Source organism: Acinonyx jubatus, chromosome B4 (genome assembly GCF_027475565.1).
Source record: "Acinonyx jubatus isolate Ajub_Pintada_27869175 chromosome B4, VMU_Ajub_asm_v1.0, whole genome shotgun sequence".
In the NCBI taxonomy this organism is placed as follows: domain Eukaryota; kingdom Metazoa; phylum Chordata; class Mammalia; order Carnivora; family Felidae; genus Acinonyx; species Acinonyx jubatus.
The window spans coordinates 78,837,477-78,961,873 of NC_069387.1; the positions used below are offsets into that span (position 1 = coordinate 78,837,477).

Consider the following 124,397-nt stretch of genomic DNA (forward strand, 5'->3'; position numbering starts at 1 on the left):
CCATCTCCCCTCCCTCCAACCCCATAGGGGCAGTAGGCAGAGTCCCAGGAAATAGCCAAGGGGAAAGATTCAGAAGCTGGGGCCCACTCCAAACCGCAGGAGAGAGGCGGTCCTGAGCAGGTAGGTTGTGCAGGGAAGAGGGCACACAAGAAATCATCAGATGCCCCAGCAAGAGAAAAGTAAGAAATACTGGAGCTGGCAGGGGTCCAAGTCCAGAGGTAAAGAACCATTACCATCCTGCCCTCCTCCTTCCTCTCCTCTGACTGTGTCTTACCTTGGCCTTTCTCCCTCCTCTACTTCTCTTTGGTGGCATCTACGCCATCCCAAAGCATCAGGTTCAAAGGCAAAACTTTGAGTCAGTCGCAGCATTGCCCTTACATATCAACTGACCGGTCAGACTGACATTGTGGGACATCTGGCACATTCAGGACGTGCCTCTGTCTCGGTCTCCCCATCACATCTGCCCTAGTCTCGCCATGTCCACACACACACACACACACACACACACACACACACACCTGCAAGTAAAAGTTCTCTTCGTTTCCCTTTCACCTCTGTGCGCATGTCCCTGCCTTTGTGTCCTGCAGCAGTCTGAACCCCGGAAGTGAGGAGAAGGGTGAAGTTGATGCCTGCCCTTGCAAAGGGATCCAGGTAAACCCTGTTCAGTTCCTAGTCTCCAAGTATGGGTGTGAGGGTAGGGGGAAAGTTCGGGCCTCTAAATCTTCCCAAACCTTCCCAAACCTTCCCAGGGCCAGGAGAAGGTCCAGATGCTGCCAGGCCCTAGAGCCGTAACCTGCTCCACCGCTGCTCCCCCCCCCCCACCAATGCAATTACTATTCATAGTGCACAGCTGGGTGATTAATGACCTGATTAATAATTACTCAGGCTAATAAAATAATTAATTAATTTGGCAAGCCATTATTTATCTGTTCATCCTCAGCCTGAAACTCTGCAACTAGGAGTTTGGGAATCTCCCCTCCAGGCTCTTTCAGAAATGTGATCATTAATATGGGCAGGGAAGGGTGGGGGATGGGTCTTCTCCATCCTGAGACCCTCCCAAGGTGGGAGAGGAGAGCGCCTGAGGGCTTTCTGAGAATGCGGAGGGGCAGAAGGGCTAAACAGACTGACCTGGCAACCTCAGCCCTGGAAGGAGCTGACCAGGGAGGTCTGGGGGGTGGGGGTGGGGTTACCCTTTTTGCGGGGAGAGGGGGCACAACAGGGAGCTTGGTGGGGGGAGCTGAGCACCCAGGTTTGGGGAATTCGTGGATGTGTTCTCTCCAGCAAATGATTGATGACACCATTTTCAACAAATGATCTTTATCTCGCCTCTTGTCTCCCAAATTTATGATTTTGCCCCCAAGCCCCAGGCTAGACAAGCAAGGACTGAGTGAGCTCTGCGGTGGGGGTGGACTGACTTGGGGTGGGGTCCAAGAAGAAGCGGGGTATCTCTGGGTCTCTGCAGGAGGGAGAAGCCTCCCCCTACCGTCTGTTTCCGGGCTCTTGAGAAACAGCCCTGCACAGAACTTAGATTTGGGTCTCCAGAGGGTCTGGAGCACCCCCCTCCCAGTAGGGAGGGGAGCAAAGAACAGGGTGAAAGAGGGACAGCTGATCTCCTGGGGTTGGGAAGGGAAGCCGAAGCCCACCCTGGTGGTGAGGGAGCCCAATCAGTCTTTAAACAGGCAGAGGTATCCCTGCCATGTTCCAGGCCCAGAGGCAGACACAAGACGTGGATTCTCCATGACTGGAGAAGCTGAAACACCAGTTGGTCATTCACCAAACAGACCTATATTGGACTGCCAGCACGTGCAAGGACAAATAAAAACCAGACCTTGCCCTAGAGGAGCTCAAATACTTGTGGGGGAAAACAGACTTGTAAATGTCCCAGGATAAGTGCCCTAAAAAAAGAGGTGCGTATGAAATCCATGGGAGCACAAGAACATCCTGGGGGTGTCAGAGAAAAAGTCCCAGAAAGAAGGGGACATTCGAACTGGGCTTTGAGGAATGAGTAGGAATTTGCCAAGAGAAAATGGAAAGTATGTACAGAGACTCAGAAGAGCAGCAAGAGTTTGGAGAACTGTGAGCTGGGCGGCAAGGAGGTAACCTGATGAGATGTGAAGCCAGATGGCAAAGGATGCAGGTGCCCAGAGCAGGGGAGCTACTAGAGGTTTAAGTAGAAGAGTGATCTGCACTGATTTGGGTTTTAGAAAAAGAATGTGGAAGGTGCAGAGGAGAGAAGGTAGGCAGAGGGGCCGGTTAGAAGGATGAAGCATGTCCAGGCTGGGAGATCCTGAAGGACTGACAGTGGGGATGAGGCGGTGGCCAGGGGGCTGGGAGCAGGAGGGTTGGGTTTCAAGCCTCTGTAAGTCATAAAGAGGCTGTAAGCAGAGGCTGCTGAGATTTTCCTCACTGTCTATTGCCTCCTGTCCAGCGTGTGTGCGGCGATGGCAGGAAACCTGGGACATTAATGAACCCACACTTCCAAGGGGTGGATTGGAACTGGACCCTCCTCCTGAGAGCTGAGGAATAGAGGTAGCTAGAGCCAGGCCTGGCTAGAGGGTAGGACGTCTGGCTTCCGTCCGGTTTCAGCAGGGGGGCGTGGCCAGGAGAACGGAGGTATGCAGAAACCTGCCCAAGTGGTGACCACAGGGGAGGGGGGCGCGCGGCGGTGCCCCCGGTGGCCAGCAGAGGGCGCGCGGGAGGCGGGCCGGACCTAGCGAGGGCGGCAGCGAGTTGGGTGTACGGGCCTGGGCGCCCTCTGCTGGGAGCCGTGCCTGGAAGCCGCGACTCGGTTTTTTACTGTGGGGTCTCCCATTCCAGGTTTCTGGGGCTGCACCCAGAATCCCGCAGAAAACTAGCGTCCTGCCCTGGAGAATCGGATCCTAGGTCTGGGACGGTCAGTTCTGGGGACCACCCGTCTCATTCTTGGGTTCCCTGTCTAGCATCGCCAACAGTTGGCTCTCCAGCTTTTGCCTTGATCCCTTGATCGCCTCCAAGGACCGGGACGGGACCTGGCACCTCCCAAAGCCTCAACTTGTGTGTGTGACCTATGCCAATGCACGGCGGGTCTGCGCGGCTTGAGCTCCCACAGCTCACAATTTGCATAAAACAAAATGCTTTGGGGCGCCTGGGTGGCTCAATCGGCTAAGCGTCCGACTTCAGCTCAGGTCACAATCTCGCAGTTCGTGGGTTCGAGCCCCGCGTTGGGCTCTGTGCTGACGGCTCAGAGCCTGGAGCCTGTTTCAGATTCTGTGTCTCCCTCTCTCTCTGACCCTCCCCCGTTCATGCTGTATCTCTCTCTGTCTCAAAAATAAATAAACGTTAAAAAAAAATGCCATCACTTTCATTGCTTCACAAAGTCCTCCTTTCAACCGCCTGGGAAGTGAACAGGACAGGATTACATCCTCATGTCACAGATGAGGAAATGGAGGCTTCAAACCGAGGTCACACGGTCAGTAAGTGCAAGACTTAAAACCAGGCCTCCCCCCCACCCCGGCTATATTTGTGTCCCTACTGTGTGCTGATCGAGGTGTGGTCCCAGTTCACAGATGAAGGGTCACCCAGGGAAACAAACTGGAGGAGTTAGAGGACTCCTGGTCTGCCTGGCACGAGTAGGGCGAGCTTCCTGAAAGACCCCTTCCCTAGGGGTCCAGAGTGGACATTTCAGGCAGTGCCCCGCGCGTGTCAAAGTGGTGGGAGGGCGGGTGAGGTGCCACCGGAGCCCACGTGCAAATACCTCTGAGGAGGTCTGAGCCACCGGCGGGCGGTCGGAGACTCGGGCTCATCCAGACACTGCTTGTCCCATCCGGTTGAGGTTGGGCCCCAGGCAAGCCTCCGGCAAGGGGCGAGGTAGGGGGGCTGGTCTCTGGGCCACCCGGGGCGGCTGTCCCGGTGGGCGGTCAGAGTGAGAGCACCTGGTGGGACACCGCCTACCACTCGAGCCCCGCAGCCTCTTCCGTGGGGGGAAGGGCAGCCGCCTCCATCTAGGTTTCTTCTGCCTGCGTCTAACCTTTAACTTTCTATATTCTCTCTCCTGTCCCCACCTGCCCCACCACCGCTGTCTGGGGTTTCAGGTAACTCGCCTCCAGCCCCGAGAACAACGTCGTCCTTCCCTCACACGACCACCACTCCCTGTCTGATTCCAACGGGGGAAGTCCTGCTTAGTGTCTGACCACCATTCCTCCTGCTGCAGCTATAGCTCAACCTGACAAATTCTGTCCCCACGGAAGAAAGTGAGTGCTTTAACTTTCTTCCTCTTGGCTAATTAATGCAAACCTCCAGCCCTCAACCACGCTGACATCCCATTTCCCCTTCCTGACAAGGCCTTCTTTAGGGGCCGATTTTTTTTTTTCTCCTGCCTTTCATTGTCAAGGTAATCCAAGGCTGTTTTCTGATTGGCTGCCCCCTCCCTTCCAATTTCTCCATCTCAGTACAGTACCTCCCCAACGGTACGAATATCCAAGTCCCACGCGCCAGGGCTCATAGATGGCCTCAGTTTCTCCGGGGAGGGAATGGCCCCGCCTCTGTGGAGCCCTCCCGTTTTGTGAGAGTCCTGCTCAACCGCATCTAGGTCATCTCGTCCTCCCCCAGCTACTGAACAGGACACCGCCACCACATTCATTCATTTCAAAACCATTTATTGAGCGCCTACTATGTGTCCAACCCGAGTTCCTCGCCTCGACTCCCAGCCCTCTGGCTGCTCCCTGGGCTTAAAGGAAGAAGCAGGAGATCCAGGAGTGCCGGTCTCCAGTCCGGAGCGCGGGGTAAGAGAGCTGAAGGTCGTCCGCGACTGGGTGAAGCCACCGGGGTAGGGCGGGGGTGGTCGGAAGCCTGCGGGTCTGATGCCCGGGATCGCAGTCTAGAGGACACTGCACCGGGGAGCCCCCGCCAGCGCTCGACCCAGGCTCAGGATTCCCATTCTTAGCGCAAGGAAGACCCCTTGTGGCTGCTGTGGGAAGAGCCAGCAAGGAAAGGGGGCCAGAGCGGAGATGGCAGTCCCCAACCCAGAGTCCCTTCTAGGTCTAGCCTGGGATAAAGACTTGTTCCCCCGAGGGGGGGGGGGGGGGAAGCCTAGGTGGCTAGCTGTGCCTAGTAATCCTTCGCCCCATTCCCACACCCTCAAAGCCCAACAAGTGGGATTTACGGAATAGTCTTCTCGCCAAATCATGAGAAATAATACAGAAACCGTAGCAAGTGTGACTGTGGTTAGACTTCCGGAAGGAGTTCTCTAGAAGTGGATGGGAAGCAGAAGGACAGATCGCAAAGAAGGAATGAAAGAAGACAGGCTTTCGGACCCTCCCCTTCCCTGAGAGAGACCTCTCTGAGGCTGGGGAGGGTGTGGGATTATCATCCCCTGCCCAGCGGCTCCTTCCGGTTCACAGACGGGGAAGGAAACTCTCGCCAGCAGGCGGGCTCAGGTAGTGCCGGTGCTGCCTGGGGCCGTCCCTCTAACCGCACCTGAGGCTGGGGGGTGGGGTGGTTGCACAAGGTCACCATGGGCACAGGGAGGGGACCCAATGTTCGTTACAAGAGACTGTCAGGGTCCGGAGACGGGACCGTCTGGGCAGGGAAGATGCCTCCCACCCCATGTCTGAACTCCTTTGGGGAGCGGAAGAGCCCTAACGACGCCGCGCCCCTTCCCCCAGCCTTTGAAGCCGCCAGCAACCGGGCTCGGGCAGTGTTCATTTGCATATATTTGCATACCCAGTTGCGCACAGCTGCATCCTGCTTTGGGCCATAAATTCGTGGCGGGCGGCTCCGGGCAAGCGGGCCCCACGCGGGGCGGGCGCTCTCTCCACACCAGGCAGCCGCCCCTGTCGGACGCCCCGGGTGCCGGCGGGTTCTCACGGCTCCCGGCGCTGCGGCCGGCGCAGCCCTGCCCTTCCCGCCTTCCCCCACCCCCGCTCGCGCCACCTCCTGGGCTTCTGTCTGCGTCGCACTGACGCAGGCCAAGCCTGAAACCCCTGTTCCCGGTTCCTTCGTCTCTCTGGGACTCGATCGGCTCCTTGTGTCCTGAATGTATTCACCTGCCTCTGCGGCCTTCGGACCAGGGGCTTCTGGCCAGATTTTCCCGCCGGCGCCAGTGTGTCGTCTCCTAGGTGGTAGTCCTGCCTCCGGGGGTCCCTTGCTGAAAAACAGGTCTGATCGCGGTCGAGAGCTTAAAACTCCGTGGACTCCCGAGGCCAGCAGAGTAGAGCTTATATTTTTCATTCGTGCCAAGGGAAAGCCCCTCACATTCTGCCAGCGTCTCTTTTTAGCTTGGCCTCATCACCTGCATTGTAGCCAGACCCAGGCACACAAAACTGCAGGGGATCCATAAAACTCATGAGCGCTCCCTCAGCCTGGCCTTTCCCAGTGCCTTGTTTCCACCTGGACTGCCCCTCCCTGTTGTTTGTTTGACAAACACGCTTAAATGGGTGCTAAAGCGTTCCCTCCTCTGCGGAGAGCTCCTTAAGTTCTCTCATCTCTGGAAACTTTTAATGAGATCTCCCACATACACGTTTGGGTAGCTGCACCCACCAGATTGCGGGGTCCTCTCAGTTAAGACAGAAACCATGTCTGTTCATTGCTGTGTCCCAGTTCCGAAGCACACAACCTGACACCCAGGAGATGCTCAGAAATACTGAATGAGGAAGGAAGGAAGGAAGGAAGGAAGGAAGGAAGGAAGGAAGGAAGGAAGGAAGGAAGGAAGCTTGTGATTCTCCCAGGCACTCTGTATGTGTGGAATATGACACACATAGACACTCAGGATTCTGCTGAGTGCCATCCCTTACATGATATCTGTGACCCACAGGAGAGTCCCTCCTCCCTCTCCAGTTCCTTTTTGGTCCAAACACCCCTAAGATTGTGAGAGGTGAGAAACCAGGAGGATGAGTGGAGAGTTGGTGCAGTGAGAGAGCACTGGACTCAGAGTCCAGAGATTTAGGGTCAAACTCTATTGCTGCTTGACCTTGGAAAAGCAACTTCCTTCCTCTGAAGCTATCTCCCCAACTGGGAATCATGAAAATAATATTGACCACTTAATAGGGACTTCATAATGATTGAACGCAATATTTCAGGAAATGCTCGCTACGTGTCATTGCAGGCAGATGATACGAGGATCCATCTTGCCCCTTCCCTTGGGGAGGAGAGCACCTCCAGTAATGATCCCACTTAAAAAAGTGTAAAGGACCGAGGTTTCCAGGGCCTCGGATTTCACCAGTAAGCATTCTGCCAGAACCTGTGGGACAGCAAGACATTTACCCTGAAGGGTGGAAGGCCTACCTACTTATGGGCTTGATGGTCCTCACTGCTGTTCCCTCGATGGCTACCAGGGGGCAGCAAAAAACCCCAAATCACCTCAGACTGCCTGACACCTTAAGAGAGGTAGGAGACCCTTCTGGGCCATCTTCTGAAAACTGCCTGAATCAGCGTCCCCAGCCCCCTCTGCTGTTGTTACCGTCCCTTCCCTGGCTTGTCTTGGTGTGCTTCCCCTCCCCTCACCCGATCCTCCCCCCCCCCCCCCCCCCCCCCCGTGCCTCCTGTTTTTTCCTGTGGCTTTGCCGCTCCCTTGGCCCATCTATAGCAGGCTCCTCCACACCCAATTGCCCATCCTGCCCTTGATTTTGAACAATCTTGCTTTCAGTAGGCATCCCAGCGTTGGGAAGGACACAGGCAAAAAACTTCTGGGAACAGAACACAATGGGGAATTCTGGGGAAGGCAGAGTTGGGTTCCGGACCCGGCTCTTACCACTAATCGACTGACGCCTGGGACAGATCGCAAAGGGTGTAACTCTGAGTTGTGAAGTGTAAATGCATTCAGTGCATGGAAAGCTCTTTCTGCTGGATGCTTGTCTTATTAAATGTTGGTCCCTCTGACTCTGCCCAGGGTTCACCCTACCTCAGGCCGGAGCCTCCCTCATACCAGCCCTATTTCCCATCTGGTCTCAACTTTCTTGATGACGAGACCCTTCTTTGTTGTTCTTCTTCTTAACATTTTTTATTTATTTTATTATCTATTTTATTTTAGAGAGAGAGAAAACGTGTGTGCAAGCGGAGGAGAGAGGCAGAGGGAGAGAGAATCTTAAGCAGGCTCCGTGCTCCGGCATGGGGCTCGATCCCATGACCTTGCAATCAGGACCTGAGCAGAAATCAAGAGTCAGACGCTCAACGGACTGAGCCGCCCAGGAGCCCCAAGACCCTTCATTCTTAACACTGACTTTCCATTGGATACATACACCAGGTCCTATCCCATCAGGAGATGCAGCCTGGATTCAGCTTCACACCAGAGAGGGGTGTGCCCAACATGGAGGGAATTCACATAGGGCTCCAACCCACTCCCACCCACAGAGCCCCAAACAGGCATTTTCTGGGCGAGACAACCAGCAACTCTGTTACCTTACAGGAGTCTGTATGTGTGCCCGCATGTGTGTCAAGGATTGTGACATCCATGAGCCTGGGCATCACTGGAATGCCCTGCCCTCTCCTCCCACTCCCCCAGACAGGAGGACTTGCTGAAATTGACCCTGCTAAGACTCTCATCACCTTCCTTTGGTTGTCGTGGTGCCCAGGAGGTGCCTGGACACCACCCAGGTGCCCTTCCCTCATGCAGTGCCTTTTCCCCCTCTCCCTACATACCTCACCTTTCTTACTTTTCTGTTTCCTCTTTTCTTTCCCTCTCCCTTTATGCACCCACTCTTTCTCCTCCCATTTCCTCTCTCCTCTTCCTTCCGAGGTTGGTCTCTTCCCATCCTTCTCACCCTCCAGAAATCCTATCCTTTCTCCATCTCAAATGCTTTCACCGGTTCCCCTCAGGGAGCTCTTCATCATCTTCCTCCAATTCCCTGGCTCTGTCCTCTGTGCTTCCCCACCAGGGCCCTAATGATTTATGAGCCATTTTTTGGAGATCCCAAACTCAGAAACCGCCTTCTGATGCTTCAAGGAACATAATGCGCAAACTCCACCGCGGGGACAGCCTCGGTGATAAGGGTATTGAGAGCAGGGCAGTCCTGTGCAGAAAGTAGGACTGTGGAGCTGGGGCCAGAGCTGGACAGTCTGGGCAGTGAAGGTCTTGCCAAACAGTGTTGGGTATTCTCGGTGAGTTTCACCCCTGTTGGTGATGACGAAGACAAATCCAATCTCTCTTGATGTCACATTATGTCATTCTTTAAATTATGTTCACATCCTTATTCACTGTTCATCCTTCAGAAAGTCTGTAATGACTACTCCCCAAGCACCAACTATGTCTTAGACCGTGAGCTCCAGAAAGCAGGGATGACACGGAACTCCCATCGATAAAACTCTTGGCTTTGAGAGCTCTCCAGGATGCTCAGGAGGAGGCAACAGAGGGCATGTGGGTACAGGGGAGACAGAAATAACTGAGGTGCAGAGATATAGATCTGGGGGTCATGAGCAGTCGTGCTTATCATAAGCAGTGTCTGAAATGGTGAGAGTGGATGAACTATCTCAGGAGGAGGAAACAGTGCGATGAGAACAAGAGCTAAGAGGTGAACCCTTGGAACCACCAGTATTTCAGAGGTACGAGGCTGAGATAAAACGGCCAGAGGGGTAGGAGGGGGGCCTTGCAGACCCTGGATCCTGCTAGAATCCATACCTAGTACCTTCACGATCATTTTAAACAGTAATTGTTACCAATACCTAGTGCTCTGGAACTATTTTATGATGTTAAGTGAAAAAACAAAAAACAGAATGGTCCACACACTACATAAAAACAAGAATTTGTCTCATATAGGGGCACCTGGGTGGCTCAGTCGGTAAGTGTCTGACTCTTGATTTCAGCTCAGGTCATGATCTCGTGGTTGGGAGATAGGACCCCGTGTAGGGCTCTGAGTTGGAGCACGGAGCCTGCGGGGGATTCTCTCCCTCTGCCCCTCCCCAGCTCGTGCATATGTGCCCCGCCCCCCAATAAATACGTTTTTTAGAAAAGAGAGAATTTGTCTCATATGGACAAAATCTGGTCAAGCACACACACAAACATCAACATGTATTCATTATATTAACATGACAGAATTACACTTTTCCCAATGTTTCCTTATATCAATCTTTTATTATAATAAAAGACAAACTATTTTGTGAAAAATGAAATCATTATTCAACATTTGAGGCGAGTACCCACCCCCCACCCCCATGCCAGGAAACTGATACCCAGAAGGGGAAATTAATTTGCCCAATATCACACAGCCTATGAATGACGAAGCCTGACTTGAACTTTCACTTTATGATCCCCCCCACCTCGTAGTGGGGCTGTTCTGGGCTGGTGCTTCGGCTAATTCTGGAATGAGGTCAGTTGTGAGCTTCTATTGCTTCCTGACCTCTCTCAGCGCACACTTTAGCCGGCCACTCTTCGTGTGTTTGGCCTTCCAATAGCACGCTCTCCCTGAGGCCCTCTCTGCCTCCCTGCCTTTCCACCTGAATGGACACAGTGCCTGCAATTTTCTGCTTCTGATCTGTATGGCTGTCCTGGTGCAGAGCTAAGAGCAGCTTTCGTTTGCCTCCTCCACTAGAGGATTTCTTCCTCCTGGCCCAGAGAAGCCCGCACAGCACCTTCCAAGGCCTGTCCCGGGTGTGCAATCCAAAGCACCTTTCCATCATATTCATCAACCAAGTTGAGGATTATCTGCTACCTTGAATTACCTAGGCCATTGCTTCCCCTCCATTAGATGCAACTTGGACCCAGTGGGGTTTCATAGATTCACATGAGCACAGTGTATTTTTTGAATTCTCATAGACACACAGAACTACCATTTCTTTGGGAGGAAGGGGGAGCTGTGTTCCCCAGCTCCTCTTCGGAGACAGCAATAGCTACTCAGTTCTGAGGAGTTTCTAAGGCACATTAGGGTTCCCCCCTCTGCGGCCCATGAGACACCTGTACTGCCAACCCCCAGTCTCCCCTCCCCCATACACGGTCCCCCTCATACACTTCCTGAGACCACTTGAAGCGGGATTGGGGATTGAGGGAAGGAAATATCAAGATTCCAGGCCCTCCACCCCCCACAGCACGGTAGAAATGAAAGCCCTTCAGCATTGCTGCCAAAGGGCCTCCTGAAGTGATCAAAATATATTTTAGGTTTTCAGGGCACTCGTCCAGTTCAGAGCAAAGACTATTCTAACTCAGAACACATGAGGGTAAATGCTAAGTTGATTCATTGCCCAGAGCTCTTCAGAAGTGAAGTGCCAGCCGTCTGTGTCTGGGTGAAGAAGACATTTTGCCTGGAGCAGAGAACGCGGCCTTGCAGGCCCCTCGGTAAGCTTGCACACCCCTCGCATCTGGGTTCTGGCACACACACGCCCCCCGTGCCCCCCCACCCCAGCGTCTGTTCCTCCAAGCCCCTCATCCCCCACCCTTTCTCATTTCATTCCACTCTCCCAGTTTCTCACGGGGACAACCTTGTACCTCCTTCTCTCCCTCTTCCGTGTCCTCTAACCGAGCAATGTTGTCCCTAGCCACACCTGACCCAGCTCCTTAATCCAAACTGGAAAGCCTCTTCTCTGCCTTGAGTGAAAAAAGCAAGGTGAGTGTGAATACACTCGATCATTCACTCACCCTCACTTCCCTCTATCAGCAGGCTGGGCCTGCCTTTTCGGGGTGGTGGAGAGAATCAGGGAAATGGTTTCTACCTGCCCCCATGATCCCTTAGGTTGATGAGTGGGGCAACAATGGAAGGAAGTTTTTATTCCTATGTTGAAAGGCAGGAAAAATTCAGACAGAAACAAGGATGGATCCAGTTGGTTTAGCCGGACTGCAACCTGGTCTCCAATCACCTCGAGGAGGGTTATGAAATTACCAAGTGATTATCTTAACATTTTTAACAGAAAATTACCACACAGAGAACAGACTCGTTTTTGTGGGAATGACAAGGGTCTCTCTCACATACAAAATCATGAACAACCCAATTAAAAATAGGAACTGCTTGTCAAGGTTAAGAGTCCCTGTTTTAGACATCATTGCTGAGAGAAATCAGGAGGGTTGAGGATGGAGAGAGGCTTCAGTCCCCAAGAAGAGAAGGACTCCCCTTCCCCCCACCTGCAAAGTGGAAGAGGGGGAAAAAATCTGTATTTTACTTTCTCTCTCAATTTCTTCCTGTGAGCTTTCTTATTAGCTGTGTATTCCTAGAGACAGGGAAATAAAAATGGGGAGAGGAGAAAAGGGAAAAACAGTAACTGAGAAAGGACAATGAGCGGGAGAAGAAGGAAGAAGGAAGAAGGGCAGAGAAAAGATGGAAAGAAGGGGCATCCTCTGTATTCTGGTCTCAAAGCAAGAGAGGTTTTTCCCACCCTCCACAGCACCTTTGAGAAGCAAGTAGGCCAGACTTGCTCTCTCCTGGGAGCATCGTGGCGGCTCTGTCCCCTCTACCTCCCAGGTCCCTGTGCAGATAAGACCAGAAAGGTGAGAAGGGAACTAGGGGAAGGGGGGCACATGACAGAGGACAAAGGCGCTGTCAGGCCCAGGTCTCTGGAAGTTGAAACGTAAGGCAGCAGAAGGTTCCAATGTTGGGCAGAGGGATCAGGGGGAACAGGCGGCAGAGAGGTGCTGCATAGTTGTTGGAAACAGAAGGAAGGGACGGTCCATCCTGGGCGCACACAGCATAGGCAAGGGCTTCAGTTCATCTGTCCTCCTCTCCAGAGCTGCAGATCTCACCTGCCCCCGCCCCCGCCCCCACCCTCGCTGCAGACCTAGAAGCTGAATTTTCTCGCTGTAGCCAGCAGCTAACGGCCGGCTGGCTTCCTTCCCCAGAAAACAGCAGCAGCAGGAAGGGGGAAGAAAGGAAGGAGTGCAGTGATAATCCCAAACCTTTGCATCTCAGCAGCCCCCAAATTTATATGCCAGCCCAATTCTCAGCCTCTCTTCCTCTCTCCCTGGCTCATAACCAAATGATCACACAAGGCTTTTCTGAGAAAAGGCATGAGGTATCGCCTCTCCCCATCTGGGAGGGAGCATCACATTATACACAGAAAGAGATGCACCTGTTTCCAGAGGTGGCATGGGGTAGAAAGAGCTCATAAAGAGTCCCAGATTGTTGCAAGAAAGATAATAATTTGATGGGGTTGAAATTAAATGTCCAAATTGAGGCTGCTTATGAAATTTAAACGGGGTGGGGAGAACATGGGGTGGGAGGACCAGAAATGAGAAGGAAAAAGACAAAGAAAGAGAAAAACACACACGATACAGTAGACAAAGGGGAGAAACCATAAAAAACACAGACACACAAATAAAGACAGAAGCTGAGAGAGGAGGGAGCCGGCACCTGGAAAGCAAGATGTTACAGCTGCAGAGGGGGTGGGGGAAGTAGGAGAGCAGAGGCAGGGAAAGAGGAAACAAAGGCGAGGAGCCAAGGACCAGACCTTTCCCCTCCCACGCCTTCAGCCGGTCCCCAACTGTAAGCAGGAGGGTTCAAGAGGTTTCTCACTTGGTCTTTACCTGCCCCCCATCTCTGCCAGAGTAAGAATCCCCAGTGCCTGTATGGCACGCTCACCACACCAGCTGGCCCCAGCTTTTACCTTGTGCCCCCACCCTCCTCCACGGGTCACTTGGGTAGCAGCTTGGCATGTCCTCAGGATGTAATGGGTTCCCCTCTTGCACATGCTCACGTGCAGCAGCCCTCGACAACCGGGGCTCCCGCTCCCCTCCAAAGGTAGAGGCTGCCAGGGGGCCCCGCTTCCTCTAACAGACCACGTGCACTCAGCAACCCACCTAAGCACAGACCCCCACACTCGGCCCTCCACGTTCCCCTGGCTGTCAGTGCCGCATCGATCTCACTAGCTCCGCAGCTCTTTAGGGGAGACAAAGGGGGAGGCAAAACAGCCCGGCTCCGGGCTTGCCCAGCACACGGAGAGGCAACATTCCTGGGAGAAGAGTTATGAGCAATGATGAGCTCATCTGAATGAGGGCCATGCGGGCGTACCCCCTGACACACTGGAGGGAAACAAAAAGCAAGACGCAGTTGTTTAGGAGCGGGGGCGCGGGCGTCCAAACCCTGGAGCCGCGCCTTCTGCGGGCCCTGGGCAGAGACAAAGTGGCGCGAGGGTGCGGGAGCTGCTAGGAAAGGGAAGGAAGGGGGCAAGCAGTCCCAGGCTTCGGAGGTGGGAAATAAATAATGTCCAGAAGGGGCTGGCTCTGAAGTGGACCAAATGGCTCTCCTGTCCCATGTTTATGGGGTCATGGACCATTAAACCAGCCAACCTACAGATGTCTTCATAAGACTTTACGAGATTAGGCTGGGGAGACCCTATAACTCAGCAGCAAGAAGGGAGAACGAGAGGGAAGAATTGCAGATAAGAGATGTGGAAACGAGGCCTCAGCCTTCGGGGGGCCGGGGGGCGGTTGCAGTTCAGTGGGAGGAGGTCTGGCTTCTGGAACCCCTCTGGCTTCCTTACCCTACTTCGGTGAGAGTTTCTGCCTGTCTCCATTAGATTGAAAAGCGCATCAGGCTTTTACTAATTAATAATTATAAACTATTATTTAACATACTTTCCTCCTAATCCAACTTCCAGTTGCTACCTACCCCCACCCCACCACGTTCCTGACCCACAATCAGGTCCTCAGAGAATCAGTTTCTTTGGCACTTGTGAAGCATATCAGAAAAGATAATAAAATAGCTATATTTACAAGCTCACGCACATTGGGATTTTCAAGCCTGATTTAGATGGTCAGTATGGTTTTCCACAAATTTTCATAACCAGGAGCAGACTCTTCTGGGGGTCCCTGGGAGGCTGAAGGCTAATATTTACTCTCTGGGCCACTAGCATAGCGCTGAGTGCATCCAGAGACCAGGAAGGCAGTCTCAACAGGTTATTAGGGAATAGAATAGGGAACAGGATACATGGTCTCTTATTCCCTCAGGCTTGCGCCACCCTGTGGCGATTTGCAGAAAGTCAGAGACCAACAATCCTCAGGAAAAAAGCCCTTGTTCTGGAAGTCTCGCAGCTCTTTCGGAAAGACATTTGTGACAACTAGTTGACATTCCAGGGCCCAAGTTAAGCAAGGGTGTCAGACCCGCATCTTCAAAACCACCACTCAGGATCCATATTTGAAAAGCAACCATTTATTAGAACCAATACAAGAGTATGAAAAGAGGGAAAAGAGGGTGGAAGAGGGGGAAAGAATGAGGTCTGCATCAATGTCAGTTGTGGAAACACATAAATTGCCTACTTTTAAACATTTACATTTAAAAGGCGAACATATATATATATCACTTATCCTAAAAAAATAAAAAAAAATGAAAAGCAGACATGTTTGGCTGAACTAAAACCAAGAAACACAACCAAAACTCCCCCACAAACCAAAAAGATCCATAGAGAATTCAACTTCCCATTTTTCCACTTAGAAATCTGGCTACCAAGTGTGATGTGTTTTGTGACTCAGGATGGGACAGAGTGCGGAAAGAAGCCCAGCCTCTTGAGTCTCTCGGATCCCATCCTGTGAGAAAGGGCAAGGGCTGCTGGGCCACGGGTGAGTCAACTCCTGGCTACTTGGCAGGAGGCAGGAGGTCAGACTGTGCGCTCTCCACCCTCCAGAACTCCACAGAACCACCTGGTGCCGCCAGCGCTGAGTGAACAAAGTCCACAGAGCGCGGAGAACCGGAATGTGACTGCAGCAAGGGGCCAGGACCTTGTGCTTTTCCATGGGTTACACATCTAGGGCCAAGGAGAGGGGAAAGGAGAAAGAGCCCTGTGGGGAAGAGCTGGCTGAGCCCACATCTGGGCAAGTAGAAATAGTGTCCAAAGTTTTCCCAAACCGGAGGAAAAAGAGGTCAAGGTCAGATTCAGACTGTGGACACTGAGAAAAAGAGGACAAATGAGTACAGTAAGTTGGATGAAGCTTTAAGGAGTATCACTGCCTCATTCTGAGTGTTAAATGTATCTCTAGACAAAAACTTTCCCACAGTGGCTCTTTTGGTAGGGGATGGACAAAGTGGTTATGTTTATTGAACCAGCTGGTTCCTATGGAGAGGCGAGGGTGCAGTGATTCCATTCAGGGGGCAATAAAATCAATGCTATAAATTCAGCCCACTGTGTTCATTTTGCTCCTGAGACAGCTGGAGTCTGCTCCAATCCCATGGGGAACAGGACCTTAACACCCAACCTGCAGAAACAAGCAATAGCATCCCTGCCTCATGGTTCCCTAATCCAATACTCTTGGGTATGGAACAGCCTCTCTTCGTGGATGCAAGACATAGAAAATACTAAGTGCCTTCCCCCATGACATCCTAAGTCTGGACTATTAAGACTCCAACATTCACAAAAACACTGTCAACATCTGAACTAGCAGCTTTGATGAGGGGTGGGGGTGGGGGGCAGAGAACTTGCCGAGGTCACTGGCAGTTCCAACCTTGGGACAGCTCAGTGAGGACTAAAGCCCGTGTCAGGCCTAGACTTTAGACTTCGGCTCAAGGCATCCTCCAGCGAGGACCCTACGGTACTCTACCAACTTTGATTTACAATGCCTCACAACACCCCTGTGAGGTAGGTCAGTATCATTAACCCCATTTGACAGATGGGGAACTGAGGCATTGGAAGGAGTGACTTGCCCAAGGTCAGCCATTATGAATCAGTTGAGGAGGTTGGCACACGTAGTCAGCATCCACTCAATTCTTGTTCCACTCCCCAGGGCATTTTACTTCTTAGGGCGCACTTGCAAGCAAAGGAAGTCAGCAGGTATACCTTACACTGCAAACTAGATGATCTCCATCAACCCACAAGTATTAACAGAGGGCCTATTCTTTATCTGGCATAACACAAGGAAGCTTAGAGACACAAACTGCTTCTGAAAATCACGTGTTAATGGATATTCTGCAAATAAAATTCCATTTCAAGCATTAAGGGCATGAATTCATAAAGAAATATTCACTTTATCGTTAAGAGGTGAAGGACTAAGTCACGCTGACTTCCCAGAGTTCTGTGTGAGAACCCCTACTCCTAAATCCTGAAATTCAAGAACAAAACCTCATTTAAACGAGAACCTTGTCCCCAGCGGTGATCTTGATCGTGCGTGGAATTGCAAGGTTGGGAGGGGAGGGGGTGGGGGGCAAGATTAGCAACAATAGTGCCGGTGGCAGCAGCAGTCCCTATGGGATGAGGCAGGGGGCAGGGATCCTTCTGCTGCCACTGTCCTTCCCCTCAATGGCCACAAGGCATCTTTCCAACTTTCTGTCCCAGCCCAACCTCAGGAGTTGCAGTATCTTCATGAATGGCTCTCAAAATTAAGGATATGAATGGTGACCCCTAGTTTTCCATTCAGGGAGAAGGGATGAAGTGTTCTCTAGAACTACTTGTAAGACTCTCGTAATATTCTTTAAAATCCTGACAGGGGCCTAACTTTTTGACAAAAGAAAGCTAAAAGGAAAAGCACTTTCCCCCCTCCTTTGGACTACGGCTGGACTCTGGTAGTAATGATTATGACCCTTGTCCTAAAACTAGGGGGAAAAAAACTAAATACACAGTCAGTCCTAGCTTTGAATCAAATCCTAAAGCTACTGGAAACTGCAAAACACGGACTTGAGCCTTAAAAGTGCTGTGACACAATTAAACTCTATCTTCTCGGGTCTCCTTAAAGAATCTCCAGGCAGGAAGCCCCTCTTTTCCTCTGTGCCCCCACTCACAGTAGCCAGAGTAGCTGGACTCTTAACATACCTCAGAAGCTCAAAGAATGATTTGCCAACACACATGGTATAATGTCCACCAGGGTTACTCTAATGCCAGGAAGGACTGACCATCCCAAGATCTAAATATACACCTTTTTTTACTCCTGACCAACACTGGACAAGCCCAGGTGATGGTAATATTCAAGACTGATGAAAATGACAATGACAGTTCAGGTTCAGTCTGTTTGGAATTCCTCAAAAAGTGTGATGAACTGGCCACTGGCGCCTAGATCAACTGTGAGGTCATACTTGTCAATGCCAGGGGACACAGACAGCTCTAGCGCGCACGCACGCTCGCTCTCTCTCACTCACACACAAACAGACTGGTAAGATAAAAAGTTCATTGCATTCAATTTAGCCTAATTTCTTGATAATAGTTTCCTATTAGATTTTCCGATTAATACTGATGGCTCTTACCTAGGCTGTGATAATTAGGTTTTGATCTATTGTGACATTAATGATCACAATCAGTTGACTTTGAAATTGTCTTAATTAATGGCTCTTCCCTCCTCAGCTGCCTCCAGTGCAGGTTCTATCCCCTCCCCCCACCGCCGTGTTTTAACTCTTTCTTACTGATCCCAGAGACAAATAGCAGTGGAGGATCACTTCCCATAAACCAAGATTTTAAGCTATTTTAAAACATTTCTCTGACAGAAGAACAATACGAGATGATGAAATGAGGATCCGGATGAAAAGGCAAGAGAATGTGCTGTCAAGGCATAGAAAAAACTCCATGTTAGAAAACCACCAAAGTCAAGCATGATGTTATAGAGTGGCAATGACAAGTTGAAGTCACTCTAAAAAGACAAGATGAGGTAGTTTACAATTCAAGAAATCCAGCACAAGCACAAAGAAATTAGAATTGTCTTTATGAAGCTATCCAAAGAACCTGCACACTGTAATTTTCCAGAACAGTTACTCTTCATTCCTGGGAATTCTACCAAAGTTAGTCAATTCTCAGTTACCCAGGCAGCGAAAAGTATCTTTTTCTTGTGGTTATACGGTTCAGAACGGAGAATTTTCTTATGGTTAAACTGGTTCTTAACAGGGCTAGGCCTCACCCTCGACTTCCCTAGATTAATTATATCCGAAACTTCAGGGTATGTGCATTTCCAGGACAGAAATCACCACCCTGTAGTGTTAAATAAAACTACACTGCACAGAATACATGGCTCACATGTTAGATGTGCCCCAAGCCTTCTCTGTGGCTAATCTCTTGTCACTGAAAAGTATGTCCTTGTTTCAGAGTTAAAGCCAACCTCACGTTAATTCTTCCAAAAGGGATGAGAAAATGAAAAAGGTGTCAGCAACTCTGATGGCAATAAGTGTTACAGAACCCACAATAATGTCACCAACACTGAACTGGATATGCAACACAGATAATACGCTTTCCACAAACAAGGATTCACTAGATCTTAAGAAATACTTTGGCAAAGAGCCTAAAACAGGGATCAAAATGAGGGGTTCTCAATCCCCACTCACCTGTTTTCTCTCTCAGCGACAGCATTTCTAACCAACCTTCAGTTATCCTTATCTTCTGAAATAAAGCAAGTCCTTGTTGTAGTCCATCTATGGCCAGTTAGCTCAGTTCATCCAAGGTCACAGGTCTTTTCCACATATGAATCAACTGTCACCCTCCTACTGCCCCCAAGTCAGAAATGTGTCCCCATTTATGGTATTTATTACACTGAACTATTCACAATCAGTTCATCCCACATCAGCATCAAGGTTAAGGCCAGAGACTGCGTCTTCTTGAACTCTGTACCCCCCCAAGGCCAAAAAATGCTTGTTGAATAAAAAGAATGTTGACGTACACTCAGGTGGCTGGAATATGGACAGTTCAATACAAATCCACTATTATTAATTGGGTGGGGACACTGATTTCTGAGCATATACTCCTGGATGCAACGCTGGTAATCTGTTTTTGAAAACGTAACTGTTACGATTAGCGGTAAAGCCAGCATCAAACTGGAATACACTGGATCCAGACCATTCCTCTCTCCACCCTGCCACAGGTATGCTTACCTGGCGGTTCGATTACAAAGGTACAGATCGCAACAGTGTGATTTTTACTCTAAGAATCTAAACCAAAAGGATGGAATCATGGTGCAAAATGAGCTTTTCCTTTGACCTCATTTGTGAGAAACAAATTCCACATTTCAAATCTGATGACATAACCCTTCCTGGGGTTCTCATGGCATTGCGAAGTAGTATTTTAGGCCCTCATATTCAAACCGTAAGGGCAAAAACTGCTCCCCAGCCCAGACACAAGATAGATCCCTCTGACCCCTGACCGTTTAGGTGAGCTGGACTAAATGCCAACCCAACAGAATCACAAGATGAAAATCCCAAGCACCTTCCCAAAGGCCCTAGGATCTGACCTGAACAGATGGAAAATGGCCTCCAGGAGGCCAGCTACAGAACAGAAATGAAGAGAGTTAAGAATAACCTAACTGCCCAAGCTATGGAAACAGGACTAATCTTTCATCACCAATCAAAAGCAGTTCACACATATGGCTGTAAGACAGCCAAGGACCACCTAGACTTGTGAGCATCAAGGAACACCACCGGCTCAAATGCTCCCTTGAGCAGATGAAAACTGGACTGCAGAGGGAAAATGATACGGCCCTCTCCAGGTTAAAAATGGGTGCTTCCATCAGGACCGATGTTCCTAACAGCTAATCCTAACATGAGGGCATTGGCCCAGAGCTCAGAAAAGCAGCTACCCTGACCTTGGTAAACTCTGCTGGGCAAGACTCTGCTACTTTCTGTGGAAAGGAAGGTCCTTGAATGTTGATTACAAGAAGAAATTCAGCATCAGAAAGAGGTTTTGAAAGAAGACTAAACACAGGAAAAACATATTTCGAGTACCTGAGACCTAGATGTTTAGGAGTGCTTAGCCCATGGCTACTAACTCTTCTGAGGAGAAAGCCCCATGAAAACAGGTTTCCTTTGAGACTGCAATTCTGCAAGGGCCAGCACAGCTACTCAGCACTAACAAATGCCGGGGGCACAGGCGGGCATCTGGTTTCCTTTCTGTTGAGGGCTGAAATCAATACTGGCCCCTGGCTCCCTACATTCCTACCGAAGCAGCTGTGGGTAGTCAGGGAAAACAACAAAAATCGTGCTGGCAGCACTCAGTACAAGACCATGATTCAATAAACTGTGAACAGAAAACATGGAGTGAAGAGTAAGGTTTTAAAGGGCTGATGAGTTGTAGATGATACTTCCGTTGTTAAAAGAAAACCAGGTTTTGATGAGTACCTTAAATATTACCTATAACCACAGCAACCACATGCCCCAGGTTTCTCAGGACCAATCTCAGCACAAAATAATTCCATGGTGTTCTTTGTCCAATGCTAGGTCTTGGTCTTAAAAATACCGTCACTGTAGTTTACAGGCCCACTGCTCCTGGGAGGCACACTGGCTACGTGGATAAGAGGTGATTTTCTCCACCTGCAAATCAACAGACCCAGATCACCTCCTGAGGGGCTCTGGCCTACTTTTGTCTTATTCTTGTCTACCCTAATTGATATTCTTGGCTCTTTGTAGGACAAATTTGTTTCCTGACCATCCTTTCTTTCTTTTAGATGCCCATCAGATTAAGTACTAAGCAATTATCTAGCACTTGATCTAGACCTTGAATTCTTTCAGAGTAAAGAAAGATGGAGATAAAAACTCCTACCCACTTGAGCTATGGGTTAGGAGTTCTCACCCAATCACATTACCATTCAGAAGGATTTTCCTGGATGACTTAAACCAAAAGCTTCATTGTTCCAGTCTGTCATGTCACTGCAGCAACAGCTGTCTTCTCAACTGTGCAGTATAATTTTTGACATAATTTATACAAGCACACAGAATTCAATCAGCAGCTGAGCAGGAAAGCAATGGTAACAAATGCTATGAATGGGTATATGATTTGCATATTATTCAGCTCATCTGTGGACTGGAGCAATCTATCCATTCCCCCGATTACTCTGAATCATCTAGAAATGGCTGAATGCTCCTGGCCAGACAGCTACATGTTTTAAAAATCAAAAGCAACAACAAAAACAACCTCAATGGCTGGTGAACTCTAGAGTTAAGGCTATTTCAAGCATTTATTCTTAATTCCTCAGCTTTGGACTGGGACACAGATGCTCATAACCCTGCTATTTCCTTACTTTTAGTCTTGTTTCTCTAGCCACCCTCCCCCCCCCCCCGCCCCTCAACTGAAAGAAAATGGTTAAAGAGAATTAGGGCATTTCTTGGGGCACAAAGGCAGAAGGATATGGTAATAATCTCTCAATATAATGGCAAAGCAGGAGGAAGCCAAAAGTGAAATCTTTTGCTGAGTAGGGACAGAAGGTTGTGCCAGCATGCTAATGCCAGGGCCTGTCACTCTAAGGTGATAGTCTTCCACAGAAATGCATTTTTAAAAATAAGATACAACAAAGAGTTTGAGGGTGGAAAAAGGGAAGAGTATTATAATACTTTGGGGACTCTTGGTGGCAAATCCAGGAGTCAACAAAGCAGGAAATTTAGGACTATAAACACTATGAATATTTAAAATTTGATGTTGTGGCCGATGGCTCCCCTCCAAGAATTCCCCACTGAAAATAATGGCATGGAGGGGACACTTGGGTCCACGGAGAAGTGAGAGTCAGGTCTGAAGCCTCTTTGGTAACAGGAATGCTTTGGGAGGCCACAAAAGTTGGCAGGGCTGGAGGGTGCCTAGCACCTTGGCACAAGCAAGCACCAGGCAGTCACTCACACCTACATAAATATATAGTCCAAATGTGAGGGATGGAAGGAAATAATACATATATACCATATGTGATAATAAAGACAATTATATCCTACCCCATCATCCTCATGTACTAATAGCTAAAAATCTCCACAGTTAATATTCTTGTCATTGTATGACCGACTACACCACCTTGCAGAAGTAGAATCAAGGATTGATAAGAAACAAGGCCAAAAGTCCTGGAGCTAAGAGTGCCTTGACAAATTTGAGTGTAAAATTTCAAGTCCTCCAAAGGATGGAGCTATTCTGGGAGGATGAGTGGGGATGAACAACAGAGGGTGGCCCAGAAGACCACACCAGGAACCCTGTATTCTACTGGGTAGAGCTGAATGAGGTTGGGAAAGCCCCAACAGGTAGGCAGTTGCTATTGGCTTTTTAAAAAGATGGGAACATCTTTTCCATCCCAACATCTCAAAACAAAAGCTAGCTGGTCATCAACATGTTCTAAGAACCAAAGCAAGAAACCAAAATTCATCATCATTATAACAAAATCCCCCAATCTAAAAAGCAACTAACCCTGAAAAGATCAAGACTCTAAGATGTTTAAAAAGTTAAAACTCATCTTGAGGTCACAGGGGAGCAGAAGGAAGAGATCAGGGCAAAGGAAAAAATTGTGGGAATTACACACAGTATGTAAATGCCTGGTCTTCACAGAGAGACACTTATCATGAATCAGACCATCAGTTATGTTACAAGAGAACCAATACCAACATTTCTCCTGTGGAGCACAGTGATAAGCACATTTTTTATGGATGTGTTTAGGATAGAACAGGGTGGGCAGAAGGGAGAGGAGGCAGGGAGGTGAATGTATTATATACAAAGAGAAATGACAGAGACCACCCCCTCCTTTAGCTCTTTGCTGTTTCTTTCTCTTTGTTTTCCGCGTCCTCAGGATAGGCATGCCACGTCAGTCTCTCTTCATAAAATGCTATCACAATCTGTGGACATTTTACATTAGCTTCTTTTGCAAGAACCAGGTCTGCTTCATCTGTGTCTTTCCTGGAGAGAGAGAATATGAGACTTAGAAGGAGAGGAAGTAAGAATGAGAGATAATCTATCTAAACCAAGGTTTATGTTGTTATATGGATTTAACGGACTTGATTTCCTCTCCATCTTGATTTCAAGGTGAGAAGGACCCTAACAGCTCAATATTTTCAAGGAGAAATTCAAGTAAATAAAAATTACCAGGGAGTATCATTTAACTACCACATCAGACAGAAACAGAAGTCTTCAGCTAGAACTCAGATGAAAAACAGAAGGCTTAATCAAAAGGCTGAAAATGAAATTATATAAATTTCGCTCCTGTAATTCTGATTTGTGTGTATGAGCATGTGAGTGAACACACGATCAAACCTACATTCAGTCCTATTGATTATGCACAGATTGATCAACCCAGTTTCTGATCATCTGAGTGAAAAGGTCTTAACCTTCCTCATCTTGTGGCCTTTTAAACACTCATTGTCCTTTTGGAGAGAACTATGGATTGGAATAATAAGAAAACAGAAATTTAAGTCAGCAACAGTACTTATACAAGGGAGAATAAAGGAGAATGTAAAATTTAGTCACTAAAATGAAATGTAGGAATTAACTGCAAATTTCAATTATCCAAGTTTACAAAGGCTCTACTACCATGTAGGACAGAAAAACACAGCAAGTCTTAACCAGGATTCCAAATCAAGAAAAAAAATATTTTAAGTTAAAATTCCACCGACACTTGAGCAAAGACAACTACCTCCTTTTCTAGAAAACGGGAGATATTTAATTCATAGAGGTAAGTATTACAGATGAAAAGAGGAGGGGAAAACACACAGCTCAGAGCAGATACTCAAATTTGGACTGCGGTGGGGAAAAAAAGCTAGTTAATATGTGAATGTAAATCGTGTAACGCATATGGCTGAGTGGGAAAAGCAGTCAATACAGCTCCTTACTTCTGACAGAGTATAATGATTCTTCAAATCTAGGCTTCTGGGTAATTTACCAGCAAAATTTCGATCAGATAAAATATTAAACCTTTTGATTCTACAACTTTTAAGGTAAATTAGCTTCCTCAGCAGCAATGCAGCATGAAGCCTCTATTTAGAGACCAAGCTTAAATCACAAGCCCAGAATACTTGGAAACAGAGAGGTGGTGAGGGCCACACCATAAATCACCCTGTCTTTAAGAAACCAAATTGAGGGGAAGGAACTACACTTTCCTCTAAGAGACATTCCCTCCACCGGATGAAATAACTTATGCTTTGGCTAGTATTAGTCTTAAAGCTTTTTGTTGAGATTATTTTTCTCTTTTAGACATCATTCAGTTGTTTTGATCCTCAGTGATGGCAGAAAGCCTCACTCAACTCCCATCTCATGGCCATAGGCTCATGGTCTGATGGTAAATGATTCAGAACTGTGTAAATAAATGGTTAGGTCATGTCTATAGGGTTCCTACCTAAAGCTACCTTAGGTATTGGGGCTAATGTAATTTGGCTTAATACCAAAGCTTGGGAATATCTTAAATTCATTCTCGATCATAATTCCCGTTAATACTAATAGGTGATATGAGCCAAAGATCTTTGACAATCAAAATTCTTCGTTGGGAAATACTCGGTCTTCCCTATCTTCTATACAAACTCAAGTCACTGGCAAAGAAACACAATTGTACACTGAGGCCCAATCTCTCTCACCATTTCATTAGGAACATTAAATCGCCACAGGAATCTGTCGCCCCAATGATCTTTTCTGGTTCCAGTCCTCTCTCAAAGCCCCGAGCGATATCATTGCTCTGCTATAAATAGAAGATAAAGAAAGTTTACAGCTTGGAGAAGAGTAAAAAAAAAACCCTGTTTCTCAGCTCAACAAAGCACAACCTAAGTTCATTTTGTCACCAATTCAAAGAATTCTTAGAACTTAAGAAATACAATAGCGGGCCAGCCAGTGACAGTGATGCTAAGAGGTATTTTTGTTAAGAAGATGCAGTTGTCTTTCTAATACTCCTTCACAGGATTAGGAAATGGCCCCCAAAACTCTTTCATATCCCGTAAGACATCCTGAAATCATCATCTAGGAACTCATCTAACCCTGTAATCAAACCTCCTTGATATTATGAATTGACTACCCCTACAATGCTGCTTCCAAGATGATAAACAAGTCCATGCTTACCTGAACTAAACCCTTTTTCGCTTTATAAACTTCAGATATACCACCTCTTAATTTTTTAGACATTTAGTTTAACAGTGACCGATATTTCTAATACTTTTTTTCTTTAACATAGTCCTCTATATGTATGAAAGAACAGCAGTAAGAATGATTCAAGGCAGTACCATAAAACAGCAAATTTCTTTCAGAGCTCACATACTGCAATACCCACATGCTTGGAGAAGAGGGCCTGGTCTATGCCCATCCCCTCCTGAAGGAGAGAACAGAACTGTTCATTAGAGAACAGAACTGGACAGTGATTTAAAACAAACTGATCATTTTCTAGATTACTCAAACTTGGCCAAAATGTAATCATGCAATCAAGACAAGAGTACACCCGACTCAAGGGTGATGGCACTGGTTGCGAGCAAAATGGTGAAAATTTAGACAAACCAGGTAATTTTAAAAACCTTATTATAGAAAATAATGCAAACTTATCTAGTGGCAACATAAAAAAGATTTAGAAAGACTGCCCAAATGAACTAAATCTCTGATGTCTGATTTTCATAATAAAATCTCTTTGATCTGACATTCACCCTGCTTTTTTCTGAGATACAAAGTATTCAGGATCCAGGTGGTCCCCAAAGATACCAGAACCCACACTGGGAAGGAAATTCCATGCACGGATCAGGGGAGATACTGACTCAAAAACACAGCCTCTTTTGGGGGCGCTTAAGGGGAGGAGGTTCCCAGATGTGCACACAGCTGCTCACAGCTGGAATGCTGGCGCACGAACTGAGTCGTAAATCATAGCTGGCGGCTGAAAACAGTTTGCCACATAGGGAGGGAAGGGAAGAAAAATGTTCAAGCTGCTGAAAAGGAGCCGAGGCGAGGAAAATGCTAAAATCATCACACAGGCAGTAATCTTAAATCAGGCATAATGCCGACTAACAAATTTCTTCTGCAGTGGTCTAAAGAAAGAAACGTAATCCCCTCCTGTATCTTTAAAACATACAACCACCTATCTTTCTGGCTGCCTACCTGACAGCCGGGAGCACTGCTGAGAATGCTGTCAGGGGCCCCAGATGAACATCACAATGTAAGGGACGTGTGGGGGTTGTTTTCAAGGTCAGTGGCATCAGAACCTGGCCTTGGAAGACAACTCTCTATGCTGGCCAGTAGGTCTAAGCCAGATTGTTCCTTTTCAAAAGGACAGAAACCTTATGTTGAGGAAAAACAAACTATATGGCACAAATGGCTAGTCACAAGTCTTACACTGTGCCATTTGGTCTCTTTACTTACCTAGAAAATGAATCAAATGACAAAAAAACAATACAAAGGACTAATAAAAAAGGAAAAAAAAAAAAAAAAAAAAAGAACCAAGTCTTAGCTCCTTAGAGAAGGGAAGGCATTCTCAAATCCTCATCAGTACACTATACCATAATGATATACACCCCTCACCAGAATAGTTTTAAAAAATAAGGTTGTAAAAAATAAAATTAATCAGGGAAACAAATAAGGAGACAAACACAAACCCAGAGTCCACTTTCACTTGTAGCTTCCAATCTTTTACTCTTATTTTCAATTCTTTTGGAATGCTGATCTCCCATTTTCTCTATCACTTATATATAGGTCCTTGATGCCTAGGGGTCTGACCCACAGAAATCTAAATGTAATTGGTCTGGGGTGCATCTTGGGTACTGGATCTTTTCTTTTTTTAAGCCCCCCCCCCCCCCCGCAGTGATTCTAATATGCAGCCAGGGCTGAGAACTAATGTTCTAGAAAAATGGGTACCAAGTAGAATGAAGATAAATAGAGACGCTTATGGCAGTGATGCTGAAGATTGAGAAGTGGACTTATGCTTTTATTTTATTAAACGTTAAGGGTATGATACATCCTTCAACACAAAAGGCTTCATAACCTTGAAATAAACGAGTGGAAGCTGGTGGGGTGTGTGTGTATGTATGTGTGTGTACACAGATAGATGAAAAAAGAGAGGTAAGAACAGTGCTTATGCTAGTTATTTGAGAGCTGAAGATCAGAAGGATTAAAGCAACTGAATCAACCAATATTTCATAAACACACTTTCCAAACTGAACAATAAAAAGATTCAAGAGATGAAAATTAATTTATTTGGAATATGTAGAATAAGATCAAAAGAGAAAATACCCATGCCACTGAACTGTACACTTTAAAATAGTTAACTGTATGTTATACGAATTACACCTCAATTTTAAAAAGCAAGAGAATATAAAAGTTTGAAAGTAAGTGCTACCTTTGGAACAAAAGGAAAAAAGTAAAGTAGTAAACATTTTAAAGCCCTTTTTGTAGACTTAAAAATGTCAAGTCCCTCCCCATCTAAGATAACCTAGCTGCCTTACTCATGGAAAAGACAGAGAGTGGCTGCCTGTTTTAGAGGGATTTAATTTTGCCACCTTAATACAATTCAGTGAAACGCATACAGTATTACATTTCTCACTCAGCCAGGAGGGGGCGCTGTAGTCAATAAACATATCTCCCTGGAAGCTCTTTTGTTCAACAAATTACCTTGCAGACCATCCTTAGAAAAGAAACAACCATAATAAGGCTGGGGGGGGGGAGGGGGCGGGGGCGGGGCGGCAGGGGGAGGGTGGGCGAGTGGCAAAACAATTGTTTGTGGGGAAAAGGGAAAAGGAAGCTTACCTCTCTCTTTTTTTTGGATTTGATATCATCAGCATTGTTCGAGAAATTGGATTTCCTCTTGTTACTTTCTGACTTCTCCCTGGGTTTGTTATTTTCACCCTCCTTCATCTTCTTATACTTTTTCATAAACTCAGAAATTAGCTCAGGGCAATCCAAATTTTTCTCAGGTTCCCAAGTATTGTGCTCCCTGGGCACAAAGAATGGAAAGAAAAAGAAAAAAAAAAAGGAAAGAATGAGGGGGAAAAAAATAGAATGCTTTCTTAAAGACAAGTAGGCAAAACGAAAAAAAAACCTATACTTAAAAGAGATAATAAATTTGATCCCAGGATCTATCCAAGAGAAATGAAAAAATATATCCACAAAGAAACTTGCACACAATTACTTATAGCAGCATTTTAATAGCCAAAGACAGAAAACAATTCAAATGTCCATCAACTTGTGAACGGATGAATAAATGCGGTATATCTACACATAATACTATTCAGCAACAAAAGAAACGCAATACTAATTAATACATGCCACAATATGAAAGAACCTCAAAAATAATAAGCTGAAAGAAACCAGATGCAAAAGGCTATATATTATTGGATTCCATTTATATGAAATGTCTACTAAAGACACATTTAGAGACAAAAAGCAGACCAGTAGTTCCTCGGGGCTGAGGTTTGGGATTAACTACAAATGAGTTCAAGGGCATCTGGGGAGATTATGGAAATTCTAAAAGTTGAGTGTGGTAATTAATAGTGGCTACACAACTCTATGAATTTACTAAAATTTGTTGAATTGTACATTTTCAATGAATGAATTTTATGGTATGTAAATTATACCTCAATAAAGCTTTTAAAAACTCAAACATGAATTCTGCTTTTAAGTGGCAAAATGTGATTTCATACCTATGAGAATCCTAAGGAATAACATAGTAAGACCTGCACCCCCAGTTTACACTATCTAACTTTACTAACACTAACTTTACTTATTTTGAAGAAATATCAACAATTATTGAAGGACTGAAAATAATTATTAAGAAAAAAGGTAGTGACGGCTTCAATCATTAGAATATAGGCAAATGGTAGGAAGACAACTCAGAAGTGGGATTTGGAATGTATTATTCAATGCTATGGATTCAAGACTACTGTTACTAGTCAAAATACATTTTTATATTAATAAAAAAACCCAAACTGAATAAATGAGTTTAATTAAACTTGGATCATGGGAGTCCCATTAAGAGAAAAACAAACAGTTACTATTCACAAAGTTGTTCTATGTATTCCTGGCATGGGTTTTGGAAAACCAAACTACCAACTGCATCAGAAGCTTATGGAATCAAAGCATGAAATGTACCTACATGGGAAAAACCAGACCAGGCATCCTTTTCACTCCTAGCCAGTGGCAGAAGTTCTTTTGGTTAACAGAGTATTACTAGTTTATATTAAAGTACACCTAAAAATGTATTATAGTTGTAGGATGATTAATGATTATATGTGAATGAAAATGATTTAAAATGTAGAAAATGATTTCTACAATCCTTTCACTGACTTGGGAAAAAATTATTTAATGTATGCACTATCATTTTAAATATTGTTTTTTAAATAAGGTGTCTTTAGATGGGCATGGTTTGAACACATGCCAGAATAACTTGACTTAAATAAGCAGAATAATGGAAAAATCTGGTATTTACTCTAGATTTAAATAACCTTCTGCAAAAAGAGCTTGAGAATAAGACAAAATGTATTTCAAAATCATCTGAGCTAAAACTAGAAAAGACTCCCCTTCATAGCTCTTCTTTCAGCAAAAAACAAAAAACCACCTCATACAGTAACTTTCCCCCAAATCCACAAACCATATAGCTTACTATCCCAGAAGAAATTAAGACACCAAAAGCAAGAGGCATGCCAACACTGTGACACAAGCAGGCAGACATGGGGATAGGACAGAGTCTCTACTGACAGCAAGGCAAGCCGGTCCTATAATGCTATAATAGGTTTACCTCTTCTCCTACCATATTAGTATTGCTGCTTCTACATCAACCAATTTTCCCCCACAAGACAGCATGATATAATTTAAAAAGAGCCTGGGCCATCAGGGCCAAGAAATCGGATACTGGATCCTTGTGCCAGCACTTAACCAGTGCCAGATGCTTACACTATCTTCGGCAAATAACTTCGCTAACTTCCTCATCTGTAAACTGAAAATACTTCCAAAGGCTGTTATGAGAATTAAAGAGAACACATGAAGTAAAATCTGACCATTGCCTAACAAGCAGTAGGTACTTAATTATAGACAATGCTGAAGTGGGCAAAATTTGTTCATCTTTAATGAAATCCTGGGCATTTCTGAGAAAGTAAGGACAATTGCTTTAATCCATCTACCTCAAACTGTCTTCCCCCCTTTAATCTATGTAAGCTACCAGTAGCTCAAATACACATATAGTTTCAAGTACCTTTAAAACGACCAAGAGTTTCCAATGGTGATTCACTGGGCCCAATAAACACCCTTAAAATCTTTCAGTGTTATTTTCTTTAAAGTTTATTCACTTATTTAAGTAATCTCTATACCCAATGTGTGGCTCAAACTCAGGACCCCAAGAATAAGAGTCGCACACTCCACTAAATGAGCCAGCCAGGCACCCCTCCGTATTATTTTAATTCCTATTCCTTGGTCTGTCCAACTTGTATTTCTCATCTCTAAAGGATGCTGTGATACCATTCCTCTTCAGAAATATGAAGGGCATACTCTGATTGCTGTGCTACCTGTGGTGCTGTGTGCTAGAGATGCTAAGCATCCTGTAGTGCACGAGCTGTCCCACCTAAAATGCCAAAAGTGCTCCAAATGAGAAATGTTGACTTACGTACGAAATAACCTTAAGTATGTTCTATAGGCTCCTGATTCAGACCTTTGTCCAAAGACACTGTCAAAACTTCAACCTTTTTAGTATCTTGAAGCCCTACACTTTAATGTTAAGATGTTTGGTATGATAACAATTAGCCACAAGCGGCTTCTGAACGCTTGAAATGTGACTAGTCTGAACTGAGATGTGCTATAAAATATACATCAGGTTTTTAAGACAGCATAAAAAACAATGTATGATATTTTAATCTTTAGACTGATTAATGTTGAAATAGCATTTTGATACACTGTGTTAGATAAATTATTAAAATTAATTTCACTTTTTCTTTCTTCCAAGATTTCATTTAAATTCAAGTTAGTTAACATGTAATATAGTATTGGTTTTAGGAGTAGAATTTAGTGAATTTCACTCTTCTTTAATGTGGCCACCAAAAAATTTAAAATTACACATGTGGCTTGCATTAGATTTCTATTGGACAGCCACTCCAAGAAGCCTACATCACTTTCTATCAGTTCACTGGGGTTCTGAGAAATCCATTCTTTGTTATCAGGCATCCTGGGAAGGGAATTAATCAGAAATTGAGGCAAAATGTCTAACGATTACACAGCCTCACATACTTCACCTTTCAAGCTACCTCTTCTGTGCTTCAATATATGTCTAGTTCTATTTCTTGCAAAGAATAATCTCCTTTAGCACTTCAGCATAAAGCCAGATACTTCCTAACAGACATTCCAATCAATACCTCAGTATCACTTGTTTTGTTTGTAATGTTTATTTATTTTGAGAGAGAGAGAGAGAGAGAGAGAGAGAGTAAGTGTGAGCAGGGGAAGGGCAGAGAGAGAGGGAGAGAGAAAATTCCAAGCAGGCTCCACAGTCAGAGTGAAGCCTGACACAGAGCTCAATCTCATGACCATGAGATCATGACCTGAGCCAAAATCAAGAGTCAGATGCTTAACTGAGCCACCCAGGTGCCCCACTTCGGTATCATTCTTAAAGCTCATGGATTAAAGGGGAGCCTGGGTGGCTCAGTCGGTTGAGCATCTGACTTCGGCTGAGGTCATGGGCTCAGGTCACGATCTCACAGCTCGTGAGTTCCAGCCCTGCGTCGGGCTCTGTGCTGACAGCTCAGAGCCTGGAGCCTGCTTCGGATTCTGTGTCTCCCTCTCTCTGCCCCTAACCCACTCGCATTCTGTCTTTGTCTCTCTCAAAAATAAACAAACATTAAAAAAAAAAAAGGGCGGGGATGGGGGGTGATAGGTTCAGGTCTTAAAAAAAAAACAACACAAAAACATAAAACAAAACAAACCCCCAAAAACCAAGACTGATAAAGTATATTATTAATTGCAGAAACTAGGGCAATGTGTATCTGAGTGTTCACTCCATTTCTTTTGCTTCAGCTGTACATTTTAAATTAAAACAAAAAAGGGCGCCCGAGTGGCTCAGTTGGTTGAGCATCCGACTTCAGCTCAGGTCATGATTTCGTGGTCTGTGAGTCTGAGCCCTACATCGGGCTCTGTGCTGACAGCTCAGAACCTGGAACCTGCTTCAGATTCTGTGCCTCCCTCTTCTCTGCCCCTCCCCCGCTCATGCTCGGTCTCTCTCTGTCAAAAATAAATAAACATTAAAAAAAAATGTTTTTTTTAAATGAAATTAAAACAAAAATAAATATTGGCCCACGTGGGGGGAAATGTGGCCTCAGACTTAAGTTTCCCATTAAAATAAATCCTTCATCCTAGGTCACTTCTGAGATTCAAGGATCATTTTGAAAAACTAGGCTATGGGGTGGACATCTTCTGCTTAAACATATATATTTTAGATTAGTTATATTCAAAAGAATAGTAACAGTAACAATTTTTAGTTATTTATTTTTTAATGTTTATTTTTGAAAGAGGGCATGAGTGCGGGGGGGGGGGGGGGGGGGGGCGGAGAAAGTGAGTGTGAGTGTGTCCCAAGCAGGCCCCACACTATCAGTGCAGAGTCCAACTCCAGGCTTGAACCCACAAACTGTGAGATCATGACCTGAGCCAAAATCAACAGCCGGATGCTTAACTGACTTGAGCCACCAAGGCAGCCCAGTTTATACTTTAAAAAGAAAGAAAGATTTTATTTTTAAATAATCTGTGCACCCAACATGAGGTTCAAATTCACAATTCTCAGATCAAGAGTCACGTGCTGTACCAACTGATCCAGCCTGGCACCCCAGTTAACAGTTTATAGTTACACTGAACTTACCTGTCAGGCTCTACATCTACCCAACATCTCTATGACAAGTACTATTTCCTATTCTATTGAAGAGGAAAAAGAATAAGGAACTAAAACCAAGGTCACCCAGCTCTTAAGTTGGGGAGCAAGAATCTGGACCCAGGCGATCTGGCTCCACATCTACGCACCTAATTCACCATACTGTCTCTCAAAAGCATTATCACTAGAACCCCAGCTCCAAGGGAGAGACTTCTGTTTCGTTTACTGCTGTGTCTTCTCACTCTTAGGAGTGCAGGTGGAGAGAAGAAAAGACAAAGATGGTGGTGGCTCATGGGGAAAGAAACCAAAGGTATCCACCCGATAGAGTCCGAAGGCCTAAAAGAAGGCACTTACTCAGAAAAGCCTTTCCACTTCAGTAGATATTCCACTTGCCCCTTAACTACACGCCTGTCTAGCACCTTCTCCACGACATACTCCTCCTCATCCTCTGAAGAAGAACTGTCAGCTGTCCGCTTGGTTTTCTTGCCCATGTCGCAAGCTGTTCCACCTGAAGGACTAAGGCCACCGGGTTCCTGCAAATAGGAAGGACAAAATGGTCAGAATCCATACAAGGAGTTATAACTCTGTCACTGCTTGGGGCACCTAGGTGGCTCAGTCAGTTAAGCATCCGACTCTTGATTTGGCTCAGGTCATAATCTCACAGTTTGGGAAACTGAGCCCCACATCAGTTTGGGTTTCTGTCTCCCTCTCCTCTCTCTGCCCCTCCCCCGCTCACTCACTTTCTCTCTAAATAAATAAATACACTAAAAAATTTAAAAAAACAAAAACAAAAAAAACCTTTGTCTCTTCTTGATGGAATGCAGGGAGTACTGTACCCCTCTCTTGGGTCTTGAAGCATTCTACAGATGATTCCTAAGAATATAAGTAAAAACTGGGTGAATCCCCACTTTCCCAACCATAACTTTCTCTTCAGCTTACAAGACCAAAATCATTATTAGACACAACTGTCTAACTCCTCTATTTTCAGATTCCAAAAGACAAGTGGTATGGTATGTTACTCCTGTAACTGTTTACAACCCAGGATCTCAAAGAAATGCGGAAAACCGTCAGCTTAAAAGAGGGATAGAATTAAAACCTTTCCCTACAAGGTGAGTAAGTTTCTTTATAAAAATGAAAAAAGAAAAGCCACAAATTGTAAGCCTTCCTCTGCTCTAAGGATCCTGACTAGCCTCTTAGCAGCACACAAAAAAGGCTTGGTCAGGCATCTTTCACCACTGTCTTCGGTGACCTGGTACATCTCTCCCTTAAACAAATTGAGCTTGTCCCTACATACTATCCATCAGCTTACAAAAGCAAGGCTGGCATCTCAGACACAGCAAGCCTCCTTCTTCATTTGGGGATGGGAGAAAGGTAGGGAGAAAAAGAAAATTTTATTCCATAAAATAGAAATTAGTTACTGGATTGTTCAGTAATTCTCAAGGCTCAACTAATCCAAATAGTTAAGGAGGTACCTCTCTTAACTGGAGTTGACCATGGGCCAAAGGAAGAAGAGGAGGAAAAAGAACTCTGGCCCCAGAATCACATCAACACGAAGCCTCAAAACACAGAGGAACCATTCATAGGCCCAAGGAAAGCTGAAGCAAGGCAACACAAATGGAAATTGAGTTAAGCTCAGAAAAATGCACAACTAGGGGGTACTCAACACAGAATCTAGTTTTTTAAGTTCCCATGTTGTTGTTTCCATAATCATTTTTAAGAATTCTTCTTTAACCATGTTAAATGATGCCTACAGCCTGGATTATAGAGTAGCAGGAATTGTTTTCTTAGCTGAACTCCATTTTTCTTTTCCTGCAATCTTAAAAGATTTTTCTTCACCACTTTCTAAAAATATTTCCATCCTGACTAGAAGAGGACTCCCAGGAACAAGGAAGGCCACTACTAATCCCAGAATTTTGTTCAAGTCAAGTAGCATAAAAAGTTGCATTTATCAATTTGCCTCAAGTTAGCAACATTTAAGGAATTATTCCAAGAACATCTAATTGGAAACCACGTCTCCAGAACCTATTAGCAATAGGGCTGCCCACCCAAAAAATTGTACCCATTACTGCCCTGTAATAAAACTAAGTTTTTATTAAAGTCCTTTATTTGGAAGAGGGGGTGGCAGGGGGAGAAATGTAGACAGGAGTTTCAAAATAATTTTTCCATGAATTTAGAAGAGAGTCCTAAGCTTTAAGAAAAAAAAAATCTTATTTAAAATAAAAACAGCCTCCGACCTCACCAGAGACAGGAAATGTCATATTCCAGGGAGAGTACCCCACCCCCACCCCCACTCACCTTGGAATTTCCGGGAGCTGAGCAGTTTAGGTCAGAGCGCTGGGGTTAAAACCAGCCCCGGGTTAGATGCATGCAGTTAAGCATTGTGGCTATGGCCTCCCATGCCTCACGAGGAAAAACAAGGATTTACATATGTGTTCTTCAGTTTGAGGGAGGAAAGAGGAAAATCTCCCTTTATACCTTCATGCAGAAGAGGAGCCCCAAAGGTAGAAGATGAATGGGGGTTCCCTCCTTTACCTACCGGATCGCCCCAGTTCTTTCTTTCCCTCTGGGCTAACAGGAGGGGCCTCCCCTCCCAGGTCTGGGGCTTGGCGGGCTGGCAGCTCCCCCGCCCCCACCCAGCTGCCTGGGAGCCACTGCGCAGCTGTCCCAGCCCGTTGCCATGGCAACTGGCAGCAGTACTAGACTAAGGGGGGGGAGCAAACGGAAAAGTTAAAAGGCTTAACTTTCCTTTTCTGTGAAGACTGGGTGGAGAAGTTGGAAGGTACTCCCTTGGCCTCAAAGCTAAGGCATTCAGAGCTCAAGGGAATCGGTTCTTGGGTTTTAAACCCAAAACTTGTACTTATTCCTCTAAGAGCACTGGGAATTAATCAATAGCATTTTAAGATCATCTAACAGGATTATAGCTCAAATGGAAGGGGGAGGGGAAAGGCTAGGTCCTTGTACAACGGGAATCAGTTCAAACCACCCACCCCAACCCAGCCCAGAAGCACTTTAAACAAGGCCTTTTCTACCATCTGTCACTGAACAGTTAATTAAAATTGCTTGGGGGATGCGGGGGGGGGGGGGGGGGGGATAGCAGGAAAGGGGGAGAAAGGAAGTATTTCAAGACACTATACAACTTTCCTTCTTTGGGAGAATACTAGATACAGAAAAAGAATCCAGACACTTGAAGCATTACCAAAGAACCTATCAACTGACATTATAGGTAGAAAAAGATTTAATCCTTCAGTAGTTTTTAAAAAGGGAGTAGTTTAAAAGTCCATCCTCACCATTGTTAAAACCATTTTCATTAGTTGTTCTTATAACGTTATGAAACAAATTTTTGAATAATTACGACCCACCCAAAGCATTAATATATAATAATTTAAAACCCTATATACCAATAATACCTAACACTTGAGAAAAGGAAGGCTGAGATAAAGAAAAGAAATACTTGGTGACTTGCAGTCCCATAAAGTGTCCTTTCTCCTGGCCCTAAAGAACACTTAGGAGAGCTCCAAAGCCCTGCTCTGCTTTACAATATAGGTCTTTAGAGCCAGAGATTGCTGCCATAGGAGAGTAAGAAAAAGGGACAGTCCAAAGCAAAGAACCCAAGTGAGGAAAAAGCAGAGAATTGTGATTATTTTGGTTATCAAACAGAAGAGATTACAGGGTATGAGAGTAAAGTAGACAGTTTTTAACTACAGATTTCCTCAACTTTCAATGGACCTGTCAGGAAATCTGAGTAAAAACTGCCTTTTTGGACTCTTCCTAACTTTTTAAAACTTTTTGTAGTTAAGGGATATGAAAACAATGCCAAAGGAATTAGATCAGGGTTCTGACTCTGTGATTAACTTGCCATGTGTGATACAGAGTAAATAACTGAGATCTAACCCCAGTCACTAAAATGGGCCAAATAAATCCCCACTGCCTACCTCCTAGGGAAACAGTGAGTTTATATAGAAACCAAAGAGATGGTAAGTCCCCCTAAGAGAAGCTTTTGTAAAAATATAGGGCCAAATACAACAGCAGCAGGAAATATGTGACCTTCCAAATTCCTAAACTGTTAAACCCTATCACATGTAGTTAACTCCTGCAACTCAAAATGTTAGTAGACATCAAGAAGAGTGTCTTTGTTAACTAGGCACCAGTAAACTAATAAAGCTTCAGAGAATACACAGGTACATTCTTCTTTTTTTTTTTTTATGTTTATTCTGAGAGAGAGAGAGAGAAAGAGAGACAGTGAGCAAGGGAGGTGTAGAGAGAGGGAGACAGAATCCCAAGCAGGCTCCGCAGCTGTCAGTGCAGTGCCCAACTCTGGGCTCAAACCCATGAACTGTGAGATCATGCATGACCTGAGCCAAATCAAGGGTCGCTTAACCACTGAGCCACCCAGGCGCCCCAGGTACATTCTCTCTTAAGGGTAAAATACTTATTTTTACTTCTTAAAGCTCAGAAAAGCACTGGAGTGGTAGTATGAAAAGACTAACAGTAATTCTGTGAAGAGATAAACAACAGGAAAGAATGACAGCAACATTAATATTTTAGCGAAATCTTTTAGGAAAAAAAGTGAAATCAACAAGGAAAAGGACAAAAATATTCTGGTGTGTATCCCCTCCCTGAAACACCCGGAAATAATGTCAGATCAATTTCCTCCTTCCCCCTCTTTAAGAACTGCCTAAAGGGCACATGGCTAAGGTCCTTTTCTCTTTGGGAAATGGGTTTTGTAACAGCTGACAAATCAAATTGGGCGTGATGCCAGGAGTCAGAGTCCAACCATAATATTCTGTAAAGAATGGCATGCAAGTGTCTTGTAAATCTCCTGGACAGTCACAGATCAGAAGCTGGCAAGGATGACGACATAGTTCTGATGGAATGTGTCTTATCTTAACCTTGAAGTTACAGATCTGCTCAGGAGCAGCAGTAAGAAATGAGAAATGCACTCAGACGTTGGAGGGAACATAATTCTCCTTTAGACAGTGCGACCCAGTATATTAGGGTCAAATGAAACACAAAGCCAGACGGACAATTTAAGGGCTAGAGCCCGGACCAGATAAAGCATCAAGACTGGTGGTTCACGCTGAGCTTGAGAGGAGGGAGCGTTCAAGTATGAGAAATGAGACATGGCTGGCAGGATGATGGAGTGATTAAGGTAGAATCCCGATACCATGACGAAGGAAGAGAGGATGAGCCTGAGCGCAACCTTATCCTTATAGAAATCTCCATAGGAAGGGGTAAGCAGCTTCTCAAGTTTCTAGAGTCTTTCAAGCATAACAGCTCTCAGCCCTTTCTTACACACACAGTAACTCTGCTAAAGGCATCAACAGCTACAGATAGATTCCAGCAATTTAACTGCCCATCAGGATGTGAGAAAAGAGTAGGCTCCACCAACCCTTCATATCAACAACACAAGGCAAATTCACCTTACAGGCCTAAGCGCTAGGCAAAAAAAAAATACCTAAACCAGGGATCTGGTAAGAAGTCAGCCTTGGAAAAACATCAAAGAGCTTTGTGGCCAGGCACAGTCAGAACCCACATTCCAAGTCGATGACAGGAGACTTCTTTAACAGATAAATCTTCGGGGGGGGGGGGCGGGGGGGGGAGTGAAGAGGTAAAACAGAAAGAGAAGAGGGACAAAAAAATCCCACTCATTATATCATTACAAGGGTTAAAAAAATGTATTAAGAACTGCCAGTCTGCAGAAGGTACAGAGAGACCATTACAGAAAACTGGGACAATCCAGAACAACAGAGGTAATGGCCAGCTATTTGCATTTATCAATCCTAGAACCACAGAATCACCCACATAGGGTCTCTGGGATCTGTTTGTCCAGTTCAGGCTCTGCTCCAGTCCCTTCAGTCACTACTTTGCAATGCCAGCTGTCTTGGTGGCTTTTCTTAGATCTTGGTGTAGCACATTTTATTTTCATCACTACTTACGAGCAAAAGTATATATACAACATAATTCTAAATCTTTCTCTGAGCTTGCTTTGTATTTTTTTTAAAGTAACGAAAACCAACTGGTAAAGTGCCTCACTGAACCACCCACTGAACTATTTGGAGGCGGTAGTCAGACCAAATGTCAAAACACATAATCGGTGAGCTCTCTCTTCATTTTAGAGTTTCTTTTTCTTTCTTCTTCTTCTTCTTTTTTTTTTTTTAAAGATTTTATATTTAAATGATCTCTATACCAAACATGGGGCTTGAACTTACAACCCGGAGATCAAGAGTTGCATGCTTTACCAAGTGAGCCAGCCAGGCACCTCCATTTTAGAGTTTCAAAATAAAATCTATAAGCCCACTAGCAAGGCAAAAATCCTCCAGAAAGAAAGCCTACATAAAGAGGAGAAAAGGGTGAGGGCATATGCAAAGCTCCCTATCACATGTATTAATTAAATATGCTGCCAATGGGTGAATTCAGTTAGCCCAGGCTTGAGAAATTCCCATTTCTCCCCCAAAAGTACTTGGGGAAAGTTAGTAGCTTAGGTGAAGATTAAATTGCCAGCTACAGCACTGTCTTCCAGGAGTCGTCTGTATCGCCTTATTGTGATAAATAAAACAGATGAAAAGAAACCAAATTTACAGAACCGTTTTAATCTGGTCTACTATGTTCTTTGTTCTTTATGTATCTAGAAGTACCAATGATTTTGAGTTTGTAACACATACAGCATAAAACTAAAATACCCTCTATAAAGATGTTTTCTTCTACTAGATTTATGATTTCCAAAGTATTAGCCATGTGGCATTTTAACAAAAACACGGCATAGAGATGCACATTACAGCTGTCCTGGCTGTCTCAGGTTTTGTTAAATGGGCTGATAACTATCACTCCACCTCCACCAAAAGCCCATGAGCACCCAATTCAAGAGGAGTTAAAAGCTTTTTAAATGTCTATTTAAGAGACTGGATTAGGAAAGAGTTGAGGAGGAAGATTAACTGTGGTCGTTAACACCCCTATCATTAACAAGCCACATATAGACAACACAAACTTTATTAATAGAGAGGAGCGTGGAGAGAGGAAATGCTCTCCCTTTGGCTAGTGCAGCTCCAGTTTGTGATCCTTTAAAAATCAGGCCTAGGCACTGCCTCAACCAGTCACAGAATTATTCTGGGGCAAAGTATCCTGTTTGTTGATTATCCAAGACTCTTGCTCCAGTGAGCAAGGGAGTAAAGGGCCTTTTGTACTTTTAGATTAAAACATATACATTATAAATAGATAAAGGGTGCCTTATAAATTTTATTTGGCTGTACTCTCCTCCAAGCAATGAACCACACCATTAAAAAATATAAATGAATGTGTACCATAGTGATTCTCAGAACCGCTTGAAGTTAATCAGTCTGGTTCACTGACGTGTTTAGCAGTAACACACAAATTCTTGAGATCTCATTACGAGATCACAATCTCACAAAATAATTTTATATGGGATTTTATTTCCTTTATTAAAATCTACTGAGTTTCTGGGGTGACTGGGTGGCTCAGTCGGTTAAGCGTCCGACTTCGGCTCAGGTCATGATCTCACGGTTTGTGAGTTTGAGCCCCACGTCAGGCTCTGTGCTGACAGTTCAGAGCCTGGAACCTGCTTCGGATTCTGTGTCTCCCTCTCTCTCTGACCCTCCCCTGCTCACACACACACACACTCTCTCAAAAATAAATAAACACTTAAAAAATTTTTTAATCTACTGAATTTCTTCTCTCAAGTGTCAGTCCTCTTTAAATTTAGTTAGGCTACACCCAAACCCATCACTGGGCAAGAGGTTAGACATCCAATTGTTCCAAGATTTATGAGAAAGTAGAATTTGGCACCGCTATGGGCAAATGTCTTCCAGATAATGCTTTCCAACAATTCTGTCCTTGCAATGTACTGAACTCCTTTAAGGGACCACAGTCTCAGGTGGGTGTTAATGTAATGCCCGATTTTGAATTCGAGAGACCACTAAGGAGCCAATACCAATGCAAACGCATGAGGGTTTATTTGCAAGCTCGAGCTTGGGCCCAAGTATACCTGGCATAGCAGAGCAGGGACTTGGACCCCTAGGTTAAGAGGCGTAGCAGTTTTATGGGGGCCAGTGGCCAATGAGATTGTAACACACACAGAAAGTTGCACATTCATGTCAGTCCACATGCAGGTGGCCAACTGAATTACAATTTACCCTATGGTAACTGTTTGAACTAGCCTATCACTCTGGTCAGAATTGGCAAGCAAGTTTGGCGAGCAAAAGGTGGGGTTTACATTCTCTGGTGGTTAGGGGTTCTGCATTCCTAAGTGAGCCAGTTTCCAGTAAGAGTGTGCTCAGTGGCTTGACTAGGGTGGGGGAGTGTCTTAAGCAATAAGTAGGTCATGTGGGGGTTATACATGAGATAGTGGGTGTAGCACAAGATGGAGTTAGTCTTGCTCTGCTTGTCCAGGGGTAGGGGATTTTTGTTAAATTCCTTGGGTCCCACATTCCCCCCTTTTCCAGAGGATCCTATGCAGGACCCAATCATGGGTTCTGGGTTTCTGTCGAGAGTCAGTGGTTGGTATTGTTGCCTGAGTACCGTGAGTTGAACTGTGTTGACTCAGTCCCTGACAAAAGCCACTAGTCTATTGATGAAGCAGGGCCCGAAGGTCAGAAGGAGAAGGATGATTAGGGGGCTGGCTAGGGAGGACAATAAGCTGGTCAGCCAGGGAGAATGATTGAACCGTGATTCAAACCATCCCTGTTGCTGCTCTCATTCTCGTTTTCGCTTGGCTAATCCTTCCCTTACCTTAGCCATTGATTCTCGTACTATCCCTGAGTAGTCAGTGTAGAAACAGCACTCTTCGTTTAGGGCAGCGCAGACTCCCCCTTGTTGTAGAAAGACTAGGTCTAATCCCCTTCTGTTTTGGAGAACCACTTCAGACAAGGATGTTAGGGACTCTTGGAGGTGAGAAATGGAGGTCTCTATGCGCTCTAGGTCTATATCAATGGCAGCCCTGAGGCTACTGTAATGGGAGGCCTGGGTGGCTAGTGTGAGGCAATTCCTGTTCCTGCACCTGCCAATCCAATTCCTAATAGGGAGGCAATGGTGATGGCTGAGATGGGTTCCCGTTTACTTTGTTGGTGGGTATCCGCATCTTTCCATTGAAGCACCTGTTCATCTGAATGGTAGATGATTCTAGGGAGTAGTTGAACCAGCACACAGAAGCCCTCAGTTCTGTTTATAACTTGACCAGGAGCGCAGGGAGTTAGACTCTCGGAACAAGCCCACCAACTGTCTTGGGGTGGTAGATAATACCCTGTATTATTTATAGGCGCTGCACAGAGCCTGGTGGGTGCATGGAGGAGTGCCTATACAGAGTCCTTGGCCTGACACGGACTGCAAGGTGAGGCCTTCACTACCAGGCTCTCAGTGCCACCTGCAAGCATTAGGGTCCGTGGTCATGTTATATTGCCCCATTATTGCGATACCCTCATAGAAGCGGGGGCGGATATCATAGCACAGCCAGCAGGATCAGGTAAGATTGGGCTTAGTTGCGTTAAGGAATTTGTAAGCTTTGGACATCAGGGCCCAAAGAAGGTGTTGAGAAGGGTCGAGGGGGAGGAGAGGGGAGAGGAGAGTTGGGACTGGGGTGCCCCCATCAGAAGTGTTGTGGGCAAGCCTCTGAGGTTGAGGAGATGTTAGCACGGGCGGCACTAGCACAGTGTTGGGACCTATTCCAAGAGTTAGACCTTTTGGGTTCTCTAGTTGTCTGATCATGAATAGGACTCCGTTATCATACCCGCTTTGGTAAAGCCGGAGTCCCCACAGAAGTCCTGCTCCCCAATTTGTTGCTTGTTTCCCAGTCTCCATGAAGGAAATGGTGACTGGATTACAGTAGGGGCGTTCTGAGCATGACGGGTGCGTAGTATTCAGTTGGACTTTTATGAGGCCGGACGGGTTTTGTGATAGCCAATTGCATGTCCCAGTGTGTTCGCAACCCCATGCCTGGCAGAAGTAGTCTGCCCAACCACCTCATGAGATACTATTACTGGATTGGGAGGGGGCTGGACATACGTAAAAACAGGTATTTTGGAGGGCTGTTTTGCCTACTTTGGTGCCACACCCTGGTATCCCTAGTCATCCGTTATGGAAGTTGGGGTTTTTCCCAAACAGGTCACATAGGTCGATTGTCAGATTAGGCCACCAGGTTCCCCTGGGGTGTAGTTCTGACAGCTGGGTTACTACCTGATTAGAGCTTGGGGTGATGATGTGCCAGGTTAGATTAAGTGGTTGGTGGGGGTTGGATTTAGCCGCGAGGGGATACAGTGCAAGTAATATTAGCGAGGCAAGTGGGAGGGACGCAGCCTTCGGGTTTCAAGGCAGGAATGATAGGTGGGGATGTACCAAACATGATTTCACAGGGAGTCAGTCCCATCTTATATGGTGAGTTTCTCATCCTATATAGGACAAAGGAGAGGAGAGTGACCCAGTCCCCGCCAGTCTCCAAGGCTAATTTAGTTAAGGTCTCTTTTAATGTCTTATTCATTCTCTCTACCTGACCTGAGCTCTGGGGTCTGTAAGCACAATGTAATTTCCAATCTGCCCCCAGTATTTGTGCTACTCCCTGTGTTACCTTAGAAATAAACCCCGGTCCATTGTCGGATCCGATCCTGGCAGGAAATCCATACCTTGGCAGAATGTCCTCCAGCGGCTTTTTGGTCACGATTTGCACTGTTTCGTGCTTAGTGGGGAATGCCTCTGTCCATGTAGTATCTACATCTTTGTAGTATCTATGAAAACTAGCAAGTACTTGTACCCATATTTTCCAGGCCTTACCTCGGTGAAATCTATTTCCCAGTATGCTCCTGGGCGGTCTTCCCTGAGCCGGGTTCCGGCATTAGACCCATGGGTGGTGGCGTTGGTTAGCTGGCATGCATGACAGCTTGCCACAATCTGCTCGATCTTTGCTCGAGAGTCCTTAATAATGATCTTAGCATGTCGTATGAGGTCTTCCATCTTTCTTGTTCCCATATGAGTACTCCGATGCATTTTGGATAGGACTCGTTGTCCTAGTTCCTCTGGCAGGATGATGCTGGAGTCTGCGGCCCTCCACCAGCCATGCAAGCATTGGGTCATAGGCAAGTGTTTAATCCATTGTAAGTCAGTGCCGGTATAGTTGGGGGTGTCCAGCAGGGTTGATGCTCCCAGATCGGGTAGCGTGGTTAAAACCTGGGTCACCGAAAGGGCCGCCTCCTTTGCTTTTGAGTCGGCTAGCTGGTTTCCCCTGGCTACTGGTGTGTCTGCTTTTTGGTGTCCTGGACAATAGATGATAGCTAGTGCCTTGGGCAGCCAGAGGGCCCTTAGGAGTTCAAGAATCTCTGTTTTGTTCTTAATAGTCTTTCCCTCTGCTGTCAGAAGCCCTCTCTCTCTGGAAAGGGCTCCATGGATATGAGCAGTGGCAAAGGCATACCTGCTGTCGGTGTAAATGTTTATTCGTTTACCTTCTCTCATGGTTAGTGCCTTGGTCAGGGCGATCAGTTCTGCCCGTTGAGCCGATGTTCCGGCTGCCAATGGCTCTGCCCAGATGATCTCTGTTTCTGTGGTTACGGCTGCCCCCGCGTATCTGATTCCTTCTCGGACAAAATTGCTGCTGTCCATATACCAGGTGGCGTCCGCGTTCGGCAGTGGCTGGTCCCGGAGATCAGCCCTAATTCCGTGCGCCTGTGCCAAAATCTCTTGACAATTATGCAGAGGGGTGTCCCAGTCTGGGTTGGGGAGTAGCGTTGCTGGATTCAGGGTTGTAGGTGGCTTGAATAAAATTCTGGTGGGGTTCAGCAGTAGGCTCTGATAGGTTCAGCTGTAGGGTCAGACGAGCATTGCTGATCCAGCGGTCTGGGGCTATTTGAGTACCCCTTCAATAGCATGTGGGGTGGTAACATATAGCTCTTGCCCCATGGCTAGCCTGTCTGCATCCTTGACCATAGTGGCCACCGTGGCAATAATTTTTAAGCATGGGGGCCATCCAGCGGCCACCGTGTCCAGCTTTTTAGAGAGATAAGCTATGGGTCTTTTCCAGGGACCTATGTACTGGACAAGGACCCCTTCTGCCACCCCATCTTTCTCGTCTACATACAGGTAGAAGGGCTTGGTTAGGTCAGGCAACCTGAGAGCCGAGGCAGACAGCAAGGCCTGTTTAAGGTCATTAAAGGCCTTGTTCATGGCCTCTGTCCATTCAAAATTTTGTTGGTGCCTGGTGGCCTCATAGAGGAGTATGGCCATCTCGGCAAAACCCGGAATCCATAATCGACAGAACCCTGCCAACCCCAGGAATTCGTACCTGATGGACGGTTTGCGGCTGTGGGATCCTCAGGACGGTTTCCTTCTGCGCATCCGTCAACCATCTTTGTCCATCCTTTAATTTGTACCCCAGGTAGCTCACCTCTGCTTTGCAGATTTGGGCCTTTTTGGCTGAGGCCCGGTATCCTAGAACCGCTACAGTCTGGAGTAAGTCCTTGGTGCCTCGCAGGCAAGTGTCCTGGTCCTCTGCCGCCAGCAGGATATCATGTACATATTGCAATAAGGTCAAATGAGGGTGCTCAGAACGGAACTCACCCAAGTCTTCGTGTAAGGCCTCATCGAAGATGGTTGGTGAGTTTTTGAATCCTTGTGGTAGGCGAGTCCAGGTGAGTTGGCCATTGATGCCTTTCTCGGGGTCCGTCCATTCAAAGGCAAAAAGGTCTTGGCTCTTGGGTGCTAAAGGCAGGCTGAAAAAGGCATCTTTTAAATCTAATACTGTATACCAATTTTTGTCTGGAGGCAAGGTGGAGAGGAGGGTGTATGGGTTTGGGACCGTGGGGTGCACATCCATTACTCGCCGCTTGACTTCCCTTAAGTCCTGGGTGGCCTGTAATCGTTAGAGTGTGGTTTTCGCACCGGCAGCAAGGGAGTGTTCCATGCCGATTGGCAGAGCCTTAATATGCCTGAGTCTAGTAGTCGCAGTATGTGGGGCGTGATTCCTGTTCGCACTGCGAGAGGCATGGGGTATTGGCGGACCCTGACAGGGTCTGCCCCCGGTTTTAGTTCTATCTATATAGCCGGTCGGTGTCGGGCCAGCCCGATTACCTGTTTCTGCCCATGCCTGAGGAAATTCCTGTAGCCAATGGTCAATGTCAGTCATTGGGGCTGGGGGGGTCTGGTGGAGATGATATTCATCTTCCAAACTCAGGACAAGCACCTGAATCGGTTTCCCTTCTTTGTCTAGGATTTTTGCCCCTTTGAGGTGGAAGCCAATTTGTGCCCCCATCTTGGTGAGCAAGTCCCAACCTAATAACGGGTAGGGACATTCAGGGATGACCATGAAGGAGTGGGATACCCGACCCATGCCAAGGTCCACAGTTCTTCGGGTAGTCCATGAGTACTGTTTGGTCCCCGTGGCCCCTTGCACCCATGAGGTCTTGCTCGCCAATTTTCCCTGGGGTTGTAATAAGACCGAATGTTATGCCCCAGTGTCCGCTGGAAATTCAACTGGTTGCCCCTCCACTCTGAGAGTTACCCTGGGCTCGGGGAGGGGTACCGAACCCCGACTCCCCTAGTCGTCCAGGTCCTCCATCTCTAATATCTTGGCAGGGGACTTAGATCTTTTGTTAGGGCAGTCTTTCACCCAGTGGCCCTCTTCCATGCAATAAGCACATTGGTTTTTTGTTTAGTTTAGGGTGCTCCCGTCAGGAACCAGGGCCATCTTCCTTACCTGTCCCTGAAGTCAGCTTCTTGAGGTGCCTCCGTTTTTCCTGTGGGTCATCCATGGTTGTAGCCAGCAGAATCTTAGCCAGATTTCGGGTCTGCCGGTTGCATAGTTTAGTCTGTTGCTCCTCCGGGCTTTCTCTATTATTGTAAACTCTCTCTGCTACTATTATTAAGTTCTGCAGGCTCTTTTCTCCTAGCCTCTCCACTCTTTGTAATTTTCTTTTGATGTCTCGAGTGGCCTGATTAACAAAAGCCATGATAATTGCGGCTTTTGTTTCTGGGGCCTCTGGGTTCATAGGGGTGTACTGCCTAAAAGCCTCTGTGATTCTTTCTAAGAAGGCTGCTGGACTCTCATCCTTACCTTGTCTTACATCATATACCTTAGTCAGATTAGTAGGCTTGCGCGCGACAGCCTTGAGATCTGCCATTAGAGTCTGGCGGTAGACCCGGAGTCTCTCCTTACCTTCAGCTGAATTGTAGTCCCAGGTAGGGCGGGATAAGGGGAAGGCAGCGTTTATGAGGTCTGGGTTTTGAGTCGGCTGTTTGTCCTCTCCCAGGACAGACTTCCGAGCTTCCACCTGTATTCGTTCTCTCTTCGGTGGTGAAGAGAACCTGCAAGAGCTGCTGACAGTCATCCCAAGTAGGCTGGTGGGTAAAGAGAACAGTATCTAAAAGCCCAATTAAATCTTTAGGGTTATCGGAGAACTTTGCATTTTGAGTTCTCCAATTATATAAATCACTGGTGGAGAACGGCCAATATAACATTGGTTGTTTTCCAGACTCGTCAGGAGGCCCCATGGCGCGGAGGGGAAGGGCGGTGGAGTCGGCCGGCCCCATATTTGAGGGTGGGGCCGCCCGGTGGGTCCATCCATGTGTCCCTGCTGCTGGCCCACGCACAGGAATTCCTTCGTCAGGGAGGGGTGGTGCCCCTCCTGCAGCCCCTGGTGCTTCCAATGGAGGGGCAGAAGGGAGAGGGAGAGCCTGGTAGGGCAGTGGATGAATCAGGTCCTCCGGAGAGGAATCCTGCAAGACCAGATAAAGGGGCGTTTTGGCCTTTGTGTCAGTCTCCTTCTCGGCTTTCCGCAGGGCTAGAATCTTGGTAGGTCCTGTTTTGGAGGGTAAGAATGGTTTTAGCCAAGAAGGGGGGTTTTCAATCATATCCTGCCAGACCAGGATGTAGAGCACCTGGTCAGGGTAGCCATCTGGTTTGTCCTCGAAGATTACAGCCTTGACCTGCAAAATAATAGGTAGGTGGAAAGTTCCTTCTTGGGGCCATCCCACGTCAAAAGTTGGCCATTCTGACATGCAGTAAGTCTGAAATTTCCCTTTTCTTATGTCTGTGCTCAAATTATGAGCCCTTTCCTTAACGTCCAAGAAGTGGGAGAGCATAAGAGACAGGGTGGTTTGGGTCCGCCCCATTTCAATCCACACCAAGACACAAACAGTTATGACGATTAACAAGGACACAATAACACAGACAAACGTTCCAGTGCGGCCGCAGAGACAAAACAGAAAGTAAAACGAAGGGCTGGCTGTCCATAATGGCAGCCGGCCCTCCTCACAGATGAGGACTTTGTCCTCCTGGCAGGGGCAAGGGACGTCTCCCAAGACCCCCGGTCGACGGCTCGCCAGCGCGTCCGCTTAAGTCAATGCCGACCCAAAGACAGTTTGGAATTCCTACAGGTAGAAATACAGTATAGAGCTCTCAGAAAATATGTGTGCGAAAGGTAGAAGTTGAGTGCACTCACCAGACGTGGGACCCTCCGGGTGGGGTCCTGGGGGTCTCTCGAATCCCGGACGAGCCCCCAAATGTAATGCCCCCGATTTCGAATCCGAGAGACCACCAAGGAGCCGATACCACTGCAAACACACGAGGGTTTATTTGCAAGCTCAAGCTTGGGCCCAAGTATACCTGGCATAGCAGAGCAGGGACTTGGACCCCTAGGTTAAGAGGCGTAGCAGTTTTAAGGGGGCCAGTGGCCAATGAGATTGTAACACACACAGAAAGTTGCACATTCATGTCAGTCCACATGCAGGTGGCCAACTGAATTACGATTTACCCTATAGTAACTGTTTGAACTAGCCTATCACTCTGGTCAGAATTGGTGTGCAAGTTTGGCGAGCAGAAGGTGGAGTTTATATTCTCTGGTGGTTAGGGGTTCCGCATTCCTAAGTGAGCCGGTTTCCAGTAAGGGTGTACTCAGCGGCTTGACTAGGGTGGGGGAGTGTCTTAAGCAATAAGTAGGTCATGTGGGAGTTATACATGAGATAGTGGGTGTAGCACAAGATGGAGTTAGTCTTGCTCTGCTTGTCCAGGGTTAGGGGATTTTTGTTAAATTCCTTGGGTCCCACAGTTAATCTCACACCCACTCCTCCCTTAATTAAATGTGATGAAGCATGAACTAGTAGATTCAGTCACCTTTCATGAAGAACCTGGCAATTTCATCATAAGTAAATCTTAAGAAAAATGGATTCCAGCAATGTTTGAGTAGATACTATGAATCTTAGATTTTACATACCACTTTGGCAGAGCATGTTCACAAAACATGAAAGGGTTAAAATAGAACTAAAAGATCTACCCGCAAGTAAAATTGAGGTCATATTTTTCAAATAGCCATAAAATTAAGATGCAGTGCTAATCCCACATCGTCCAGCTTGTACAGATTTTATTTTTTTCTTAAGTTTATTTATTTATTTTGAGAGAGAAAGAGTTGGGGAGGAGGAGAGAGGGAGAGAGAGAATCCCAAGTAGGCTCCACATTGTCAGCACAGAGCCCAATGTGGGGCTAGATCCCACGAACCGTGAGATCATGACCTGAGCCGAAATCAAGAGTCCAAATGCTTAACCAACTGAGCCACCCAGGTGCCCCCAGCTTGTACAGATTTTAGATATTAGCAGCTTAAGGGTCTACAAAGACCCCTTCCGGTTTCTCCCACAAATCCTCTATTTTAAGGAAAAGCCTCTTCTATGCCAATTTACACTATCCCACAGCCTTAGTTTAGAGAAGACATTCAAGTGACATAAAAATTAATTTGCATAACCATAAACTAAAATCTCTAATTTAACTATTGAAATGCTATTATAATTTAAGTCAATGCGCTAAAATTTGATTAATACAATGCTGACAAAAAAAGAGCTTTATAGAATTGGAGTTAGACTGTTAAACTTCATGGAGTAAAAGAGAGCACTCCTTCAACTTATGGCATAATTTTATACTTTACTATTACCTTGGTGTATTAGCAACATGAATTATATTGAAGTCATAGCCTACAATTTAGATAAATAAAATCAAGGCAGTATTGAACTTTTTCCCATCCCATACAACAGTATCCTTGGCAGCTCCTTGGCCATCCATTATGTTCCTGACCAATTTCTCTCTGTGGCAATTTAAAAGCTGTAAAAAAATACATAATGGGTGATGACAGGAGAAACAAACCCACACCAGAAATTATTGAACCTTGTAGGTCTTTGCAAGTGTCTCTATTGACATTTAAGTGTGAGTTACTATGCCACAATATCATAAAAGTGTGCTCTACACCTCAGATATATTGATAGTTAAATGCAAAGAAAGGCCACCACCAGATTAACGGCTAAAAGGGATAGCCAATCTCAGACTACCCAGCTCTTCCACTGAATGCTTTGATGTGTTACTTAAACCAAGTAAGATGTTTCTGACTCTCTTTTTGTCCAGTTTCCAACTACAATCCTAATTTAAATCCTATGCCAAAGGGATGCTTAATATAGCAATTCTGATCCTTGCTCTGGGATATTTATTGAGGGCCTAGTAAGTGTCAAGCATTGCATGGGGACTGTCTCTAACCCAGTCTTCAATTTAAGAGCTAAGGATTTTAACAGTTTCTCCTTGATTAAGTCAGCACTGGTTAGTCCTGTCCCCAAAGGCTGTTAACAAAAAAGCTACTAAAAGGGCAACTTGTTAACAGTGGCAAAATCAGGACTAGGAATTAGAAGATGTGGTCCTCTTCCAGTCAGATCATTGAAAGATCAAGCTAGACAGTTCAGTTAACCTTAGGGTGTTAAGTTATTTGCCATACTTATCTCACAGATCTGCTGTGAAGGTAAGACAAATGAGCTAGAAAACACTTTTAAAAATATAAAGGAAATATGGGACACCTGGGTGGCTCAGTCAGTTGAGTGTCTGACATAGGTTCAGGTCATAATCCTGCAGTTCCAGAGTTTGAGCCCCACATCAGGCTTGCTGCTGTCCTCTCACAGCTTGCCCTGGATCCTCTGTCCCCCTCTCTCTGCCCCATCCTGCTTGTGCACTGGCTCACGCTCACTCTCTCTCTCACTCAAAAATAAACATTATATATATGAAACAGGAGTGCCTGACAAATGAAATTAAAAATAATGAATGCTAGGTAAGTGTTCCCTCCTCTCTTATTTTCTGAAAGTATTGGTGTAGAATTAGTATTATCTCTTCCTTAAAGGTTTGGTAAAACTTACCAGTGAGGCCATCTGGTCCTGGAGTTTTCACTGGGGGAAGGTTTTCAACTACAAATTTCATTTCTTTTTTTTTTCCTTTTAATGTTTACTTTGAGAGAGAGAGAGAGAGAGATGAAAAGGGTGAATGGGGAAGGGGCAGAGAGAGAATCCCAAGCAAGCTCTGCACTATCAGCGCAGGGCCCAACTCAGGGCTTAAACCCACAAACTGGGAGATCATGACCTGAGCCAAAATCAAGAGTCAGAAGATTGAGCCCCCAGGCAACCCCCAAATTTCATTTCTTTAACTACAGGGCTAGTGAGGTTCTGTATTTCTTCTGAAGTGAACTTTGGTAGTTTGTCTTTCAAGGAGGTGATTCAATTCATCTAAGACACTGAATGTATGGACATAGTTCATAATATTCCCTTATTGTTTTTAAAGTGTCTCTACAATCAGCAGTGACATCCCCTCTCTTAGTCATTTGTTTGTTTCCCGGATCAGACCTGCTTGGTTTATTAATTTTACTGATCTTCTCAAAGTATCAACTTTCACCTTCATTGATTTTCTCTACTATTTTTATTTTATACTTCATGCTTTTATCTTTACTATTTCCTTTTTTCTGTCTACTTTGGGTTTAATTTGCTCTTCTTTTCCTAGGTTCTTAAGACAGAAATGTAGGTCACTGACTCTAGACCTTTCTGCTTTCTTAACCGAAGCATTTAATACTATAAATTTCTCTCTAAGCGAACTATCTTAGTTACATCCCACAAATTTTAAGATCATGCTATCATTTTTATTCAGTTCAAGATATTCTCTAATATTCTTTGTGAGGTCTTCTTTGATCCATGGGTGGCTTAGAAGTGTATTAATACAGATGTATATATTTCAGTTCCATTGTTTTTTCTTTCAGGTACTTTGAGGCTTTATTATTAGTTGTGTAAAACTCAGGGTTGTTGTGTCCTCTTGATGAATTGATCCCTTTATCATCTAATCTGGTGTTAGCTATTTGCCCTACCTACCTCATGTCTGTTATGGAAAAAGAACAAAAGAACAGTTTGGAAAGTATACAGCAAACAGAAGGTAATATGTCTGATGATAGAGGAAGTTAAAATAACTTGAATGAATTTTCTGAACTATCTGTAAGTTATATCTATGCCTGTCTCCAACTACTCATATAAATGAGGTTTGCCTATGTTTTACCAGATCCTTAGATATAATTTATTGTTGGGAAATACAGAACAAATTAGCAGTATTATTACCCTCCACAACTCCCTGTGAGGTAAGTAAGTCTTACTGATTTAGGGATGAGAAAGAAGGCACGTGGAGGATCTGCCTCAGAAACCAAACTTAAGATAGATATCCCAGCCTGTTGGTTGACCTCTTTAACAGGGCATTTTATTCTGACATAATTATGCCTGTTGACTCAGATATGAACTTGCTTTATTCTAAGAAATGGAGATTACAATCAGAAGAATACTTGAATTCAATTTGGTTCCTTCTCCTTTTCTCCATGTAAGAAATGAGAGTGTATTATAAAGCTTGATCTTTGAATAGTCCTTTCAACAACACCATCTCAAGCCCATACTTTCTAGTGTCCTTTCTAGCAATGAAGCATGATGGAACAGGCACTCAGTTAAGTCTGAAAAATAAGACTGCATGTGAAGAATTTTGAAACTATAGCCCCACGACCTACTTGCAGGTAAAAAAAATCTGTCACTGTTTAATTTTGACAAACTACACTTACCAGAAAGGAAATCCAGACTACACAGTCCATAGCCTCATTAGGATGAGAGTGAAAAATGGCCCAAGTAGTCCATTATGCCCTTCTTAGAAAATCACACACAATTAACAAATGTGTTATCCTGTGTCAATACCCCAAGGGTATGACAACCAGACAACCAGCCAACAACTTAGCCTTCTATCCTTCAAGTCCTAGGCAACACCACCAATGGACTACATTGGCCCAAAATATTAGAAAGAGTTCTTCATGTATATTTAAAACTAGTGGCTTCAAAAACAAACTCCAAGACAATTCAGGAGTCATTTAATGAAAGACTTTGGTCTAGAAGGCTATCAGCAATCACCTATCCAATTCTTTTCATGTAAGATGGAGAAACTAAGAACCAAAGAGAGCAAATGGCTCACCCAAGGTTCTATCACTACTTAATGACAGATATGGGAATAGAATCTAAGTTTCCTGAGCCTTTTTTTGTCCCCATTTGCCTCTCATTTTTAAAATAACTTTTTCTTAGGGTGCCTGGGTGGCTCAATCGGATGAGCATCCTAATTTCAGCCTCAAGTCATGATCTGAGTCAGGGGATCAAGCCCCAGGTCGGGCTCCACAATTAGCATGGAGCTTACTTAAAGTCTCATTCTCATTCTCTGTCTCTCTCTCAAAAAAAAAAAAAATTCTCTCTCTTTTTGCCTTTCTCTAAAGTAAAAACAAAAAAAAAAGTTTTCTTTTCTGAATTATGCAAAATTTATTTGGATAGGGGTTAGAGAACTAAGGTGTAGTGGTCTGAGTGATGGCCCCCCAAAAGATACCCAAGTCCTAATCCCTTGAACCCATGAATATTATTTCATAGGGCAAAGGTGTGACTAAAAGATGTGAGGGGCGCCTGGGTGGCTCAGTCAGTTGAGCATCCGACTTCAGCTCAGGTCACGATCTCGCGGTCCATGAGTTCAAGCCCCGCGTCGGGCTCTGGGCTGATGGCTCAGAGCCTGGAGCCTTTTTCCGTTTCTGTGTCTCCCTCTCTCTCTGCCCCTCCCCCGTTCATGCTCTGTCTCTCTCGGTCTCAAAAATAAATAAAACGTTAAAAAAAAAAAAAAGATGTGAAAGGAGAAATTTATCCTGGAATATCTGATTGGGTCTTAAATGCAATCACATTTATCCTGATGAGAGGCAGGAGTTCTGAGACAGAGAAGACCATGTGAAGACAGAGCAGGAAGAGCTGAGGCCACAAGATGAGACTGACAACCAGAAGCTGGAAGAGGCAAGGAAGGGACTCCACCCTCGGGCCTCCAGAGAGGGCTCAACACCTTGACTGCAGATTTTTGGCCTACAGAGTTGTAAGAATAAATTCCTATTGTTTGAAAACCACTAAGTTTGTGGTAATTTGTTCCAGGAGCCACAGGAAACTAATACACAGGGGAAATAAATTTTTTAAAAATCATAAACTGGATATATATAAAACCAATTCCTGATCCAAAAAGAATTGTGCTCCAAGTAACCCAAAGAATGCCTAAAACCTTTAATCCCTCATTTCAAAGGGTAAATTGAAGCAATCGGGGAATGTAATTTTCCTCCCAAAATACTGGCAGATCCAGGAAGACAAACTCAGCGAGGTCTAGTATTTACATAGCTGCTAACAAGAACAGTGTAGGTTTTTCCCCAAACATGTTAGCTGGTAGAGCTCCTGGACAGACTAAACATAGGCACCAGTTGTCACTGTGGGTGTTCTGCCAACACAAGTGTAAAGTTGTCATCAGAAATGAATATGTGGCTTCGAGTAGCTTACAGAAATCCAACAAAGCTGTATCTTGGACTCTGCACAAGCCAACTCTTCTCAGGATGACCTGGACTCTTTCCCATTAGTACAATGATCAGTTAAAGGCATCCTTTATAAGGAGGAAAGGAAAATCAAAGTTATGTCAGGGAAAAAAGATAATTGCCCAGAGTCCAAGTTCATGAATAACAACGTGTAAATAGCAGCCATACTAAGTCAGTTACAAGTGATAGCTCACATTGTAATTCACTACTCTTAAAATCAATATCCACAGCACACAGCTTTAAGCCCAATTTCATGTAAGGTAAATGGAAATAAAAATAGACTGAGCAAAAGAACAAGGAAAGGAAAGAGATGCTTTACCGAGAATTATTAAATGGGCTATTCCAGTAAGATATATAAATCGTGCTTTGTGGTTAAATTATATAACTTAAATAAAAAATGCTAATCTAATCTTCTTCAGAAATCTTTGTATCCTGTATGCCTTTTCTCTTTTCCAGAGCCACTATCAAGGGGTCTGAAAACCACCAAAACTTTCCTAGACATATTAAAATCCAGTCACTGCAGAGGCATGTTCTTTCTTTCTTTTTTGCCCCAACCATCACCCCGCTCACCTACTATCCAGATCGCTTTCTTTGTATTGGTTTTCAGACAGACCAGTGAAGATGTGTTATTTTCCCTTTCAGGTTTGGTGGCAATAGTATACCCCTAAGTTCTAAGCATAACCACTTGAAACTTAATTTTTGTAACATAAGCTAAACATCTTGTTTTATTAACACACCGGTACAAATGAACAACCAGACCAGGTTCTCTGATGGCAAGAAATAAGCCTAAACTTAAGATTTTCAATCTGATAGTCTCCGAATTTCAATGAAAAATTACCCACCAGAGAGAGAAATGTTCATCAGACCTATTAACTGACATTGTAAGAGAATTCACAAAAAAGCAATTTGTACTTGCATACCACAGTAAACCAAGAAGCCTGTATTCAAATCCTGAAATCTTTCAAATTAAAATATATCACTAAAATCGTCAAATAATGGACCACAGGTTAATTTGTTTATAAATCCAAGCAGCTCAGGCTGGAGATAGAAGGAATCCATTCAGAGTAATGTAAGAAGCATGATTTGGTTCTCTTTCTTCAGATCAGCTTTTTTTCCCCAAACTGTGAGTTTAGGGCCATGAAATCAGCAGAAACTGACCTCTACTTCTAAGAAAATGAAATCGTGTACTGCAGATGAGAAAATACCAAAGTGCTTTGCACGTGTATTTATATAGTAAAGCCTATTTCAATATGTGTACAGGGTCAGGGTAAAACTCTCTGATCCAAAAGAATTCAGTAAAGGAAAGAGGTTTAAAGCAGGCAAAAAATCTAAGAAGCATCTAACGCAAGGTCCACCTTCTTACAAAAAATATTTGCTAATATTTTAGGAAGCCAAACAAACACTGGATGCAATCGTGTTTAAACTTCAAGAAATGGTAAAAATTTAATGAAATTGTCCTTTTATCCAATGGAACAAAGATCACTCTACATATGAAGAGATATCCATTAGGATTTAGTGATCCATTCACCAAAGACTACTTTCTAAACACTTTACCGGTCTTCTTCGTCTAATTTCCAATTATTAAAATGAAAGATTTTGACAAAAATTTCAGCATCTATCATTTTATTTATTTTTATGTTTTAAAGTAATCTCTACACCCAAGTTGGGGCTGGAACCTATGATCCTGAGATCAATAGTCACATTCCTCCACTGAGCCAGTCCCAGCTCCCAGCATATCATTTTAAATCAACGTGGTTTTTTTTTTTTTTTAAGTTTCTTTATTTTTTAGTAATCTCTACACCCAATTTGGGGCTCAAAGTCACGACCCTAAGATCAGGAGCATATGCTCCTCCAACCAAATCAGCCAGGCACCCCTAAATCAAAGGTTTTCAACTGAGGAAGATTTTGCATCACCACCACCAACAACCCCAGGACATCTGGCAATGTGTGGAGACATTTTGATAGTCACAAATGGAGGTGACGGATGAGGTGAGATGCATTTGTTGGCCCAAATGTCAACATGCTGAGGTCAAGAACCCCTGTAATAGATCAAGATGGTATTCCTTTTAAACCTAAATAAAATAGAGATAGATAACCTTAATCTGTGTCTTTCTTTATAAACTAAGCAGAAAAAAGTGCATAATTAGCATACCTACAGTTTACAACCAAATATGAAATAAATTTGTCTTCTTGCCAAGTGTCAGAGACTCTCTCCTCCAGGCAGCTAAACTTTCTTTTGTACAATGTCACAAAGGTCTCTAATCAGAAGCTTACTTCATATGTAGTTGAACTTATTAACAGTACTTCTATTAACCTTAAATACATCAGTGAACAACAACAGAGCAATTTAGATTCTTATATGGCCATTATGTAATGAAAATGTCACTATTTTACTGAAACATCTTCAAATCAGCTGACTGGGTATTACCAACAGGTGATTACAGCTCCTGTAAAATAAATATTTTGAAGGAAATATAATCAAAAGGCAATGGAATAATCCAGGTGATGGATGAGTCCTGTCTCTAACACCCTAAATATCCCCCTTGTTAAGCAACTTCCTTATCAAAATCCAGACATCCTCAAAGGAAGAGAAGAAAGAGAGCTTAGAAACTCTTCAGTGGTGTAAAGAAAGATCTACATGGGGGGGAAGGCGTCAGAGACAAAGATAAAGGCACTGAGACATGAATAATGCTTGTAAGGCGCTTAGTTTAGCCTCTCTAGTAGGTACTAAGTAGTCAAATAAACGTTACCTTTTTAATATTTGTATTTTTATACTGAGGATCACCTTAGTTCTTAGGGGAAAAACAACTCTATCGAGGTGTAAGGATAAAAGAGGCTGTGAGAAGCCCGTGATTATGACTGGAAACACAAAAGTTGACTTTTTAATCTAATCTTTAATCACAAATTACGATCCCTGAAAAGGCTTAAACAGCAGACACCAACCTGCCTAGATCCCACTCTGTCTATAGAGGTAACACACTTCGGTATGTAGCCTTCCAAAACTTTTTCTATGGATTTACAAATACCCATTTGTCCGTGGAAAGGTGCTTCACGATGCAGATTTTTCTCGGGTGCCTTTCCACGACAGTATAGATTTATCCTACTGGCTCTAACATTTCAAGTCAGTCTTCCTAAAGAAGCGAGGTCCCAAAGGCCTACCTTGCTCCCCTCCAAACCAAAAGTGTGGGGACAGAACTTATAGTTTCCCTACAAGAAAGGTGTATGGGACGGAGGCCTAAAGGATTCGTTAGAGAAGTCACAGCGGATAAAATATGCGCTGCCGCGCCATCACAGGCATTGAATCCCCTTCTTCACAACCTCTAACGTTAAGACCTCCCTCTTCTGGACCGCTGATTGGACGACCTGCCCGAGCGCTTCCCGTAGGCTATCCGTCTACTGGCTCCAAATTTGGTCCATCCATTTAACCGCCCGACTCCCGCATTCCCCATTGGAGTCAATCCGCTGCCTCTTGGATGAGCCCAACCTACCGCGCGCTCCGCGCTCATTGGCTCAGGGAGCCGCTGCTCAGGAGCGGGAAACCCGCCTGCCACATTCCGATGGCCCAAGGACCGATCAGTCGGCAGCTAAGGGCGGACCCAATTGGCCTAAACACAAGCCAGTCAAGCCCTCCGGCGGCACAGCGCCACAGAACTTACAGGAATAAAACATCCCGCCCCTGTTCTTCCATTGGTTGGCCGGACCCACCGCTCCCCCTTCACGAGCCCCCACCCCGCGGTCCATTCATTTCACACAATAACGGGCCCAATTGGAGTCAGTTCAAGACCTCGTATGGGTAGGCAAGACTATCCGTCACTTACCCGGAATCGACACCGATCACTCACGCAAACGTCTTCCCTGTTCCTCTGTGGTGAAGCAGGACCACAAGACAGTGCCGCCGCCGCCTTCTGCGCAACGCCAACCGCCCGCCAAAACGGATCCTTCCCTGCGCCTGCGCGACCAATCCTGGGACTGTACCCTTTCTCCGCCCATTACGCCTGCGCAAAACGAGGCACAACTCCCGCCACTACGCAAGCGCTGTAGATTCGCCACCGTCTCCCGCCCGCCATTTCACGTGTTCCAAGCGCCCAGCGGAACTTCTTAATGCGCTTGCGTAAACTCGCCATTTTACTACACATGCGCTTAGTGGGCGGTCGTTGCAAAAAAAGAAAGAAAACAGTCACCTCATAACTTCTTTCCTAATACATAGTATTAATCATATTTTGCCAAGTGAGTTGAGCGTAATTTCGGGGCGCGAAGGACTGAAAAATTATTTAAATACCTTAGATACATTCAAATATGAATGATCGGTTGGCGAGCCAATCACACTGGCTAAGAGTAATATTGTTCAGGAACCAATGAACACTAAGGGGTGGAGACTGCGTAGAACGCCCAAACGGATGACGTTACACAGCAATGCGGCACTACAGACCAATAGCAGGGGTGCAGCTACTGCAAATATCCAATCAGAGACACTCAGGGGCGGAGTCTACCAATGCCTAAAGCGAGGAGGCGGGATAAAAAAGCGAGGCCGAAGGTAGGCTGGCAGATACGTTCGTTAGCTTACTCCTTTCTGCCCGTGGACGCCGCCGAGTAAGCATCGTGAAAGTCTCCCCTCCCACCGCCGTCATGTCTAAGTCAGAGGTGAGTAACACGCTCTCTTCGGCCTAATTTTCTTTCTCGCCGTTACTGAATTCGGTAGGATGTGGTTTGGTTTGGCTGCTTGCGCCGGCTCTGGCTCGGCATTTCTTCCGTTGCTGCCAAGGGCCTACCCCTCCCAAAGTTCGGGTCGCCATTTTGTCCTCGTCGTCGCCATGAGGCCGCCGTCTTGCAACACTTAGTTTTCACTCCAGGCTTGTTCCTCCTGGCAAAACCCTTATGCATATTCCATTGTTTTGTTTCGTTTTATTTTTTCACCTTGTATCAGGGGACGATTTTCTGAAGGAGCAGATGTAGTTCTCTATTGGCTCTGTATTCTTCCAGCTCCGTCCTTTTGTTGCGCGTGCGTCGGAGGGAGAGTTGGGACGCATGCGCTCGGGGCTTCCCAGCCCCCAACATATCGTCTCCCCTAATGGGGAGAAGCACGTGGCTTGCGGCGACCCAAAGGAACAATAAGTACTATGTATCATTGTCGTGTAGCTTTGCTTCTCCTAACTGGAAGCTTTTTTGTGTTGTACCCCCCCCCCCACGTAATGATTTTTTCCCCCGACTCCTAGTCTCCCAAAGAGCCTGAACAGCTGCGGAAGCTTTTCATTGGAGGTTTGAGCTTTGAAACAACCGATGAGAGTCTGAGGAGCCATTTTGAGCAATGGGGAACGCTTACGGACTGTGTGGTAAGACTTAGAAGAGACAAAAGGCCAGTAGGACTAGTTGATTTCTTTGGATTATTTTGTGATTACTTGTGAAGATTGTTAACGGGATTATAGTTGAAAATAACCTGGCAAGGGAAGGTGTGGCTTTAGCTGATTAGAGGCTCCCTTGTTAATTTAGTGGGAAACTGAAGGGCCTTGTATTTACTCATGGTAGAAATGACAGTAGTCTCTGGGGTTTTTTTATTATGTAGTAAATTTTATTAACGTTTCAGGTAATGAGAGATCCAAACACCAAGCGCTCCAGAGGCTTTGGGTTTGTCACCTATGCCACTGTGGAAGAGGTGGATGCAGCCATGAATGCAAGGCCACACAAGGTGGATGGAAGAGTTGTGGAACCAAAGAGGGCTGTCTCGAGAGAAGTGAGTGATCTAGTTCTTTTCTCGGTTATTTAAAAGTGTGCCACTAAGCGGACTTTGTGTTTGGGGATGTTAAACTTCTTAATGATCTTGATTAAGGATAGTTTTATTGGGAAGTAAATTAATTGGGCTTTCTCATTAGGATTCTCAAAGACCTGGTGCCCACTTAACTGTGAAAAAGATTTTTGTCGGTGGCATTAAAGAAGACACTGAAGAACATCATCTAAGAGATTATTTTGAACAGTATGGGAAAATTGAAGTGATTGAAATCATGACTGACCGAGGCAGTGGCAAAAAGAGAGGCTTTGCTTTTGTGACCTTTGATGACCATGACTCTGTAGACAAGATTGTCAGTAAGTTTCCAGGGCATGCAACTCGCTAAGGTTTCTGAAACCCTGCTGTATTCTAGTCTTTGAGATTGTGTTCTCTTTGAAATTTTTTTTAGTTCAAAAATACCATACTGTGAACGGCCACAACTGTGAAGTAAGGAAAGCTTTATCTAAGCAAGAGATGGCTAGTGCTTCTTCCAGCCAAAGAGGTGAGTTTGTTTAATTAGATCTTACAGGCAACGAAGTCATTCGAATCTGTAGGTTTAACACTTCAAACTTCTCTTTCAAGGTCGAAGTGGTTCTGGGAACTTCGGTGGTGGTCGTGGAGGTGGTTTTGGTGGGAATGACAACTTTGGCCGTGGAGGAAACTTCAGTGGGCGAGGTACGTGTGGTTATATATAGTTTGCTGAAAATTAATAGTAAGCTTGTCATTTGACAATCCCCAGATAACTTGTCCACTTGCAACCTATGGTGGATGTACCTATGGGCCAGCTTTTCCAAAGTTAATTTTTATCCAGGTGTTGTGGCTTCTTACTGGAGGGTTAAGTCTTCAGTATAGAAATCATTTTTGTGACCCGGGGAGGTTTCAGAAAACTTGAATTTAGGAAGGGTATAATTTGTATGCAGCCAATACACCTCAGAAAGTGGTTAAAACTCTACTTTTTTCCAGGTGGCTTTGGCGGCAGTCGAGGTGGTGGTGGATATGGTGGCAGTGGGGATGGCTATAACGGATTTGGTAACGATGGTAAGTTTATCTTGGGTACGTAGGTGAAAAGTTTGTTTTGGAATCTCTAGAGTAGGGTAGTAGAGCTAAAGTAGTGCATGACCAGCTCAGCTTTGACCGTAACCGCATGCTGTGAGCAGGCTTTTAGGTGTTACACTGCACAGGTTTTGATTGTTGAATACTTTTGTCTTATTGAGAAGAATTGTATTCTTGTAGGTGGTTATGGAGGAGGCGGCCCTGGTTACTCTGGAGGAAGCAGAGGCTATGGAAGTGGTGGACAGGGTTATGGAAACCAGGGCAGTGGCTATGGCGGGAGTGGCAGCTATGACAGCTATAACAACGGAGGAGGCGGAGGCGGCTTTGGCGGTGGTAGTGGTAGGTATCCAGTGATCCAAGTACTTGGTGCAATAGTTAGATTAGCTCTTTAGAGTTTATGATCGTAAGGGGATTTGATGCTCTTAAAAAGCATTATGTGGTGCAATGCATGGTGTTCTTTTTTAACGGGCTTGCTAATGCTACCTCCTAGCTTTAAGCTGGGGCCGCCTCACTCCCAAATAAGATAGATGGATAAGTGGATAGTCCTGTCTTTAATCAGAATTAGATTAGCTTCCAGCAGGATTTAGTTGTCTTAACTCCCTTGGGATCCTAGGCACTTAGTTGATCCATCCAGCATGTGTTTGCAGTGCCCCGGATGGGCACAGACCTTCAAGCCTACAGAATATATTGCTTTTATGCCATGGTAAGTTGGGTAAATTTTATTGAAAGTATTGAGTTATTCAACTGAGTGCCTTGCCCAGAAAAGGATGATTGGAGCCACCAGAGTTTGGGAGGAAGGCAAGCAGATCATGCAACATTTTTTGCTCTGAGCACTAAATAGAATTCAGAACTTAACCATCTTCTCCAAATAACAAATAAAGGTCCTCTTTCCGTTTCTAGGAAGCAACTTTGGAGGTGGTGGAAGCTATAATGATTTTGGCAATTACAACAATCAATCTTCAAATTTTGGACCCATGAAAGGAGGAAATTTTGGAGGCAGAAGCTCTGGCCCCTATGGTGGTGGAGGCCAATACTTTGCCAAACCACGAAACCAAGGTATTGTATATATGTTTATTAGAGGGTGAGGTACCCATAACCAGGTCCAGTAATTTTGGGGTGAGGTGTGTGTAGACCGTGAAAAGCTACAATCTAAAAGCTTTTCAAGAACTTAATCAGATTGGGAAAATCATGTGCACCCGAACTCAGATCTGAGGCTTTATTGCCCCTGATACAAAAAGTGTTTCTATTTGTGCTTCCAAAGCTTAAAGGGACAAATTCTATTCTTAGGTGGCTATGGCGGTTCCAGCAGCAGCAGTAGCTATGGCAGTGGCAGAAGGTTTTAATTACTGCCAGGTAAGTAAACATCTTTTTATGTTTGAAGTTAACTTTTATAAATGATGATGAATCCAGTAACCCTAATATAGCTGAGCAGTGCAACATAGTTAACATTATAATTGCAGTAAAATTGTGGATATTAAGTTAATATTCAGATCAGCAAAATTTGTGGGAAACAAAACTTGCTATTGGATTGTAGCCTTGAGTCTTAATATGTTTAGATTAACAACTTTATTCCATATTGTTCAACAGGAAACAAAGCTTAGCAGGAGAGGAGAGCCAGAGAAGTGACAGGGAAGCTACAGGTTACAACAGATTTGTGAACTCAGCCAAGCACAGTGGTGGCAGGGCCTAGCTGCTACAAAGAAGACATGTTTTAGACAATACTCATGTGTATGGGCAAAAAACTCGAGGACTGTATTTGTGACTAATTGTATAACAGGTTATTTTAGTTTCTGTTCTGTGGAAAGTGTAAAGCATTCCAACAAAGGGTTTTAATGTAGATTTTTTTTTTTTTGCACCCATGCTGTTGATTGCTAAATGTAATAGTCTGATCATGACGCTGAATAAATGTGTCTTTTTTTAAATGTGCTGTGTAAAGTTAGTCTACTCTGAAGCCATCTTGGTTAACTACCCCAACAGTGTGAAGTTAGAATTCCATCAGGGTGATGCCAGGTTCCATTTGAAATTTATTTGCAACCTGCTTGGGCACAGAAGCCATTGTCTCCACAAACATTGGTGTGGTTGAACTGACAGTTAATGTGTTGTGACCTGGAGTTCACCGTTAAAAGGGTCACCCAAGCAAAGTTCTGGAGTTTATTTGGTTATTAATATGATTGTTGGCACATCCTATGCAATATATCTAAATTGAATTATGGTATCAGATAAAATTATAGATGGGATTAAAGCTTGTGTATCGTCCATTATCATGTGTAATCAATAAACGATTTAATATTCTCTTGAATGGAATGACAACTGTATGGATTTGGGACTGGCAGAGCTTTGGACTTTCCCTACCCACTACCCCTCATAATGTTGAATGCTTCTATCACGATTCAAGTTCAAAACTCTGCCAGAGAATAGAAACCAGCTGCTGGCTAATGCCACCCCATAAGTCCACAGATTAGAAGTGTTTGGGAGACCTTTTTAAACTGACCAGCACCAGTAAGAATATCTTCTTTTTAATACAAAAACAGGCTTACATTAAAGGAAAACAGCAGTTTTGTGGTTGGGTGGGTCCTTAATAGAGGTCTATAGATTAACTGTACTAATTACGGATTTGGACATTAAAATTGCGGATATGGGGAGGCAACTTATATATTCATGCTAACTGCAGTTTTCCTTTAAATATGGTACATCACACAACCATCCTAAAATGTTAATTGTATAGAAAATGATTTCTGAAGTCTTTTTACAGTCACTTAATATCCAATCATTGTTATTTGTTACATAGGTTCTTTTGAGCCCTCCCTTTGGTACCCTCAATTTCAGTGCCATTGTACCTGGTAGCATAGAGAATTGTTTATCACTAGGACTGTGTATTCCCTCCCAATTTCGTGGGTGTGTTACTTGGAAGTTTGGGGAGGAGGGCGGATGGGGGAGCGGGTGGGAGGTGGGTGGGAAAGCATGGGTGATAGTTCCGTGAGTTTGATATTGGCTGAGTTTGCAATGGCAGGTGGAACCTTAACTATTGAGGGAGTTTGCAGATACCTCAGGATTCGTGACAATGCCTTTAAAGATCCAGGAGAGATGTTCAGCTACTAGGAACTGCTAGCAAGCATAGCGCGAATGGCTCCGAGCTCAGACACTCTACAGCTGAGAGTAGACACTTGTGGTATGTGGAGTACAGATAAGCCAGGGGCAGGCCACGGCACGCTCCATGAAAGCTAGGAGGGAGTGAAGTTTCAGTGACCATCGCGAGAAAGGAGGCAGACAAGAGTAAGGCACACCTGACTCTTAGGACTAGCAGTCAGAACCAGGAGAAAAGGTTTTATTGCTATGCTGGTAGGTAAGAACAGATTTTACTTCCATCCATATAGTGTTCTCTAAAATCCAGTTTTCTGTTAACGTTAATCCTTCATATATTGAGCCAAAACTAGTCCAGTTAAGCTGAACTTGGTTTTTCTGGAGATGAATTTTCTTAAATTGACACCCTAGATTTGGTGGCTCCCAAATGAAGGAAGTAAACACTTTAATTCTGTGACAATATATTTTTGCCCTTTAATTTTATTTCCTACCTTCCTTTGACCCATTTCCTTAAAACGATGGCTCAAAGTAATGTGTTAGAATCTTCCCAAAAGTCTAGGGGGAGGGAGGGTGGACCCTTTTGGGGAGGGGGAGGTGGGGGGTTTACCCTGAGCTGGGACTTGGTCTCCCAAAAAGCTAGTTCTAAAGGTTGTTTACTTTTCTAGGGAGGAGTCTGCTACTCCAGGCTAATCAACTCTCTTTAAAAATATAAAACAAAACACTCATCTGTCCAAATTTATGGCTAAAAGGTAAGCTGTTTACAAACTTAACAGGCGCCAAGAGTGCTTGGTATTGCCAGAGTAGACCGTGACGAGCTGTACCTGAGAACAAAAACTTTCATAGTCTGGCCTAGTAAAAGGCCATAGCCAGCAAAAAGTGATGAAAGCAGCTGGGTTCCCAGTCAACAGAACAGTATAATTGTAGAATCTTCCAAGTGCTTATGCAAATGCCTCATAGCTTTTTTTTTTTTTTTTTGGCAGGAACATCCTTATGAGGACAACCTTTATCTGAGCCACTGCACTTCATTTTCACTACCATGTAGTTGTTAGCTGTTCTGCAGCTTGAATTAATCATTCAGTTTTATGAATGGACTTCTTAAATAAAATTTCTTTTGATTTCGACTTGGTTCTGTCTTGTTTCATTCACTTTCATGATATGGTAAATCAGAATTTTTAGCAGAGTTGAAGTCTTTCCCTTTTGTTCCTTTCTAATTCTTACTTGGATCCTTCTAAATTTAAAGTAATGGGGTGCCTGGGTGTTGACTTCAGCTCAGGTCATGATCTCACAGTTCGTGAGTTCGAGCTGGGCTCTGTACTGACAGCCTTGGAGCCTGCTTCAGATTCTGTCTCCCTGTCTGCCCCTCCCTTGCTTATGCTCTGTCTCTCTCTGAAAAATAAACTAAAAAAATAAAGGAACAAGCAAGACCTTATGTAGGTGGGTAAAGAAAGGTAGAACAACATAAACACTTTAAAACAAAACCACAGATTGAGTTGAGATTAGGGAGGAACAATTGGTTTGAGAGAGAGGGAGACAGAATCTGAAGCAGGCTCCTGGCTCTGAGGGCAGTCCAGAGCAGACGGGGCTTGAGCCACAAGATCGTGACCTGAGCCAAAGTTGGATGCTTAACCAGCTGAGCCACCCAGGCATACCAGGTGTTACTATAGAAGTTTTACACCATCAGGATCCTGGTTTAGTGAAAGCAAAAACTGGCTCTGAGCGCAGGAGTAAATCTTAGCCTAGTTAGAAGTAGGGTGTTTACAGTGGCCTCCACGTATTTATTGCCAGCTATCTCCGGCTCCTAAAATATCTGGAACCAGGATTAGATGAGTATGGAAGGGAAGGAAGTCTCCATGTTTCCAAGGTAATAAAAGCTTGGGCGCAATAATGTAATCCCCTAGCAAATGCTTAACAAATGTCCCCTATGCTAAAGAAAAGGTTATCCAGCCTCGATTTTAAACCTAGCAAAAGAGGGGTATTGAGCTGTGAATGTATAGGCAGCCTTCACTTACCACAGTTTTAAGAATCAAATTTTGAGGGGCCGTGGGTGGCTCAGTCAAACATCCCCGTTGTTCAGGTCATGCTTTGAGGATGGTGGCCCTGTGTCAATGTCAGTCTGAGCGATGGAGCCTGCTTAAGATTTCTCCCTCTTGCCCCTCTCCCCATTTCAGACTCTAAAAAATCTAATTTGTGACATGAAGTTACTAGCAACTCAGGCCACCAGACTGCAAAAAGCGTTCCTATTGAAAGTGAGGTTAATGCCTCTTCCGTTCTGTGTATTTTGCTACATGTTTTACAAATACAAGATTGTTAAAAAATCCCATACTCTTTAGATGAGGAAAATTACCTTGTTGAAGTTCTACAATCTGAAACATAACCCAGGTCACAGTCCACCGGTGTTCCACCCGTTGTTGGCACAACGTACCAAGTTGTGTGCATATGTGATGGTCTTCCGCACTACGGTATATCTTGAGCGCTTGGCATTTCTCCTGTTAGCTGTTTGCATCCCCGGTGTATCTCCAGAACTCAGGTGCTCAGTAAGTGTTGAATAAATGAAGGTCTGATTTTGCCTCCGGGTTAACCACTTTTGTGAATTTGGTTAGAAGTAAAAAAAAAAAAAAGTCACTGCCCGATGTTCCCTCAGGTGAACTAATCCAGTTTTTGTTTTTTTAATATTTATTTTTGGGAGACAGAGTGCAAGCAGGGAGGGGCAGAGAGAGAGGGAGACACAGAATCTGAAGCAGGCTCCAGCCTCCGAGATGTCAGCAGAGCCTGATACGAGGCTCAAACCCACAAAGTGTGGGATCATGACCTGAGCTGAAGTCAGACGCTTAACGGACTGAGCCACCCAGGTGCCCCAAACTAGTCCAGGTTCTGAACAGCTAATCCCAGGCTCTGCCCTTCACAACTAGATCCCACGTTTTCAATTTTTTTTTTTTTTAGAAAACAGTCGACAAGTTGTCTGAACTGTTTTTAAAAGATCAACTAGGAATCAGCTTTAAGTTGCTTTCATTCCCTAAACCTAGGCTAGAGACCATGTTCCTGAGAATCTATAGGCATAAGGATTCCACACCTCTTTTGATCACTGCCTTTATGTCTCACAACTGTCTATGAGAACTTGAAAGTAAGTTTTCCTTGTTGGAATGAAGCTAGTCAAATTGAATAGAAAGGTAAATAGAAGTAAAATACCCTAAAGAGGTAATTGGTGTAATTCAATGACTATAAAGATGGGGAACCACCTGACTCTAACTTAGGAGATGAAGGTGTCATGTCAAAAGTTTGGATTTTGATGTGATGGATTCTGAAACTTGTTTCTATATGTTTCTTTTTGAGAGACTGAGGGCCAGAGAGAGAGAGAGAGAGAGACCAGAGAATCCCAAGTAGGCTCTGGGCAGAGCCTAAGGCAGGACTCAAACTCACAAACTGGCAGACCATGACCTGAGCCCAAATCCAGAGTCAGATGCTTAACCAACTGAGCCACCCAGGTACCCCAGATTCTGACATTCAATCATGTTCTGCTTCAAGAGAAAAATAAGAGGCCCTAGATCTTCAAGGATCTAGAAAAGGGAGGGCCCCAAACAAGAGCAGGGTAGTGTGTCTAACATAACCAAGGAGATAGAAAATGTTACCAAAATTCATATCCTGCTCCATGCTGGAGCAGGTTTTGCCCAGACTTGGGTATGAAATCCCTTGAAACTCTGACGGCCAAACTATCTCATTCCAATCAAGACCATCTCAGTCTTCTGAATAGAGCTCTGGCACAATCATGATGAGGAAGTCCTGCGGAAGTAGACAGCAGGGAGAGAACAAGAAAAAGGCCTGTGGGCATTCTAGGCTTTTCTGTTGTCCAAAGATTGGGAAAGGAGAGGCCTAAACTTCAGAGACCTCGCACCGAGGGTGCAGTCAGTTTGGGCCGCAATCTCAGCTCTCTGAATCCTGGGCCACCAGGGAGGGTGGGCTTCTTCAGATCATCCATGGCGCCTGGCTCTGCAAAAGGAGATTAAGCAGGTAGATCTCCACACTGCTCAAGCCCAAATTTCTTGCGTACCTCTCTCATACAGAGCTGTAGGGGAAAGAAACGAGCCTGGCAGGGTTCCCTCCCCATCACCACCAAGCGGTGAACTTGAAGTGCTCAGCTCGTCACCCTCTCTCAAGAAGGAAGACACAGTGGAAGGCTATTAGTGTAGAGCGCTTTATATATCAAAGCTCAAACAAGAGGAGGAGGTTGGAGCCCCGGGAAGCTGAATCACGGCAAAGAGATTCCAACCCTCCCCTCACGTGCTTGTCTCAAGGCAAGCCTTCCTGAACACGCTGTGGACCCTCCAAACGCCAGGTTTCTCACTGTCCCCTTCTGGTCTAGAGAACCCAGTTCCTTCTGGGCCTCAGGGTTGGGGAGTACCTTGATCGGAAGGGACTAAAGGAAATCTCCATCACAGTCCCACCCCTTCGGCCAGTTCAGTCTGTGGCCTCCATCTTGGTCCCCCGGGGCACCAGGAAGATGGCCCCATCAGCGGCCTGTTGCAAAGCATACTCTTCAGGGGAGTAGCTGTTGCCGGCTTCATCCCGCAGGTGCTGGAAAATGTCACAGTACAGCTCTGTCAGCTGTTGGCGCATGACCTCCAGGGTCCGGTCGGCCTCCCCTCTGGCCCGGAGGAGCCGCTCCCGCTCGCTGCCCAGCCTCTCCAGTTCCCGCTCCAACTGCACGATGGTCTCCAACTTTCTCTTGCGACAGTTCTGGGCGGCCACCTTGTTCTTACCCCGCCGTCGGATGTCCCGGACCAATGCCAGCTGGCTCTCTGTCAGTGGGTACCGCGCCAACAGCTCATTAAAGTCATCTACCGGCAAGTTGACAATCTTGTCCGTCGGGAAGGGAATCTTCATGGCCAGGGCCCGTCGCTCATCCCGACTCCCCGCCTCCCCCCGTGCAGTGGACTTGGCCCGCACAGGGCCTGAGGAGGGTTCTAAGGCTAAGGGGGTCTCTGCAGGTGGCAAGGCATAGTTGGGGTGGGCTAAGGAATTGGGCATAAGTGAGTAGGGGTACTCCACCGGGTACATCTCTACATACTCGCCGCGCCTTCGGCCAGCCTCTGTCCCCTCCAGCTCAAGAGATTCAGCATCGCTATAGTTGAGGGATAATCCTGAGTCAGATTCTGGGTCTTCTTGAGGCTTGGGGGGCCCCCCTGGCAGCCCAATGTCCAGGAGAGCCAAAGGATCTGAGAGGGGCTCACTGAGCAGACCGGAGAGAGTCAGTGGCTTGGAGACTGGTATGGCCATGTTGCCATAGGAGTATGAGGGGTCTGGGACATGAGATGTGGGTGCTGGGAGCTCATAGGGTGGTGGAGGAAGGGAGAAGCCAGCATCTGGGTGGATTGAGCAGGGGCAGTAAGTTGGAGGCGGTGGGGGTCCAGGGTATGGGGCCTGGGCAGGGGGCTCAAACGACGTCTCACTTGGAGCATTTAGTCCCTGCAAGAAAAGCCATAAAGAAGTTTTGGAGACAGGCTGAGGAAGAGAAACCAGCTCTCTCTCAGGATCAAGCTGGGTCCTTCTGAAAGACACAGTGAGATAATAACAAGGGAACAGAAAGGTGCTAAAAAATCACCCAAAGCTTCTTGTAAGGTTGCAGCGCAGCTATTTTAAGCAGAAAGCAGCTTAAACTTGAATGAAAGTCACTGAAGTCTGACTTCAGAAAAGACTATCTAATGTTGCAACAACATGGAATCTCCTCTTCAGAAGTTCTGACTGGGTTGAAATGGCTGCTCTTCCTTTATTTCCTTCAGGAACACAAGAAGTGGTTATCTATAATGACCCCCTCAGACGCCTTTCCTGCTATGGTTATCTGGGGTCAAAGGGTCAAGTTCAGACCCTGGTCATGCCCTGGGTGCCCAGCAGAGGGAGCTGCTGCATGGGAGGAGGGCTTAGGGCAGATCCTGAGGACCCAGGCACAGTGGCAGGGGAGAGAAGGGGGGGTGGGGGGGCAGGCAGAGCCAGGTCTGGGGGCCAAGAGGCAACTTGGGGAGCTGGCACTAGCTCTACCCTCTCCTCTTCAGTCCCTCTGTCCCTGCCCAGGTGCAGAGAGGAGGAGAGAACATGCTGGAAACAGAGCCCCCAACCCACATGGAGGAGCCACCGTGCTCCAGCCCAGCTGGGGACAAAGGCATCATTGTGAGGCCAACAGACACCCCTTTGTCCAACTAGCAGGAGGCGAGGACCCCGTCATAGTCTGACCACCCCCCTTCCCGAGGGCCCTGAACTATTGCTCTACTACCTGAGGGAAAGGGGCCCCGGCATCTGAGGGCAAGGGGAGGAAATGAAGGAAGAAGATGGGCAGGACGGGAGGAGAGGGGGTTCAGAAGGGAAGAAGGTGAGAAAGGGTAGGCGGGGCAGGAGGTGGGGTAGAATGATGTGAGCAGAGTGGCTGCTGGGAGCGCTTACACCCCCCAATCAGATTCTTCCACCACTCCTATCCCCTGCTCCTCTACACCCCTTTCCCCTTAATGTTCTGGTCTTTCATCCGGATCCCCCTCCTACTCCGACCCTTCCTTTTCCAGTCCCTGGAAGCTTCCCTGTTTGCTCCAGTCCCCTGCCTTCGTCCCAGCCAGCCTCCCTGCTTCTCTGCTCTTCCCTCCCCCAGGTTCCCCCAGCCCCGCTCACCTGCAGCTCAGTGATGGACATGATCTCTTGCCAGGTCAGTTCCATCTCGCCCAGCTCCAGAGTGGGCAACTGTGTCACCCTGTTCCTGCTCTGCTGGGGAGGACACGGGGGCATCCTACTGGGCCAGGGCCTGGTCCAGGGTCCCCAAAGCCCAAAAGGCCCCTGCAACCTGTGGCAAAGGAGAAACAGGCTTTGAAAAAAGAAAAAAAAAAAAAAAAGAGAGAAAAGAAAAGGCCCCTCGAGTGCCCAGCAATTTTGTCCTGCCTCCATGGAGAATTCCCTGCAGCCTCGCCTGAGAGAAGGACAGGCCTCATCCCCCCCATTACGTTGTCCTCGTCAACCAACTCCTTAAGCAAAGGCTTGTCTGCGGTGTGATCTCTGCCTCACCTGCTGTGGCTGTAGTCGGTTCCTTTGGGAGCACAGTAGGGCTTCACCTTCTTTTTCAGACAAGACGCCTCCTTCTCTTCCTCCTACTTCTTACTCCCCCAAAACCGTATCGCTGGGCAGGGCAGAAGTCACATCTTCTGGTTTGTTTTGGTTTGGTTTTTTTCCCTTGTTCTGGGGCAACATCAGGGATCACTCTGGCTTTCCTCCTCTGTCCTCAGTTTTCCTCCTCTGTCTCATGTTCTCAAGATGAGAGTAAGTGCTTGGGGATCCCCAAGGAGTGTGTTGTGGGAAGAGCCAAGCAGACAGCCCCTCCCCTTCTCCGAGATATGGCCCAGGCCTGGTGGCTGATAGCAGCCCTGCCTTCTCCTCCTATCCTGGCTCTGGGCTCCCCTGCTCGTGCCAGATAAGAGGTTTATCAGCTGGAGGCAGCAGAGGAGGAATGGTCTCTGGGGACACTGGACCTCTCTGTCCTATGTCCCTGCAGGGTCATCTCAGCCCTGTACCCCAACCCACACAGCCAGGCTTCCAGGGTTCCTAAAGGGACAATCATAGCAGAGACCTATTAAGAACTACCAAGAACTGCACTGATGTTTTCACTATCGTTACTAGTTTATGAGATTGATTTTCACCAAGATCCTATAATGTCCATTCAGAGAGTGACACCCAACCTGGGAAATAACAGGCTCAGGTCTGGAACATACTAGCTAACTCTGCTAGCCTGTACTGGCCTCTCAGACCCCTTCCCATCCCACTCTTGTGTGTCCATACTCCGGTCCTCTATTGGTGGTCTACATCCTATATTGGCCAGTCAGTTCTGTGGAATCTCTTTTCTCCTCTTCTGGGGAATATCCTTTAGAGCCTTACATACACACTCCCCTTCACACACACCCCCCCCCACCCCCCGCTTTCTTTGATGTGGGCTCTAGCTGCTGGTCAGCCACAAAGCAGCAGTGTGAGGTTGGGCAAGGCCATCGCACTTCTCTGAGCTTCTGTTTCCTCATTTATAAAACCAGGGAGTTGGATAAATTGAACTCAGAGGTCCCTTTCTGCGTGGGCAGCTTAACATTCTCAACAAACCCTCACCCCTGCCTTCATCTTCCTCTTTATCTGCCCCTCTCCTCATCCTACCTCCCTATTCCCAACACCCATCTCCCTGCATCTGTTCTCTCTGCCTTTGGCAAGAGATTCCAAGTAGATTTTGCAGGGGCCTCCCAATATCTTAGGGCCAGACCCAGCACCCTACCCCTGCCATATAAGTAAAGGCAGGCAGGCTAGGGGGTGGGAGAAACTTCTGAAAGGACAGAGGATAGGACTGGATGACTTCAAATTACATGACCTTAGATCATCACAAAGATGGCCTATCACAGCTATCTAATATGGAATTCACTCTTTGACTTACCCCAAATTAGCAAGAATTACAAATTATCCTTTTAAAGCTGGATCTACCCTAGCCCTTGCCCCCACCTCTTTGTTACAGTGCTATCCCCAGAGCTGGGAGCTGGTGTAGGCACAGGCCCTTGGCCAGTGGGCAAAGTGGGTGGGGTGTTTATGTCTGTCCAGGATGCCATTTCAACACCGGAACCCCACCCTCCCCCACCCAGGTTCTGGAGGAAATTGCCCAAAGGCAAAGTGAATGGAGAAGGGGTTTAGGGGTTTAGGGGGCAGGGACAATGCTTCTTGCCTCATAGTCCTTCACATCCCCCTCTGCCCCCCCCCCCCACCTTCTCCCTCCTTGTATCTTCCTGGATCTGACTCTTAGGTGCAATTCGAAGATCCTGCCCTAGGAGGCAGGAGACCAGGTTCTATGGCCTTCCAAATATGTGACTTTGGCCAAATCACTTCCCCATTCAGTTTCTTCCATTAAATGGAAACAGGACCGTAGAAGCTCTTTGCTATGAGAGGCAGTATCTGGCATCTAGTTCAGGCAGTCACAAACTGGACGATGCACTGCATTCATCCATCATACTTGTAAAAACACAGGCTCCTTCCTGCAAGCCATCCCAGACCTACTGAATTGAATTCATAGGTGCAGGTACCCAGCAATCAGCATTTTAACAAGTGCCCTAGTGTTTCTGATGCCAGAAGCCCACCCCACCTTGAGAAACGCTCAACTAGTCCAGCCATATGTATTTACAGGAAAGAACACAAAGCCAGAAAAGAACCTGGCAAATGATCTCCAGACTTCTCTCTTAGCTTCAAACCCATGACCCAGGCAAGGCTGGATTCTAGGCTGCCCTGGTCTCTGAGACTAGATATCAGTCCCTTCTCATGAAGACCAGGAGCTCTATCTGCCTTGCACCTTTGAGACAAGGAAATGAGAATCCAGAAGGGTCCCTCGGGGAGGCAAGAGGTCAGGGAAGAGGGAGTTGATGAGAATCTCTGGACCAGCTCCAACCATCTCCCTGGTGCCGCGTCAAGTTTGTACCAGGCCAAAGGGGAGTAGTATGTTTTCCCCTAAATACTCAGGGATTGGTAGTGGTCTATACACCAGGCATAGTCCCCTCTGGGTCTTAGGAGCCTACCTTTCTAAGGATGGGACTGGAAGACGGGCTGGCAGCTAGTGATACAGATCAGGGAGGAGGGCGGGTGTAGTCAGAATTGGATCAAACAGAACATCACAGAGGACGCAGAAGCTGGACAGATCCTGGGAAAGGAGAGTGAGCCTCCCCGTGTCCCTTTTGCTTTACAGTAAACAGTTCCCAGTTTCCAGTTTCACCTGCACTTTGAGGTCACACAGCCATCTTCCTCCCCACCAACATGTATCAGGTAGGACTGAAGCCATCTTCAGGGACTCTAATCCATCCTCCTTACTGTGATCCTGATGGTCCTACCCAGAAAGATCTTATCACAGGAAAGTGGTCACAGAATGATATGGAGCTTTCTGCTTAAGGATTCGAGATGAGGACCATTTGGGAAGGGATGCCTTGACGGGGAGACAGAGATAGAGAGGGTGCTTGCTTCTGGGATCCTGTTCTGAGGCTTGTTAGACCACCCCGCCTCTCCAGGTGTCAACAGAAGCAGTGAAAGAATGGGCACGGATCAGCGACACCTGGGGTGTTGGAGAGGCAAGCGAGCAAGCTATTTAGAGAGGTTAAGAAGAATCCCAAAAGAGGGAGAGGCACATAGAGGTAAAATAGAGAAACAGAACGGAAGAAAAGGAGAGAGAGATTTGCTCAGAGTGAGGATTAGTCTCCTGAGGGCATACATGACTCAAACAGGTGTATGGGAACAGGGGAGAAAGGCACACGTCTCTGTTATCCTCACTCAGTCCCTAGAAACCAAACCCCGGTCATTTGGGGGCCAATGACTAGAGAGAATCCCAGCCCCAGCAGATCTGATACCTCCCCTCTTCTGTTCCACGGCTACCCTGCCTCCTACTTCCCAAGCTGCTAAGATTTCCAGTCTGAAGGAACCGCACTGGGGGCCAGATGCCTTCCTCTCCCTGCTGGTTCCAGCTGATCTCTAACTGCCCCGGGGGCCTGGGAGAAGTGAGGGGGGCAAAGGAGGCAAGACCTCAACAGCCCTGCGCCCACCACTCCATCCTGCTGCCATGGTTGGCAGCGATCCAGGCATCCGGTGTCTCCGATTCCTCACCTTCCCCCAAATCTTCCCAGCTAGCCAAGACAGGGCAGTGATGGACGGGAGTAGGGAAGGACAGTGCCATATACCTGAGAGTCTATCGGCTCTCCAGGGGCAGCCCCCTGCCAAAGGGTTCTGCCTCAGCCCCTCAGAGGTGCCTCGGAGGACCTCTGCCTGGTCCCCATCTACAGCCTCTCACCCAAGCCTCTCAGAGTGCTCCAGAAGCCATCAAGGTCTTCTCCCAGATGAATTCCCAAAGATGTCAAATTCCTAAACCCAGGGCAGCCTGGGAAGCCCTGAGATCTCCTAGGGACGTGAGGAAAGTTGGTTCTTTTCTCCCTCTGCCACCTCCACCTCCCCAGCTCGCCCCTCGGGGAACCCACTGAAATCCCCCTCCCACCCCGCCCGTCAGGCACCTGTGCAGGGTCCAAGCAGAGTGAGGAGAGAGATGTGGCTCCGGGGTGCTGTCTCTGGGGAGGCTGGGCCTGGGCTGACACCTCCTGGGTGAGGATCTCTGCTACCTCTGAAAACGGGGGAGGGCTGCGCCCCGCCCCCGGGCCATTACTGAGCACTGAGTATGGAGGGAGAGCGCCGGGCGGCGCACCAGCCTCCACTGTGAAGCCCTCGGCCTGAGTTCTCCGTCCTTCCTCCAACCCTCCCCTTTCCCCGTGGCCCTCCTCTCCTCCTGCCCCTTCTGGCCAAGAGAGGAAACTTGAGCCCGGTGTGGTTTCTGCCCACACCCCGCCCCCACCTTGTTCCCCGGCCAGCGGGGGCACACACGGTTCCCAGCGGCTCCCAGCCTTCCTTTTGAGCCCAGGAGTCCCGCCAGGCCTGCGTTTCTCCTATGCACAGGATGAATTCCAACCCGGTAGCCCGCTCCAAAGTGACCTCTAAACTTTATACAGGTCGCAACCTCCTTCCTTCTGCCCTCTTGACTCTCTCTGAGACAGGGAAACTGAGTCACAGCGAGGTGGATGGCAGCGAAAGATAAGGACCTAATGTCTAGTGTCCCAGCTGCTTAGGCAGGTGGGCATGGAGGGCGCTGCTTTTATTTAAGGAAAGCCTGGGTTCTGGGAAAGAGGCAGGGGAGCTCTTTTGGGGAGGAGGGGCAGTTGCTGCTTTGATGTGTCCTTTCACCTGTAGCCCTCTCCCCTCCCCCAGCAGCCTCAGATGTCCTAGGACAAAGGCCTCTTTCTTGGCCAGGTTTGTTGTCAGTGTGTGAGGGGAGTTGGATGTGTGTGGGGGCGCCCAGAAGGGACACTATTCACCTCTCTTAAAGGGGGCCCTGGGTGACAGGCCGGGCACCCGAACACATGGCAGCCGCATACTCTGGACAGGCCAGGACACCTGTATAGGGTATCAGGTTCATCCCCAGCACCCACAGCAGCTCTTTCTGAGGCCAGTAAGTACTCCCAGAAGTCACTCCATCATCCCTTGGCCTCCAACACACAACCCAAGACCCAGGCCAAACAGATCTCTCTCTGGAGACTAGAAGAGGCTTCCTTCCTCCTAGCTTACTTTTACTGACTCTTAGCTGTCAGGAAAGTCCCTCCTATGTCTAGCTTCAGTCCTTACAGCTGCAGCTGAGGCTTTTTCTCTGTTTTTTTCTTCTTATAATGTTCAAGTTATACTGGAAACAAAGAGTGGGAGGCAGACAGGTGTCACCCCAAGGCAGAGCTGGCACCCAGCCAACATCCTCTGATAGGCTCCTGTTCACTGTTAAAATAATGGGAATGTTCTGTTTCCTTTGGTAACACATAGCTGCTGGGAGTCCTCCTCCAAGTGTTCCCCACCCCTACAGCTCTACATCAACCCCACTTCTCCCTTAGGACCTTCCACAGCCAGCAGCACAAGCAAGCAACTCAAGCGGCAGTTTGATACGGCTTCTTTGCATCCTTCTTGCAGCCTGTGTGTGTGGGACTGATCAACACCCACCCCAAACCCATGGTTACATGCTTTGGATTCCATCTCTAGCCCAGGAGATGATGATTCTACATGCGTGATCTATGTAGGACAGGAGGGGACTCACGGCTTCATTGCATGGCACATGTGGGTCCGGAATCTCTTGATGACCTGGCCGTGAATCTGGGTCACATACCTGGAATCTGGGCATTCAGACACAGCTCTCTCAGTGGCATACTTATTCTGGCCCCTCAGAGGGGATGAAGGGTGGCGATAGTCACACTGGTGGCTGATTAAATAATGATATCAGGTTACAGCTAGTCGACAGTTATTGAATGAAAACTACCGGTTCAGGCCACACTTGTGGCATTGCAGATACAACTGTGGATAACACAAGCCTGATCGCTTGTTAATTCACTCAACAAATATTTATTGAGTGTCTGCTATGTGTTATACTCCAGGAACACGAAGATGAATAAGACATAGTCTATGTCCTCACTCACAGTCTAGTTGGGGAATGACACTAATAAAGGTCTATATAAAGTGCTTTGGGGGCGCCTAGGTGGCTCAGTTGGTTAAGCGTCCAGCTTTGCCTCAGGTCATGATCTCACCATTTGTGAGTTCGAGCCCTGCGTCAGGCTCTGTCCTGACAGCTTGGAGCCTGGAGTCCGCTTCGGATTCTGTGTCTCCCTCTCTCTCTCAGCTTTCTCCCCTGCTCACACTCTGTCTCTGTCTCTCAAAAATGAATAAACGTTAAAAAAAAAAAAAAAGAAAAAAAAAATAAAGTGCCGTGGAGTCGAATTTCTGCCTTGTGAAATTCAGGAAAGGCTTCACAGAGGAGGTGACGATTGAGCTGGGCTGTGGAGAATGACTAGGGGTTCACCAGACAGAGAGGGGGAGAAGGGTGTTCCAAGCAAAGGTATGAAGGAACAGAGGCATAAAATGTGAAATAGTACTTTGGGTCTACTAGGGTGGGGTGTGGGGTAGGAGCAGTGGAAGAGAAGCCTGGGAAGTTCGGAGCTAGATTGTAAAGACTTGAAAGTCAAGCTAGGGAAGCAGTTTCCTACTTATTTCAGGGGAACAGACACGATCATGTACAGCAAACCGAGTGAACAGATAGTCTTCACTGAGGCGACTGGCCAGACAGAAGTGTCTCTCCCACCTCTCCCCCACTCTCCTCCTGTAGGAAGAGGCCATTACAGCTGTTCCCAGGCTGTGTCCTGCCTCCAGAGCATCCTTTACAGCCCTCAGGGGTGGGAAAGATTCCTTCAGCATCTGCCTCTCAGATTCCTGATGTCCAGAGTCAACAGCCTTCTTCTTTTAATGTTTATTTATTTACTTTGAGAGACAGAGACCACGAGCAGGGAGCTGGAGAGAGGCAGAGAGAGAGGGGGAGAGAGAGAGAATCCCAAGCAGGCTCCACACCGTCAGCACAGAGCCTGACGCCGAGCTTGAACTCACAAACCGTGAGATCATGACCTGAGCTGAAATCAAGAGTCGGATGCTTAACCAACTGAGCCGCCTGGGCGTCCCCAAAGTCAACAACCTTCTATCTTAAGTCTTTGCCTTAATTTACGATTAACAGGGAATTAGGAGCCTGAATGGGTTGGATCGTGCCTGTGGCTTGGCAAGGCAAGATACCTGAGAGTTTCCTATCTCAAGATTCTCCCCCTTCAGCAAAGGTAGCTGACAGAACATGGAGAAAAACATAGCAACAGATCTTTACTGTTACACCATTCTCCATCCATGCTGCTCACCTATCCCCAGAAGGCTGACTTGTCACCCCTGATGAATCCACCCCCCACCCTCACTCCAACGCATGTGCACACCACCACCAGCATCAGGTCAAGCCACAAGCAAGTTGCCAAACACCCCACTGGGTTATGCAACCAGCTTCCCGAGTAGGGCGGGGTAAGTAGAGGTGGAACCAGGGGAGGGCCATGGGTCCCAGAGGGAGATGGCTGCCTTGCCTGCTTGCCTGCTGGTCTGACCGCAGTGGCCCCAGGGGGCGGGGGCAGGCCTGGACCTTTATCAGTGCCCTGCAGGGCTGCACCCGCCACCCCCCGGCTTCCTCTCTCAACAGACGGAAAGGGGAGGCAGCCACAGGAGGCGAGGGGAGGGCTGGGCGTTATCCTAGGCACCAGAGCCTGGCGGTTACCCCGGATGGCTGGGGGAGGTAGGGATGGGGGGTCTGGGACCCCGGAATAGTTGAGGCCCCTCTTACTAAAGTAAACTGAGGCCCAGGTAGTAGAACCAGATCTCCTAAACCATCCATTGGTTTCTTCCTTGTGTTCTAGTTTGGGTGAGGATCATATAAAACTGTCTTTGAGGAGGTTGCTTTGCAGTGGTTAAGAATTCTTAGAGGATTGACTCAGGCAGGAGTTGAGGGGAGACTGAGTCCCACTCTCAGACCAAGAAACCTTGGAGCTTATGGGTCCAAGGTGTTGGGTAAGACTGAGGTTCCCAGACTCCGGCATCTAAGAGCTATGCCCTGATAGCAGAACCTAGCCATGAACCCCAAATGGGTGAAGGCTAATAGATAAGTCCAGAGTGGCCCTGAAGGAATAACCCCCAGGGCTCACTTCTAAACCTCCAAAGAGATGTGAGCATGACACTTAGCGGAATGCAGGAGGACCAGATCCTGAATCCTGAGGCCTGGGCTTAAGTCAGCATTTCCGGGCGATGTGCCTTGGGGCAGCCCACCCTTTCTGAGCTTTGTCTCCCCACCTGAAAAATGGAGATAATGATGATAATACCTATTTGGTGGTGTTGTTGGGAAGATGAAAAGGAATCAATAGGAAATTGGAGTCTGTTATGGTCGGGAAAGGGAAGCTTCAAAGCCTGAGGCCGCAGGGCCTCAGGGGCTTGAGGGATAAGACCGACACATCTGGAGGCCACACTCCTGTGGAGAGATGCTTGGAACAGAATGGCAGCCAGTGGGCACCCTGACTCTGGGAGACATCTAGGCCTAGGATGCAGCAGTTGGTTGGGGAGAGTGGTGGCTAGACTTCCAGGAACTAGCCCTCAGGCCATGGCTCTCCCACCGGCACTATTGGGCGGGGACAGTTTTAGCCACACGATGGGCACAGGGCCAGCCTTATGGGCTTCAGCCACCTTCCAGGAACCCAAAACCCCTACCCCCACCTCACCCTGTTGCAATCCTCTGCAGGGGCGGGGCTGCCTAGGAAGTGCCACCCTCTGCTCCTTACAGGATGAAAGACTTGATGCCCATTTTTTTTTTTTATTTTAATGTTTATTTTTGAGAGAGAGAGAGACAGAGCGTGAGTAGGGGAGGGGCAGAGAGAGAGAGGGAGACACAGAATCCGAAGCAGGCTCCAGGCTCTGAACTGACAGCACAGAGCCCTAAGCGGGGCTCAAACCCACAAACTGCGAGATCATGACCTGAGCCAAAGTCAGACGCTTAACTGACTGAGCCACCCAGGTGCCCCTAAATCTTTTTTTTCTTTTCTTTTTTCTTTTCTTTTCTTTTCTTTTCTTTTCTTTCCTTCCTTCCTTTCTTTTCTTTCTTTTGAGAGTGCATGAACTGGGGGATGGAAGGGAGGGGAGAGAGAGAATCTGAACCAGGCCCCATGCCCAGCCCAGAGCCTGATTTGGGGCTTGATCTCATGACCCTGAAATCATGACCTGACCTGGAATGTTTAACCAACTGAATGTTTAACCCACTTAGCTATCCATGTGCCCCTAAATATTTTATTTTATTTTTGAAATTTATTTATTTATTTTGAGAGAGAGAGAGAGTGTGTGTGTGTGTGTGTGTGTGTGTGTGTCTGAGTGGGAGAGGAGCAGAGAGAGAGGGAGAGAGAGAATCCCAAGCAGGGTCCACACGGAGCCAGAGTCGGGGCTCCAACTCACAAACTGTGAGATCATGACCTGAGCCAAAACCAAGAGTCAGATGCCCAATTGACTGAGCCACCCAGGTGCCCCTAAATATTTTATTTTCTAATATTTTATTGTGTATATGAGTTTGTGCTTTATTATATTCCCCTGTAATCGAGATGGTATAAACTGTATCGTACAAAACTTGACTCAGGCACTATAGCATTAAGACTAAGAACATGAATTTTAGGGGCACCTGCCTGGCTCAGTCAGTGAAGCACATGACTCTTGATCTTGGGATTGTGGGTTTGATCCCCACATTAGGTGTAGAGATTACTTAAATTAAAATCTTAAGGGGCACCCGCCTGGCTGGCTTAGGCGGAAAAGCATGCAACTCTTGAACTTGAGGTCATGAATTTGAGCCCCATATTGGGTGTAGAGATTACTTAAACAAATAAAAACTTTTAAAAAACCTTTAAAATTTTGTTTTCTAAAGTTTTTATTTGTTTAAGTAATCTCTATACCCAGTGTGGGGCCCGAACTCACAACCCCAAGATCAAGAGTCACATGCTCTTCTGACCAAGCCAACCAGGCACCCCCCAATTTTTTCTTAAAAGTTTATTTATTTATTTTGAGAGAGACAGTGTGTGAACAGGGGAGGGACGGAGGGAGAGGGAGAGAGAGAATCCCAAGCAAGTCCCTCCTTTACTGTCAGTGCAGAGCCTGATTCTGGGATTGATCTCAGGAATCGTGAGATCACGACCTGAGCCAAAATCAACAGTTGGACACTTAACCGACTGAGTCATCCGCCGCCCCCCCTCCAAATTTTAAAAAAATGTTTATTTATAAGGGGTGCCTCAGTCGGTTGAGCAACTGACTTCGGCTCAGGTCATGATCTCACGGTTTGTGAGTTCAAGCCCCGCGACGGGATCTGTGCTGACAGCTCAGAGCCTGGAGCCTGCTTCTGATTCTGTCTCCCTCTCTCTCTGCCCCTCCCCCACTCATGCTCTGTCTCTCTCTGTCTGAGAAATAAATATTTCTCAGACAGAGAGAGAGAGAGAGAGAGAGAGAGAGAGAGCGCGCGCGCGCGTGTGCACACATGCGGGCAAGTGGGGGAGGGGCAGAGAGAGAGGGGGACAGAGGATCTGAAGCCAGCTCTGCGCTCAAACTCATGAACTGTGAGATGGTGACCTGAGCCGAGAAGTCAGACACTTAACTGACTGAGCCACCCCGGTGCCCCCCGCCACCCCCCTTTTTTTTAAGAGCATGAATTTTGAAATTGGAAGCGCCTGCACTCTGACAATCACTTTGAGATCTCAAGCAAATTATTTAATCTCTCTGAGCCTGATTTTACCCACCTAGTAATTTGGGGGATAATAACAATACTTATATGTTATTGTGAAAAATAAATTAGTTAAAAACCAGGTATACATGTTTAATTCAGTGATTCAGTGCCTGGGATATAGTGAGCACTATTAAATGGTACATATGTATGTGGCACATCTGATATTATTATTAAATAATTAAATTATTACATTAAATTGTTGTTAACTAGTAGATAAACATCTTATTGAGAAGGATTGCATTTCATGTTTTGTCTTTTTTATATATACAAGGTGTCTAGTTCTGAGCATAAATACTCTCACTCAATCAACAAATATTTCTAGAGTACTTACCAAGTTGCTAAATTTGGAGGATACCGAGAAAACTAAGTTGTGATTTTTGCCTTTGGGCACTCACAGTCTAATGGTGCAGACACATGTATAAACAGATTAGTGGATATGGCCAGTGATGTGAGGATAGGTAAGTTAATTTTGGGGGGAATGAAGGAAAAGGAGCAACTATTTTAGGGAAGGCCTTGGAGAGGAGGTAACCTTTCAACTAGTCTTGAAAGATGGAAATATCTGAATTTCCTAGGGAGAAAAATGAGTGACAACATACTGGGCAGAAGAAACAATATATGCAAATGCACGGTTGTGGGGGAAAAGCCTATTAGATTTGACCAGTTACATTGTATGGAAACCCCAATGTTGTAAAAAGAGGTTTGGGTGGAGAGGAAGTTTCCTGACGTTTTCTGGGACAGCCGAATGGATCTTAGTGAAGAGATTCAGGGCCCACACCCTGCCTGGAGGCTAGTTGCCTATCAAAGTTCTCAGATAGCCCCTTCCCTCCAAGTACCCTGGGCCAATTTGGGTTGACCTACCCTGGGAAAACTTAGAGGGCTTCACTGAGGTTCTTCCAGTCTCTAGGAGTGACCATCTTGGCCAAAACTGACAAGGAGGGGACATTCTGGGGTTCTCTTCACCTTGGTGAGCCTGGGCTCACCTTTATGTAGCACAGGGAGACACTGGGTGAAAGTTGCCAAATTTGCCCCGTGCCTCTGGGTCCCTTCCAAAATTTTCTTGTATTTAAAGCTTCTTCCAAAAAGCCGTTCTTCACACTAGGGACTCACGTTTTCCCTGTTGGCAATTCTTAAGTGTGTTCTCCCTGTTTGCAGCTGAAACCATGCTCGTAACCTGTATATCCTGGTCATATTTTCCCCAAAGAGATCACTTGCCAGAGAATGAGACACCCACAAGGAGGAAGGTGGAGGGCTCCTGGCCTTGTCTTCCCCAAACTATCAGCTTTCCTTTTCCAGAATGAAGGGACAGAAGAAAAGAGACAGAGATCCAGACTGAGGATTGGTGGAGAGCCAGAAGCTCAGTTACCTGGACAAGAAATGAAAAGCAGACTTCATTGTTTCTTACTCTCTGGTGGGAGGAGAGGTGGAAAGAAGAAATAAGGAAAGACCAAGGGTTGGAGAAGAAAAGAAAGCTGGAACAATTTAATTCAGATAAAATCTGAAATGTCCAAGTAACTTACCTTCTGTGCACCATTTTCTGCTTTTTCTTTTCATACCCTAACACCACTCCTCCCACCCAATTACCCCTTTTTCCTCAAGGACCTCTAAACCATTGGTACTATGTCTTTATTTTATTCTTTAAATAATCCATCAACTGCCCTTCATATCCAGAACTATAAACTTGCAGACACTGTTAACTTCTTTGCCCTTTTCCCCCTCCATTCAACTTTCCTGGGGAAGAAAAAAAATCCATTCTGGGGAGCCTGACTGGCTCAGTCAGTAGAGCATGCTACTCTTGATCTCAGAGTTGTTAGTTTGGGTCCCATACTGGGTGTAGAGATTACTTAAGAATAAAAAAAATTGGGGCGCCTGGATGGCTCAGTCGGTTGAGTGTCTGACTTCAGCTCAGGTCATGATCTCACAGCTAGTGGGTTCGAGTCCCGCATCGGGCTCTGAGCTGTCAGCACAGATTCTGTGCTGCTTCGGATTCTGTCTCTTCCTCTCTCTCTCTCTGCCCCTAACCTGCTCTCATTCTGTCTTTGTCTCTCTCAAATATAAATAAATGTTAAAAAAAATTTTTAAAAAAGAAATAAAAAAAAATAATTCTGGTTAAATCCAACAATTTAGCCTCTCCACATCTATACCTAGGCAGCTAAATATTGATAGAGAAAATCTCAGATTCTTGCTGAATTGTATCACTTTATTTTTCTTTGTATTTAAAAAAAAATTTTTTTTTTATGTTTATTTTTTAGAATGAGAGAGACAGGGGCGCCTGGGTGACTCAGTCGGTTAAGCGTCCGACTTCGGCTCAGGTCATGATCTCGCGGTCCTGAGTTCGAGCCCCATGTCCGGCTCTGTGCTGACCGCTCAGAGCCTGGAGCCTGTTTCAGATTCTGTGTCTCCCTCTCTCTCTGACCCTCCCCCGTTCATGCTCTGTCTCTCTCTGTCTCAAAAATAAATAAACGTTAAAAAAGGGAAAAAAAAAGAATGAGAGAGACAGAGCACAAGCAGGGAGAGGGCAGTGAGAGAGGGAGACACAAAATCCGAAGCAGGCTCTAGGCCCTGAGCTGTCAGCACAGAGCTGATGCGGGGCTGGAAACCACGGACGGCGAGATCATGACCTGAGCCCAAATCCGATGCTTAACCGCCTGAGTCACCCAGGCACCCCTGACTTGTATCACTTTCAATTTATGCACCCAAAACTCAACATTGCCCAATACTACATTTCCCTGGTAAATTCTCATTTCTACTCTGCTCAATAACTATTTCACACCTTCTGTCTTCTAAAATCTCCAACACCCCCTCCACTTCCCTCTTAGCAGATGACCTGGCCTCGTATTTCATTGATAAAATAGACGCAGTTAGATGGATTGTCTGATTTTTCTAATACCAAATCCACCAGCTTACTTGCACGCGTTCCCACATGCTGAGAGCCTTCTACCTTATTAAGATGAAAGAAGTATCCCTGTTCCCAACTAAAGCCACCTCCTCTCAGCTCTGTGAAAAGATGAGAAAATTCGATTCCTCTGATGTATAGCTAACATTAAATTCTGCACCATACACAGCAAGGTTGCTCTCTGTACAGCTGACTATGTGGTTTCAGTCCGGAGGAAGAGGCATACAATAATTCGGGGGGTGAGGGTGCTGAATTGCAAGGCGGCAGTCCTAAGAGTTCATCCAGGTAGGGGCGGGCGCCTGGGTGACTCTGTCGGTTAAGCGTCTGACTCTTGGTTTTGGCTCAGGGCACTATCTCACAGTTCATGGGTTCGAGCCCCGCTGCTGGTGTGGAGCCTGCTTGGGATTCTCTCTCTCTGCCCCTCCCCTGCTCGCACTCTTTCAAAATAAATAAATAATAAAACTTTAGGGGAGCCTGGGTGGCTCAGTCGGTTAAGCGTCTGACTTCAGCTTAGGTCATGATCTCGGCGTTCGTGAGTTCGAGCCCTGCTTTGGGCTCTGTGCTGACAGCTGGGAGCCTGGAATCTGCTTCAGATTCTGTGACTACCTCTCTCTGCCTCTCCCCTGCTTGCACTCTGTCTCTCTCTCTCAAAAATAAACATTAAAAAAAACATTAAAAAAAATAATAAAGCTTAAAAAAAAAAAAAAAAAAGAATTCATCCAGGTAGAATTCCCAACCCTTTCTCTTGGAAGAAAACAGCAGCTATATCACCCCGGGAAGCTTCCTCTTTGTGGTCTTAAGTTTCATCATAGTTGTGTGTTGGTAAGACACCTCCCACACTTCAGAGAAAAAGCCAGACTGCTGTTAGGTCAGAAAGAGACTACTGCCTTCTCTTGTCTCCCCAAGACCTGCTTCACTGTCAGGAGGTGCCTCCACTGAGCACCCAAGGCTTGAGGTGTCTTCACTAGTCATCTTGTGGAGGGAATGTGCTCACACCTGCAAGTCACCAGCAATGGCTGCTGACACTCTTCTGTCTGTGATTACCAGTGTTTGTGCTGTTTTCCATTCTGTAGAAACAATCGGTGATTGCTTTAGCAAGAGGCAGAGCAAGCCCTGGGCTGGGAGTTGGATGAAGTGTTTAGCACCTAATCTGGGTGAACTCTGTGCGGCCCAAGGTGACCCGAAGTGTTTTCCCAGTCTCTGTTCCACTCTAAAATGGAAAAACCAAACAAGAGAAACTCCTCTCACTACCTCTCCAAGTACACAAAGTAAGGCTCCTTCCACACTTGGGTTGATGTTAGAGTGACAAGAGATAGAAACATTGTTGATTTTTCTTCTTTAAGAGGATCTGGGCCTCAGGTTGAATGCCCAGAAGTTGATTTTGGCCCATTAATTCATCTTAGAACTCATTTATGCTGACCAAACTTAAAAGAGCATGAAGTATAAGCCATATGGTTGATTTAATGTCCCGCATATGACTTACGGTGGCCTAGACAATCCTCTTGACCAATCAAAATACTAGACAAGTTTGGAAATCAAACATTATAACTAGACGGCTTCTTAGTGAACAAGTGAATTTTTGGATAATTTTAATGGCTAATACAACTACATCCATCTCCTTTATACATATATAAGATATTCACGTATGGAGGCAGAACAGGAAATCTTCTTCCCTGTTACTGGAGAAATATTGACATTTTTTTTTTTTTTTTTGGTTGGGGAGGGGGAATCCTATGAGGATTATCTCCCCCTTTTGTGAAGACAAGGTACAATTCAATTGATTGGGTTTTAGCTCCAGCCAAGCTAATATAATTGATTCTGTTTATGTTCACTTCAGCCATTTTATTATAATTGATTAGGTTAGGGTTTGATTGTGTTAGGGCTCCAGCCATTCTACTTTAAGTGATTAGGCTGTAGAGCTTTAGATATATTGATAGAATTATGCTTTCCTGAAAACGACACCAGTTCATTTGCTACTTCTACATATGGCTGATCTCATCCATTACACTTTGGCTTTTCCTAATTTCACTTGTGGTACACAATCTTTAGGGAGTATTTTCCCACTGTTACTGTTCTGTGCTCACTGCAAACTGAAGAACTACAGTGGTTTCCTAGCTCTTTTTGCCCTTCATCTCTCCTCGACCCCTTCCTGCACATGCAGTTGTCAAATGAATTATCTTTGTTTCTGTTTTTTTCTTTAATTTTTTTTACATTTATTTATTTATTTTTGAGAGACAGAGAGAGACAGCACAAGCGGGGGATGGGCAGAGAGAGAAGGAGACACAGAATCCGAAGCAGGCTCCAGGCTCCCAGCTGTCAGCACAGAGTCCGCTGCGGGGCTCGAACTCACAAACCGCGAGATCATGACCTGAGCGGAAGTCGGATGCTCAACCGACTGAGCCACCCAGGCACCCCTAATTATCTTTGTTTTTAATGTTTATTTATTTTGAGAGACAGAGAGAGAAAGGGAGGGAGAGAGAGAGAGAGCGCACGTGCGCACGCGTGAGCACGAGAGGGGGAGGGGCAGAGAGTGGGGGACAGAGAGAATCCCAAGCAGGCCCCTGGTACAAGCACAGAGCCCCACCCAAGTCTTGAGAGCCGTGACATCACCGCCTGAGCTGAAATCAAGAGTCAGACACTTAACAGACTGAGCCGCCCAGGTGCCCATCAAATTAAATATCTTAAAATTTCTTCCATGCAGCCTACAAAATAGGAAAAAATACTTGCAATTCATATGTCTGATAATGGCCTAGTATCCAGAGTATATAAAGAACTCTTAGAGCTCAAGAACAGAAAGACAAACAGCCCAATTTAAAAAATGGGTAAAAAGGGGCACCTGGGTGGCTCAGTCGGTTGGGCTTCTGACTTCAGCTCAAGTCAAGATCTCTCAGTCCGTGAGTTCGAGCCCTGCGACCGGCTCTGTGCTGACAGCTTGTTTCAGATTCTGTGTCTCCCTCTCTCTCTGCCCCTCCCCTGCTCCCACTCTGTCTCTCTCTCTCAAAAAATAAACATTAAAAAAGTAAATGAATAAATAAATAATGGGTAAATTATTTGAATAAACATTTCTCCAAAAAAGATTTACAAATGGCCAGCAGGTACATGAAAAGATGCTCAGATCATTTGTCTTTAAGGAAATCAAAACCACAATGAAATACCACTCCATAGCAACTAGGATGGTCATTAAAAACAACAACAGGGGCGCCTGGGTGGCGCAGTCGGTTAAGCGTCCGACTTCAGCCAGGTCACAATCTCGCGGTCCGTGAGTTCGAGCCCCGCGTCGGGCTCTGGGCTAATGGCTCGGAGCCTGGAGCATGTTTCCGATTCTGTGTCTCCCTCTCTCTCTGCCCCTCCCCCGTTCATGCTCTGTCTCTCTCTGTCCCAAAAATAAATAAAAACGTTGAAAAAAAAATTAAAAAACAACAACAACAACAACAAAAATGGAAAACGGCAAACGTTAGTTATAATGTGCAGACATTATACCTTGGAAAGGAAGATGGTACAGCTGCTGTGGAAAATTGCTCGGTGGGTCCTCAAAAAGTCACACAGAGGGGTGCCCCGGTGGCTCAGTCAGTTAGGCATCGACTTCAGCTCAGGTCATGATCTCACGGTTTGTGGGTTCGAGCCCCGTGTCGGACTCTGTACTGACAGCTCAGAGCCTGGAGCCTGCTTTGGATTCTGTGTCTCCCTCTCTCTCTCTCAAAAAGAAATAAACATTAAAAAAATTTTTGAAAAGTCATGCAGAGAATTAATATATGATCTAGCAATTCCATTCTGAGGCATTTAAGCAAAAGAACTGAAAACAGGTACTGGAATGTTTGTTACATGAATGTCCATAGCACTACTATTCCATCTATAATAGGCAGAAGGTGGAAAGAAGCCAAATGTCCATCAGTTGATAAACAGAACAGTGTATGTTGAACAATGGAACATTACAAGGCCCTGACAAGAAATGGAATACTGATACTTGCTAAGAAATGTAGGCATCTTGGAAATGTTATGCTAAGTGAAAGAAGCCAAATACAAAAGGTAAAATATGGTATGATTCCATTTGTCTGAAGTATCTACAGAGATAGAAAGCAAATTGGTGGTTGCCAGGGTCTGGAGGGAGGGGAAAATTGGGAGTGCCTTCTTTATGGGTACCAGGTATTTTTGGGGGGGCAATGAAAATGTTTTGGACCTAGATAGAGGTGGTGGTTGCACATTGTGAATGTACCTAATACCACTGAATTGTACACTTTAAAGTGGTTAATGTGTTTATGACTTTGCTTCAATTTAAAAAATTGCTTCTGTAATCTCATGCCTCTGCTCAGAAGTGTTCAGTGGGTTTTAACTATTTTTAAGATGATAAATAACAATGACAGAGCATGTAACAGTTTACATATATTTTTTACACATATTATCTCATTTAATCCTTCCAACTTTATCCCCACTTTGATATACACTTTTTTCTTCATTTGTTTTTAATTATAAACACACGCTTGTTGTAACAAAGTCAAACAAATACCAACATATATGAAGAAAAACTATTTAATAATCCACACTTTCCATCTCACCCCCTAGGGTAATATATATAGATTTAGATTTAGTTTTCTTTTCTTTTTAAAAAATATGTGCTATTTATGTACGTATGTATGTATGTATGTAATCTCTGTACCTGACTTGGGGTTGGAACTCAGGAACCCGGAGATCAAGAGTTACACACTTTACCGACTTAGCCAGCCAGGTGCCCCTAGGGTGACCTATGTTAATGCTTTTCTTCCACATTTCCCCCTATGTTATGCTCTCTCCTCTTTGTTTTTTAAGATTTTATTTTTGAGTAATCTCTACGCCCAACGTGGGGCTTGAACTCACAACCCCAAAGATTAAGAGTTGTATACTCCACCAACTGAGCCAGCCAAGGCTTCCCCACCTCTATGTTCTGATTAGAGTGTTCTTCCCCCAGATATGAACATCATTCATTCCCTTACTCCTTTCAGATCTTTTATCAAATATCTTCTTAGTGAGGTCTTCCTTGACTGAACTTCATGTCCTCATTTCTCCCCATTGTGAACGGTAGGGCTCCAAATTGTGCCACAGCAGAATGGCCCCCTAGCCTCCTCTTTAGTTTCAATTTCTCCCTAACACCTATCACCACCTAAACTCCTAGACAGTTTTCTTGTTTCTTTGGTTGCTGTCTGCTCCTGTTCCCCAACTAGAATGCAAGTTCCATGAGGGTAGGGATACTTGTTTTGTTCACTGCTATATCCCCAGTGCCTAGAGTGAGTGGCTGGCCCTCAGCTGGCATTCAATAAATATTTGTTGAATGAATAGAATAGAATAGAATAGAATAGGATAGAATCATTTACAAACATAGTTATTCATGATTAGAGTCTTATTTTCTTTAATTAAAAAATGCAATCATACCTCATAAATCCCTCTGCAACTTACATTTTTCATTCAGCATGTCACTACTACTTCTCCAGGTTAATGCATACAGCTAGAACATACTTTTTTATTAGTTGCATATTATTCCACAGTCTGGATGTACAATAACTTATTCAACGATTCCCTTATTTATACACAATAATATTATTTCTCGCCATTGTAAACAATGATGCAATCAGCATTCTTGTATATGTATCACTGCATATTGGGGTATGTTTTTATTTCTCTAGGTGAGGATGTACTTGTGTTTACTTTACAGAATATCACCATTATAGTTTCCAAGAGAGTGTCACGGTTCCAACTCCCACAATCATCTGGTCGCACTATAGCAGCTACCTAGGTTTGCATTCAAGGCATTTCACAATCTGGCCACAAGGTACCTTTCCAGTTTTCTCTCCGTCCTCTTCTGTATTCCTTCATTTGAATCCCCTGTGCCATCAAGTCAATCCCTCAAACATTTCTTACACAACCATGAAGACATTATGCTGAGTGAAAGAGGCCAGACACAAAGGGACAAATATTATATGATTCTACTTATAGAAGGTACTGGAATAGTCAAATTCATAGAGACAGAACAGTAGAATAGTGGTTACCAAAGGCTGGTGGTGGGGAGGGGTGAATGGGGAGTTGTTTAATGGGTACAGTTTGAGTTTCGGATGATGAAAAAGTTCTGGAGCTGGATGGTGGTGATGGTTGCACAACAATGTGAATGTACTTAATGTCACAGACTGTGCACCTAAAAATGGTTAAAATGGTAAAATTTATGCTATGTGTCAAATAAATAAAAACATCTTACTTTGTTTTACAATTGGAAAAGAAAAAGAAAAAAAAAAAACAGATTTCTTGTACATCCCAACCTCTATACCTTTATTCATAGCAAACTCTACCTGGCATTTCAGTCATGGCAGGCCTAACTCAATATCTCCTCTTCTCTCAGACCTTGACCACCTTCCCCAACCAATCCTGAGGGATCACTCCCTTCTTAATATCTGTGGTCCTTGTCTTTTAATCCTAAACTTCCCTTTGACACTGTTCATTCATCTTTGTATCTTGCATTTTCACCAATGTTCATCCCATTCAGGAAACACTGTTTGAGTGTTACCATTTGAAGGTTAGGGTGCTAAAGAAATAAAACGAATGGGACACAGATGGTAAGTCTAGTGAGTTAGATCGATGTATTATAACATGGTTAGATCCATGTGTCATAGCATGGCTATGACTAGAGTCGACAATGTCAACAAAGAGGAGGCATCTAACTCCACTTGGGGACTTCAGAGAAGGCTTCATGGGAAGAAGCTGATTTTGTCCTTTAAAAAATAGCTTATTAAAAGCTTTTTTTAATAACTTATTTTTCTCCTTTGAAAATAGCACTCATATACTTTACAATTTTATCTATTTATTTGTTTAAAATATTAAAAAAATTTTAATGTCTATTTTTGAGAGAGAGAAAGGCAGAGCGCAAGTGGGTGAGAGGCAGAGAGAGAGGGAGACAGAGAATCTGAAGCAGGCTCCAGGCTCTCAGTTGTAGCACAGAACCAGATGTGGGGCTCGAACCCACAAACCATGAGATGATGAGTGAACTGAAGTTGGACATTTAATTGACTGAGCCACCAAGGAGCCCCTTGGAGGGAGGAAGGGAGAGAGAGAAAGAGAGAGAAAGAGAGAGAGAGAGAGAGGGAGAGAGAGAGAGAGAGAGAGAGAGAGAGAGAGAGAGAGAGAGAGAGAGAGAATTCATTCAAGCAGGGGAGAGGGGCAGAGGGAGAGATAGAATCTTAAGCAGGCTCCACACTCAGCTCAGAGCTCAGCACAGCGCTCAGCTCCAAGACCCTGGGATTATGATCTGAGCTGAGATCAAGAGTCCGGTGCTCAATTTACTGAGCCACCCAGGCGCCCCAGCACTCACACATTTTAGAACACGCGGAAAATATAGAAACATTGAAAAAGTCCTAGCATTTCAAAAACACCACCAGTTACATTTTGATATATTTTCTTCCAGTCTTTTTCTCTATCCCCCCCTTTCTTTTAAAGATTTTATTTTTATTTTTTAAATTTTTTTTAAAAGATTTTATTTTTAAATAATCTCTACACCCAATGTGGGTCTTGAACTCACAACCAACCCTGAGATCAAGAGTCACATGCTCCACTGACTAAGCCAGCCAGTCACCCCTCCCATACATTTTTAATAAATTGTTTATAATCGTATATACATGATTTTATATTTTGTGTGTGTATATTTATGGGGGGGGGGCGGCGAGGGATGTATGCATTCCCTATTTGATTGGTTCTAGAGGTTTTATAGGTGAAGGGGAGGTGGAAGCAAAAGGACCAGGAATGATCATAGAACTTTAACTGCAGATAGGGCCCTAGAAATCTCTGGTGGGCTGTACCTGGATGGCTCAATCAGTACAGTGTGCAACTCTTGATCTTGAGGTCCTGACTTTGAGCCCCATGTTGGGAGTAGAGATGATTTACAAATAAAAAAAAAATCTTTAAAAAGAAATAAAAATAAAAGAATTAATTTTTTTAAGACTCCCAACATGGGGCTCAAACTCATGATCCTGAGATCAAGATTCACACACTCTACCAACTGATCTAGCCAGGCATCCTCAAAAAAAAAAAAAAAAAAAATCTCTGGTCTGAGCCTCCCCATTTTTCCAGAAGTGGCATCTATAGTCCAGAGAGGGTACAATGACTTACATGGAAGTCTCTCAATTATTTTTTTTAAGATTAAAAAAACTTTTTATTTAAGTAAGCTTCATGCCCAGCGTAGAGCTCAACGTGGTTTGAACTCATGACTGTGAGATCAAGACTTAAGGTGAGATCAAGAATTGTATGCTTAACCAACTGAACCACCCAGGTGCCCCAAAGATTTTATTTTATTTATTTTATTTTTTATTTTTTAAACATTTTATTCATTTATTTTTGAGAGAGAGAGAGAGAGAGAGAGAGCATGCACCGGAGGGGCAAAGAGAGAGGAAGACAGGAACCCCAAGTAGGCTCCACACTGTCAGTGCAGAGCCCAGTGTGGAGCTTGAACTCATGAACCATGAGATCATGACCCAAGCTGAAATCAAGAGTTGATCACTTAACCTACTGAGCTACCCGGTGCTCCCAGAAATTTTATTTTTAAGTAATCTCTGTCCCTAACGTGGAGCTCAAACTCACAACCCTGAGACCAAGAGCCGCACACTCTATCGACGGAGCCATCCAAGTGCCCCAGAAATCTCCTACTTATTAAGTCACTACAAGAATTAACGTCTCCTATCCAGCCAGTTGTCTTCCCTCTACAGCACAGTCATGTAATAGCCTGGAAAGAAAACAATGAGCCATCTTTTGGAACAATATCTGACTGTTAAAATTTGTCAGTTACTCTGTTAAAGAAAAAGGAGCCCCCTCCCCCACTTTTCCTCCTCATGGCCTTATAGAACATCTAGCACTGGTGTAAGGTACTTCAGGTAGGACTGGAATACACAAGAGACTCGTACCACAAATCAGAAGAGTGGATTGTACATGGTTTTAGAACCAGACCTCCTATGTTGGAATGTATGGTGGTCAATTAATCACTGTATGGCCTTAAGTCGATGATTGAATTGCTCCAAACTCTACTTTTCTCATCTATAAAATGGGAATAAATTCCATCTACTTCATAAAGCTTTTCTAAAAATATTAAATAATGTATTCAAAGATTTAGCAGGTGACTAGCACATAGTAGATGGTCATTAAATGTTCATTTTTTAAAAAATTAATTAATTTATTGTGAGAGAGAGAGAGAGTGTATGCGTGTGAACATGGGAGGGGCAGAGAGAGAGGAGAGAGAGAGAGAATCCTAAGCACTGACACTGCAGAGCCCCACGAGGGACTCAAACTCACCAACCATGAGATCATGACCTGAGCCAAAATCAAGAGTCAGATGCTTAACCCACTGAGCCACTTGGGCACCCCAAATGTTAGTTTTATCATTAAGCTGCCAAGCTAAGGACAACCTTGTGATGCCAGGCACAATGCTAACTAAATATCTGAATAACTCCCCATTTGGACATTTGGAACAGATAAAGCCTAAGCCCTTACTTTCTCCAGATGTGAGGCTTGTCCCCTGGGATTTTACCAGAACATCATATACCTTCCTTCATAGCATGTATGTTAGCTCTATAGTTTGTATCGTTCTATACATTTCTCTTAGGCCCTCTGACTCTACGCTCAAATTATTAGAAAAACTCCTGATAGTTTTGGGTGCTCTTCTTGGAGAGCTCCTGAAAACATAATGGTCAGAAATGGGGGAAAAAAAATCCCTGTAGAGATAAGGCAATAGGTTTCCCTGACTTAAGGGGTGTCAGGACCAAGGAACCTAGCGGTAGGGGAAAGCTAGACTTCATCAAAACCTTTCCATATTGTGAAATCCCTGCGTTCAGTAAACTTCTCTTTTCTCATTTTGCAACAGCTTGTCCCTACTGGAAAACCGCAGACCCTGTCCCTACACCCTTCCTTATCCTGGACCCTCTACCCCTTTGTCCCTCCTACTCTCTCCTCTCTAGGGTCCAAAGCTCTAACATCCCGTTTCACGTCCGGTCAAAGAAAATCTACTTTTAGAAACTCATTGGCTTCTTGTCCTTCCTTGGGCCCAGCAAAGCCTGGGACTCCATCTTGGGGAAATTGTTACTGTAGCAGTTAACTCCCAGCGGCCTCATTTTATTTAATACACTGGGCATCTCTTGGCTTTTACTCTGTGGTTGTGCAGATTTCCGGTGAGGATGCTGCACTCAGCGAGTCTGAGGGAAGAGCTAGCAGTGTTTGCTAAAGCAACCTTGGATATCAAGGGCCTACCTAATATGTGGCTCTTGGACTGGGGATTCCGGTGCGATTCCGTCACGAGCTGTCCAGTGTTAAGGGCTAAGGAGACACAGCGCCCCCTGAAGGGAGTGCGGATTAAAGCTGCTAAATCAGGCCCACGAATATCACGTGGTCTCTTCTCCACCAATTGAAAATTAATAATCGCTTCCTCTGTTCCCCGTGGAAACAACCCCGCCCCCTGACCCTCCCGCCCCATTCAACCTTGAGGTTTTGGCGTTGTATTGAGTGTTTAATCTGACAATCAAATGCCTGCGCCTTCTGGCTGGACACCTTGCTTCCGCTAAGCAAGCTAGTACACTGATTGGCCAATAAAGCAATAGCTGTTACGATATAGTCCAATAATCCTCATCCTGGGCGGGGTCTAATGAGGATGTAGGGCCAATCAGCGGCTGTGTTGCTTTTGCGGCTCCACGTCGGCACCAGCTGCGGGGCAAGATGGAGGCGCTGATTTTGGTAGGAGCCCGAGGGGCAGTCGAGGTGCTGCGGTGTCCAGAGGGGCTGGGAGTTGGGGTTCATCCTGACTGGGAGGGGGTAGAAAGGGGAATCCCGGGTAATCCTCGGGGACCGAAGGTTCTGCCAGCCCCTGGAACAAGCGTGTGGCCTGGTGTAGGAACTGTAGGAGGTAAAGCCTCGGTTTAGAGTAGAAAGCTCTTCCGGGGAGAGGGCAGAATCCGTGGAAAGTTGAAGGGAGCACATGGAGTCCTTAGAACGCATAGGATCATCAGCATACTGAATTGGGGTCCTTTAGGTTTCTCCTGATTCTGAGCATTATGGATGATACTCTGATTTGACTTTCTCCAGACCTCCAAACTGGCCCCAAATTGTAGGACTAGACTGCAGTTGTTTGTTATCACAGGGTCCTCCTGGTGGTTGTCATAGTTTGACTCTCCGTTGACAGTTCTGTTACATATCTTAAAAAAACGGTTTTCTTTTTACTTAGGTCTCCTGTTAATCCCTGTTATGTAGTTTTGTCATGGTAAATGTATTCCATCAAAGTTCTGGAGTACCTGATAAGTTAGCATGGATTAAAGAATATTTTTTCCAGACTCCTTATTCTCTTCTTTTTTCTCTCCTTCTAAGGCGTTAGGAATTCTTATTGTAAGATCTGAGATGCTAACTCTCCCTCTGGTTATATGAGAATTTTGGTGGCTAAAAGAGTGTTTTAGCTTCTTTACCCGTATAATCCCTTTTGCCTGTTAAAACAAAATATTGCTACCCTTTCTTTAGAACCAGACTGGAGGATTTCTCTCTAAAGTGCTCTGTTTTACAGTCTGGGGATGTTAATATGTATGTGTGTATAGGAACTCAGCGGCCAACCTCCTTCCTTGATTAACTCCAGGCTCTTTCCGAAGACGTTTTCTTGCATCTTTTTCTGCTCTAATACATGTACATATCCAGATTTTCATCAGGTAGAAGACAGTAACAGGTTTGATTTCTTTCAAAATGGCAAAGATAGGGATAATTCCTTCTCATCATGTGAATTGATCAAGTCTAGGTAGCGAGCTTAAAATCTGAGGTTTTTAAAATTTTTTTATTTTTGGGGGCGCCAGGGTGGCTCAATTGGTTGAGCATCTGACTTCGGCTCAGGTCATGATCTGGCACTCTGTGAGTTCAAGCCCCGCGTCGGGCTGTGCTGACAGCTCAGAGCCTGGAGCCTGCTTCAGATTTTGTGTCTCCCTCTCTCTCTGCCCCTCCCCTGCTCATGCTCTGTCTCTCTCTGTGTCGAAAATAAATAAAATTTAAAAAAATTTTTTTTTATTTTTTAATTAATCTCTGCGCCCAGTGTTGGGTTCTAACTCATGACCTGGAGATCAAGAGCCGCAGGCTCCACTACCTGAGCCAGCCACGCCCCTCCTGAGTAGTTTTTAATAAGTTATTTTCTGTACCAGGCAGTTAGCCAGTATTCTTAACCAGTTAACAGACTAGGATAAATTCCAGGGAATTGGTTTCTTTGGAAATTTTTAGGAATTTTTTAAATGCTCCCTACATCTGTTTACAAGGGAGCCTGCTTAGAGGTATAGGAGTGAGGGACATGATGCTTGGGGAGCCGTCTTAATACAGGATATGTGTGTAATGGTGAGTTGCGGGAGGTATATGTGAAAATCTCACACATTTTCTCTTACCTCAGTTTTCAGTCTGCTTCCTTGTTGAAGTCTATTTCAGTCTGCTTCTTCCTTGTATCCATTTTGATCTGTACCCAAGATGCCAGATTCCTGCTACCTTGGTGAGGTACCCCTGAACTTTGCTTTTAAAACCATATTGATTCTGGGGTGCCTGGGTGGCGCAGTTGGTTAAGCATCCGACTTTGGCTCAGGTCGTGATCTCACGGTTTGTGAGTTTGAGCCCTGCGTCGGGCTCTGTGCTGACCGCTTGGAGCCAGCCTGGAGACTGCTTCGGATTCTGTGTCTCCCTCTCTCTCTGCCCCTGCCCTGCTCATGCGCGCTCCCTCTCTCTCCCTCTCTCTCCCTCTCTCTCAAAAGTAAATAAAAAAATAATAAATATAAAACCATATCGATTCTTTGTCATGAGAAATCTATGTGATGGGTTTAGGGAAAACCAAATTATAGAGAAGAGGGCTTGCTCAGGGAAGCACATACTGGAGGATACCTCTCCAGTATGCAGAACTGTACTTTTAAACATCAATTATATAAAGCATTTATTGGGGACAAAGTACTAACAGGTATCAATTCGTGTGCATTTCTCCAAAGTTCTTATGATATTAAACTAATACTTTCCTTCCTCTGTGTCAGCTCTTTACAATTTCATTATATTTTGGGCCCCCAATTAAGAATTTATGTATCTTTCTCATCATTCCAGGCTTTCTCAGCCAGAGTTCTAGGAGAGAAGTAAGCCTAAGGCATTCATTAATGTAATGAATCAACTTCTCTGTATCCACAATGGCACTAGTTTGTACCATCCTTGGGAGAAGTTAAAAAAAAAAAAGTAGTCATTTAAATAGTTTTCAGTATTCAATGCTTCAGATGAGGAACCCTAGTTGAGAATCAGGTGATACTTCCTAAATGTTTATTTCTCTGTACCCTCACAAACTGTATCATGGAATTTAGCTCCATCGGATTCAGAATCACCCTTCTGCACTGGTCCTTTTTAACTTCATGCCTTCCTCTGTTTACTCAGCAGCATCTCCTGAGTACTTAAATCACCATCGTCGTGAAAAGTATGAGGAATCCCTGGATCTTACCTTAGCTGTCTACTGAACTAGAGTTTACTGTACCCAGATAATATTTAACAGACCACTCCTTAAAGAGGCAGACACCTTCTAAAGTTCTTGTAGGCTTCCTTCGTTCACATTTTTGTTTTGACTGGACCTCTAGGGAAAACTGATGAATGTACATTCCTCTGTCCTCACCTCCACAAGGCACACAGCCATAGGGTATTGAGAAGGGAAGAGTAATCTAGAGGGGGTCAAGAAGAAACATCTGCCGAACCTTAATCTGATTATGGGAACTTCTAAATACCAGTAGGTTCCCTTCATTTAGGTACTTTACAGTGGGTCACATTTCTTTTTTGAATTAAGTAATCTAGCTCTAGGTTTCAAGTAGATTTGTCTAATCTTTCTCAGGTCCTGTTGTCGTCTCCTAAGGAAAGAGACCCTTTCATCAACTTCCTTCCCAGTGCTTAATAGTGCTCCCAGCCTGCATCTTTGTACTTAACTTCCTCTCTCCTGCTGTTTTCTGCTGATGCTCCCTTTCTTAGCTGTGAATGGAGAGGGATCTCTACAGGTCACCATTCTCCATTAATAACCTATGAAATCTTAAAGATAATGACTTACTCCCTTCCTCCCTTCCCCCTTTACCTTATTTTTTTTCTTTTCTTTTTCCTCTCAAAGCTGAATTGCTGTAGCAGTCTAGATCCTTAAATCTTTCCTCATAGGTTTCATTTTTCCTAAACCTCTCTGGATTCACTTTCTGAGTGTTTTTCCAGTGCTTTTCAGACCAGACTTAATTCCATTCTTTCTCTCCCTTTATACCATTTTTTATCCTAAAACAATGACCACATCCCAAATTCTAAGACTCCTTCAAACATCAGGGCATCCAGAGTGCACAAGAGCGTGCATCTTTGTGGAGGAGGAAACTATGCAGAATACATCAATGACTTAAAGGTTGATACTGCTCTGTGGCCTTCGCTTCCTGAATCATCTTAATGGGGCTTTTGTTAAATTCCTTTGGCACTAACAGTAGAGGTACTTGGCCTGAATGCCCCCTCCCCCTGCTCTGGGCAAAGGTATCAATTACATTAAGCCCCCAAAGCACTCCCATCTCGTTCCTGGCAGTCCCTTGTGCCCCTCTCCCAGCTGCGTCCTTGCCGGTGCCTGGCCCCTCCATTTCGTTAGGAGAAGCAATCTCCTCGATCCTGCGCCGTGGAGATATATTTCTCAGCTAGGGCGCGAGCTGTGCCAGCACTGCCCCCGGTGAGGTCCCTGGCAGCCATAAAAATTTTTATTGTGATTATGTTGGTGTCGGGGTGTCCATCTGGGTTATTGCACACCTAGTTTAATTGATTGAAGTTTAATTTATTGACACTTCAAATTAAATGATCAGAATAAACTGTGCTGTTACTCTGGCCAGCTTGTTTTAATGGTTGATTGCTGGAAGCAGACCTCGGCTTGAACTAAAACCCCCAAAGAGCAATTGACGCTGCTTCTAACTCTCTCCGTGTCTTGCCCTCCAAGAAGACCTCGTTATAGATTTCCGACGTATTTATATATATTTTTTCCCTCTCCTTCACAGTGGTGGGAAAGAGTTGGTCCCCGGCAAGGTATAAATTATATCAAAGGTCTAGGGGAGCTGTCACATGGTCAAAAGAGGAGGAGGGGGTCTCCATGTGAAGAAAGACCTTTGAGAAGCCAGGTCTTCCCTGTGAAGCAGAGGATGAATGCAATTATCCAGATATTTGAGGGAGCCTAGTGGCAGATTTAGGGTCTTTTTTTTTATCTAGATATCTGCTACTGTTCTTTACTCCACTGACACGACTTGGTTAGAGTTAGGATATTGACCACTAGTCATGGAAAGGGGAAATCAAGAAGCAAATAAAGGATCAAACAGGAATACAGAATCCGTGTCCACCTATCCACTTACACTAGAGTAATTAGAAAGATGGAAGGCAGAGTGCCCTCAAGCAGCTGATGAAGATGGATTGGGGGGTTGAGTCCATGCGCGTCATAAGATGCCTGTACTGGCAAGGGCCCTCTCACGTTCCGTCTTCCCTGATGCTGTGCAGAATAGATTTTCTCCCAGATCAGATTATTAGAGGAGTTCTCTTTATCCTTCGATTTCCTAGCTTTCCTCTTCTGGCGTTTGACCACACCCATCTCTTCAGAAGACTTTCCTGCTGTGTAACCTAAGTCACATGTTGCAGGTGAAATGCGTGTCTCCTTATCTGGGCGTTTAGTTTTCCCACTGTCAAGGCAGGTATCTCCACCTACAGCCAGATGGTTTGGATAGCCCTACCAATTTTCTTCAACTCCTTTTCTATTATTTGTATACTTTTTAGAGGGAGACTGAAACTGGGGCAGAGGATAGCAATTAGGCCTTAGGACATGATTTTGAATTTTGGGTTGGTAGACTGAAAGACAAACACAGACCCATTCTTTTAGGCTAGCAGATTAGGGGCAGGGTAGATAGCCCGAAATGTTATAAACAAGAACTCTGCAGAAATAGATCTAGTTCCATCGGATTTTTCCCTTTACTGATGATATTTAAATGAGAGCTCTTGGATTACCCAACTGGGAAGGTGGGAAGTTCTAATGTCGCTCTCAGGCCTCAGGTGCCAAGTGCTCTGATTTCTGCTTGTTCGACTTGTCTCTCTTTCCAGTGCTGCTTTGCTTTGTCCTGCGTTTGTGTAATTTTTCATAATAGTTGGAGAATGGACTGTGCACCCTCTGGGGAAAACTTCTCCAGGTGAGGTTTTCTGAAATTAAAAAATAATAATAAGTTCTAGGCTTAGACTCACAACCCTGAGCCCAAGAGTTGCATACTCTACTGACTGAGCCAGCCAGGTGCCCTGGCTTTCACAGTTTTAAGAGAGGACCTGAGATTTTGCATTTCTGAAGAGCTTAGGCTCAGTTATCTTTGTCCTTGCCTGTCTCACAGCCACCAAGTTCAGTCACTGAAAGCTGGAGGGGTATGGTGCCAACCTTTGCTCCCCCTGCTGGCTGTGTTAGTTTTCTCAGTCATATTTATTAATTTATGAAGGCCACACACATATTTATTGAAGTCATTATTTGGTTCGAGGCAGAGGAGAGGGGGTGATTTTCAAAAGTATCATTCATTTCCCCCTTTCCCCCTCCCCTCTCCACACCATCTTACTATCCTCACAAAGTATCATATTTAATTCTAACTGGGCTCCTTGAAATCATAAGAATTTGTGAATGTGTAGTTTTCTGGTAACAGGGTCCATAAATTTCATCAGCGTATCAAAAAGATCTGCTGTAACTTAAGGTATTAACCTTAACTGATCTAGGTCAGGCCTCTCATTTCTCTGATGAAGAAGCAGAGTCCCCCAGAAAGGTAGAACTTGAGTTAATGGCCAACCCAGATTACAATAAAGGATTTTAGGAGTTCGGAGACATTTTCTCCTATAGTGGTTGAGTTCTTAGTGACCGTGCTTTCACATTTTCTGTCTCTGTCAGGAAGATTCTTTCTAGGTGTCTTTTCCTGACGTCACTTCTTCCTTCCTAAGGGTTGTGTTCACTTTCCTCTTTATAACCAGTATTTGGTCTCATGGCAACTGGGTAATGTTCTGTGGTACCTGTGGCTCCTGGTCTTTCCTGAGTTGTGCTTGAATCTAAGCAAACTCTTGGGTAGTGTGTGAAAACTATGCTTCCCTGTCAAAGCCTTGAGCTAATTCTTCTTTTTGTTTGAAGTCCCTAGGCTTGTGGCTGGCAAATTGGAGCCCTCAACCCCAGAGGAGCTTTTCATGTTAAAGGAGTTGGCACAGAGTCAGGGAGCAAAATACCTGCTTAGCTACGTAGAGCAGCTGGGAGTGGTATGTAGGGATTTTTCCTTCTAGTTTTTACCGTCTTGGTTTTGCTCTATAAATAGAGTTGGGGCACTAGGGTGGCTCAGTTGGTTGAGCATCTGACTCTTGATCTCAGCTCAGGTCCTGATCTCAGGGTCGTGAGTTCAAGCCCTGCATTGGGCTCTATGGTGGGCATGGAGCGTACGTTAAAAAAAAAAAAAAAAAAGGGTCAAGGGAAGAGCGTGTTGTTTCTTGTTGATCAAGACCTGTTGCCAAGCCAGGGTACTACTTTTTGGCATGGCCATAAAGATTTCTTTCTAAGTGGGAAATGAAGAACTTTCTAGGAATTTCAACCACTTCAGCTGTGTGGATAGCATCCTCTAGCTCCACAAAGCCTTCTTGGTCACGTCCCTCCCCCCTCCACCCCGCCCCGTCCCTGTGAATTAAATAAAAATAATTGGTCTTAGCCCCCAGATATCCTGTGTGCCTGCTGCAAAGATTCCCCTCTCTCCACCCGCCCCCCATTTCCTCTTCTGGTGACATTTCATGATCTTACCCCAGAGTGCCTTCTTACTCTGTATGCTGTGAACTGACTTAATTCAGTGCTTTTTCAGAGCCTATCTCTCCTAGTTTGACTTACAAGACACACAGAGAACTTCTATCCAGAGCTGCCTTTTTAATATTTTTGCTGATTACACTGCTGAGGAAGCTGCAGGTCATTTGAAGGCCCACAGGGGGCAGCACTAGGAATGACTTCTCTGTAGTCCCCCGTGTGCTAGTCGCCGGGGTACTGGGAGGTGTTTTTCACCAGACCACAGAAATCCTCTGATTGAGATCGGAGACTCCTTTGCAGCAGGCTGGTTGCTTGTTTGGTGTTGTTTCAGCGCTCCTGAGGAGTCCCGTCTAATTTCCTTGACAATAAAAACGTACATGAAAATCTATCTGAGCCACCCAACCTCCCACAAACAGTCTGCCTACATGTCATTTCCAGGCACTATTAGCATTTGAGGTGAAGTTCTGTTATACACTCAGGCTGTGGCTCTCTGAAAGTCAGTGCATCACAGAACTTTGTCTCGAAAGCTTTCTAGCAGCTACACATTTGGGAGTGGGAGGGAAGAATAGACCTTTTAAATCCTTTGAACGTGGCCTAAGCTTGTAGGGTCTTTTTCAGTAATCAGCATTTAATGTGTTACAAGGTCAAACCTAGTCCATTGTCCAGGAGGCCCATTTCTCAATAGCTGGGAGTTATTTATAAACTTGCCCTTTGCAAAAACTCAAAATGAAATTACCAGTCATGGTTTCTGGGGCCTTTAAACTGGCTAGTTTTATGGTATGAGAGGAACTCTTGGCCTCCCCCGCTCCCGAGAGGTAAAGGCCCCAGGCTGAAGTGGCACCGGCTGTAGTCAGGAGGTGGCAGGAGACAGACGTAAAGGAGACGCTGCTGGCTCCAGCTGTAGCAGAGTTGAAGCAGCATCTGCTCATGCCTCAATTCTTGGCTTTATTGAGTATGTTTATTCCCTCGTTTGAAATGACCAGCCTTTCCTCCAGTGCCTTCTTACCTCTCTCAGAGTCAGATCTGGTCTTCTCCCTGCCTTCCTTTGCCTGCCTTTTATCCTTCCCAGTAACATCCAGTTCCTATTTGGGGGGTTTCCTTGATAACATCTTCTAGGAAGCCAGCGAGAAAGGCCCAGGAATCTCTTTCTGTCTTTGCCAGCAGTTTCAGGCACTCATACCCCAGTGGCCACAAAGGGCATTGTCTCTCTCCTAGTTGGCTGGTGGCTATAAGGGTTTTTCTTTTCTTTGGGATCCATCCCATTCTTTCTAGGGATGCCAGACTCTATGGCTGCAGGAACCAGTTATCTATGCCAGACTAATGCCCAGTTTAAACCATTAGGAAGCTCTCCAAGGTTTCTGTGAATGTGGAAAGAAGAACAGAGCCAAAGATTTCCAGGGGAAAGTAGGAAAAATGCTCTCTTCCAAATTTCCTTCCCTGTGGGCTTCTTTTCCTCTTTGAAGGAAACTCATTCCCACTGGTGTCTCCCTTTTGGTCATTTGAGGTTGGACCCTCAAGTTGCTATGGAATTAAGCCTGCTTTATGGGGAGATCTTTCTGTGGGGGTTAGGAGTGAGGAAAGCTTCTCTATTTGTGACCTTTTAGATAAGACTCTAGAAGACTTGCCTCTGCTAGACACAGAGTTCCTTAGTTTGAGACAGACTATTTATTCCAGGGAGTAATGTGTATAGAGTGGCATCTCTATGGAGTGTTGATCAGTGCAGAGATATGTTGGTAGTGGTATCACCCCAAATGGCCACACCAGAACGTATACCGATACATGGAAGTCTAATTATAGGAGTTCCCCTAGAGGGGTGCCTGGGTGGCTCAGTCAGTTGAGCACCTGACTTCAGCTCAGGTCATGATCTCATGGTTCGTGGGTTCGAGCCCCGCGTCGGGCTCTGTGCTGACAGCTCGGAGCCTGGAGCCTGCTTTGGATTCTGTGTCTCCCTCTCTCTCTGCCCCTCCCCGCTCATGCTCTGTCTCTCAAAAATGAATAAACGTTAAAAAAAAAAAAAAAAAAAAGTTCCCCTGGACACTTACTACTTCAAGAGATTTTTGCCTTATTCTCAAACTTCATTTCTTGTCACAATTATCCAGTAAATACTGAGAGTTTAGTGTGTGACATGTTCTGGACACTTGGAATAAATCAGTGAACAAAAGACAAAAATTGCTATTGTCAAGAATTCAGGTGAGGAAAGCTTACATTCTTCATCACCCTGTTGTCCAAACACTGGGTTCCCTTTACTCTCATTCTTAATTCCCCGAGGCAGGGTTGGCTCTTTGTGTGGAACCAGAAACCTCCTGGCGCCTCATGGGACAGTTTACCTTTGTGGAGGTTGCAGTTTCTGGATCCTTGGCAATAATTCTTTCATGCTCACTCTTGGGTCTTTATTAAACACATGCCACATGCTTGGAGGTTGCATTTGGCCCCTGTGAGAACCACGGGTTTCCTAAGCAAGGCCAGGAAAGGGAGGCAACAGCCCTGTCTCACAGCACAGGGGAGGGAGAGCAAGGGTAAGTAATGTTGATTAGAAATTCAAGGAATGTGGGGCTCCTGGGTGGCTCAGTCGGTTAAACGTCCAACTCTTGTTTCGGCTCAGGTCATGATCTGGCGGTCCATGAGTTCAAGCCCTACACTGGGCTCTGTGCTGACACATGGAGTCTGCTTGGGATTCTCTGTCTCTGGTCTCCCTCTCTCTCTGCCCCTCCCCTGCTCACTCGCTCTCTTCTCTCTCAAAAATAAATAAACATTAAAAAAAATTCAAGGAATGTGAGGTGCGCCTGGCTGGCTCAGTTGGTGGAGCACACGACTCTTGATCTTGGGGTCGTGAATTCGAGCCCCACGTTGGGCGTGGAGCCTACTTAAAAAATACATTAAAAAAAAAAAAAAAGGAAATTCAAGGAATATGAGCCTGCAGACACCTTCTACACACATTAACACTGCCTCCCTTTCCTTCCTTTTCCTCTCCTGGTTAGTTGGTTCGTTAGAAGTTGCAGGAGTAGAGGAGCTTTTGCAATGTGATATGCTTTGCAGTTGGATGTAACCATTAAGGCTGAGGCCGTGGTTCCTTTAGGAGAGCCATTATCCTCAAGATTTGATTGTTGATAGTGAAAGAACACTCCCCTCCTGCTCATTAACTCCAGGCTCCCGGCTTCTTAGACCCTCTTCTTACTGCTTTGTAACTCCCCCAAAATTCAGAATGGTTTTTGTCTTGGCAAGTTAAGCGGTGGTGTTGGGAGTATCGTAGAGGAACTGGGGTCATAGGGGAAGTCTTGGAAGATGGATGTCTCGCTGGGCTGCGTTCAGAACTGGTGTGTCTGTGTGCACGAGTGTGCACACGCATGCGTGTTCGTTTCCCTCTGCTCAGTGTGTGGGTGGTTCAGGGAAGGCTTGCTTTATGCCTCTGCATTGCTACTGCATTGGGACTGCAGAAACTTCCAAGTACACTAGGGCATTCAATCCTATTTTCAGATAGCCTCGTGCAGTGCCTATTAATTAATCTGGTCACATTCCATACCTACCTGTACGTGGGAGAGCAGGGAGGGAGGGTAGTTTGGAAAATAACTGTAGCATAATGTGTGGAAATAACATTCCATGACCTACCTTGATTAAATCCTCTGTGAGTCCGGCTCAGAGACACTGTTCCTCTGATGCTATTTTGGAGTTCTTTGTCGAAATGCCCCCTCCCTCAATTCAGTTCATTCACCACTTGATCGTTCTCAGCGGGAATTGTCTACATCTAACCAGGCTGGGATAGGGGACATGCAGAGGCACCTCTGTATCCCCTTGCAGCCCCAGTGGGACTAGGGGAAGGTAGCTGGTTTGCCACTGGTAGCAGGAGCCTTCAGGACTGAAGGTATGTTCCTATCTCTTCAGGAACCCTCCCTGTATACTGTCAAAGCCATCCTGATTCTGGACAATGATGGAGATCGACTTTTTGCCAAGGTGAGATTCCCTTTGAAATTCACTGAGGAGCAAGACAAAGGCTGATTCTGAGATTTGGACCTGGGACTGCCCCCACTAACGCCTATTCCTTGATACTATAATTTTGAGAATTCTTCCATTTTCCTGTGACCACTCCAGATGAAAACCCAGACTGCTTCTGTCTCTTAGTTGCCCTGCTTCCACACTTGCCTTCCACAGATTTTGACCTCCTTTGTTGTCAGCATTAGAGCAGGGAAAACCTTGGGAACCTTGGTTTCTGAACAGTACAGTGTCTGGATATGAGAAGCAGGCTGCCCATGCCCATCACTCTTGTCCCCCTTCCTTTTGCGTTGTCACCCTGCCTGCGTTTTCCCAGGAAATTCTCTCGCAGTTCCAGGGTTCCAGCCCTAGGTCTGCAGTCACCACCAAGCTTGTTACCTCTTGATTTCCCCAGTGTGATGTTTCTAACTTTGGATCTATTGAAAGAGAGGAGAAAGGACACCCCTCTCCTCTCCCTCCATAGTCTCCCCCCTCCTGTGGAAATTTTTTCTGTCCCTGGTGTATTAACTCCGGGCGAGCACAGCATAAATCAATCAGCAGGTAGAGATTAGTTTAGAATTCACCAGCTGTTCCTCCCTGTAATTGGATGTAACTATGCAGGACACCTTTTGAAACAGTTATCCAGTTACTAAATGCCAGACCTGTCATAGGTCTTCAGCTGACTGCGACGGATTAGCCCCTAAAGAGCAGAGCGATTTAGCAGCCTAGTATCTCCGCCCCCGTGCCAGGGAGAGCTTGGGAGTGGGCTCAGCAACATGCTAGATGGTCTCCTATTTTCAGTTTTCAGAAAAGAGAGCTAAGATACGAGAGAGGTTGGATAGGCTCTGCCTTTCTTTAGAGGAAGGAGGTTTTTTGCAGCCTTTCCCCCATTCGTCAGTTTCATACTGTGCATGAGGGTCTGGAAAGAAGTGTTCTGTGCTTCTAGTGTCTTTTGCATTCTTTAGCATTGCTCCCCCGATGTAGGGAAGCTCCTAGGAAGCACTCTATGAGATCAGTCTCGGGATTGCTCTCGTAGAGTGCAGACAGGGGTAGAGCTTCATCGTAGGGCTTGTAGGCCTCTGCCCTTACAGTCTTAGAAGTGTGAGGTGGGCTTGCCTACGGCAGGGTCCCTAAAAATTTTTTTTTTTTTTTTTTTTTGGTATTCAATTACTCACTGCCCATTCCCTGCCTCCATAGTTCTTCCTTCTTCATGTCAGTGTTTTTCCCTCACCCCATGCCTTGAAGGAAAGAAATCCAAGATCCAGGGCAAAGCACAATCACTAATCATTCTGGGCTCCCAGCTCTAATGACCCAACCCATCTCCTTTCCCTCTGACCAGTACTATGACGACACCTACCCCAGTGTCAAGGAGCAAAAGGCCTTTGAGAAGAACATTTTCAACAAGACCCATCGGACTGACAGTAGGTCATTTTCCTTTCACTGCTCCTGGTGTTGGGGGAACCGTGAGGGGCAGGGGGGGGCAGCAGGACTGCAGAGAAAGGATAAAACGACTGCCTCCTTTTTTCTCTTTTTTCCTCCTCCCCTCATATAATAAACTCTTCAGAAATGTAATGGGGAGGTGAGTGTACCTCACGCGGGAATACCGTGCTGGAAGGTTGGCTGTTAGCTACCTGTCTAGTCCCTGGATTTATGAGCCTCACTTGACAAATTTAACTGCAGCTCTGCTTATTGTACCGCATCCATTAGGGCAGGTAAATGGAAGTCTGTAAAGGTGACCGCTCTGCTTTTTCACCTCCGAAGGATCGACTAGTATCCTGCCTCATATACAAGGAGGGAAATAAGGGTAGTTGGCGGGGGAGATGGTTAGAGGAGAAGATACGTTTCGATTTCCCCAAGTTTATACTTCCCTTTTACCACCTGGAAAGAGAAAGCAGGTCAACTTTGGTCTTTGGACTTTATTACAACCTACCTTCCTTGAGCCCAAATAGCTGGATGCCAGGAATTCATGGGAACTCCTTCTACCTACTTCCTTATCTCAGGCCACCCACTGTTTCCACCTTCCCCCCACCTCCAGGTGAAATCGCCCTCTTGGAAGGCCTGACAGTGGTATACAAAAGCAGTATCGATCTCTATTTCTATGTGATTGGCAGCTCCTATGAAAATGAGGTGAGAATCCCCATCGCTCTTTGCTATTGCTGACTCCACTTCCTAAACCACAGGCAGGACAGTTACTGGTTCTGGACCCTAGGAGGGCCACGTCCCTCTGGCTTCTGACGGGGCTAATGAAGTTATCAGAGTCCTGCTGCCCTCACAAATGTGGCCTAGCAAACAAATCAACTTAGGGGCCCCTGGGTGGCTCAGTCAGTTGAGTGTTCACCTTCGGCTCAGGTCATGATCCGTGGTTTATGAGTTCGAGCGCCACGTCGGGCTCTGTGCTGACAGCTCAGAGCCTGGAGCCTGCTTGGGATTCTGTGTCTCCCTCTTTCCCTCTGCCTCTCCCCTACTCGCACTCTGTCTGTCTGTCTGTCTCTCTCTCTCTCTCAAAAATAAACATTAAAAAAATATGTTTTTTTAAATCAACCTAGAATGCAGGTTTTTCCCCACTTGCTCTTTTTTTTTAAGTTTTATTTATTTAAGTAATCGCTACACCCAACGTGGGGCTTGAACTCATGACCCCAAGATAAACAGTCGCTTGCTCCTCCAACTGAGCCAGCCAGGCACCCCCCCCCCCCACCATTGCTCTTTTATCTTCACGTTGGAGACACCAGATATGTTTTCATACATACTGATATACGGTATCAAGGGTCTTCCCTGCATAGTGTTTTCAGAGGTAGATTTCTGAGGTGTGGTCAAGGTCAAGGAGATGCTTGCTCCTACTATGGAGGCTCCACATCTGACTGAGCTTGGGTCAGTTAGCCAACATTCAGGGTCATGTTGAAGCCGTACATTCTGAATGGGTCACTTGAGAAAACTGTGAATATAGTCCTAACCTGCTTCCTATGCACAGGAAAAGCTACTTACCTCAGGTAGCGACGTCTAGGAGAGTAGATAAGTAAAAATAAGCCCCCACCTAATTTGAAGCAAAAGTAAAAGTTTGAGAGAACCAATTCTTTCTGAGCTTTTACTACTTTAAGTGCTTTGTAAGGTACATTGTTACCTAATCCTTACAGCACTTATGTGAGTTGTGGGTATTAGTGTTCTTGTTTTATAGATGAGGAAACCAAAACATGAGGAACAATATGAAATTGCTTGCATATGACCACCGTTGAACTATAGAAATGGCAGTTTCATATGGTTCAACCTAATAACTTTCCCAGGGTCACACATATAGAAATGGCTCAGCTGGGATTTAAGCCCAACTCTGTCTGACTCCAAAGTCCATACTCTTTCCACTAACTCTCTGACCTTAGTTACTGTTTGGTTAATGATTTCTTTACCTAAGATCTCCGGTAACATATACGCAGTTGGTAAAGACCTGTAGAGGACTGCAATAGGAAAGTTTGAACAGTCTGGTCAGAGAGAGGTCTCAAATTGTGGGATCGTGTAGCAGAATTTATTTCTGCGAGAAACCACAGTTCCTCTTCCTGTTTTTGCTCTGACTTCCACCTTATGCTTTTGGTCCTTTGTGAAAGCCCATGTCTTTTGATGCTTAATGAATTGGCAGGTTTTGTTTTCAGGTAGCAGCTTTCAGGGCCTTGAACCTTATCCTTCTGCTTCTCCTGTCTCCCAACAGCTGATGCTCATGGCTGTTCTGAATTGCCTCTTTGACTCATTGAGCCAGATGCTGAGGTGAGCAGGCCATTCTTGACATCTGTTTGGGAGAGAAAGTCACTATTCATCAGGCCCAGGAATTTGTGGGGGAATTAGCAGAGGCTCCAGGGAATTGATTTACCTTGAGAAGTTAGGCTTATTATTTCAGAGTAATTTGCACTGATGGGGAAGACTGGATGGAAAGTGTGTCCCACCTGGGGGATAATTCTCCTAAGAAAGGGGATTGGGAGGGAGCAATGTCTGTCTACTCTCATATTACCCAGTGGCTCTGTCAGAGTTCTGAGTACCTTTAAGGTGCTTTTCTAGACTTCATTAGAAGATAGGGAAAGGGCAAGTGTGGGGAAGTGTCCCAGATGTAACATCAGTACCCTGGGAATGGAGGCAACACTCCCAGTTTTTAACTTTAGTCCTTAGTTTTTCGTTTCTGTAGGACAGGAAGAATATGCCATTTACCCTCGCCTCCCCTCCACCTCCCCAGCAGCCAGCCCTCTGTTCCCCATGTAGATGGGCAACAGAAGAGATATAAGATACTTTCCTTGAAAACATCCAGGACTCTGAACTTCATTCCCCCGGCAGCTCCCAAGTGAACCCAGTACAGACAGCCATCCGCCATCCGGAGCAGAACAGCAGGCGCTCTCAGCCCCACAAAATCAGCAGGGCGAATGGCTCAGATTTCCTCAGGAAGGGGATGATTTATTTCTTAGCCAGGTGAATGAATAGACTTCATTTCAGTGATCTAGTGAAAGAGTCAAGCTGACGGATGTGACTGGCCACATGTACAACCACCGGATCTGAAGCTGGTGGATGAGGGCCCTGACTGTTCCCAGCCCCCTGGTTGGGCTTCTTTTCAAGGCCTGAGAAGAGCTGGTGAGGGAGGGGGACGCAGGGGGAGCAGGGGATTGGGGAGAGGCTTAGAAAGTCTGTCAGAGCTTGAGTGCAAATACAGTTTGCACTCAACTCCTCTCCACCTCCCGCCACCCCCAGATTGGATTTAGCTGTTTATTTGCTTTTTTCCACCCACTGATGGTAGTGTTTATGAGCAATGTCATGAGCAGCATCACGGTAGGTAGGGAAGAAACAGTAGCTCTGGATAATCAACTCTTGGATAGTCAGAAATTGACTATTTTTTTGACTCTCTTTCCTGACATTCCTGATCCTTACTTAGCAGCTAAGAATAGGAATAAGCTTAGAGTGGATTAGCCAAAAAGTTCTTATTTACTTACTTAACTTACTTTTTGGTCTGTGCGGTTGGTGGAGGCGTTTTGTTGGTCTAGTTTAGGATCCCCAACTCAGACGGTGTGCTAGGTTCCTATGTGTCTTAGGCTGATTTTTCTCTTCTCTTGGGGACTCAGGAAAAATGTAGAAAAACGAGCTCTGCTGGAGAACATGGAGGGTCTCTTCTTGGCTGTGGATGAAATCGTAGATGGAGGGTGAGTTTTCTGACCTGCCTGGAACCTCCTTGGAGCTGGGGTGAGAGGGTGGGATTGTTGCCTCTGTCCTAAGGCAAGTGGCCTTAGTGACCAGAGTATCCCCACAATGAGTCTGTCCTTCAGGCCAGAGTGAACGATGGTCTCTTCTTTGTCTTCTTAGGGTGATCCTAGAGAGTGATCCCCAGCAAGTGGTACACCGGGTAGCATTAAGGGTAAGCAAGAGTGTGCTCCCCTACATCCCCCGTCTACTCACCCTCTAGGGCCAGACCTGCTAAATTTATCTAAAGGTCAGGGCTCGTAGAATACATACAACCTTCTCTTCCCCTTTCAAATTCTCATTGTCTCAAAGAGGGGAAGCAGAAGGGGCATACTTTTGTCCCTAACCTGCTACCTAGCGTCTCATACAGTCTTTGCCCACAGGGGACATTTAGTACATACTTAATTGAATCAAAGATGAGTAAAAGAAACTTTAACATTAATGATTCTGAAACTATAAAGGAAGTTGAGGTTGGCTTATAACTTCCTTTGGGGATGGATCCCAATCAAGTGAGGCAGAGGAGTGTCTTTCTTGTCATAAAGTCTTTACATAACTAAGGACAGCACCTGTCTATCAGGAAGCATTTATTTGCAGAACCTCAGTCCTCTTTGGTGCTAGGGATACCAGAAAGGGGCCTTTGGGTTAACCGTAGAAGCCTCCAGGTCTGCTGGGGAGAAAATGGTGGGTGTAGAGAGAGCCCACCAGCAAACTATGGGGTGCCTCGATGTTTGAGCAAAGCAAATCTCCCCATTCATAGAATGTCCCAGCTCTGACCTCCACGGAGTGAAGGCTGACAGTGCCGGGTAATGGGAAATCTTCTCCCTTAACTGCCGTGGGCTCCATTTGCATAGTTTAATCTTCTCCTCTAACATATGTCTCTATGTGGCAAGAGAGAGGGTCCCCCCCACCACCCACTCCCGCCTTCCCCTTCTCAGGCTGCTGTTGCAGCAGTTTATTTCTTCAAATTAACATGCTGTCGTTACCCATCAGGCCTTGCGGGATCCATTAAATTACCCCTGGCTCCCCCTCATCCTTTCCCTGGCGATATTGATATTCAGGGAAGGTCTTCTCTGACTAGGGAATCAGGTCCCCCACCCCCAAGTTGAGGATCAGATAACCTGCTGATTACTTGGAATGGAATAAATCTTTTAAGAAGTCCTCCTGCCTTAAAACAGAGGATGGATGAAATGACCCTTTTCTGCTCACAGTCCCGCTGGCCAAGTAAAATTATGGCTGTACCACCTAGAAGGGACTGAGAAGTCGGGCATCTGCCTTTTCCTTCTCCACTACCAAACTTCAGTCAGGTCTCACTCCAGCTTTCTCCCATGCTAAATGCTTGTTTCTCCGTGCCATAGGGTGAAGATGTTCCGCTTACGGAGCAGACCGTGTCTCAGGTAGGACTTTCTCCTTTTCTTCCTCTCCAGACGGACTGGGTCACTAAAGAGACTAGAATAACCCTCCACCCCAGCCCAAGTTGGAATGAGTCTAGAGACTGAAGACACATCTTTCTTGGCTCCCTCTTATTCCAGAGAACTGGGACTCCTACAGCCAAACACTCCCTACCCCACCCAACTCCTGTCCCACTTCCCTGTGAGCAGTGGCTGTCAGCCTTGCTCTGTACCCTTCAAACCCTCCCTGCCTGATGCCTCATTCAGTGATTTATTCCCCAGCAGAGGCTTGCCTTAAGCAGATGGTCTGTGTGCGTGCGTGTGCACGCGCGCACGCGCCCACACACACACACACACACACACACACACACACACTGTCTCTCTCTCTTTCTCTTCTCTTATTATTCAAATGAGGGCTAAGCTGGAAATGCATATTCTAGAATAAGCAGGTTTTGCAGATCCATCCTGCTACTTTGCAGATAGACTATCTACCTGATGCGGGAGGCAAGGGAGGGATTCTGTTTTCTACCTACTTGGAATTCTCACTAAGAAGCCCATCTGGATGTGGTAACCCCTCCTTTCTAACATATGTCCAGTAACCCCCAGTTTTTTTCTTTCCTCCCAGGTATACCTCTTCTCTCTTCATCCCCCCAGTGGATTTGAATTTTTTTGGAATTTCCCAAACTGACAACCCTCTAGGGCCTTAGAGAGCTTCTTCCCATCCCTCTACCCTTGGGGATTTTCTATTTGCCATTCTTCTAAGGACAGGGAAGGCAAGTGCGGGGAAGGAGAGCCCCAATCTCTGTCCTTGCCCCGCCCCCGCCCCCCTCCCCCAGGCAAGCCCCTCACTGCCACTCTTGTCCCTGCAGGTGCTGCAGTCAGCCAAAGAGCAGATCAAGTGGTCACTCCTTCGGTGAAGACCTCACTGTTCCTGGCTCCTCACCCCCTCAGAAAATCCACATATCTGCTGTGACTTCTCATCCAGTCCCCCAACTGATGCTCTCAGGGTCATCTCGGGGATCACAAGGGATCCTTAAGTCTCCATCCTCTCTGTGGTTGCTCCCCCAAACCCCCACTTATGCTTCCTATTCTTTCACACTTTTTTTTTTTTTTTTAACAGCCTGGGAGTAAAGCTCCCATCAGATTCAAACGCAGGGTAGTAGGGAAAGCACCCTCTTCCTTTCTACACCGAATTGTGCTCTCATGCTCTCCTACACCCCCCCCCCCCATATTTTCTTCTCAACTTCGGTGCCCTTTGCTGCAGCTACACTTGAGATCAAAGCAGGAGAAAGAATGTGCTGAGTGTTTTCCTCCCTTTGCCTTTACCAGGCCTTCATCCCAACAGCCCATATGTTAGCAAGGGGAGGGAGGGAGAGAATGTTTTTTCTATAGAATGAGTGGGGGTGGCATATTCCAGTCTCAGCCACAGCCCCACTCACTCACTGGCCTCAGCGTTTCCTCCCATTCCTTCTTACTGCCCTGTCCTCCAGCCTTGGGAGAAAAGATGGGGAACAGCTCGTGGGCAGGGGACAGAGTGGAAGAAGTAGGGATTTAAATGTTATGGGATAGGGCTTATAAAAGTCTGTATTTCAGTCACAGCTGCATTCTTAACCCTGATCCTGGCTTCTAGCTTCAGAACCGCTGTGGGTCTGTGAGTGTTCACTGTAGGACTGTCCATCTCCTGGTCCCACTACCTGGACTCTGTCCACCTTCGCCACCCCTGGGATCTTTGCCTGGCCTGTCCTCGCTGTGCCCTGGAGCAAAGCCGGTCCCTGAACTAAAACTCCCATTTTCATCCTGGGAAGAAGAGGTTTTGCTCAGAACTGGGGAGGGGGTGGGATTTGTGACTTGGGCCTCTGGGCTCTGTCCCCTTCGCTCCCCCCACATGCATTTCACTCCTCTGCCCTGGGTCTGCAGTCTCTGTTGCTTAACCCCCTCTTCTCTCTGCGCTCTCTCCCTCCCTGGGTCGCTGAGAGAGGTGCCTTTCTTCCGAAAACCTTTGGGATTTGGATTCCCCCAGGAAGATGGGGGACGGAGCACCCCCTCTTGGGTCTAATCTTTCCCCCTGACCCAAAACTTCCCACAAAAATGTCTCAAAAAACACCTTCCTGAGGCTTCACTCTGCCCCACCCACTAACTGCCAGTTCTCCAAGACTGAAGTGGGGTGAATAACCGGGCATATCTGAGGGGACGTTTTTGGGGTCAGAGATGTATGGAGTCAGGAGATAGCCACCCTCATCTACTGCTGTGTGCAAAGAGGAATAAAACAGATTTTTTTCCAAACTGCCTTTGTGTGATGTTTCTGTTCCTCTTCCTCTCTTTTTGGCAGCTGCTTCTATTCCTCTAGCCCCCCCCCCCCCATCACTCCCCATCTTATAATATTTCTTCCCTCCTACCTCAGAGACTCCCCAGCATTCCACCTCCCCCCACCCCCACCCCTAATTTACGGGGCTGTTTGCCTCCTTGGCATCCCTCCGTCCCCTCGCCTGGAAATTGGCGCCAGGGGTGGGGTGGGGGTGGTATTTTCTCAGTGGGAGTCCTGGGGAACCGAGCGCTCCCCCCCCACCCCCAAAGCCAGCTGCCGGCTCCCGCCTCAGCCATTAGTAACCCGGAGACGCGCACCTGCGTGGGGGCTCTCCTCAGCCCCTGCTCCCTTCCTGCACCTCCCACTCCTGCTCTGAAATGGCGCTGAGCGGGTTATTTATCGGAGCCAGCGCTGCTCCAGAAGGTCAGGACGGTGGTGTAAATAACCTCTTCTCGCCATTTCCCCGTCCCTCCAGAGCCTGCTCCCCTCCCCCTCCTCCACCTTTATTCGCACAAATGAATGTGGCTGGGCTGGCTCAGAGCCTGGCCCTGCATCTTAATGGGGCGGTGAGCTCACAAGATGGATTTAGCTGGGGGTTTTATGGTTGCCGCGGCGACAGGAGAATGCTTTGGTTTTCTTTCCCCCTTCCTCCGCAGGATTTTAAGGAGGGGGGAGCGTGGGGAGCCCTCCTCCGCACTGCAGTTTTGAAGGGTCTCCTCAGTCACCTCTACAGCTCGTAAGATGGGCCTTCAATCCCAGGAGTAAGCCAGAGAGACCACATTAGGACCTCGGGAAAGGAGGAGGGAAGGAAGGTGATGGGAGTGGGAAGAGCCTCTCCAGCATCAAGACATGAAACCGAGTTGTCCAGTCTTGCCTGCTGTATGAGAACCTGGCAGTTAAGCTCGTCAGCTGTGGGGCACCTGTGCCCAGAATCCCCCCTCAGCAGGTAGAAAAAAAAGAAAACGCTTGGGTTATCACCTCTGTAGTCCTGGATTGAAAGTTGGGGTATGGGGCGGTGGGCGGAGGGGGGCTGGATGAGGGCTAGGGATCTTTGGTGTTGCCTGAGACTGGGAGGAAGCAGTGTCCGGCCTTACCATCCTAACCTTTCTACTTACCACCACCCAGCATTGACCCGGGTTGGGGGGTGGGGGGGAAGGCAGGTCAGTGCGAGCCTTGAGGGGTTGCTGATCAGTGACGGTGTGGAGAATGGAGCTGTATCTCAAACTTGAAATGCTCTGAGTTTGTTTCCCCAGCCTGGCCTCGTTTGAACTTTTCCTGCCTCCTCTGTTTCCCACGAGGAATGGAACTCTGGTGCCCCGGCCTGCCCTGGCCTACCCAGTCCCTTGGCCAGCAGCTTTCTTCCAGGACTATGAGCAAACCCTTCTCCAGCACTGACTAAAGCAGAGAAACCGGGGACAGGGGTCTGATCATTTCCCTCCATTGGTCTCTGATGCTGGGTCTCTTGTTTTGTAAGCTTTCCCTTCTTCCCCAGGGAACCCTGGGAAGCCCCTCCTCCCCTATCCCCCTTCCTCCCCTTTGGCTGGGAAAGTGACTGCAGCCTGAACAGTGCCAGACACCTGCCTGCCAGATGTGGCGATTCCCCATTCTTCTTCCCCCCCCTCCCCAAATGTCTATCCTCTACCCACCCCACTGAGCTCAGGCAGAGGGAGCCCCCCCACAGGGTGATTTAGTGCTACAGTCCCAGTCCCTCTTCCTCAAGTGCCCCCCTCCAGCTTCTCTCCCTTCCCCTGGTGCCCATGCCCCCCTCTTTTATCCCCCATGTCCTGCAGATGGCTTCCTGGTACAGACTCCTCCTCCTCCTGCTCCTCCTCCTCCTCCTCCTCCTCTCACCCTAGGGTGCTGGCATGTTTAAGCCCCAGCTCCTGGACTGGAGAATGAATGGGTGGGGCAGAGGTGACTGGCCTCTCTCTCACCCATGGGAGAGTACATCAGCAGGGCTGAGGACAGCGGCAGCCACAGCTGATGTCACTGGTGGGGAGGGGAGGTGTTAGGGGAGGAGGAGGTGAGTGGGGAGGGAACCGGCACTCCAAGACTGTCTGCAGGGGAAAAGAGGTCTGTGAGACCTTCTCAGGTAGGTGAGAGAACCCAGAACTGTGGCTGCCTGCTGGACCTCACATCTTTGTTTCTCTGGCTGAGTCTCCAGATCTAGTTGCTGGATCTGTGTCGCACTATGACTCAGTAGATGCCCCTCAGCTCCTCCCATTCACACTGACCCAAAATACACTTACAGGGAACCTTTAGTCCTTACCCTCCTCTCTTTAGTGTTTGCCCTTCTGCAGCTTTTCTCTCTTCCTTCTCATCTTTACTTTTCCTCCCTTAGTTGAGCTTGTCTCCTTGGTCATCTGGCTTCCCTGTCCCCCCTTCCACCCCATATCCTAACACAGTATGGTCCCAGACCTCCCACCAAAGCAGGCACTCGCTCAGAGCCTCTACTCTGAGGCTCTGGGGGTGGCAGTGAGGTAGTGGGGCTGAAGAGAAGCAGAGGCAGGACGGATGGAGAGTCCAAGGAAATCGGAGAGGGGGGAATAAGATCGAGAAGCACAACGAAAGAGAAAAATGACTGACAAAGAGGCAGAGTCTGAGAGTTAGCAGAAAGCCAGCATAAGGAACTGGGAGAGTGGGAGAAACCAGGAAAGAACAACCAGCCTGGGAGCCGAGAAACAGAATGGAGAGATGGAGATAGGAAAGTCACAGCAAGAGAAGACAGCTGGGGAGGGGCCAGCCAAGGGGCAGGCTGGCTCTCCTGGGCTCCGGCTCCCTCATGCTGATGGGTCATAAATCTTGGGTGTGTGTGCGCATGAATGTCTGTCTGTCTCAGTGTGTTGAGTGCACAGCACATTTGTGTAGGGGTCGGTGGTGGGGACAGGTTCTCATTCACCCATTTCTTTCAGCAGCCTCCTTCCTTGAAGAACCCCACAGCAACCCCGTGTCCCGGTGTTTCTGATATCCCGGGGGCCATTCCCAAGGTCCTTCCGCATCTTAAGAATCCTGGCTTTCTTGCTCAGAATGCTGGCCTGCTGGAATGTGCAGTCGGGATCCGTAGCATCAAGAGGCCCCAACCCCTCACGCCCACCCCCAGTGCCTGCTCACCAGCTGCTCCTGTCCATCTTCTCCCACTCTTGTGTCTCTCCCCCCTCCACCCCGACCCCTCCCCCAGCCTCTGACCCCCCAGCCGCCTGGGGCCCCGGGTTGGAGGGGAGACAAAGACAGGATTTATCATCAGGACAGAGAGGCAGCCAGAGCGCAGGGCTGAGGGCAGTGGCTGACCTCCCTGGGATGGGAGGGAGTGCTTGGCCAGATGCTGGGAGGCTGGAAGCCTGGGTTCCGATGGCTTCGGCTCACAACCCCCAACTTTTCTCACTCCAGCCTTGCTCTCTCCCTTGTCCCTGAAGAGTTAGGAAACAGAGAGAGAGGATGGCCTCGGGGTGATTTTAGGCCTCTGAGGGAAAACCCGGGAAGAGGGAAGGGAGGAGACTGACATCTCAGGGTCATTCTCTTATGCGTACAGAGGAAGATTCGGGAACCAGAAGCAATCAGGCAGCAGTTGTTTCCAGGACTAGAAAGGAGTTCAGGTGTACAACTGCAACCCATGAGATGCAGGCCTCTAATACAGAAGGACTTCTCCAGAACAGGCCCTGATTGCCAGTAGAGAGAAAGAAAGGTCCTTCCAGGTCCTGGAAGATGGGAGATCCAGGCTTACCTGAAAGCGAGGGAAGACATGGATCCCCCCCAAGGGTTATTAGCTCCAACCCCTCTGAGCAGACCTTCCTCCCTGTGATCCCCAACTGCCTCCTGAGAGGTTGTGAGGAGCAGCTGGACCCCGCCTTTACAATAAAGAGACTATTGGCCAGAAATCGTCTCTCCTCAGCAGGCAGGGTATGTGGGCAAGGAGAGGGAACGGTATGATCCAGGAGTTTCTGAGAAACCAGCCCATGTATCTTTCCGTGGACAGCTCCCGCAGCTCCCCTAGCTGCCCTTGGAGGCCCACGAGCCCGTCTAGCACCTCAGTGCGTCGGAGGGCTCCACAAACCCAACTCTGAAGCTCTCGCACCCATTCCAGCTCCTGGCACCCGATATCCTGCTTCCTGCCTCTTTACCCTCCTGTCCTGGGAGAAGGCCGCCAGAGTTATCCCCAAGTGAGAAGAGGCTGGGAGGAAGAGAAACTGAGGCAACTGGGCGTTTCCAGCCTCCTGGCCTCTCACCACAATCCCGCCAACCCATTCCCACCCGGGATTTGGTGAAGGAGACCTTCTCGCAGTTTCCTTCTACAAGCTGAAATCACTGTCTCAATTCCTGTGGAAAGCCACACATTTGGAAATTTTAGTGGCAAAGGGTCATGGATTGGGAGAGGACAAAAGAAGCGGGGTGGGGGATGGCGGATGGTGCAGGTTGAGGGGAAAAAAAACAGGAAAAGGGAAAAGAGCATCTCGTTTTTCCTCACTCCCCCTTCCCCCAATTGAGAAGGCAGATTTACAGCCTTGGTTTGTGGGGGGGGGGGGGGGTGGTGAGCATAAGGAAGACAGATCTGCAGTTCTGCCCTCTGAGTGTCTGGGTACTTAGCTTTAACTCCCCCATTAGCATCAATCCCCATCTTGCTGCCCATCCGTCTTCTGACATCAGCTCCTTCCCCTTTCCGTAGCCCAGGCTTTCTGACCCTAAGTGGCTCTTAAAGGGCCAGTCTAGACCCTTCTCTCCCTCCCTTTTCCCACTCCACGCAGCAGAGACTAGTGTGTGCGCTTTTGTGCATGCCCGGTGGCCATCCTTACTAAAGCCACAGTGGATGGAGGGCACAGTGTTGTGTGTGTGTGGCGGGGGGGGGGGGGCACCTCTTCTCCAGCTCTGTCTCTTTAGATACTCCCCAACCCCCCATATTACTGACCTCTATCTTTGTTCACTACTTATCCAAGCCCGGAGTAAGCCTTCTGACTGGGCTGGGGGTCACAAACACCTGGTCCTTGGAGCTAAGGGGCTGGAGAAGGTATGTGGATCACAGGACAGATCCTCTCCCTCCCTCATTTCCTGGAGGCCCAGGGCAGGGAGTATCAAGGACTACTGGCTGTTTTTAATTCTCAGCCAGCAGTGGGGGTGGACAGGTTGGGGGCTGAGACTCCTAGGAGATGCCCTGAGCCCCACATTCCTAGCCTCCTTTCCCAGGGACCCAGGCTGTGGTCTGGGGTCGGGGAGAGGGGGGGATTTCAAATCTTCCTCTCCCTGTGAGGGACGTGAATTGCCAGAGAAACCTGCCTGTGAATTTCCTGGCTCCTCTCCTCCATTTCTCAGCAACTGAGCTTAGGGGGGCAGAGGGGAAACTGGCTTCTCCCCACTTCTCTCCATCTTCTGCAGAAATGCTGTAACTGCACTCCAGGGGCTATAAGAATGCCAGGACACTTGGAAAGTTCCTCCCCCATCTGCCTTCAATCCTTTCTGCTGCAAAGATCTGCAGTCCTCTGAGGGGCTCTCCAGGGCAGTCCAGACCCCCTTCCTGATATCTGAAACCCATTCCCCACCTCCCTCGGCGCTCCCTTCTCTGGCTCAGGATGAGAGGGAATTGGTGGGTGGGGGCCTTGGGAAAGTGGCCACGCTAAAAATAGGAGCCCCCAGCTGCACCCCCCCATGGCCCCTTATTTATCACCTTGCAAACCTCACTCTCAAAGAAGCATAAATATTCCTAATTCCTGAAGGCCAGCCCTGAACTCATAAATTTAACTGGGGAGGTGGGCAAGGGGGAGGAGTGAGGTGTAGGGAAAGGGGAGCCCACCACAGCCTTGAGGTAGAACGTCTCCTGGGGGAGGCGTGGGACTTGCCCTCCACCCCCCCATCCCCCGCCCCCTTGCAGGCGCCTATGGGTCTTTCTAGAGAGGAGGAGTAGGCTTCTCTCAGTCGTTCCTCTGGGGATTCGGCTTCTCTCACTACACCCCACCCCCCACCCCATAAAAACCAACCTTAGCTCTGTCTTCTCTATTAGTTCTCCATCCTTCTCTCCAGTTTCTTCCCCGTTACTTTTCAGTTCTCTTTCCCTGCCCCTCTCTCTCCCCTCTCTTATTGCACCTTTGCTCCTCTAAGCCTCTGCCTCTTCAGAGCTATTGTCTGAAGGGAAATTTCAGTCTCTTATGCAACAGTCTGGATAGTGAGGTTTGAAAATAAGTCTCTCAGTTCCCAGATCTCCCCCCCTCCCACCGCTCCGCCGCCCCCCGCGCCCCCCCCACCCGCTTCAGCCCCGTTGCCCCTTCAAATGCGCCCTCTTTTCAGCCCTTCCTTTTTTCTCCTCAGAGCCCCTTCTTTCTGTCCCTCAGTCTCCCCTTTCTCCCCAGCCTTCCTTTTATTCCCGTCACCCCTTTCATCCTCTCAGTTTCCCCGCTTCACTCTTCAGTTCATTCTCTCTCCCTTCTCAATCTTCTCTCCCTACTCTACGCTCACCCCACCCCTACCCCTCAGATTCGCCCTCCCCCCCCCCCCGCCTATATTTACCCCTCCAGACCCCATCCTCTGCTGGGGATCCCCCCCCCCACCATCACCACACCCCAATTCTCCTCCCCGGGGGATGAAAGAGCAGGGGGGGGGGGGGCTCGAGGAACAGGTACAGTGAGTGCGGTTCCTCGAGGGGAGGAGAGCAAGGGGAGCAAGCAGAGGAGAGGGAGACCGAAGCTTTGGCGAGGGGAGGGGCATCCTGACTCCCCAGCTGCGCCCCCCTCTTCCCCGAAGCCACCGAGCCATAAATCAGGGCCAAGGCTGTTTGGCCAATGGTGGAGTGACTCGTAAATCGGCCTGTCAAGCTCAGCCAATGAGAGGAGGCGTTAAATCAAGTCCTGTCAGCGCTTGGCCAATGAGAAGCCCTGGGCTGACCATAAATCTGCCGGTGAGAGACAGCGAAAGAGAGAGAGCGTGCGAGCGAGCGAGCGCTGCCCGGGCGGGGGACCGGGGAGGGGGCGCGGGGAGAGCGGGGAGGGGCGACGGGGAGAGGGCGAGGAGGGAGAGAGGAGTTGAGGAGAAAAAAGGCGATAACGGAGGTACCAGAGACGAAGACAGCCTACAGGAGAGACGGACAGATGCAGAGAGACAAAGAGAAGCCGCGAGAGATAGCGTCAGGAAGTCAGCGATTAGAGATCCGGCTCGCGCGGGGGACTGACAGAGATAAAGAGACCAAGAGAGACAGACACTGATTCCCACTCATGAGGGCCCCCAAGTGCACACACTTCCCCGAGACACGCGTGAGCGCCGCCCCACGAAGGACCTCGCGCGTGGACATGGACGCGCCACGCACACCCGCATGAGAAAGCCTGAGAGCCCGCCTTGCTTTTCCTCCGCCTCTTTTTCCTCACTAAATTGTTTGTTGAAACTAGAGGCGGGTGGGGGCGGGGAGGGCGTCGAGGGTGAGAGAGGAGGGGGTTGTGTTCCTGCTAATATCTGGCCTCTCTGGTCTCAGACTCCAGGGTTTCCTCCTGTGCCCCGTGAGTCATTTTTTTCCCAGCGACTGAGAATTGGGAAGTCCCTCCTTAGGTCTAACTTCAGTCTCTGTTGCTGCTCCTTTCTACTTGCCAACGCTTGTGAACTGCCTTCAAGGAATATGAAAAGTGAACCCTTTTACAGACCTTCAGAGAATTGCCAGCTTCCAGAATCTTAGAAGGGTGGAGCAGGAAGCACTTTTAGGAATTATCTGGTAACTTGATTCTAGTTTTAGGAAGGCAGCTGTCCTGTAGTGGTTAGACATGTGGGCTGAAGCGAGACTCTCTGCCCTCAAGTCATGGTCATACTACTTCCCAGCTGGACAAATTGCTTGAACTATTTGTGCTCCGATTTGTTCACTTGTGAGAATGAGATTGTAATAGATACTTAATGGTAAAATTTGTACGAATTACATGAAAGAATATATTTACAGGGTTTAGGACAGCACCGGGCACGTGGTAAGACTGCGCCCCACCCCCAACTTTGCACCCGCGATAAAGCCTGTGGTTCAGGTGGTCCAGGGCCCTGCTCACCTTCACAGAGCTAATTATCAGAGAGCCTTGACGAGAACCCTTGTCTCTACATTCCCAAGCGGATGTTCTTTATTGGTCCTGCTGTTCACCCCACCTGTCTGGGCCCCTGCCTCAGCACCCTGAACTTGACTCAGTTTTGAGGCTGCTGTGTGATCTTTGTTCTTTGGAAGACGAACTCTCAGAAGCACATGTTCTGCGTTAGGACACAGGATTCCTGGGACTTGGAAGTGGGTTGCATGTGAGGACATTGATCTGTCCACCTCGACCTATGG

The 124,397-nt window shown here is 46.4% G+C and overlaps 4 protein-coding genes and 3 long non-coding RNA genes across 21 annotated transcripts; 4 read left to right on the top strand and 3 right to left on the bottom strand.

The window, feature by feature from the left end:
• Window positions 1–15,018: 15,018 nt before the first annotated feature.
• On the bottom strand, window positions 15,019–58,959 carry CBX5 (chromobox 5). 6 transcript variants are annotated; one of them, XM_015087814.3, is made up of 6 exons: window positions 58,800–58,952; window positions 34,109–34,183; window positions 33,665–33,843; window positions 28,222–28,408; window positions 25,089–25,189; window positions 15,019–23,421 (listed from the first exon to the last, which is right to left on the bottom strand). In XM_015087814.3, the coding sequence occupies exons 3-6, from the start codon at window positions 33,799–33,801 to the stop codon at window positions 23,271–23,273; spliced, it is 576 nt and encodes a 191-aa protein (XP_014943300.1). In that variant the 5' UTR covers window positions 33,802–33,843; window positions 34,109–34,183; window positions 58,800–58,952; the 3' UTR covers window positions 15,019–23,270. The 6 variants fall into 6 exon arrangements, with proteins under 6 accessions (XP_014943300.1, XP_053082311.1, XP_014943301.1 ...); XM_053226336.1 differs by lacking the exon at window positions 34,109–34,183 and adding an exon at window positions 47,454–47,635 and having other exon boundaries at window positions 58,800–58,944; XM_015087815.3 differs by lacking the exon at window positions 58,800–58,952 and adding an exon at window positions 35,847–35,927.
• LOC128316405 (uncharacterized) lies at window positions 45,022–54,525 on the top strand. The gene is made up of 5 exons (XR_008300269.1): window positions 45,022–45,895; window positions 47,548–48,673; window positions 52,342–52,511; window positions 53,024–53,130; window positions 54,334–54,525. It is a non-coding gene; the product is annotated as an uncharacterized LOC128316405 (long non-coding RNA).
• Window positions 58,960–59,463: 504 nt separating the features above from the next.
• Window positions 59,464–65,997, top strand: HNRNPA1 (heterogeneous nuclear ribonucleoprotein A1). Of its 4 annotated transcripts, XR_003413156.2 has the most exons (12): window positions 59,464–59,622; window positions 60,195–60,311; window positions 60,563–60,709; window positions 60,849–61,059; window positions 61,152–61,244; window positions 61,325–61,417; window positions 61,706–61,780; window positions 61,976–62,134; window positions 62,696–62,851; window positions 63,083–63,148; window positions 65,542–65,625; window positions 65,857–65,997. XR_003413156.2 is itself a non-coding variant. In XM_015087809.3 (11 exons), exons 1-10 carry the CDS (start codon window positions 59,608–59,610, stop codon window positions 63,136–63,138), a joined length of 1,122 nt encoding a protein of 373 aa, XP_014943295.2. In that variant the 5' UTR covers window positions 59,464–59,607; the 3' UTR covers window positions 63,139–63,148; window positions 65,542–65,997. The 4 variants fall into 4 exon arrangements, 3 of the variants coding, with proteins under 3 accessions (XP_014943295.2, XP_014943296.2, XP_026892147.1); XM_015087809.3 differs by having other exon boundaries at window positions 65,542–65,997; XM_015087810.3 differs by lacking the exons at window positions 65,542–65,625; window positions 65,857–65,997 and adding an exon at window positions 63,383–64,094.
• A 3,054-nt stretch (window positions 65,998–69,051) lies between these two features.
• On the bottom strand, window positions 69,052–95,779 carry NFE2 (nuclear factor, erythroid 2). 6 transcript variants are annotated; one of them, XM_053226334.1, is made up of 6 exons: window positions 95,713–95,779; window positions 90,895–90,943; window positions 77,589–77,681; window positions 71,912–72,023; window positions 71,525–71,693; window positions 69,052–70,336 (listed from the first exon to the last, which is right to left on the bottom strand). In XM_053226334.1, exons 5-6 carry the CDS (start codon window positions 71,636–71,638, stop codon window positions 69,329–69,331), a joined length of 1,122 nt encoding a protein of 373 aa, XP_053082309.1. In that variant the 5' UTR covers window positions 71,639–71,693; window positions 71,912–72,023; window positions 77,589–77,681; window positions 90,895–90,943; window positions 95,713–95,779; the 3' UTR covers window positions 69,052–69,328. The 6 variants fall into 6 exon arrangements, with proteins under 6 accessions (XP_053082309.1, XP_053082310.1, XP_014943308.1 ...); XM_053226335.1 differs by lacking the exons at window positions 90,895–90,943; window positions 95,713–95,779 and having other exon boundaries at window positions 77,589–77,689; XM_015087822.3 differs by lacking the exons at window positions 77,589–77,681; window positions 90,895–90,943; window positions 95,713–95,779 and adding an exon at window positions 75,907–76,173.
• Window positions 70,928–84,301, top strand: LOC113593089 (uncharacterized). The gene is made up of 3 exons (XR_003413157.2): window positions 70,928–71,234; window positions 74,601–74,677; window positions 83,868–84,301. It is a non-coding gene; the product is annotated as an uncharacterized LOC113593089 (long non-coding RNA).
• Window positions 95,780–96,101: 322 nt separating the features above from the next.
• On the top strand, window positions 96,102–116,106 carry COPZ1 (COPI coat complex subunit zeta 1). Of its 2 annotated transcripts, XR_008300270.1 has the most exons (10): window positions 96,102–96,192; window positions 107,150–107,218; window positions 108,576–108,657; window positions 109,272–109,363; window positions 110,931–110,986; window positions 112,321–112,398; window positions 112,559–112,610; window positions 113,791–113,829; window positions 114,449–114,596; window positions 114,693–115,051. XR_008300270.1 is itself a non-coding variant. In XM_015087825.3 (9 exons), the coding sequence occupies exons 1-9, from the start codon at window positions 96,175–96,177 to the stop codon at window positions 114,738–114,740; spliced, it is 534 nt and encodes a 177-aa protein (XP_014943311.1). In that variant the 5' UTR covers window positions 96,103–96,174; the 3' UTR covers window positions 114,741–116,106. The 2 variants fall into 2 exon arrangements, 1 of the variants encoding a protein (XP_014943311.1); XM_015087825.3 differs by lacking the exon at window positions 114,449–114,596 and having other exon boundaries at window positions 96,103–96,192; window positions 114,693–116,106.
• Window positions 110,737–114,639, bottom strand: LOC113593090 (uncharacterized). Its single transcript, XR_003413158.2, has 2 exons — window positions 112,192–114,639; window positions 110,737–111,008 (listed from the first exon to the last, which is right to left on the bottom strand). It is a non-coding gene; the product is annotated as an uncharacterized LOC113593090 (long non-coding RNA).
• Window positions 116,107–124,397: the final 8,291 nt, after the last annotated feature.

Bases quoted from the DNA above. Each gene is read 5' to 3' on its own strand.
- CBX5 (XM_015087813.3), bottom strand. From the start codon at position 33,801: ATGGGCAAGAAAACCAAGCGGACAGCTGACAGTTCTTCTTCAGAGGAT. The intron at 28,409-33,664 runs GTAAGTGCCTTC...CTTTGTGCCCAG, and splicing joins AAGTGGAAAGGCTTTTCTGA to GGAGCACAATACTTGGGAAC. The intron at 23,422-25,088 runs GTGAGAGAGATT...CTCTCTCTCCAG, and splicing joins TTAATGTTCCTAATGAAATG to GAAAGACACAGATGAAGCAG.
- HNRNPA1 (XM_015087809.3), top strand. The intron at 60,312-60,562 runs GTAAGACTTAGA...TTAACGTTTCAG, and splicing joins GAACGCTTACGGACTGTGTG to GTAATGAGAGATCCAAACAC. The intron at 61,245-61,324 runs GTGAGTTTGTTT...TTCTCTTTCAAG, and splicing joins TGCTTCTTCCAGCCAAAGAG to GTCGAAGTGGTTCTGGGAAC.
- NFE2 (XM_053226334.1), bottom strand. From the start codon at position 71,638: ATGCCCCCGTGTCCTCCCCAGCAGAGCAGGAACAGGGTGACACAGTTG. The intron at 70,337-71,524 runs GTGAGCGGGGCT...CTTTTCTTGCAG, and splicing joins TGTCCATCACTGAGCTGCAG to GGACTAAATGCTCCAAGTGA.
- COPZ1 (XM_015087825.3), top strand. The intron at 108,658-109,271 runs GTAGGTCATTTT...CCCCACCTCCAG, and splicing joins CAAGACCCATCGGACTGACA to GTGAAATCGCCCTCTTGGAA. The intron at 112,399-112,558 runs GTGAGTTTTCTG...TTGTCTTCTTAG, and splicing joins GATGAAATCGTAGATGGAGG to GGTGATCCTAGAGAGTGATC.